The sequence below is a fragment of the Cololabis saira genome, chromosome 17, assembly GCF_033807715.1.
Source record: "Cololabis saira isolate AMF1-May2022 chromosome 17, fColSai1.1, whole genome shotgun sequence".
NCBI classification, from domain to species: Eukaryota; Metazoa; Chordata; class Actinopteri; order Beloniformes; family Belonidae; genus Cololabis; species Cololabis saira.
In genome coordinates, this window is record NC_084603.1 from 27989486 (window position 1) to 28133664 (window position 144179).

A 144179-nucleotide genomic window follows, 5' to 3' on the forward strand; every position below is an offset into this window, starting at 1 on the left:
ACTACTGTCATGCTGCTGTTCCTTACAGTGTCTTCATTTTTACCAGCCAAACAGCTGCTTCCAGCCTAGCACAGTGGTGTCAGATGTGTTTTGTCAAAGGTTTTCATGGGCACACCTCAATATTTGGAATGCTTAGGATTTTCTTATGGTCACCAGATGCTCTTTATAATAACAGGACAAACTTGCATTAGGATCATTATGTGTTTTCCTTGGTGGGATTAATGAGAAAGCAAAGTCTAGAATTAAAAAAAAAAAGTTCAATTTCCAAGTACCATGAAGATAAAATACCTATGGTGACTTATTCTGATATTTGGCCAATATTGTCTGGAGTTACGGAGGATGTCCTTGAAGCCCGGCCGAGTATGAAAGTCCTTGAGTCATGTGGTTGGTGCGTGGGAGGGTGTGCTGTGTGTGTTCAGCTCCGAGTCTCAGATCATTTCTAACTAAGAGCTCCGAGAACATTCCAGAGCAAATGGAAAACATCCGAACAAACAAGTGGTCCACACCCTCCTCAAAGATCTGCAACATATAGAGCAGCTCTTCACTCACTCACTCAAATTCTTCAAAGGTGTCGATATAGAGTTCCTTTATACCAAAAGTGTTTCTTATCCAAGTATGAGCAGGCGTTGGCACACCTACAAGCTGCAGTAAAGTTATCTTTTTTTTGTCAGTAATTACCTTCTCAGAAGACGGGTTATGATAATAATGGTTCATAGGTGTGCTTTCTGTCTGCTTTAAGTCTACTTCTCCTAAAGCCAAGCCCAGTTCTCTGTTTGTGTGGCATATACTTGTGATTTGAAGCATGTGTTTAGCACTTAATTAACTGGTCCACCCATATTTAACCACCATTGTGCTCCTTGCTGCACAGTATTAAACTGTTCTTTTCTTAAGTGTTGTAACCTTGAAAAGGGTTTAAAATAGCAACCAGACATGATTCACCTACTTTTTATGGATGAAAGGAAACTTTTATGCCCGCAACTGCGTGGCTTTTATTTCAACACAATGCAGTTATTTTTGTTATGTCTCAACTTCCTGAGTTTTATCATCACTTGGGATTGTTTGGGTGGATACTCTACGTGGTACTTGGGCGCACCGGAACTGCTGTGCTTCATTGCTTTCCATCACTGCAGGGCCGCTCCTCTACAGGAACGCTGCGCACACCAACATGATCTGATGCTTGGTCCTCAGACTCCTTAGTCATGTGATCCTACAGTACGTGAACGGGACAATTAGGTGCCAGCAATTTAACAGTCTTAATTTTTCTTTTTTTAAACTTGTGGGAGAAGTGATGCCACACTTAAACCCCTAATCAAGATTAAGCCGAATTTGGCTCTAAATGTGAGGGCAGCCGAGAGGCTGTTTCTAATGACATGAAAAAAAGAAATATACTATGTGTTGGTGAAATGATTCAAACGCAACCAGTAGCAAGTTTATGAACCTTACAGCCTGGCCAAGACTTGCAATTCTAAGTCACTTTGGAGCTGTAAGAAGTGACCTTTGTTGACATCTTTGTTCTCAAAGTGATCCCTAAGTTTGTTTATCAGTCACAAATGGCTAAAGAAGGGGTTTAGGACTAATAAATAGTGCTAAAAGTTCACCTTTTCCTGTGTTTGAGAGCATATATTTGGGTGTCTGACTCCAAACTGCAGTCGCAGCACAAGCCTGCCACTTTGACTGAGGCAGTCTGAGTCTGAGAGGATCTCATTCAGTGAGTCATTTTAATTTGCAGGTTACTTTGGCATCCGAGAGCCAATTCGGAGTAGAATTATCCAACATTTCCATCTTTGCCTCTATTTGGTTTCCCTCCAGAAATTACGGCACAAAGCTGTAGGATAGATTAAAAAAAATAAAAATAAATAAAGGTATTTCCTGTGGAAGAAGTACGTAGCTTAATAATCAGATTTGTCTCAGTATGTTGAAGGAGCTGTTGTTCTGCATGTCTGGGATTTTTTTTGTGTGACGAAAACATACCTAGAAAATACCTTGGAAATATGTAATCTTGTGAAAGAGGGGCATATTATGTCTCCTTTAAGCACTGTTAGTTGTTTGGCTTTTAATTAAATGACAATTTTCAAACACCTACTATTGGAAAAATCACTTCATTAAGCTAATTTAGAAGCTAATTTAATTTAACTGTATTAGAAAGCTATTGTATATGTGTCACTTTGTCACTGCAAGATGTGCAGTTAAAAGTTAAAACACACAGATGTAATAGCCTCCTGCCATGTTTTCTCACATCGCTGTGTGTCAGGGCAAAAACAGCGCTTGAACACACTGCAGAGATAACATCCAACTGCAGACCAGGATGTGCAATCCAAGCATTCGCAGCAGGGTTACTCCCCAGCACAGAAGGGAGTGCCAGTCTTTGTACAGTATTCAGTCAGTGAAAACAAAGACCATACTTTGAAAAACTTAGACAAAACAATGTTAACATAAAAAGAAAATGCAATAACATGCAATATTAGTGTACTTTAGTACCAGTAGTTATCACTTGGGTGTCGCTAATATACTTGATCCAAACATAACAAAGGGATGAAATTGAAAAGCACCCTTTTCACCCATGTTTTACACCATTCTTTTACTCTTTTGAGATGAGCACTAAATTACCCAGTTCAGTAGTACATCAAATGATCAATGACGTGAAGTTGGACTGAAGGGATGGAGAAGTCTGTGATGCAACTGAACTCTGGGTATCTGATTGGCTCATGATTCAAAGCTCGTCATCCAGGTCTACATAGGTCTGTCACGTCCTATAAGTTTTAGAAGTCATGTCTGCAGTTTTAGTTTCAGAATAAGCCTGTCACACAGTTGTTGAACGTAGCCGTCGGATATTCTGAGTCTTGTTTCAGTAAAAAAAACAGCATTAGCTTTTATCTACTGCCTATTTGCTCAGGAAACTGAAAGCTAAGATGTTGATCACTTTCACAGACATCTGGTATCTTTGGTGCTGAGAAAATGTTGACCTGGTCATCAAACTGCTGTAGTTTGGCTTGTTTGTCTACCGTTTTAATGATTAAGTTACACACTATTAAACACGCCATCCCTGGAATATTATGTTTGGCGTCGAATGCGGTATCAGACGGTGTCATAAGAGCCATTCTTCCAGTGCTTTGCTGCATATTTGAGCTGCATATTTGTCTGGCTGTGGTTTCCTTGAAACACATGCTGTTCCAGTCAACTTGTCTTCACAAATATTCCAGGGAACTGTCACGTGAAATTGATCAGTAAACTGAGTGAAGGGCCAACAGGAACTGGAGCAGCCTTTGGGTGCTTTTTAGATGATCAAAGTCCCATGGTTTAATAGTCCTACAGTCTCCGCTGACGACCGTTTTAAACAACAAGGTCCTTGAACTGTTGCCGTTGTGATTCCAAAGGCCCACATGTGGTGGGAGTAAATGTTGGCAAAAGAAGCATTGCATATTTTCCAGCTAAGGGATTCCTTGTGGTGACAAACAGAAACGTTGCATTGGAAGATGCATATTGCATAAGTGTACATGCTTCAACTGACATCTACTCAGGTCTGATTTCACTCTTTTCCTCTCAAACACTACAAATGTTAGTAAAAGTCAGAAATGGGGTGCAGCACAAATCAATGCAAGGGGAAACAGTCACGTCTATATTAAATGCTATCCATGTTATTCCCACTTCTTCCAGTGTAAGGGATCATTAGGAGGCAGGTTACACCCTGGCCTGAATCTAAAATATCTGCAGATGGCAATCAAGTCAGTGCACCTTGCTCAAATTGTGGCTGTGGCATCAGGAAAGAGGAGGAGATGAGGAGCCTGCTGAATAGGATTTTATGTCTTCAACAGATTGAAAATGACCACATTTTCCCTCAGTTATCCCTCAAATCCAAAGACATTGTAGACACTCTTGAAGACCTGCTACCTGAAATATGACATGTCTTTTAGTTTAAGTGGTTTTTGGTAAGTAACAAACTTTTTCTAATATTTGAAATTCTTCATTGTCCAGTGCATCAAAACGGTGACATCTGTGCTTTAAAAAATGAAGATCCAGCTTTTCATTTAGCAGTTTAGCCAACAGGTGAGGGTTTGTTTTCAGTTCACAGCTGAGGGTTGTATAAGACCTTTTGTTCTTTTATTTATCCCTCATCCTTTTGTATATCCCGTCCTCTCACAGAATAGACAAAGTCGCAACAGATGGTCTTGGGCACCTCGATTTTAAACCTTTGGCTTATGCACTTGTATTCTGGAGCCTCAAGTTTAGGATTAAGACCATGTTTCCTCTTAGTCTTATGACAGTGGAAGTCAGCAGTGAGCAGTGGTTCACACTGAGAGGTGTGGAAAATACCCATTCCCTATTTGTCAACTAAGTCTCATCTGAGTAACATACCCTGATTTATCAGAAATACTGAGTCTAAATGAGACTATAATTTGCCGTACTGACGTTACTGTTCTCCATTGAATAAGCTTGAAACAATAATGGCCTTACACTTATTAGGAAAATGTTTATTAAGGTCATAAATCAGAAAAGAAAAAGAATAAAGTTTTCCTAAAGAGTGGAATAAATAACACATCTAGTCTTGTTGCATTTATTAATATTTTATTCTTATTCTTTACTTTCTTTTTTGGCTTACCAATCTCACTCTCACTCACTCATCTTCTTCCGCTTTATCCGTTCCCGGGTCGCGGGGGCAGCAGCCTCAGCAGGGATGCCCAGACTTCCCTCACCCCAGACACTTCCTCCAGCTCTTCCGGGGGGAGTCCGAGGCGTTCCCAGACCAGCCGAGAGACATAGTCTCTCCAGCGTGTCCTGGGTCTTCCCCGGGGTCTCCTCCCGGTGGGACATGCCTGGAACACCTCCCTAGGGAGGAGGGACATGCCTGGAACACATCCCTAGGGAGGATCCAGGAGGATCCGGTACAGATGTCCAAGCCACCTCAGCTGACTCCTCTCAATGTGGAGGAGTAGCGGCTCGACTCCGAGCTCCTCCCGGGTGACCGAACTCCTCACCCTATCTCTAAGGGAGCGTCCAGCCACCCTGCGGAGGAAACTCATCTCGGCCGCTTGTATCCGCGATCTTGTCCTTTCGGTCACTACCCAAAATTCATGACCATAGGTGAGGGTAGGTGCGTAGATTGACCGGTAAATCGAGATCTTCGCCTTTCGACTCAGCTCCTTCTTCACCACGATGGTCCGGTACATCGACCGCATAACTGCGGACGCTGCACCGATCCGTCTGTCAATCTCACGCTCCATCGTTCCCTCACTCGTGAACAAGACCCCGAGATACTTGAACTCCTCCACCTGAGGCAGGACTTCTCCACCCACCCGGAGAAGGCATGCCACCATTTCCCAGTGGAGAACCATGGCCTCGGTCTTGGAGGTGCTGATTCTCATCCCTGCCGCGTCGCACTCGGCCTCAAACCGCCCCAGCACATGCTGGAGGTCCCGGTCCGATGAAGCCAACAGGACAACATCATCTGCAAAAAGCAGAGATGAAATCCTGAGGTTCCCAAACCGGATCCCCTCCGGCCCCTGGCTGCGCCTAGAAATCCTGTCCATAAAAATTATGAACAGGACCGGTGACAAAGGGCAGCCCTGCCGGAGTCCAACATGCACCGGGAACAAGTCTGACTTACTGCCGGCAATGCGAACCAAACTCCTGCTTCGATCATACAGAGACCGGACAGCCCTTAGTAGAGGGCCCCGGACTCCATACTCACCGAGCACCCCCCACAGAATGGCACGAGGGACACGGTCAAATGCCTTCTCCAGATCCACAAAACACATGTGGACTGGTTGGGCAAATTCCCATGAACCCTCGAGCACCCTGCGGAGGGTGTAGAGCTGGTCCAGTGTTCCACGACCGGGACGAAAACCGCATTGTTCCTCCTGAATCCGAGGTTCAACTATCGGCCATAATCTCCTCTCCAGTAGGCTTCAGGCTCTATGCTTTTAACCAACTTTGACTATTTGGTTGTAATTTTGATGGTGTAAAAAGACGATTTATACCATTCACAATAGAACAATCCCATGAGAGTTTTCCCTGGCTGTTTATTGGATGAAATACAAATTTAAGGCATTTCAAGTCTGCTTAATTTTTGTCAAAGCAGACCATCTGGACAGAAGGCTGAAGCATTTTAACACTGTTGTTCCTGTCATTGGTTTATTGTTGACTTTCTAAAACAAACAAGACCTTCCCTGAAAAAGATATCTGGCAGACTTCTGTATGATGTGACATAAAAAATGTATTAATGGCATTATCGAGTGAATCCAGGATCTATTAGAAAATCCATGATTCAGATTGGATCAATTTAATCACTGCCACAACTTTTCTAGAACCCGAGTTGTTGCCTAGGGGAATGATTGCTCTTTATGTATATATGATATATATTTTTGCATAAATTAGCAAACTAATCAATGTGAGTTTTTTTTTATTGCTAGAATAATGTTTAATGAAGATTAAAATGTCCATCCATCAACTGTCTACACTTGAGAGAAGGTGGAAGGCCTCACCATTCTACCGTCAGACACCAACTCACACAGTAAAAGAATGTACGCTGACAGAGATAACTCTTATATGTCATCATGCTTTCAGATTCAACTATTATTTTTTGATACTTAACAAAAACTATACCTCTGTGGTTGGATGTATTTTATGTTCTGATCAACTTTAATTACAGGAAGATGTGGGGTTTTGTAACAACGTCCCAGACTACACTAAGGTACAGTATGTGCTGACTGCTGAGAAAGAGACAGCCTTGACTGGAGATAATGTTTTTAACAACACAATGTCTATTGAGCCTGTGGGAAAAGGAGTGCTGGTTCTTGGAAAAAACAGAAAGAAAGAAGCTCGTAGTGTTTGTTTTCACAATAAGCGAGTGTTGGTGTGTCACAGTGAACACACCCACCAACCCTGGCTTTCCCTAAATGTCTTAACTTTGCACAGGAGTTTTGTGAATTCAGTAAACAATACTTTCACAGACTGTGATCCTTGTGAAGCATCAAACTGAGGACCACCACAGAGTCAAAACTTGGTGTGAATGATTGCAAGACAAAGGTCAAAAGATTAATAAAAAAGATGACTACAACAAATACGCTGAAATTGATCATTCTTCTCATTTCTCTCTTTTCTTTCTCGTTTCTGTGTGATTTTCTGATGCTTTCTTTTGCCACCAAACAAAAACATGTTTTTACCTTTGAGACTTTGAAACTGGGGGAAAACTATAAAAATAAAAAACAAGCAAAAAAATCTATTCAAAGAAATGGATGGTACACCTCATGTATTGAATCATTTTTCACAATCATTCATTTAGCATCATGAATTCACCCTGTCCATTTTCAAGTTTTTGAACCAGTGAGGGGATTTTTTTTGTTTGGCTTAAATTTGGCATCAAAAACATGTATCCTTGGTACCAACATGCCCTGTGCCAGTAGTTAAACTCATGCTTGTGGGATAATAAGGTAAGGAATGTTTTCTTTGATGTCTGTCTCTTTAATATCCATCAATTATGTGAATGTCACGGCCTTTGTATTATCACTGACCATGCGCATCCCTTTATTCCAACAATCTTCTCGTGTCTTAAGTCATAAGACACATGCAGCTTCAAACTCCTGAGTCACGTGACGTCGCCCTATCCAAATTCAGGAGAACACCTGTAGATAATTGTCTCACAGCAGGAATATTCAGCTAGCAAATCCTGAAGAATGATGTGATGTAATCAATTCAATGTGGAGCAATAATCCTAAAGTTTATCAGTCCATGCCATCTGGAACTGAAAGGATGTCAAGAGCAATTTCCTGTCCCGTACTAGCAGATATTTCTGATAAGATTGTCAGGAAGCTGTATTCTTTTGATTGAAGTATCTGAGCTGTGAGGCCAACAGTGGCCCAGGCCCAGTGTTTCAGGTCGAGTGCTGAGCAGTTTATTTCTTCACGCTGAACAGGGAGATGTAAAGGTTGCAGCAGTTTTCTGATGTAACTCTTGGAGGAAATGTAGCTTTTCAACCAAGGAACGACTTTAAAAAGCACACATTATTACTATATAGATAAATAAATGATTTTTTTTTTATGGTTGAGATCATTTATTTGGGTGTTTTGAAGTAACAACAGATTAAAAAAAAAGTCCTGAAACATTATTTGTCAGCAGGCGTTTCACATCGGGAGGAAACGTCACAGATCCAGATTAGAGTGGAACTCTCCATCTATCCAACTTTGCATGCTGTGTTTGCTGCAGTTTGTAAAGAAGTATTCCCTGTGGAATAACGGATTGGCTGGAAGTCACGTCACAGACTCCACGTAATTAAACCAATCACAGCAAACGGACCGTTAAAGAACTGCTTTAAAAGGCTGTTTGTTTTTTTTGTTTCTTTTTACTTAATTTCTGTGGTATTTTGACAAAATAATTCATATTTGTTATTTAGATCTCAGGGAATTGTGTCAACCTTTGAAAAAGAAAGCAAAGACAGTGGATGTTAATGTTAATGAACTCACTGTGTTTCAGTCAACAGAAATGTGACCAGATCACATCTAGATTAAACTTCTCATGAACTCAAATGAAACAACTGCTACGAAGGACTTCCTGACACATCACCGCATCTGTGCTTCCCTATTATTGCTAGTACTATACTACTACCACTACCACTACTGTCATTTATCCAAAGCGACTTACATCTGAGAGAACAACACAAGCATACAGTAGGAGGTCCAGCTGGATCAGTGCTGGTCAGACTACTGACAGTTGGACACAGGTGCTGCCATGCTAGTGCTGGACTTTTTTTTAAATTTCCTTCTCACAACAGTCCCTTTATACAACAAAACTAGGTCTTAAAATTCACCATCATGATATCATTTTGGCATGAGTGCAAGCAGCTTTCTCAGGGCTCAGTCATGCAAAGATGGACAGATCTTCAAACTCATCGATGAGGAGAGAAGTGTACTAAATTCAGAAGTGCTCCTTGAAGAGCTAAGTCTCTAGCTTGCTCTTAAAAGTAGGCAGAAGCCATTTGGGTAGTTGTTTGGTATCCAGAAGCAGAGCTTTGAACTTGATGCGCGCTGCAACTGGAAGCCAGTGCAGAGAGATTAGCAGCTCTCTTGGGTTGGATGAAGACCAGTAGTGCTGCTGCATTCTGGATCATCTGCAGAGGTTTAACTGAGCACGCAGGGAGGCCGACCAACAGGGAATTACAGTAGTAAATGCGTGACATGAGCAGTGGTAGGAGAAGCCATGAGAGCTGATGATCTCACCTAGTGAGATGGTGTACAGTGAAAAGAGAATAGGGCCAAGCACCGATCCCTGTGGCACCCCTGTTGTGACATGAGATCTGGACACTCTTCTCTAACGTCCACTTTTTTTTTCATTGGACAAGGAAACCAGCAGTTTCCTCATATCTTACTCTTGTGCTGTTTACTCTTGCAGATAATTTATGTAAATCCAAGTTGGAGATTTCTTGCTCAGCTTTTATGCAGAAACTGGGAAGGATTCGTTGTGGTTTATTTGTTTAAATAATATTGTGAGCCTTCTAGGAGAAGTCACCGTGTCGGACCCAGCGAGTTTGGAGAGAAGAGAGTAAGTGACAGAATACGTGACCTCTGAATACGTAGAAAAGGGACCCCTTTTTCCTCTATTAATAGTGTCTACGTTTGAGCGAAGAATTGAGAGCGTAACGAAACAAACTACAGAGTAGTCACCCAACCTTTTACTTTAACTTCTGCTTTTACTTCCCCTGTGTTCAAGAAAAAGGGTTGCATTTGTCAGTTTGTATGCAAACAGTATGAAAATGGTATGACACTTGGTTGTCTAAATAAATTCACTTTCAGTTTAAACCCTACCTCTTTATGGTTTTAACTTCATAGCCCCTTTGCTTTGATTGAGTGTCAGTAGTTAACGTATTAAGATGATGGTTAATTCAATTATTTAAATGAAGTTTTGGTGATTGGTTGTACTTTTGGTACAGTAAAAAGCAGCACAATGTGATTAACAATAAATCGGAGTTGCACCCATCTGCTCAATCCCCATCACCCCCCCCCCCCCCCCCCCATAATCCCTATCAATGATAAGGGGCACTTTTGAGGACGCTAATGCACATATATTTTTTGGAATAGAGGTATAAGAAAACGGCTATATTAAAGGAGCTTGAGGCAGGATTTATGAAAAAAATTCGTAAACGTTTTAAGTTTTCTAGTAATAAGGTCAGATGAAGCGTTCCAAACCAAAACAAATGAGCCCTCTAGCGTATCTCTCCGTTGCCTTGAACAGGCTGTGTGCTGCAAAATGTGCTGCAGTGCTGGGGCCGAGTTTCCCGTGCTGTCCTGCGGATGTGACGTCACATGACGCTGCATGTGCGTTCTCCCCGTTCTCCCGTGCCGGCTTCGCTGTTGGCCGCAGTACCCCCGACGGCCGTCGTGGTGAAGGGTGGCGCTAGAGAGTCTCATTTCTTAAAAGGAGCCTCATGCTCCTTTAGGTAGAGACTGTAGACTGTATAAAGCAATAGACAAAGCATTAGTGTCATGTGACCCACTGGTTTCTGGAGCCTGGTTTTCTTCATGAGGGATGCAGCTATCTTGCTTCGAAAGCCGACGGAAACACACTCACCATATGTCAATCAAAAGCTTAGCTATGCTCCCAGCTATTTTAAAATCCGACAGCACTCACTTAAGTATAAAACTTTAATGAAGTCTCTGCACACTGCACAGCAGCAGGAAATCGGATGCGTTGAGGACGGCTGCAAGCCGAAACGCGTCCGATTTCCTGCTGCTGTGCAGTGTTTGAGACTTCATTAAAGTTTTATACTTAAGTGAGTGCTGTCGGATTTTGATTTTTTTGATACGTTTTTTGGACTGGCACCCGGTGACACACTTTTACTCGTTTTGAGTGAGCACACCAAGTCTGCTGATTACCCAGCTATTTTAACCAAACCCCGTCTATAAAAATCAAATACAACCTGCTGGTGGCTTCGTGAAGCGTGGTAGCATGATGATTACGGATGAGGAAGTGATAATGGCTAGCCATTGGCTGAGCCGACTGTCAATCAATTGAATTGAATGTTTTATATAACTTATCCTGGTGTGGTACAAAAAAAATTCACCCCCTTAGTTGTCATGGATGTGAAATAAAAAGGATTGAGACCAAAGTGTTTTTTTTTACAGAAGCCGAGAACGGCCATGCCACGATCTCCATTATATCGAGATAACGAAATAATGAATTCGTTATCACGACAAAACGATTTTTGTTATATCGAGATAACGAAATCATTAATTCGTTATCACGACAAAACGATTTTTGTTATAGCGAGATAACGAAATAATAAGTCGTTATCACGAGATAACAGTGCCAAAAAAAAGAAAAAAACAGTGCAAAAATAAAAAAGGGGCATGGCCGTTCTCGGCTTCCGTATTTTTTGAACCAGGCTGTAAATATGTTTATATCCGCTCTAAAGTTGGACATTTTTACATGGGAGTCAATGGACATTGACTCAATGGTAGCCAGCCACTTGGGGTTAGTCTAGAAACTGCAACCACTCCTAGTTCCGCGTGAGCCTCAATGCAGAAGTACGGTTGACACTTGGTGGGGACAACCAACATCAAGCAGAGGAAGTATAGGGTTTAACCTTTCGAACACTTACAGTGCCACCTTGATACGCCTCCCCAGATACTTTCACAGCCCAAACATCTCAGTCTTATGAGCTGGGTGGTGGCCGGGTCAGTGACAGCATTTCAACAACTCTCAGGGTGAGAACAACAGTGTATAGGCCTGAAACACCCCATCAGACAGTCAGAACTGGGTTGGGTTTGAGGCGTCTTCAGAAACAAGACAATTTGTCAAATTATATAAGGATGTAGAATTATCTGATCTTCTATAAAAAAAAAAGTCACTGTCAGGTCAGGTGCTTCTATTAGAAGCACCTGACCTGACAGTGACATTTTTTAAGTTCAGGTTTCTTACTTGAACTTTCATTTCTGAAGCAGCAGCTGGTTCATCTGCAACCATGAATCTCGTGGTGCTTAAACCTTTAGGCTACTGTTAATTGGTGTTGAGTAAGCTTACAGTAGGGCACATGTTATATGTCAGTGTACAAGAACTAGATCAACTGACAAGCAGAGGAGCCCATTCATCACTGAGCTTCCTCTGGCGCAGCGCAGAGGGGGAGGACTTAAGGTTGATTTATGGTTCCGCGTTACACCAACGCAGAGTTTACGGCGGAGGGTGCGCGTCGCCGCGTACCTTACGCCGTACCCTAAGGCGTAAGCTCTGCGTCGATTTAACGCGGAACCATAATTCAAGGCTTTAGCGGGTGGGTGTGCCCGAAAATACGAAAATCTATTAGTCTGCAAGTCTGGCGTCACCCAGCTCAGTATGAATGGTGGAGTCCATGAGCCGATGAGTCTGGTGCAGCAATTAGGAGACGCAGATGGAAGCGGGGCAGAGAGAGAGAGAAAGCGCCCACGCTGCGCGCCGCGCGTTCAGGATGACTTTGGTTCCGAGCTGCAAAAGTTTGAAAGTGAAAGAAAGTGTGTCATGTTTGGCGCAAATGAAGGGCGCAGATGTTGGCTGAGTTTATAAAGAGAGGGAGAAAGAAAAGAAAATGCAAAGACGTGCAAATTTGCACCTGGTCGCCAGTGAGGAGAAGGTAAGTCAGTCAGTTAATTTCTACCTCTACTAATGAAACGCACTCACACCAAATGAGTTCTCCTCTGAACAGCTGAGCGCACCCTTCAAAGCCCACATGAGGAAACGGTTCGTGCACTTTGAAGATAGTCCCTTCACTGAAATTAAACTTTCTCAGAGGTATTACAATAGTTTTTTTTTTTTTACTCAGAACCTCACACAGCAGGCATGATCAATTTCCCAGGTAAAGAACTTGGGAGATGTTTGAGGGACGTGCAGCGCTCACCCACGCGTAATGGGCGGTTGTACGAAGATAAAAGGAAGTATGCGGTGTCAGACTGAGGTAGTAGCCCGGTCTTCCTCTTCCTTTTTGTAATTTTCTTTTTTTTTTTACTGAATGACTTGACCTGAAACGGTTTTCTTTAACTTAGCCAAGCGTCACAGACTCTGCGCCCACGAGTCACCCCAGCAACCTGCAGAAGAATGCCTGAGTGAAATCCTCTTTTTTTTCTTCCGATCTTTCTATTCAATCGTTTACCAGTCTGAATATTAGTTGGTGAGCTTCACCTCCTGGAAAAAGTGTAATGAGAGTTGGGAGGCGTCTCCTGGGTTGTGGACCACACTCCTGCAACCAGGGAGGCAACTAGCAGACGGTGCGTTCAAGGGCTGTGGAACACAAATTCACCTTTTCCTAATGCACATTTGGTTAACATTAAAAAAATCTAAAGTAAAAATTTAATATATACAACATTTTGCCAGTATATCCCTATTAAGGCTTCTGAATATATCAGCTCTTTGAAAAAAATCTTCTGACCTTGAAGTATGAATGATTGAATAAGCAGTAGGCCTACCAAGTAAGCAGGCCTTGGCTTATTATTGGTCAATTCCTTACTTTGTCACATATTGGATCTATATAACAATTTTACCCCGAACATAAGTATTTACAAATTAAATTAAGGCGATGTAATGTTGCTGTTGTGTGAAACAGGCTTATCCCCAGGTCCAGTTTGCTATAACCTTGTTCTTATTTTTCTAACAGCGCTTGAATCCATCACCAGACTGGAATAAACATTTTCCACTTATTTTTCTTTGACAGTTATCTTTCTATTATGTTAAGAAATGCGTGATTTTAGTTTTTCTCTTATTCAGAACTTGAAGGGGTTAACAATACAGTTTTTGTTCCTTCTTCTCTTTCTGTTTCCCCATTTGTGCTGTCACACCCTCATTTTTCTGCTCTTTGTACAAGTTACAAGTTAAGATGTAGATTCACTCTGCATGATGGTGTCATTTCATTATGAGTGACATGGGGAATCCCTGTCCTTGTTTCCTTCATTCATGTGGCTGGACTCTGAGGTGTAGAGCTGTCAACCCGGATATGAGCTGAATACTGAGCATACTTGAAGGAGAGAGGAAGAGAAACTGTGTGTGTTGAGAGAGGGAGGGAGTAAGAGCAACACACAATAAAAAGGAGTGTGTTTGCATATTTTATTAAAACAACCTTTTGGCTCAAGGAGGCTTATTCTTTTAGAACCTGTATTGTGATCCCACATTTATGTGTTCTGCAGAAAGCCACTCATGCTTTTCCTCATTGTGTTGCCTAGTGATATCTGTGGCTAAAACTTCCTCTTGTGACTTGCACCCTTTTGCATCCCCAGTAACCAGCTGGATGCTTAGCAGGAGGAAGTCGCAAAACACTGATTTGTACACTTGATCTTTCACGGACCAGATAGTCATATATGGGTTTCAGACAAGATGGCACAATTGAAAGTATTTATAACATAACTAAGTGAAAATGTATGTTCAAGTTATTATCATTGTTATAATGTTGCAGTAAGTAATCGACATGCAACTTCATGCAAATATGGCGGCAAAACATTATTAAAGGTTAGATTTGTACATGGAGATTGTAGTGCTATGCCATGGCCAATGTCCCTACAGTTTTAAAGAGATTATGTCACAAAAACAAACAAAAAAGTAATAATGGCTTCATCTTTTGGTTGTGGCTCCTACTGGAAGCACACATTTGGGCACACTGCTTTCAAAGCAACACCTTTAAGCATGCTATTAGTGTATTACAGAGCACACAAAACCTCGCCTGAGAGCGTTCGGCAAAGAAAAATCCATCCATCCACCCATCAAACCCAGCCCCAGTTATGGGTGAGCCCATCCCTGAGAATCAGCCTTGGCTTCCTACGCGGAAGATGTGTTGATAGGATTGAAAAATACTCAAGACCTTGCTTTCACCATCTCATAAGATATCCATTCAAAGTTGACCACCACCTGAGTTTTTGCGTAAGTAACAGGTGAGGCTGCAGGCTGTTTGACCTGCTGATACCTGTCAACTTCCTCCAAAGTCCCATGTGTTAACCAAGCTCGATAGGATTCATTCTTCAAATTGATGGCCTCCTTTACACCACCGTAGCTGACAGGAGGATTTGGGAGGTTTGCCACCATGGCAGGCTCCAGTGACCTTGTGGCCACAGCTCCAGTCAGCCACTTTGACAATAGAAAACTCCATTTGGATTCAGATTGGAGAAGCCATTCATCCTATTCATGCCCCTCTAAGTTAACACTATTAGTAGCAACATGAACATTGAAGTCCCCCAGCAGAACAGGAGCACTTCAGGAAAGCCATGTACTGTACTCTCAATTGCTGCAAAAGCACATACTACAGTTAGACACACTAGCTGGAAGTGCACAAGCTTCGAGCTAGGGTCTCTACAGTAAGTAACCCCATTCTAGCTTGATGCCTCTCACCATGGGGAACTCAAGTTGATTAAGGTCCAGCCCCGCTTGAGATTTGGTTTCGGAACCCAATCTGCATTGAATTGAACCCAACTATATCTAGTCTGCTCCTCATTATAAGATTATAACAGTTTTGATAATCAAGGGTTGGAACACTGAGGCTCAGGCTTCTTGCAGGTGGTCGGCCGACAGGAGGTTAAACCCACATTGCAACTGGTTAAAATGTGCCATTAAGCCCCTTCCCTGGGCCTAACTCCAAATGAAACCCATCTTTAACCCGTCTCATGGTTTCTCTGCTGTCAGTCCATTCTTTTCCATTTTGTTTTTAGAGACAAAACTCATCATCTACTTTTTCAGTGTTGCCTGCTTGTTTATTTTTGTGACAGAACCAGTCACAAGAATAATAGTGTTGTTACTGCTGTGGTGAATTTAAACCAAATTTGAATTTATAACAAGTGACTGAGAAACATGAGAAGAGAAAACACCAACCAGAGACTTCAGTTCCATTCTTTGCGGGATATTCAATGAAGTGACATTGTAAGTAAATTCTTTATTGATTGAACTACATGAAGGTAGATGTGGCTGTTGATAGTAAAGTAGAATGTGAGAGCGAAACGTTTTAACTTCCCACATTTAAGCTACAGAAAACTGAGAGCAAGCTGAGCAGTGTGCCAGCCAAGCAAGACAAGTGAAGGCAGCTGTGGTGATATGCAGACTGATAACCTTCACTATGGATGCATTCATTGAGGAGTGCCAGTTCAACGGTTATCTTCATTCATGGAATTGCACTGACACTATCACAACTTTTATGCAAAATATATCTGCCATTTTTGTTTATTCTCCTAACCATTTTTAGCCAAGCATATACAGTAGTCAACATCTTAAGTGGATCAACACATTTCATCAAAGTTGTCCCAAGGCAAGAACAACTATTGTTTAAAATTCCTGCATAACATGTCAAGTGTTTTTGATCCACATCAAATGTTGACAAAGGTAGTTTTAATTTAAGTCTTAATATTTATTGATTTAATGAATTTCTATTCTGTATTTACCTTTTTTATAGTACCTTACTGCTATGAAATGTTAAGTTTGTATCTAGGATTTTAATTAGTTTTTTAGCAATTTGAAATAAAACCTTCAATTTAATTGTAGAGCCATTTGGAGTATAAGGCCACACACCCTCAATGAACCAACTATGATGCTGAAGTCACATGGACACAGCAGGCTAAAGCATGTTCTCTTCAGTATACCTGTGACAGGCATCAATTGTGTTGAGCTGGTAAGCATGGAAATGAAGTCGAAGCCGGAACTGACTGATTATAGCTTGCTGTGTTTGCTCTGGCTCCATTTACACAAATAAGGGGAAATGTAAATGACAAGTGTTGCTATGGAAATGCAGGCAGAAGTTAAGAAAGGTGGTTGCGAAGAGCATTTAAGTTCATCTGTTTATAGCAATGCAAGATTCAGCGTAGTTTTTCATCTGTTCATGTGTTGAAAGATGCATGTTTTTTTTTAACAGAGACAAAACCACATTTATATCCAAGTAATCAACAAAGAACTGCAGTGGAAAGTGAGATGATGCTGATCCAGACAAAACCAATTTAGGTTAACGCTGCATAGTCTGACCTGTTTTCCACAGTGTCATGGTTAATATGGTCTGGAGATATTCTAAACTCATAAAGATAATTTATTATTAAAAAGTTAGAAATGAAACCAAGAAGTTGTATAGCCTTGTCACAAAATGTGAAATCGAAACAAATACTATGTGGTGTGGCTGGTGCCAAAGTAGTACTTCACACGTTAGATTTTATGGCCTACCAAGGATCCAGTGCTGAATTAAACATTTTTTAAAGTCAAATGTAGAATCATTTGACTAAGAAACTAAATATAAGATGTACAGCAGTTTCTGCTAATTCTGGCCTTCAGTCAGCATCCTTGCTATCTGCACTGACTGTAAGAAGGGAAAAGCCTTTGATGTAAGATGTGAAACAAGTTGCTATATCTTCTAAAAGTACAATTGGTTACAAATAATGAGCCGCAAAGCCAGAAGTGGGAAGAAGAAAAAAAAGTTACATTCATTGCTTGAATCATTATGAAGTCAGACTTGTAAGTGGATGTTGCATCCTCGGTGGGCATGTCAGTCTCAGGCTTGTGATTGCAACAGTGATACCAAGATGTAATGCTTGATGAGCTGCTGTTCGTTGTTTCATTAGTTACATTTTAGTTGAGCCCCGTATGTGGTTCCTCTAGTTGCTTCACTTTTGTGAGCATGCTTTGAGCAGATGTCTGCAGAGGCTACTTCTCTCTTCATGCTGCATAGGGAAATGCAAACCACAAAGGGTTCATTCAAATATATGTCAACCATGTGTCTATTTCTGCAGCAAGAAGAAATGAGTGGGCAGTTTTTTTACATTACACACTACTGCACACACTGAAATTTCACTGCCGCTGTTGTACTTCTTATTGGAATCATGCACTTTCATTTCTCAGATTAGAAATAAATGAGACCCTCACGTTTTCAGCTAATGCAACAAAGATCATTCAGTCAGTGTGATTAGATTTTTTTTTTTTTATACACAATATTCGCAAGTTCATTTTGAGAATTTAATCAGCCTGCTTTCACATACGTATCTCAAGTCCATGTCAGAAAAGAGGTCCTTTGTCCATCTATAGTCCACCTCTAACAACGCATATGATATATCCATCCATGCTGCTCTTGGCGTGTTGATGAGGCATGTGGGTGTGTTGGGCTGCAACAAATCAGGAAGGTGAGGGTTTTATTAAGGGGGACATGGTTAGCTCAGTGGGTTGAGCAGGTGCCGTTTACAGAGGCTATTGCCCTTGTGCAGGTTCGAGTCCTGGCCTGTTGCTGTTTCCTGCCTGCTTTCCCCCTTTTCTACCCATTTCCTGTCCACCTATTTTGAATAAAGGCCACTAGTGCCAAAAAAAAAAAAAAGCCCATAAAGGGCCAAAAAGCTCATGGCAGACCCCAGCCAGAGTGGTGAGCTCCCTGTGAGCTGCAGCAGGCAAGTTACAGTTGCACCGTCACAGGTGCAGCCAATGAAGCAATTAGACCTACACCCATGAACTGACTCTTGTTATTACAAAGTCAGCAGTGATGCAGAAAGGTGTTAGTTATCATCCAGTATGACAAAGGCTTGAATCAGGTAAGGATACTTAATAGTCCAGAACTATGTCATTGTTTTCAACATTTTTTTGGTTTTCCTCATCCACATTAGACTGCAGTAGTTGGGTTTTAGAAGCTGAAATCGGGTCAACACTAGATGCTGATTTCACTAGAGCAGGGGTCGGCAACCCGCGGCTCTAGAGCCGCAAGCGGTTCTTTAGCGCTGCCCTAGTGGCTCCTGGAGCTTGTTCAAAAATGTTTGACCTTTTTTATCCTTTTTTTCTTCTTTTTTTTCCTTTTTTTTCTTCTTTTTTTCTTCTTTTTTCTCTTCTTCTTCTTTTTCATTTCCTTTTTAATCTTGAAATTTTGACTTTTTTCTCAACATTTCGACTTTTTTCTCGTCATTTCGACTTTTTTCTCAACATTTTGACTTTTTTTCAACATTTCGACTTTTTTCTCGACATTTCGACTTTTTTCTCAACATTTCGACTTTTTTCTCGACATTTCGACTTTTTTCTCAACATTTTGACTTTTTTTCAACATTTCGACTTTTTTCTCGTCATTTCGACTTTTTTCTCAACATTTTGACTTTTTTTCAACATTTCGACTTTTTTCTCGACATTTCGACTTTTTTCTCAACATTTCGACTTTTTTCTCGACATTTCGACTTTTTTCTCGACATTTCGACTTTTTTCTCAACATTTCGACTTTTTTCTCAAAGTGCATAATGAAAAAAATAATCTTCCCCCAGTTATAAATATACAGTGTAGATACATGCAGCATGTGTTGCCTTCATTCTAAGGCTTATACGAGACTTTTCATTTTTTTCGGCTCCAGACATATTTGTTTTTTGTGTTTTTTTGTCCAATATGGCTCTTTCAACATTTTGGGTTTCCGACCCCTGCACTAGAGTATTAACTAAATGAAGTATTGATGTGGTGCTTGCCTGAGATTCCAAAATGCTTGACCTTCCAAAGAGTGGGCAATGTACTGCACACATGAAGTTTGTATAAATCAAACTAAAACGTGGCATTTGGCCAGTGAGTGAATTCCACGTTAGATACACAATATTACACTGCATCTATGATGACTGCTGACCTTATTTACACAGCTTGCCTCCCCTTTGCTGCACTGCTGTTGACACCTCCCAAGGACGAACAGCACCACCACCAACCGGTGGTACAATCATCCAGACATGACTTTTACCACCTTTTTGAAACAATGAAACCTTTTCCTGATCTCCCTAAATGCACATGCCGAGTGGCTTTTCTTGACACCTTCAACATCACGGTTTCCCTGTAGTTTTTTCAGTGGAGAGTTTTATGGTCTCAAAATAGTTTGTCATTTTCATGAGATGTATGTATTTGCTTGAGTTGTAATGTATTACAAGGACCTGGAACAAATAAATGGTAGGCTTCAATGAGCTGGCATATAAAATGGGAAAATAGCTAGCTGGCCTGGTACAGTCACCGCTGTGATATGACTCCCCAGGGAGTCCCTGCAGTATTCTCAGCTGCTGCTTGTGAGAAACCTGAAACCACATAAAATGCATAATGTCAAAGTAAGTGAGGGAGTTTTCATCCGTGCTGGTAGATATCTGGACTTAGTCTTTCAGCTTAGATAGACTAGGCTACAGCTTCATGCTGAACATAATACAGAAATATATATTGAATTATTCAGAAATATGTACCGTATTTTAATACCATATGTGCTTTCTAGTAGTATGAAAACAAATCAGTTTGTTTTTATTTTAAAAACTTATTGATTCAATTTAATGATCTGACTGTGTGATAAATACTGTATTGACTCATGATCCATTCTCTATTTGGGGAAGTAGAGTAGAAGAATTGTCCGTTATTGATGTAAGTGCTGAGTAACTGGGAGGCACCACTTTCATTTATTGTGAAAGACCTGTATTCCTGAATTTAGAGCCATGTTGCCCTGGAAGATGTTTCAACATGCTTCTTTATGTGCCCTTACATTTAACCACAAATGTCATCACTCTCGTGAACTGTAGCAACACCTTGCACTGTTCCTTTTCTTCCTTACGCTTTTCTTACTGCCAGGTTAAAGTAGATGTGTAAGTCTCAGTCTTATGCAGTGTGCAAATGAGCGTACGAGAAACTGAAAGCACCCCTTTGGATCACCCCTAGTATCATATTTAGAGCCTGCCCCACTTAAAAGTTTTGAGGCTATGTGTACGACTACTGAAGCCATTGAAACCTGCCAACTTTGATCGTTAGTCAAATTGTATGTGTGAAAAGGTCCTGCATGCTATTTGGGACCAACAGGTGTCCATAGTCAAAGGTGTGGCCTTTTGCTACAGGATATGTATCACCACAATGCTGGAGATTTTGTTATCTTTTAAAAAGAGCTCAATACAATAGAGTACGGTTAGTGAAGAGTTTGTGCATTAAGTGTTAATCAAAACATCTGTGAGACTCTGAGCTGAGGGACAGTTGCAACTGATGCTCTCTCAGTCAAGTATTGCTGTTGAGATATAAAAAAAAAAAAAAGAGGGGGGCGCTTATCACGAACCTCGTCTCTTTTCAGGAACTAACAGCAGCAGGCTTGTTTCTAGGTTGACGTGTTGCAGCTGTCAGTTTAGCCAACAGGTTCTGAGCCAGAAGGTTGATGAGAACAACTATATTTCTACATTTCTACAGAAGATAAAACTTTGAAAACCACAGAATTAGTTTTGAGACTTTCACATAGCAAGATCATTGGTTCACTGAGGATTTTGCATAAAGAAGTTTAGAAGAACTCGTATCTGCATTCACACAGCCTTGTATACAGGTGTGCAGACTTGTGTGAAAGTGTTTCTGAACACCGTATGAGTGTGCAGGAACCGTGTGTTTGTACATGCCTGTTGCTCCTGTGGCCACCGGTAAGCTTTTATCTCTAAGGTAAAGGTGAGGAAGGTTTGTTCTCTGTTGGCCTGTATTCATTTGTTTAGCTGATAACTTGCAGAGCATACCTTTTTTATTTGGAAGTGCTTTTACTTTTACTGTATGTAAATGTCCTATATTTATGCAGTTGAACATTTTTTTTTCATTCTAAAAAGCCTCCAGGTCATCCAGGTCATGAGTCAAGGCTACAAAGGTAACCAAAGCAAGTGGATGGACTTTTTCTTTTATTCTTGAAGACATTTCAGTCTTGAGGTTATAAACTTTTGAAGTTACTGTGTATATATAACTTTATTTATATAAAGAGGGCTTTGTCTCAACTACAGACCAGAGAAGCAAACTGTATGAAGGGTTTAGTTTTGTTCCCCAAGGAGACACCGATATGTGGCAGGTCTGGAGATTGAAACAATGAACTATCAGCATTTAGATAACTCATTTTCATGTTTTTAACAAGAAACTTTCAATTCCTCTACCTTACCAGACAGACAATAGCTCATCATAATCGTTGAACATTGTCACACCCCTTCCCACACTCAAGGCTGCTATTGGGAGGTATTGCGCTGGTTTACTGTTGAAATTGCTGGTTTCCAGTAAGATGCTGCCACACTCCGCAGCTGAGCCGATGTGACAGTTCTTGTGTAGACTCAACTGAGGGGTTAACTGTCTTGCACTGCCCTAACTTAACGGTTTGCGCCAGTGCACGGTACACTACTAGTGTGCTGTTTTTAGTCAGAGCTACTGGTTTCCAGTAAAGACCTGCACTCAGTGGCTTCACATCAGAGGAAGTGGTAGTGGTGGAGCCTGAAACTACATTCAGAAAAAGAGAAAAAAAAAAGTATCACGTGTCGGTTGCTTACGTTTTCATCCCTCCCTTCCTTTTTTGTGCCTTGTGTGCATTCAAAAATGTGCTTTTTATTAAATGGAACCAATGCTCCAGGGTTTTCCATTGAACACAAAAAGGAAAAAATGGTTAAAGTTGTGACATGCTGCAATAGAAGAAAGAGTTTCAACTTATGTTGCAAATGTTTCAACATAGGTTGAAACAGAGGGAAGATTTCACTGCTTGACAGTTAGCTTCAACATGTGAAAGGTTCATAACCTCAATTAAGAAAGCCTTAATCTGTTTGATAAGAGGAAATTGTGAATTTAAGTAGAAAGAAAACAGCATAATAGTTACACTATTTTTTTTACTTTGAATGGGGGTATTCTCATTGTCACCACCTGTTCAATGCCCAGACTTATATCGCCCCATAGTGGCAGCGTGCATGCATTACAAATAATGGAAGCATGCACATCTGCACACAGATGTTTGCTGCGATAATAAAACTCACATTTCAGAAAAGAGCTGGATAACGAGTTGATGCCAAAACATGTGTATTGCTGGATTAAGAAAATCTGAATACCCCTAAACCTTAAGAGTCACCAAAAAAAAAAAAAATCAGTGATGCTGAAAAACTGAACTTTACTCTTGTAGACTAGATCACATGCAGTTATTTGCATAACAAGAAAATTCTTAATGTTCTTTAGATCAAACTTCTTTCATTTGAAAACAATATTTTCTTTTTGATGAATATCTTATTTCACATGTCGTCAATTGAACGCAAATCGTGTGTGTGTGTGTGTGTGTGTTTGCGTGTGTTTGCGTGTGTTTGCGTGTGTGCGCGCGCGCGTGTGTGTGTGTGTGTGTGTGTGTGTGTGTGTGTGTGTGTGTGTGTGTGTGTGTGTGTGTGTGTGTGTGTGTGTGTGTGTGTGTTCCCAGTGGAAGTTCTCCTCATTGCCAGAGGGGGGCAGTGTTTCCACATCATACCATCGCCGAAAGGCTTTTTGTACTGTACTTCCGGCATTGTGCCCTCCAGCAACCTGTCGGTGGGTTCTTTGAACCTCTGTCATTTCCAAAGAGTGAACAGTTGAAACTGTGTCCTCAGGGGAACGAGAGATATTGATTTGATTGGTGGGTGCCAGCTGTCTTCATTGATCAGCATACTGAAGACAACAATGAAGAGAGGCAGTGGGAACCAGCCAGGCTTTGGTTCACACACCAGATCAACTCAGTGAATGCAGCTATAGTGTGTGTGTTTTTAAAACCCTTTATAGTGAACATTGATTAGATGTTTTTTCTTTCCAGTACTGAGGGGACAGGTGTTTAACTCTCTACCAAGGGTATGAATATAGACTCCCACCCAAAAGTCTGGCTTTGTGTCTGTAAAACTCACCTTCTGCAGGGGTAAGAATATCATTTTGTATTCATGTCACAGAGAGACTATGGCTGAATACAAACGTGTATCAAATAAAAATCTGAGGATCTGAACATCTAACTGTGGTTGGAAAAAAAAAAAAAAACAACCCCCAAACAAACCAAAAAAGTGACTGCTTTTAAACATGTTGTATTCACGGGTTGCATTCTACTGTCTTTATAAAAATGAAAAACATGTAAACCGAGTGACTTATTTGGGAATTTCATTAATCTTGCCCAGATTTAAAAAACATATCACTGTAGAGTACGGTGTGAATGTGTAAATGTGGCTCGCAGTTAAAAAAGTTTAGTGGTCATGAAAACTAGAAAGGCTCTGGATAAACGTTCACTTTGCCATGTCATTCTTTTGTGGTGTTTGATAATGACCCGAAAGGTTTTTGCTGAACTTTGCCCAGTTTTATTTACAGTATTATTTTAATGTTTTAGATTTGTCTGTCTGTCTGTCTGTCTGTCTGTCTGTCTGTCTGTCTGTCTGTCTGTCTGTCTGCATTTTAATCTTGCAACAGATGGTTTGTTTGTGACTGTTTCACACACACCCATGTTCTATATTTCTGAGAAATCTTCATAACTGGTTTGTTTATTTATTTATTTTTCTTTTAACTTGTGTTCAGTTCCTCCTTGAAGGGCTCGGAGTAGAGACACTGCTCCTTGGCACTGGAGGGAGCCGTTTGAGCGGTTTTGGTCATCTGGGTGGGATGCCTTCTGGATGCCTTCCATGGGAGGTGTGTTAAACATTTCTCATTACATAGATTTCTTGCATCAGATTGAGGATTACTCAAAGGGTCATATCTCTCGGCTGGTATGCAGGGAATACAGAGGAGGCATCTAATTGGTCATTAAATTAATGTTTGATTCTGTTTTTGCTAATTTTCCTCACACTGTGCCTGTGTTTTGCTTATTTGTGTCCAGTGTGATGATTGTGGATCTCACTTTATTAACTAAAAGTCAATTCTTTGATGATATTGAAAATTCGCTCAAAAAAAAAATCAACCTCCTGATCTTGCTAGAGTAACAATAATGGGGATCACTGTATGAAATTTCATTTAGGTTGAATACATGCAAAGACCAACAAATGTATACTGCTGTCTGAATCATGTACTGCTTAGACCAACCATAAAGCATCCTATAGCGTGACTCAAAAAACACCTAAGAAAATAGATGAATAAATGATGATGCAGCTAACATCGGGAAGGTTATGCTTTCTAAACATCTTGTGACACATTCCTTGTTCATGACGCATGCTCTAAGCCCCCCCGGGAGAAGACAACAGGATGACTGTTTTTAAAATGGACAACACAGCTTTGGGGGGAGGGAGAAATTCAAATAATGCTCTATAGTTTAAAAGGATAACATTGTAATTCATTATTTATAATAATGGTGGTTTTAACCTAGTTGTCCATGTTATTACCGTACTATGAACTGTTGATGGATGGAAAAACCTTTAACTGTTTCACTTGAATTGAAAAACTGAATAATAGAAGTTTGTAAATTACAATGACTTGATTTAAAATTAGTGATTCAATGACTGAGCTAAAGAAATAGTATTGAAAATAGAGCACCACCATTTCCTCTAGTTAATAACCTTCAGTATTACAGCTTCTGCTGCTCTCTGCAGTTGAACACTCCTTCTGTTGGGGTTGGAAACTCCTGCTTGAGTTGGATAAACCACATAACCAACGGAGAGTTTTCATAATTTTATGCTGCTTCACTTAACATCATGAAAAACAATGCAGGAGGAGACTTCTGTTCTTAAGTGTTCACAACATCATTTTTCAGGCCCTTTTTTTGTCAAAGACCATCTGTATCTTTCACATTAACCACTAAGACACTAAATATAACAAGTTCAGGCTTCAAGGTTTTTAATGCTTGCACAACACGCTTTGAAGATGTTGGTTTATGAAAGAAGCATTTATTTCCATTCGGCCTCCCACTTTGCCGCAGCGTCTGTATTTGGTTTGCCTCTCGGTTTGACTAGACGGTGATTGTAATGCTGCCTAGATGAGATGCTGCCTAAGTGAAAGTTTTATTTTTGACAGAAATGCGAAAGTCAGAAACGATGACCTGGAAACTTTCATGTGTTTCCAGTGAGAAAGTGCAAGTCAAGACGCCTCCTCCAGCTCCGCCTGGATGGCTGTGCTCATTAATATGCACACGTGCAAGCTTCTGACAGATGTGGAGGGAACTTACAAAATGCGGCCGCTGTCTGACAGACTGAATGAGAATAGGGTATTGAACAGAACTTTAAAGTTCTACTGATTGTTTAACAACTAGGAGAACTTTACCATTTTGGCATTTTGGACTCCACCTATAAAGCACCTTTTGGACCCTGATTAGGTTCTATAAAGTGCTTTTATTTATATATATATATATATATATATATATATATATATAACCAAAACAAAACCGTAAGACTTTTTGGCACGTTAATGATATGTGAGAGTGTCTATTCTCACAAGTTCTACGATTCGATCCAATACTCCTTTTAATTTTAACTTGAAAAATGATATAATTCTCTCAGGCGCTCTGGCAGTTTTAAGTTTGATGTGCTCATTCCCTCCACTAATGCTGGTCCAGCAATGCGTCAGGTCAGTTTTTATTTTTATTTTTTGATTTAGTGAAAATGAGTCACTAATGGAGCCTTTTGTGCAGACAAAGACATGGCCTTGGTGGTCCTATCCAGGCATTAATCATTATGGGAACACACACATGCTTTCTTTCTTTCCGCCACACAGACCGCTGGACCACACATATCTGTGAATACACACATTACCTCCATAACTGACATTCAGACTTATAAGATGCAGACATTGGAAACTTCAGTGTAGACTTCCTGAGAGACAAATGACCCAGCTCCCCCTCTCCCGCGTCTGTTCAAATGTCTGGCTAATCAAATGCACAATGGCATCTCATTGTACCACCTGCATGGGAACTAATAGTGTTGAGGCTGCAGAGGAGATGAGTCAGATCCTTTCGTCTCTCTGACTCACGATCATTCCATCCACGGTCTCTCAGTCTGAGAAGGATGCAGGAGGATTAAAAATAATGTCTGGGGGAGAAGTGTGAAAGGAAAGATGAGAGAGGCAATGACGTGGGATTAACTCTGGAAGTCAAACAAGATGAACTGTAAACCTGAGCCAATGATACATTTTTGTTGTGAAAGTATTAATAGGAGGGTTTTGGTTTGTGTTAAACATCCTGTTTGCATTCCTCCCATCAAAGCAAGCACAGTTCCTCCAATGAAATGGCTTTAACTACAGTCGGGTCAATCCACTTCACATGTTTTGCTGAACTCAGCAACTGCTGGCATTGTTTATGATTTGCAAAGTGACAAAAAAAAACCTCCAAAAAAACTAATTACCTCTAAATAAGCTAAACACTACAATGTGCTTTAACTTTGTAGATGGCTATGTTACAGTGATTAACAATAAGATAGAAAAGGGTCAATGAGCCTCGTCCAGGCAAAAAATAAATTTCATGCAGATTTGAGTGTAATTGTACTTTCTATGCTTTGATTAGAGATGCATGAGGGAAAAAGAAAAGAGAGATACAGTAAATAGCTGTGTGGGTGTTGGCCTACTGGCTTTTAAAATCCGAGTGTTTCTGCTGAACAGCATTTCCATAGTTAATCATCAGACAATTTTTTCCACTTACCCCAACAAAACAAGAGCTACAGTTGGTAATGGCAAATTCATAGCAGAGAGGAGGAATGGAGAGGGCTGTTTTGAGGGTATGGAAAAGCCATGAATGATGGCACTTTTATTTTAGTTTATAAAAAAGTTCTTTCAAATCCAGAAAGTAGGTTGATATTGTTTCAAATGTGTCATTTAAGCAGAACTTGCACTTTTGAAATTACCCAGAACCTGGACGGTTTGATTAATAGACTGGTCTCTGAATAGTTGAAACTTAAAGTGTAAATGCAGCATTTAAAGGGAGACATTCATGCCTATTTCAACCATATGAGAATACACGCGCCTCGGTGGCTCAGCAAGCCTCAGAATAGGAGATAATATAGAGCTACATTTGTGACAAGAAATCAGTGAAATCCTAGTGACGGGACTAACCACAGATTTAAACAGCTAAGGTCCATCTGCTTCCCTTTCTGCCCTTGTAAGTGCTCAGAAACTGTGTGTGTGTGCATGTTTGTGTGTAATATACACTTCAAGTAAGGAGGGAAAATTACAAAAAAAGGGGCTGAGTTTCGGTCTTGACTGTTTGATGGCCAGACAATGAAAATAATGATATAATGTCATAAGACCTGAGAAGAAGTATTAAAATCAACGGCTTAGTCAAGTAGACTGCTTTGCAGTTCTGAGGGATCTCTGTGCAAAAACTTGGGACTGAGACGGAGGTAAAAATGAGTCACCACCTGCATTACTTGTAGCCAAAGCACGTCACACAGCAATCAGGAGAACTGTTAAAGGCTGTATATGCTTGTGTTCTTATGGCTTGGGGACTAAGTGTGTGAGAGATGCTGACTGATTCTTTTGAGGCATTAAACCATCAAGAACACCAGTCAGAAGTATAGGTTTAGTTTAAGCCACGATTAAATAAAGTACAAAAGAGGATCGCTGTGAGCCACAGTTTATTTCTGTTTGGAAAACTGACACACGTGCAGCTGCTAACTTAGAAACAGCATCTGTATTGCATGTTATCAACTCACCATTAAAGTGAAACTCTCAGCAATGCATTAGATAGCACCGTTTTGAGATGGACCAAAGTAGAGTTTTAAGGTGGATGAATCCTTTTTTCCTCCCCCCCCCAGATTATTTAAAAAGGACTCTAAATTTAAGATGTTATTTAATTATTTGGATAGCTTTTATTTTGTGCTGCTATTTGCCGCCTACAACAACTGCAAGTTTCTGTTTCACAGAATCCTGATCGCAAGATACAATCTGCAGAGCTGGTTTCATATATTGCAGGCTCGCTCAAGCACTGCTGAGAGACGGATAAGAGTTAAATATCCTCAGACTGTTATAACTAAACAGATAAAGACAGAACAAATTGTCCACTGAGGCCACCAAACTATTGACAGAATAATTACCAGTATATGGCAATGTTCAGTGCTTGGGGGATATTTGATCTTTTATAGAAGAGTTAAATTATTATTTTTTTTATTATGTGACTTTTATATGATGTATGATGAACACTTCAGATGTTCCAGAAGAGCAGACATCATGTTATGAATTCAGTAGTAGTTCATTAAAACAGGCAGTGGCAGATGAAAGAATTCTCTCAGGGCCCTCAAGATGCCACACGTCTCACATGGGGGCCAAGTATTTGTCCAACCTTGGTTTTATATTTATACTGTATGGGTTACACCACTCACACAACAAAACAACAAAAAAGAGTAGACAATGGGTCTTGCCAATACTGCGTTTATTTTTCTTTACCCTGCACAGATAAAATACAGAGCATCTCCTCACAAAGAAATGTATGTTTATGCCTAAACACAGTTAAGTTACTGTTAATTAATAGCTAGCTGCTGGTCCTCAATTCAGAGCAGCACAGCAGACTTTATTTTCATTTTAAAATATTGGTTTCTATTTCATTTGAAGGAATATTTGCTTACCTTTTTAGCATTGTCTAACCTCCCTGGTCACCCGACCCTGCTCTCGCCAAAAGCCAGCCACAGTAACTTCCCTTCCCAGTTGCATCTGAAGAGGATCTGGCTGGAGACTGTGGAGAAAGGCTCAGGACTACCACTCCTTCTGTTACGGTTTTTATAACTAAAACATTTTTTAATGCAAGTTTTATTCCTATTTGGTTGATTAGTGCTACATGTGTGGAAATTGAACTGCATCCACCCAGAAATGATCATCATTGATGAACAAACGACAGATGGGGTCTCCACGGGGTCAGCCAGATTTCTGCTGGGGCCAATGCGCCTGTGTCCCTCCAAAAACCACCCATGAAAACAAGTTTATTCAAGAGTACACTTCAAAATAAAATAACATTCTGTTGCACATATTGCATTTTTTTTTTTTTTTTTTTTAACTACACTCTTTCGGAAAAGTGACTTATATCACCACACTTTTTGTTTCCCTAAAGAATGCATGGATACATTCAGTTTATGAATGGATTATGATTTGCATTTAATGTATTCATACACACATGCACCAAATTTGGTAATATAACCTTTTTATTAAAAAGCTGCAATTTAGCCCAACTAAAGGTTTAAAAAATGTTTTGTCTGCGCTTTTCAAGGTACAGTACTGCATTGTTTACATACAGGCACATATACCATAGCAACAACTATTGAAAGTATTTGTCTGACTCCCACACAGACACTTAAGATGAAGTGTTGGGATTTTCATTTTGAAATCATGCGTAATGAGTCTCTTTGACTCATCTGCAGACTCAATCTCCCACAATTCTCCCACAATGAGCACTCTGCTTTCTCACTGTGCACGAAGTTGACAAGGATGAATGTCAGCTGCTTGTACTGATTATCTATATCTTCAGTTTTTCAAATTCTAAACTATAACTAGAAAGGGCTACTAGACACCAGAATTCATTTATAACCTCACTGTAGGCATCATATTGGGTTTAGGTGTGGTGGATGGCCCAAATACAGTCATAATTATAGCTGTTGTAGTTCATCAGTAACAATTTTGTTCATTATTTTAAATACATAACTTTCTTAAAACAATTTTCCAATCCTGTAATGATGCATTTCTGTGGTCTAAGAAAATACTGTATAGAGCACTTGAGGTGTTTAGAAAGAAGCAACTAGCATCTGGTGCAATGATAACTATATGCTCTTCATTTCCGTTACTGCCAGTATGACTGCACACAACTAGTACGAAATGTTTGTGTGTGGGCACTCGTCCATGTCTCTGGGTACAGCTTTGTGTTGTGAAAAGTGTGGGAACTGCAGAGGAAGCTGTGTGTGTGTGTGTGTGTGTATGTATGCATGTGTGTGTGTATATTTATGAAGTTCCCATGACTTCCTCTGGATAGGAGACTAATCTGGACAGGGTGGGAGTTTTTGTATCACTCAGCGGCAGCTAATTTTTATACTGCAAGAGAAAACTGTAACATTGGGGTTAGAGTTACACGAACCTTGAATATCCTCAGACTGATACCAAGACGATACACTCTCAGGATGACACCAACATTTTGTTTTCACTTTATCTGTTCCACTGTTGTGTATGAATATGTTTAATGCCGGGCATGATGAGTTTTTAAATGTCAGAGAGACTGCCGGTCAGGCTGAGGCTGCTATAGTTTCAAATGCTCTCATTTTCCTCCCAAAAAAAGGTAATGAGATAGAATGAAACCATTTCCACTCAGCCCAAGTTATTTATGAGAAGTCATTGGCTGAACCTGAAGCCTTGTGATAAGTAAAAAAAATTACCATCTGTACCTGGGTGTCCTAGTTGTGACAAAACCAGTGCTTTCACAGCTGATTTCAGGGCATTACTCACAGATTGGGACCTTTTTTTTTTTTTCCTCCCACGTAGCTTTGCCAATGCTGCACTCAAAAAAGCAAAAGTCCTATGCCATGATTATCCCAGATGTGCAATAAACAACAGTTGCCTTATGAAGGCATTTTGTTGAAGTTTGTATTTTGGGAGTCCAACAAGTGAGATTGAGATGAAGGGACTGATGATATCATTGCTACAGACATCTGTGTAATATGTACGAAGTTGGACTTTGGATTTTCCAGACCTAACGTAAAACTTTAAAAGAGGGAGTTGGGCCTGGTTCTGGACAGCAGGAGTTACAGCAAGCAACTTCAGTCAACAACACTAAACCAATTCTACATGTTGGATAAGCAATACATGGTCTTCTGGCAAATCATGAACTCTCAGCACCTTGAAGTTTTTGATTCAACTTTTTGTGAATTAGGAAAATTTGATTGAGATCAAAAATGAGTCTTGTTAGAACGTCCCGGACAAGAAACTGGCAGTACATTCGTCAAATTACAACTAATATACTGTAGAGACACGGAGCACCTTCAAAGGCCCAAACAAAGCATTGTGACATATCAGGCCACTTTCCCTAAATTAGACGCAGGAGATAAGTTGATGATGTTGGTCAGGAAATTGTTCCGGTGTGTAATCTTACTGTAACAAACCCTCTTATCATTTCTATTTTCTCATGAAACAAATGGGCTACAGCAATTGTGGCAAAGTTTTCACTTGGAGCAACACTTACTGTTCTCCTTTTTTAGGGGGAATTATGTCAAAAATGTCCTTACTATAATTCTGCAGTTAAAATTAAGCTATTTTTTGACAGAGGTCAATGTGGCTACTAGAGAACTACGTCACATCCTCAATTTTGCATGTAACGTTAAGGAGGAGATGTAAATTCAGCCCTTAATCACAGTATTATTAGGAAGTTTAGTACGTAAAAAGCGCATGAGCTAAAATCAGCAACCACATCAGCTGCTACTCAGCTGCTTGTCACTCACAAGATCAGAAAGCATAACCTCCTGGTCTGACAACTAAAGCTAATGCAGAAGTGCCTCAGAACTCAGTAACCCAAGTAAGAAAAAGTCAGATTTCTTTAAGTCTGAGAGGATGACTCACTTGATTTATCAAATCAAACGTTTCTACTAATATTTGAATATGATATATTTAATGTAATTTTGAGTGAAGAGTATCAATTTTAAGTCTTAAACACAGTGACAGGATATTTATATTGTAAATATTGGCCAATTTAGTAAAATGTGGATATATTAAGGTCATAGTAGGGGTGGACGATATAGCAAAAATATCATGTCATAATTTAAAAAGAAAAAAAAATCACAATTTTACCACGATCTTAAATTGAAAAAATAAAAACGGACAATACATGTTGCTGAGGGTGATAATAATTTAGAGAGACTACTAGAATTGGGTTTAGAGCCATCCGACATGTTATTTAAAAGTAGGATAGCAGTGTATCATTGTCCTCAATGCAGAAGTGGGACCAGAAAAAACCTCCGGGAGTCGATGGCATAACTGCCGAAGTCCTTAAGTGCGGGAAGCCTGCTCTTCTGCACAGACTGCACAGGCTTTTATGCCTGTGCTGGAGAGAAGGCTCTGTCCCACAGGACATGAGAAACGCAAACATTGTCACCTTGTACAAAAACAGGAGTGACTGTAACAACTCCCGCGGCATCTCCCTACTCAGCATCACCGGCAAGCTCTTTGCTCGAGTTGCACTAAATAGACTCCAAGTCCTCACAGACTCACTCACCAAGGCCTTCGATCTGGTGAGCAGGAGCGGACTCTTCCAACTGGTGGAACGGATCGGCTGCCCACCAAGACTCCTCAGCATCCTCCAGTCCTTCCACACAGACATGAACGGTACTGTCCAGTTTGATGGGTGCACTTCTGAACCCTTCAACATCTGCTATGTTGTTTGCCAATGATGCAGCATTGGCAACACACACCGAGAAACACCTGCAGCTTCTCCTCGACCGGTTCAGCCAAGCATGTCAAGATTTCAACCTCACCATCAGTCTAAACAAAACCAAGACAATGGGCCAGGGGACTACAACCCCACCCTCCATCACCATCAACAATTACACACTGGAAGCTGTGAGTAGCTTCACCTATCTCGGGTCCACCATTACCAGCAATCTCTCACTCGATGCTGAGGTCAGCAGTCGGATTGGGAAAGCAGCTTCCACTTTTGGGAAATTATCATCTAGAGTATGGGAGAACAGCAGGCTCACCATTCATACAAAGGTACAAGTGTACAGAGCCTGTGTTGTCAGTACACTCTTGTATGGCAGTGAAGCCTGGACTCCCTATGCACACCATGACGGGAGTCTAAACACATACCATCTGCGTTTTCTGAGACGTATACTGGGAGTCACCTGGCAGGACAGGATCACAGACAGCGCAATCCTGGAGAGAGCACAGCTCCCCACCATGCTCTCCCTGCTGAAACAACGCTGTCTCCGTTGGCTGGGCCACGTCCGTCGCATGGACGATGGCCGCATGCCAAAAGACACTCTGTATGCAGAGCTAGAGTCAGGGAAGAGGCAACTAGGCCGCCCACTGCTCCGATACAAGGATGTCTGCAAGCACAACCTCAAATCCTTCAACATCAATCCAGCCACGTGGGAAGACGTCGCCCAGGACCATAAGAAATGGAAACAAGCTTTACAAAACGGACTGCAGAGCCACGAAACCGCCCTGGCTCTACACCGAGAAACAAAAAGGAAGTTGAGGAAGCAGAAAGCCACCATGCCCACACCAGCACCGGATTCAGCCCACACCTGCAACGCCTGCGGCCGCATCTGCCTCTCCCGAATTGGACTCACCAGCCACAGGAGAAGCTGCGTGAAGAAGTTCTAACCTCCTCCAGACACAAGAAACCGATGGTCTTTTGAGACTGTGATGCCGATGATGAATGCAGAAATGGGGCCAGAAAAAAAATCTTGAATGTTTGCAAGTCAGTTGCAATAACTGACGTCTTGTCTGTCAGTTTTCATGTTTTGCCAGTTTTTTCATTATTATTATTATTATTATTAACATTCGGTTCAGTATTCCAACTGCCTAGAAAGCTAGTTTGTGTAGAAAATCTCCTTCAAATTTCTTTCAAGCTTATTAAAGTGAAAGATTTCATTGCACTCTGACAGCTGAATTATGGCATTCAATAATTCTGAATTCAGTAGCTGTGGCTCAACAGCAAGATGTGTGCCCTGTTCAGAGTGGAGAACGATGCCTTCATGTGACAAGATCAGCAGGTAAACAAACATTTGTCATTTGTCCCTGTAGAGAGGCATCAAAAGGGCCAAACGGTGGATTGATGAGTATTTTGGCAACAAAACTCCAGGAACATGTGGCAGGGGATCAAAAGGACATGGACATGTCTCACCAGGGTAGCACCTTACTGGACACTCTGAACCAGTTCTTCACCTACTTCGACCAATACAATGGAGAGGCCTAAACCTATCCTGCTCTTCCAGAGAGGCAAGGCAAGTTCATTTATATAGCACAATTCAACAACAAGGTGATTGAAAGAGTTTTACAGAGACATTAAAACAGAGGCACAAAACCCCCATCCAGCTGGAGTAGCATCAGGTCAAAGCCATTTCATGCAACCAGCCCAGACTTAAGTCAAGACCAGCTTGTGGAGCTCTTCACCGCCAGTATCAACATCTTGCACTGCAGTCTGTGGTTCCCTCCCACCTTAAGTCAGCCATTCACTGTTCTGGTGCCCAAGAAGAACATAATGAGCTGCCTGAATGATTATTGCCCAGTTGCTCTAACTCCCATCACCACCAAATGTTTGAGAAACTTCACCTGTCTCAAGGTTTGCAGTGCCTACTGACCTTGATAAACACCAGTTATCATACAGGGCAAGCAGTTCAACAGACAATGCCATCATGACTGCTTTCCACAGACGTGCACAGCAGTAACACCTATGTGAGGATGATGCCTCTGGACTTCACCTTTCAGTACAGTTCTACTTCACAAACTGCTCCAGAAGCTGAGCAACCTGGGGCTGGCTCACTTTGCTCCTGGATACTCAGAGATCCTAGAATGTCAGGATGAGGGAACAAATCTTCTCCACTCTCATCCTGAACACAGGCACACCCCAGGTGTGTGTTCTGACCTCCCTCCTCTACTTCGTTTTCACACAACTGTTCCCCATTCACACCAGTAACACCATCGTCAAATCTGCTGACACCGTCATCATAGACCTGATTTAAGGACAATGGTAAGTCAGTCTACAGGGACAGCTGAGGCAGTGATGTGACGACAAACAACAACAACATGGACCTGAACAGAGCCAAGATCAAGGAAATGGTGATGATGGACTTCAGGAGATCCAAGTGGTCTGAGCACGCTGCCTTCTACATACTGTAGATGGACAGAAGGTAGAGACGGTGGAGAGCTTCAGGTTTCTTGAGGTCTACATCTCGGCCGACTTCACCTGCTCCACAAACGTCTCTCACCAGGTGGGGAAGGCTCGACAATGGCTGCACTTCCACAGGAAGGTGTGTCAGATCCACTGCAGCGGAAATCCAGTAGAATGAGCCTTCCCTCGCGGGACAATCCATTTCGCCTTCTTCCCCTCTGGAACAGGCCAAAAACAGAGACTCAAAAATGTTGTTTTTTTTACCCAAAGACTGTTAAACATGCCCCCTTCCACATGCTTAGAGTAGGTCTCCATGCAGCTTGTTTTTGTATATAGGTATTGATTCATGTTGTTTTTCTTCACTGTATTGTTGTTTTTTTTGCGCTGCATCTTACAATATAGTGCTAATAAAGAGCTGCTAAACTGTTTTTCGTCATTCTCATAACAGTGACAAAGATCTGTTCTTCTGCTTAAAAATACCTCACAGCATTCTTCTTCTAGACCAAATGAACCCACTGCTGTTGTGCACATATGACCATTAATGGGATTTAAGTTGATCAGCCTTGTGTAATGTTTGAGGTGATGCATAAATGTCAGTATTTTTAACTTGGTAGCAAAAATGGTTGATGGTTATTCAGATGCTTTTCTGTTAATGGAAAGTACAGCATGCCTGAAAGGAGCTTTAGTTGGGGTGGTGTGTATGGGTGTGATAGAAGTCAGTGTTTAATTTGTAAAGGAACACTATTAATCATAAGTTTTATCATCAACTCGTAGACATGACTTTCTTTTTGGTCAAGTAAAGTGAGAAAGCGGTTGTAAAGAAAGCATCTCTCCAGAAGCCATGCCTCTGGGAGTTCTGGGAAACGGAAAAAACAGTTTCTCTCTGAGTGGGTGCAGATTGTGTTTCTCATGAAACACACAGTGAGGTCAGTTCTCAAGTCTCCTCCTCAGGCTGTCAAACACATATGGTCTTCCTGCTTTTTAAGGCCACGGTGAATTCCATAGTCCCTCGCTCTACTTTAATCATCATAACCTTAAACGAGTAACCAAGTCCTGACTCTCAACCGACGCAAGTAAACCTCTCACTCTCTTTCCAATAGATCACTGTTTCCATGTCTGTGATATGAATTATTCCTTACAAAAATATGTACACAGACACGTTTTGAAGGGAAAAAGTTTGAGCAATGCGAAGGGGGTGTGTGTGTGCTTGTTTCAAAAGTTGGCCAGTCATTAGTAGAGCTCTTAGAGCACTGAGGAAGTGGTGGTTACGATGACTCAGCCAAACCATGCATTTCATTTTCTCCAGTCTCTCTGTGCCTCTCCCCCTGTCATCTGCTGCTCTCTCTACATTCTATTCATTCCTCTTACTGTTCTGGGTCTTAAATTTCTATCTTACTGTCATATTTTTTCACTCTTAGCCCTGATCTTTTTTTCTCTTCCTGTGATTTTAATCTTGACCTCTTTGGAGTTATATGTGTGTGTGTGTGTGTGTGTGTGTGATCTTTGTGTGTGTGTGTGTGGTATGCGTCTGTGTGAGTTTGATACTCAGCAATGTGAGTGGGAAGATAGCTGGCTTCCTTCAGAGTGATTAAAACATTCCTTCTCTCTTTTTTCCTCTCTTCTTTTTCTCTCCTCTTAGTGTTCATTGAAGACTTTCTGATGAAGAGGAGGATGAAGGAAGACAAACTGGTAAGTGAAAACTAGCTGTTCATAGGTGTTACTTATGTTTTTGACCTTTTTATTTATCAAGAAAAGAAGGAGTGCAGTGCTTGAAAAGTGCTTCTCATTCATATTTTACACATGAGAACTGGTCGAGGGTAGTGGCTTCAGCAGTCTTAGTTTGCCTGTCTGCTCTAAGGACTAAAACTAAGCAAAATAACTTTAACAAAGGGTTTCGGGTGCTTATTTGTAATACTCAAGAAAACAAAAAGGCGTAAGACTCAGAAGGAATCAAATTCATTCTCGACTTCAGTGATTTGGACTCTTTGATGTGGCTGTTTTAGTTCATTTTTTTCTCTTTAGACTTCATGAATGACTTGATTACTCATCTATTTTTTCTAAATGGATCACATTGAGTGATTTATTTATTTTTATGCAGAATCCAGCTTTGACTTTTGCAGCAAATCACTTAGACTGGGGAAATGCAGTGTAACTCTGACTGTGGATAATCACAGACGGTGAATTGTAACCTTTTTCTCAGCTTGTTGGCAGTCGGTCAGGTTGTGGAGAAATATTGGCTATGTTTAGCGAAATGCAGTCATGTAATCTTAGTGTGACGCAGTGGCCGCAGAGCTGAAGGGCTGAAGTGAAAGTGGCAGTGTCGTACTTCCTAGTGATTATTACTGGAGTTTTCTTTACATGGAAAAAGTTATTTATCCGTCTGTCTGTCCACCCACACCCGTGACCCTTAATAGGAATAAACGGGTGTAGATGCACCCACTTATTCCTTTCCAGGGTCGTGGGGATCTGCTGGAGCCTAGCCCAGCTCTCTTGGGGAAGACAGGGGTACACAATGGACAGGTCGTTAATACGTCTCAGGGCCACATATGGACAACCACAGCAAGGTGATTAAACAGTTATAAATCAGGGGCAGTGCAGGGCTCTTGAAACATTTGTTTACAGGAATTCATTTGTTTCTGACATTGGTGGCAATTTTGCAATTTTGTCCGCAGATTTCATCTGTGTTGTAGGATGTGTCATATCAATGTAGCATATATATATATACACACAAGAATAAAGCATACAAACTGCTTACCTTGTGAGTCAATAGAAATACCTAGTTTGAGTCAGCTAGCTATGGGTGATGACTCTTTTATTTCACATATCACATGCTCCATTCAGGTTTTGCAATATCTCTCAACACGGAGCAATGCATGCTTTTTGACATCTTTGGTAAATTATCTCCTGAAAGACAAAGCATGTCCTGAACAGAATACAAACTGCCTCTGTCGGTCAAGCAGTTGGAGACCATTTTTGACCTATAGGCTAGTGACAATGCCCCAAAAGATTTGACATACCCCTACCGGGGGTAGAACAAAACCTAACAATGTTTATCCTCATCGCTAAGGTCTCCCATATATGAAATGGATTCTTAGGTTAAAATTTTACTTTTTTTTGTGCAAACATTGTTAAATTGATACATATTGTTATACACCCCAAACCTAGAAAAGAACCTAAATACAGCCTGGCCGTATAGGAGTTAAGATGTATAAACTCATGTAGATTAATAACAGAAGCTCTGACAGCTTTGAAACTTGACATAATTGTGGTCAGGAAGTTGCTTTACCTATTAGAAAAACCTGGGTGTGAATATCTTGATGTGTGTTACATGTAGAGATATATATTGAAGACCTTAGAGATGAGGAAAAACATTGTTAGGTTTTCTACCCCCGGTAGGGGTATCTCGAAAACTAAAGCCCTTTTTGACAGTTTGTCACTAGCCTACTATGGGCAGTACTTCTGTTTACACAACTTATTCTATTGAGTTCTAAACCAATTCACGGGGCACTGTGGTGCAGCAGGTAGTGCAGCCGTCTCACAGCAAGAAGGTCCTGGGTTCCCCCGCCGGGGACGCTGTGGGCGCTGAATGCGTGTTAAGTTTCCCCAAGACTTCAGCACCCACACCCTGGGTGGGGTTGGCGAAATGGCCTTTATTTGTGGAGTTTGCGTGTTCTCCCCGTGTTCCCTTGGGTAGCTAATGGGAGCTACCCTCACAAAAACATGCAACAGTCCTGGGCTATGCCCCCTCTGGCCAGCCGGGGCGCCAGATGGGGTGGGGAGGATCTGGCCGGAATAACGTGATCCTTCCACGTGCTACGTCCGGCCAGAGAAACCCCACCCTGTCTGGTGAAAAGAACCGGCCTGCTCACTCCTCAGGATAAGGAGGAGACCTGAGTTCAGTGTAGGGCCTCCCGGGGTTGGTAGAGGGGAGCAATGCCCAGGACTGTTACTTAGGTAGGAGCACGGGTGATGAAAAAAGTGATGAAAAAAATCGGGGATAAAAATATTTAAAAAAAATAAACCAATTCACAATACCTGGCCATACTTGACATCCGTCCAATCAAAGATTACCGACTGGATTGCTCTGCTGATTTTAAATTCAGTTTTCCATCTGTAGACATCTGTTGTGTTTGACTGCACAGGCAGTGTAGTCTTTGCGTAGTACGTGCTACGAGCCGATTGTTTAAGATTTGCACATGTCTTGACTTACGTTAGTGAGTATTATTTTCTCCGTAGCTGTCGTATTTCTGACCCTAATTCATCAGAAATATTCTAACACTGTCTCATATCTTCTGCAATGTCATCCAGAAAGCATTAGTATGCGTCATCAACTGCCTTCATTGTGTGGGTTGGTTAGGTTTAGGCCTGCTGTTTAGGACACTCATTTCAAACATGTATTTGTTGTCATTAACCACCCTAAGAAAGCGATATGACTTAAGTACACAAATCAATGGGACATCTCAGTCAATTATGATTGAAAAGGGAATAAACGCTGCACTGCGCTTTGAGCCCTTTCATACGCAGACTGCGTTTATTAACCTGACAACGACTCGCCATGCTGATATGAAGCATAAGTGAGTACCGTGGATAATTTTCTTAATTTTACTCTGTCAGACTGAGTAAATACTTTGTTTTCTGTTTCTCGTTGCATAAGTGTTGTATAGGTTTCAGATTTTGTTAGGTAAACAGACATCAGGGTTGACCACTGGATAAATGAGATGGTGATTGGACAGTGGATTGTTGCCGTTTCTCCATACATGGCTCTGTAGCTTTTTTTTTGTTTTGTTTTACAGATTGATTGTATTATACACAAGCTATCTTTGGCCCGTGAATACTCAGTTGAGTTTCTGTGATGATAAACGTTTTGTTTGAATAGATCATTTTTTCAAAAGAACATGCTATTCATATGTTGTTACGAAATTAGAAGTAAAAAAAATCCAACCTTGCGCTGTTGGTCCAGCTGTTTGATTCTTGTCATAATCTGTTTTATAGAAAGGCAGGTCAAATTTGTTGACCTAACTAGCAGTAGTGGCTGATGGGTTGATTTGCAATCCCAGGAGCAGTTTTTGTTTCTTATTGCGCCGTTTGCCAAGTCATGTAATGATTATGTGATTGACACCAAGTTACCCGCCTGTATTTGCTCTGGTTTGGTCAGTCTGAGAAGATCAGTGACTGGTTCTCTGCGGTTACATTTGGCATAGTATCACAGAGATGTAAGACAAAGTCAAATTTCTAACAAGCACTAGTTTTACTACTTTTTTAGTAGGCTACATGTTTGTGGACTGCTTTTCTCCAAAGTTATTAAGACAGAACATGAAAAAGTACCGTTCTATTTGCCAGACTTTTTCCTTCAGTGAACTTGTAAAAATATTGGTTTTAAAAATCTGAAGCAATATTTGTTACATTTTGGGGTGGGGGATTTGTTTAATTTGATCATTAAGAAATGACGTTGTAGCACTGTGAGTTGCTACGGGGGTCACACAGACAGCGGACACCGGGATCTTCGTGGAATATCTTTTATTCACCCTAAATCACACGTGCACAAGCACCACGTTTCTTCCTTCACCGTCAGTAGAGCTGCTCTCCCGCTCTGCTCTGCTTCCGTCCTTCTCCCGTCTCCGAAGCCCGCACCCTACTGAAATACACAGAGAGTGATTAGACACACCTGTGTACTGTCAGCTGTTCCAGCCGCGTCACCTGTGCCCCACTCCCCCGCACTCCCTCTCTCCCCTGCAGACCATGCCCCAATCCTGCACCCTCCCACTGTTTTATCTTTTGCATCGTTTCTAAATGAAACTGATGGTTTATTCAGTTTGAAACCAAATTTACAGTTAAGCACCTAAACCACCTGTTAACACAGTACAAACTAAACAGATGACCAAAATAAACTGCACAAATGTCATTATGCACAACGGCCCAGTAAAAAAAATACAAAAGATCTAGAAACTTAAAATAGTGTTTCTTTGAAAATTGGTATTGATAACACTTAGTGCTGATATAAGTCGTATTTGATAACCCTGATGTCATACATGACTCCTTTTTTTCTAAGTGTGAATCCATTTTTGTATCAAAATTTCTAATCTGGACTGGAATGAATGTCGGTGTTGGAAATCAACACACACACACACACACACACACACACACACACACACACACACACACACACACACACACACACACACACACACACACACACACACACACACACACACACACACACACTCAATTGGTCAGAGGAATATACACACAGAAATACACTTTTTTCATTGTCTTGCTCTTCACTCTTTCAGTCACACTTCATTCTACACACTTTTTTGCCACGTTTGATAATTGGTATCAGTTTCTGTAAATTATCACATGGCATAATCACACACTCAGTCTGACGCGTACACTCACTCGTGCACGGCAGACACACACTACCCATACAAAACAATTGAACACACTCCTATGCCAGGCTTGTTGCTTGTTCCGCCATGGTCCCCCCCCCCCACCTTTTTTACGGTAAATGTTTTTTTTCTTCTTCTCCGTGGGCCTGGATGAAGTGATGCAGTTAGTTTTGGTATCAGCCGTGGCCATGCATCTCTACCACCAAGAGAGAGCGAGAGCAGTGCAGCGTGGGTAGGCGTGGGAGGGCTGTGACAGAGATGACTCAGCTCTCTGTTGCCGGGTAGAGAAGCACCAAACGCTCTCCCACCCCCATACGTTTTTAAAGAAGTTAATGTGATCTGTCATTCAACACTCATCTAAGCTGTGCAGCATCTGTGTGTGTAACGTAAGAACCAAAAAATAATAATAAATACAACTAGAAGAGAAAAATTGTAAAATGTTACTCTCTACTGAATGTTATTAATAATCTCAATCAATAATTTTGTAATGCCTACTGAAATTAGTATTTTGGGGGAAAAAAAACTAAAAATATCAGTGAAAGATGCTAAATATTGTACAACTAAAATTAAACTGACCCTGTCATAGAAAGTGCTTTTATACATAACTAAATGTTCCATTTTATTATATTAAAGTGAACTGTTAGTTAGTGTAAGAAAGTTGTAAAAATATCTGAAAAAATATGACAAATCACAAATGTTATTTATGGTAATGTCAACATTAACTTAAAGTACAATGTGATTGTCATTTAGAAACTGTTCATTCCTTTGCCGTTACGGAGTAAACTTTTCATCTGGATGCAGAGATGATCAGTCAGAGATTTTGTTTAGACAGCAGGCTGATAAGCTCAATGGAACTCATTAGGAGAGAATATTATTACCACATGACCGGATCTTATTTGTGTGTCTGGACAGCATCAGCATGGGTCACAGTGAAGACGCATCACTGACTACATATTCAGGTTTTTAGTGGTATGGTTCTTTGACGGCAGGGATGGACTAGAGTAATGTAAATTAACTGTTTATTTCATATGAACAATAATACAGGTATGCTTTTTACTACAGCTCTAAAACAAAGCCAGCATACAACTGTAACTTCAGCTGGGGAGTTTTTAATGTGAGCTCACATTTATCCAATATTTCGGTCTTCTAACTTCTTTCTTCTCAAAAAGTTTGACTAACTTTCATGTGTGTTGGTTTAGCTCCTTTTTCTGCTCACCTGGCCAGGCATCCTTAAACTTTTCTCTGACGAAAGCAAGCGAATTTGTCTGTTTGCTCTGGATTTGACTTGATTTCAGGGGCTGGTACCAACAAACGCAGAAGGAACTGCCACTGGTCTCCATTAGGAAAGCATACGACCTGTCACAGAAACACAGCATGTCATGTAGACGGAGCAACGAACAAACTAAAAGAATCAACAAAAAAAATGTCCAAGACGGTGTGCAGTGGAGTAAGAACAGCAGTGAATGACTGTCAATGGGTTTTAGTGGTGTTGGCAATCCTGCAGAGATCTTGGATGTTTCAAATAGTGGCTCTTGTATGAGACATCATATTAAGCCCGGTCCTGCCTCACTGTGATTGGTTTGGTACGTTCTGTGCTGGTGGGGATGACTGCGTGTACTGTAGGAGGGCCAGGCACGTCAAGAGGGAGAGTTTGCGCAAAATGACTCTGTATGGCTGGCCAGGCTGGTTTTCAGTGCACACGACCTAGTTTTTGTTGCAAGTCATTGAAAGTAAGGTCCAGACCATAATTGTTAGATTGAGCAGATGTACACACACACACACACACACACACACACACACACATAGCTACATAGACATATACACACGCGTGCACACATACACACACACATAGCCACAAAGACATGTACACACGCGTGCACACATACACATACACACACATAGCCACTCAGTCACATACATATACACACACATACACAGCCACACAAACATATACATGTATACACACACGTAGACATGTATACACACACGTAGACATGTACACACACACGCACGCACACACATATACACACACACACACACACACACACACACACACACACACACACACACACGCATGATCATATACATACACGCATACACACACATAGACATACACACTGGCTTGTTCACCTGCATGCTTGCTCTGTAGTTTTTGGGGTTAGGTAGCGGTAGCGGTAGCTTAGCTCAGACTGCGATCTCAAGATTTAGGTCGATTGCTGTTCGTGTTTTGGTCGGCTCCGTGCCGGTTTCGTGTTTTGTTTGTGGTTTTTTTGTTGCAGATTTCCAGTGCTTGACGTGTGTCTCCATGTGTTCCTGCTTCCTGGATTGGCATTGGATGTCGCCCCCCCCCCCCCAAAAAAAAAAAAAATCACTGGGTTTGTATGTGTATATTTATGTATGTGTATGCATATGTATGCATATATATATGTATATATATTAAATATAGTAATAATGCACATATATATGCCTTTGGTTTCTACCGTCATGGTATCAATCATTAATATGTGTGCAGACAAGGAAAAAAAAAAAAGATTGAGCAGATGGACCAAATGTCTGTACTCTGGATTAATGATAAACATACAAGACTCTAATTCAAAATCTCTTTTTGGTGTGTGTGTGTATGAGAGAGAAATTAATGGGAGATTTTCAAAAGATTTAATTTAAATGGAGCTCACATTTCACACAACGGTGAACCCTGAGGTGTATACATCATCAGAAGAGTATCTTAACTTTTTTTTTTTGCTGAGTTGTGAGATGTAAATGTATATATTCTTAGGATTGTGTTGAGCAGATGGGAACCTCCACAAGAGAAGTGAGAACTTTCTGTGTCAAATGAAGAATTAAAGCAGAAACAAGAAAGCAGAGAATGACTTTTCATCAAGTGTCCCTCGAGGTATACAGTTTTCACCCGTGTTATGAAGTTTTCCGCTGTGTTTATTCACTCTTGTGACTGTTTTACATGTTTATTTTGATATTCCTCTGGAGATGGGGTGTGAATAGATGTTGGGGTGTTGCATAATTCATTTCAGACTCTGAATTCATTCAAAATACAAAATTATTCTTGATTCATTGGAAAAGAGTAATAACTTCTAAATTTATTCATCTGCATGGTATGCAAAGGAAGTGGCCATATAGTGTAGAATTATATATTATTGTTCCCGTCTTCTTTTTTTAAGTTTGTATTTTCTTGAGATAACAAAAATGTGAAAATGCAAATGCACATATTCATCCATGGCCTTTTTTAGGAATGTTGCATTGTTGGTAACATTGTTGCACCATAGTTTTTTATTTATTTATTAATTTAATTCAGTAAAATTTATTTTTTGTTTTTGTATCCTTATGTTTTAAGTGTTGGGTGTCCTTAGAAGTGGAACTAAAAAAACATGTGAGCAGCAAAATTACATGGTTTTCCCAGAGTCCATATTTCATATTCCTGCTGATCTAAATGATCAAAAAGTGGTTAATAGTTAGGCTACATGTCAGAGCACACTGCAATAACTGGAAATATATATATATATATATAACACAACTGGGTAACTGTTATCACTTAAGGAGTCGAAATGGGGTCTAAAATGATTTCAGAGTAACTAAAAATCATCAATTATGATCTCAAATTAACTGGCGGATACAGTTGGCAGCACTTTTTGTAGGTGTTCTTGTGCAACTTTTAATCAGCAGTTACTGTATTGATTGAGGAAGATTGTATACCTTATCCAAACAACTTATGCCATAGGACAACTTCTATTTAAGGATTTCCTTTCTTTTTAGGACACTTAAATTATTTTTTAAATGATCTCCTAAAACCCCTGCCTCTCGCCCGTAATGAGCTGGGATAGGCTCCAGCAGACCCCCGTGACCCTGCAAAGTATAAAACGGGTATAGAAACTGGATGGATGGATGATCTCCTACATGTTTGTTGAAAAGGTGAAACTTAAATTTCCTGTCTGATTCACATAAGTCGAACCTGACCAAACTATCTGACTGCAAAGTCCATTTAGTGGCTGTTTTTGTTTAAGCAGAGGAGTCTTCAAAAAGCCACAAGATGGCCTTTGTTTTGAAAGACTTTCTAATGTTGAGTCAAAAGCTTTCATGTTTATATTCAGAGAACTTCTGAATTAAACTGAGCAGGATTTAATTGCGTAAATAAACTGTTCAATACACCCCACCAGGTGTGTGCTGCACTGCTGAAACCAGTGTGACGGCCTCTGGAGACGCACACATCTGCAGCAGAGATGGTGTGAGATGTTCTGAGTCAGCTTCACTAGAATATATTTTTATCCTACAAGTGTTTTACAGTCAGTGCAGAACACAAAAAGGAACGAAAACAAGCTGCAATAAAATGAACATGAAAAACAACCAAAGCTGAGCAGAATTTGCTTTTGCATGCATGCCAGCATGTGTGAGTGTCTGTGTGAGTGAGTGAGTGTGTGTGTGTGTGTGTGAGTGTGTGCGTGCGCAGGCTTTTGGTACTGGTTTGAATCAAACTCGTTTTGTTTTGTCTGAACATGAAACCATGACATTATCCTCAAAAAGCCTTTTGATTTTAGAAATTCATGAGTCAGTAATGTGAACTTTTTCAGCAGTGGGGTCAAGAAGCCTGATGTCAAACGTCATTACAAAGAAAGGATATACTTCACCATCAGATCATTATCTGTCATCGGGTTGTTAATCAGTCATTTCACATGGAAATGTAGTTTCAGGTATTTGTGTGTTTGTGTGTGTTCTCATGAGTCAGGCTTGAGATCAGTAAATGTCAAAACTGTGAATGCCGAAAACAGTAGTAGGCCACCAGATTGTGGGTGTGTGTGGGCGTGTGTATTCTGTTGCACCTTTACTCATCCCGAATTACGTTGTTAGATACAGTAAATGACTAAGAACATCGCTCTACTCATTACTCAGGGAGCTCCGAGAGGTGTCACAAATGACAAAGATGTTTTCACAAGCTCATATTCTTCAGTTAGCAGCACCGTTTGTTGACTAAAACTCAATCAGCTTTGTAACTCTCCTTTCAAAATGACTGCTGCCCTCCAGTCAGAGAGGCAATTTCCTGAATGTGTTTGTGAGAAGTGGAGGTTACAGGGTTCAAATCATTCTTGAAAATGAATCTGTTTGTCAGCCTCTAACTGCTTTGCAGTTTATTTTGATCATTCTGTGTCCACAGTCAGTAAAAGCATCCATCACAGTCACTGTAAAGAGAGACTGATCTTGGAGACGGCTGTCAGCCTCTAGTGGCCTCTCTGATCCCCGTCCCTCAGTCATTGCAACAGTTTGTCGTGTAATCAATCCTTTGAGTTTGTGTCTCATTTCCATTTATTAATTTCATGGATATTCAGCAGATGAAGAAATTAAAACATCTGTTGGGGACGAAGAACAACAACAACAAACAAACTCAAACACAATGGATCAATACACTGACATGCTCTCAAACAATCTGAGGTCAAGTCTATTTAGAAGACTGTAAAACAAAACTTCCAAATATTTGTTTCAGCCTGTCAAATGCTTTCTTGGCTGAATACAACAGGCTTTTCGACTCTTGGCCTGTGGGCATTTCAGAAAATATTAATAGTCTTCAAGAATATTGTCATCACATAAAAAAATGAATTAACTGTATATCCAATAGAGCATACACACAATTATAGTTTAATAGAGGAAAAGTCACATAGTGCGTGCAGACGCTGCCAGGAAGTATTTTTTTTCCTGGAAAAAAAGGATGTCATTCTGCTAAATATGTTTTTAAAAACTGCACTAAATCAGCAGGGGATCAAATATGTAAAACAAAATATATCCTGTGATGTGTAGAAAAACAAAAACAAAATCATTAAACTTTAATAGATTAGAACTTAAATCATACATTCTAGAAAAACAAAACTTATGTTGCTACAGTTTCTTTTTTCTGTTTCTTGTAAATCTCTTGTAAATATCGTTCATGTTTCTTGCACTGAAACATAGAAATGACAACTTCACTGCCTCCAAAATCTGCCTCTGCCTCCCTGTTCTAACCACAGTTTCAGCTTCAAGTTGGGTTACCTGGTTTAAGGGTGAGATGACTATCGGCTCCTTTTCCATAACTGTCCTTGATCTGCAAATCAAACTGAGCAAGGTGTTGACGCAGCAGCAGGGCCTTTTAGAGAAAGTCCAGGCGAGTCTTCACAAAGGGTCAGAATCAGCTCCACTTCTCTTTGCAACTCTTTGTGAAAACTTTAAAGCAAAGGGTCGAGTTGGAAAGCAGTCTCGAGGTGGAGGATGTCTGCATGAAACTGTGACAAAACCCTCCTTGTTTAGTTTGCATAATACGACAGAATGCTCAGTACAGGCGTATGTTGTACACGTTTATGATTGGGGGCAAGCGACTGAAGTCATGGTTTCAAGTACAATGAGTGGAAGATATTCTGTACTTCACAACGATAAATCTATATCTATAAGCGACGTTGCTGAGGCAATCTCAGGCGAGAGTTTAGATGTAACATGCATTATTTAGAGGATACATTTACACACTGTGACACACAACAACATTTATGTTTAAGCCTATTTGCCTTTTGGGATGTTTTTTCCGGGCTCTCTGCATGACTCAAAACATCCAGGGTACAGTGTGGATCAGTTTGTCCCGCGATGCTTTTAAAAAACAACAACAACACAATAAAGAAACTTCAAAAGTTTTGATTATTGGCTAGAAATACACAGATTATGTGATGGCATTTGATCAGAGCCTCTCGCTTAAATGTTAATGGCTTTTAGCTAAAAGCACATTTCTAGAATTTGACTGCAGCCTCTTTATAGCCAGCAAGCGAATTGCAAAAGTAAAGGAAAAATGAATTCCTTTGACGGTCAAAATCACAGCAAGGCATAGTAGTTACAGCTGTTCAAGCAATAATTGACAATACCTTACCACTTTGATCTCCTGGCAGATTTTTTTGATGTCACCAGAGAGCAGCGGGTTCATGTTGTTGTTGAAATGATGTTGCTTAAAAAAGGCTTCCTGGGTTTGATGCTGCTTTGATCACAGAGGGTCATTGGCTTTCCAGGAAACACTGGCTCGATTGAACTGTTTCCACTTCTTTGCAGCCGTCATGTCATCAGGAGTGTTTACTGTACCTGGGTGTGAACGAACAGCTCTCGTGTCATGGGTTTGTAAGAAACCGAGAGCAGGCAAGGTGGCTGACAGTAATCGAAGTTCATATAAGCCTTTTTTAAATGTCATTGTGTTTTTGTGTTTTTTTTTTTTGTATGAAAGAGGGGAAAGGGGGGAAAAAAGAGAAGATACGCGTTGCAGTGTATCAATGCGTCCACTAGATGGCGACTCCTGCCCACACAAACCAAGCTCGTCCTCCAGCTGTGTTTTTGTCAGCTGAGATCTAACCTTACTTTCATAACTTACTTAAATCTAAAGCCATTTCCCATAACCTTTGTAAAACAACATTTTCGACGCCTTTTTATGTGGTATTTCGATTCAACATACCCATACCCGGACACTTAGTTTTGTAGGTTATTGATTGTTTTGGAATATCGTCAGTCTTTGTTTTAGACTGATCACACTTGAACAAAACAGCCGCCTTGGTTCGAAATAATCGCAGTAAAACACCATTAATATGCCTGAAGTGTAGTTCTGAGCAAGTCCCGTGGCACATGGAAGAGTTTTGACTTTAAAGTTACTTTAGTTGAGTTGTTTAATGTATAGGCCTACTAATTTCTCATCTCAGCTCGTCCAACGACCCACGCAGGGAAATTAAGCTACTGCCGTTTTGTTTTGACAAAGTCTGGCCATTTCCTTTTAGTAACTTGTAATTGTTTAAAATAATTGACCATAGACTATATGGTACCATAAAACACACGTTGAATATGAAAGACTCTCAAGACTCCTGTGTAATATTAAGCGATATCAACCAGGATCCTTTACCCAACGGTCTTTACAGGATTTCGGGATATATTTCTTTGAAATGTTGAAACAATTTAAAATATCTCTAACAAAGAAACGTGTTTTTTAAATAATGTCTTTCTGTCCGTAGTTTAATCCTTTCAAGTTAGTCTACATAGTTGTTCATTTTCCCAACACAAGACGCATTATGCCGCGCAATAAACACAATCCACCTGAACAGAACTGTGGAGTTATTTCATTTTAAATCCTGCTGTTAATGCGTAAGAAAACATTTGCACTTTGAACAATTTGAGATAATGAGTGCCCTATGACATGAAATGAAATATTCCTATACATGCTGTTTGAATTGTGGGCTTTCTTTTCTGCTCCCGGTGGAAATGAAATACAGTTCCTGCGGCAGCGGCGTAAAATAGTTCTGATTGGGATATTAATTATACTTATCCTTTAGTAAGTGACGAAATAATAAAAATGCGTCTGAATTGGATATCCAGAGGAATGTCCGTGTATTTCCCTGTCATGTTTGCATCCACATCCAGGAACTGGCCGCAGGTCCCGCAGGGACTCCAAGTTTGACACGCAGCGTGGGGGGTTTTCCACAGATAAAACTACCCGGAGTTAAACGGAGAAAAAGGGGGAAAACGGGACTAAAACGAGGAAAGTGTAAATGTGACGCCAGTTGGTCAGCGTTTGCACTTTTCCCATCGTGTGTCCAGTTTAACTCCAGTCGCGTGGACTCTCGAGACGCAGGGAATTGAAGCTCGCGCCAGATGAATAACCGCAAAACACTTCATTAAAAAAACAACCAAAACAAACTGCAAAACCGCCTTTTTTTAAATCCCCCAAGAACCAGGAATATTTGCATGCACACAGTCATGAATTTAATAAATAAGGACGAGCTTTACTCGATCAAACCATCTGTCATTTAAACAGCAACGAGGACGTTCTTTATAGATAGGCCTATAGTTTCCTTAGAAAAGACTTTCCTTATTTACTTTAAGCAATATAAATATCCATATTTGTCTGCGACAAATGCAGATCTTAATATTGATCTCGTTTGCACCGTGTAAACAAGAAAAACAACAAGAAGAGACGATCAAAATGTCACAGCCCGATAAGCTTCCTGTTTGATGAGAGGGCAGACATTTGACATTTTAGGTTTGTGTTTTTTCCTTCTCTTACTTTCTCACTCTCACACACACGCACGATAAAATTACACTTCACACTAGCAGGGATCAATGACGACTCTCCTCAATACATGTACATGTGTAGAGTATATAAATTATTCCCCGAAACGGTTAAAAACCCCTTTCGATTCTCGTGAGGGCGGCTGAGCCTTCATCACCTTCTCTGTTTTCTTTGAACCTTCCTGGAGTGTTGAAATAGTTTCAGAAAATTACTGGATACTCTTCTCTGTTTTGCCTTTTGCATTTCCCCTGATAATTGCAGAGGCTGCACCTGCTTAAATTATAGCCTATTAATAAATACATTAACTTGTCTTTCTAAATTCTCCTTGTTGAATAACTGCATTATGCCACGACAGGTGACAGAAAACATCGTAAATCAAATCAGAATCAGCACAGAGCTGAGCTCAAATGAAGACTTTGAATTTCATCTTCTTTGAACTCAGAATATAAAGTTTCACATCTTTATTCTCGTGTGCGTGTGTGTTTATGTGTTTTTCTGAGTCACCTGCGGTTGTGAAGAAGATGATATTCACCCCGATTGCCTTTCTCACTTTAAGTCAGCGTAAAGTGGATATTAGTTGAGCTGAGGGCTGAATAGTGACATGTTTAACGTGTGTGTGGGAGTGGGGCCGTTTCTCCAGTTCCTCCGTGCCGCAGTCGTGCCAGTGTAAGCAGACCGCGCCAGGAGCTGTCGTGATGTGCTCTGTCCAAAAACAACCGAGATCACTGCAGGGAAAACCATGAATTCATACTGTTGTCCTGTAAAACACGCTCCTCTAACTGCTGCTGCCACAGCATGTATGCGCGGAATTTACTGTGCAAACTTTAATCTCACAGGCGATTACATTTCATACATTATACTTTAGGAAACGGATCATAATCAGGACTCATGCTCAACAAAGAAATAGTTTGACTGCATATGTGGGTTTTTCCCGTTTGGTAATACAGCTTTCAAATCAATTTAGATTGACGATGATTTGTCTTAGGAAGAAAGGTTTGACTTTAAGTGGTTTTATGATTAATAATTATACAGCAAAATCCAGTAGCTTTTGTTTAGACTGACTGATAAAAATGGTTTAACTGTTATTCACGTATCCAGCTGCATTATACGTTTTTTCTTGATGCGTTTGAGGTATTTCTCAATTTCCTTTTGAAATCGAGAAAAGAAAAATATGTCCTCACTTGAAAACTGTTAAATTCACAATTGCTTTCTGTTAACCTCCCAAGACCTGTTTTTTCCCTTTTTTGTTGCTTTGGGCTCCTGTTAAGAAATAAAAAAATATGATACAGAATATGTCAAGTCCTAGGAGGTTGGGGGAAAAAACCTACCTTAAGTCTACATAATGTCTTCTCCTCAGCTCTGAAGTCCATGCTGGTGTATTGTATCAGATTTTCAAGTTAGACCACATATTGACTTATACAATTTTATTCTAGCACGAAAACACACAGTACAATCAGAGATTTCAGACTCTATTCACTTTACAAAAAAAAAGAATCTTTCATTGGCAGAGAAGCCTTGTGTAAAAGCTGTAATTATCAATATAATTCCAAAAATTATTTATTTGTATCTTTTTTTCTTTCAATTTGAAAAGAAAACTCTTTCCAGTAAAACTATTTTTTTTCTTTTCTTTTTTCCCCATCTTCTTTACAAATATACATTTTCTGAGCTGGGTTTATACTAGAATTTCAGAGAAATCAATCAATGTTCCTCGTAGTGAAATACGTCAAATGAAACTACATACGTTTCCTTCTTTCAGTCAGACTGACATATTTTTCATCTCAGGGAGGGAAAGTGCCAGGGCCATCAAAGCAAATCTGTTGTGGTTATGAAATACTCTGAGCTAAATGATTTTGTAGAAATTGCTGTTTGGACATTTGGCGGGGTTCTCATCTTTCTGCATCTTCCTTCAGGATGCATTCGATTGTTGTCTTGAGGTTTCAGCTTTAAATTGTTTTTAAATATTTGCATCAATATCAGCTGCCTGAGATTTTTGTCATATTTTTCTTTGTGGAATTTAACACACACTTAGTTTCTACATGCTTATAGATTAAATATGAATAGTTAGGATAAGAGTTAATCAGAGCTGTTTGATTCACCACCAAGAGCAGTAATGGCGTCAAAACTTACTGGGGATAGTTTGTTTTTCAGTGAGCAGCCTCTGATGATATTAGTACAATAGTTGTACTGTATGTGTAGTTGAAACCATATGTTAATTTATTTATTTGATGATTTTGCGGCTTGACAGAATTGGAGAAGAAAGTGCAGCACGGAAAGTGGGAGAATACGTGTAGCAAAAAGCTGCAGGCCAAGAATTAAACATGCATGTCTGCAGGAGCACAGTCGCCTCTGCATGTGAGGAGCCTGTTCAGGCAGGTGAGCTCTCCAGAGCCCTGCACTTAGAGAACACTATCAATACTAATGAGTGAAAAATGTGTCTTTTGTTCAAATCAAATTTATAAAGCGCTTTAAAATGCCATAATACAACCAAAGAAAACCATAAAAGCAGTAAGCAAAGTCATTAATTAAAGTCATTAAATGAAACAATAAAAAGGCATATGACAATGCAAGGACCGACTTAGTGATCATGCTCGCTGGAGTTGAAAGGCAGTGTTAAAAAAAAGAAAGAGAGGGTTTTTAAGAGATTTAAAATCATTGAGAGTTCTGGCAGACCTCACAGGGAGCCTCTGCTCCAAAGTTTAGGAGCTGCAACTGAGACGGCTCTGTCTCCCCTAGTCACAAGTCCAGTCCTGGGAATCACCAAGATAATTAGATCTTCAGATCTCAGGGCTCGACAAGCACCATGACTGTTAACCTCAGATGAAAAGAAAAAACTTGGGAAGACGTAGGTTAAACATCAATTTATCTTCCTGAGGATGGCTGTGTAGAGAATATGGAAGAGCCCAGATTTGAAGTGATCAGTTAGGATTGTCAATGCTGCACATTTATAAAACTCTTATAGTTGTCTTTTTGAGGTTTTCTTGTCTCCACATGTTTTTACTATAGGGATAGAACATTTTAAGGTAAAATAAAAACTTCATAGTACTTTTTTTTTTTTTTTTAATCCGCATAAGGTAAAGAGACTGCTGAAATGGCTCAACTGTCTGGTGTGCTTGTTGACACGATGTGATGCGGGTTATGTAAGGCCTCCATGAGAGATGATGTTGAATCAATAGCAGCATTAAAACATTCGTCATTGTCCCTGTATTTACAGCTGTCAAACATGTCCTTAAATAACTCTGTCACCCTGCAGAGGCACATTTGTCAGCAAAAGTCTCAATTTAATGTGTTAAATAAGTATAAGAACGCTATTTTTTTTTTCTTTTGTGGAGAGATGTGTGTGGAACAAAAGTGGATGTTTGTACCGAACGAGGCCTCATGAGGAAATCAGGCAGGGGTCCAGCCATGGAGCTATGGAAATGAGATCACCATCTCATCCTCACACACCTACACCCACATTCAGTCTCACGCAGGTAAACACTCCCAAACCCCACCGCTTTCTCATCCACACGTCTATCCATTCACAGAAGCATGACATAAAAACGGTTGCCAGGAGCAAATGGGTCACCTTGACAGATATTTTTGTTGTGCTGTACGTGTCTATAACCACCAACTATAAACAGATAATTCTCATTTTACTAGCAGCTTGCACTGGATCTTTTAAAAAGTCAAGTCAATTTAAGGAGGAAAAAAAAATTTAGTTGTCATTGATTATTAAATCCTTCGATCTATCTTTGGAAGATGTTTGCGTCGTTAGTGGGAGAGATTACATTTCCAACACATTGAAGAGCAAATACAAAAGTGACGGACAATGCAAACACACATAAAAACCATGCACATGCCTTCACAAGCTAGTATTTATGAAGGAAGAATGTACAGTGCAATTGTGTACTCCTCCTTCAGACAACATACACTTTTAAAGCAGTTTAAGACTGATGGTATAAAGGTGATTTCTTTTTTTTTTTTCTCTAAATGATCTTGTTCTAACTTTTAGTTTTTGTAACTTAAAAAAACCTTGCTAAGACAACGCGAAGAAGATTGCACGTGTTTAGAGATTGTTCCGATTGTCTGGCTCCAGATAAAACTTGACGTGCATTGTTTTTTGTCTCTTTTTAAGAAAACAACCCTTTCTAATGGCTTTTTAAGAAAACAGCCCACGCTTTGTTCCATCTCCATCAAATATGTCATCTCCACACTACGGGTATCATCTCATCAGCTGCAGATAAAGCAAAGGCTGCTGGTCCTCCTCCTAAAACCCTGATGCTCTCTTGAAATGTGATTTAATGCACTTTAAGGTGTGCCTATTTTTATAGTGTTTTTTTTTTTTAAATCTTTGCAGGTCGTTTGGCCTGAAGGTAGAGAGCTGATCACATCCACATTTGTTTTCCATTTAGCAGTTTTTATAGTTTTTTTTTGTCCTGTCTGCGATTCCAGAGCTGAGAGCTAATAAAACAGATTTTATTTTCTCCATTTCACTGACAAGTGTTTCACTTTCACACCATGTAAAATTGAGCCTCTTTGTTGCAGTCGCTTTAATTGTCATTTCAACTTAGTTGTGGTGAATAAAGGGTTTTCATGTGCATGTGACATCCATTCATGGTGAAAAACTGAAGCTTAAAAAGCCCCCTTGTACTTGAATGTAACTTCGCAACTGACATTTGCGTAAGAGAACAATATGTTTGGTAATATTTTGAAAAATAAACGTGGATACACATTTCTGCCTTTGTGTGGACACAGAAGAAACTAAAGAGTTCGTCCATCTTGGTATGTGTATTGTTCAGTATAAATTGAGGAGCGACAACTTCATTTTGTTATTTTTAATCATGCTTTTTAGTTTTGTAAGTGTAGAAAAATGTAACTCGCAATGGCAATAGTTGTCTTAAGTATTAGTACACTACCTAGCAAGATAATTATAAAAGTGTGTGTGTGTATATGTCAGCCAGGCTGTTGTGATTTAATATAATCATTTTCAGGTTTTATAGTCTTAGTTATACATTTATAATCTTAAATCATACCAAGGCATTCTTCAAAAATATATTGTACTTAAAGTCCACAAATCTGCAACTAGACCATTTTACAATATGACATGGCAGTGCAGTCCAGGTGTTTGCAGACGTATTTTCACATGTTTGTTAAACATGTCTGTTACTCTGAGATGAGATTTCCATTACGCTGGACTTTACTGATCAACACTGCTGGCTCAGAAACGCATCCATTCTATACTTTTTACTTCTCCATTAAAAAATAACTTGTAGTAGTGTTTGACTCTCAGAAGCTGGGACATCATGGGTAAAAGTGCTACAAGGAAATATTAGTCAACTGGCTAAATCTGGCTGTTTTGTCTGCTCATGCAAATATGTTTTTCTTTTATACACCCCCGGTGTAAAGGTTTGAAAGAAATTCGATTCAAAGCAGTTGTTTTTATTTAATTTTTTTCTTAATTATTTTTCAGATACTGTTTGAATAAAATGGGGGAAAGATCCCACTTAAGCAATCATTTTAACATTTTTACCATCAGAAATGGATCTGGTGTGTACGCCAGCTGCTGTCACCAGGGTGTTTTTTACACAAAAATACATGTATGACGGAGGATTTGTGCAGTTACAACCACAGATAGTTATGAGAGTTTTTTTATTTTTTTGCCAGTCATGCAGTAAAATATTAAACCACCTGGCTCAACTATCGTCAGAAATGTCACTTTCCTCCCTGCAGTTGGGCGTGTTTCCTGATGTTCCACACACCGTGAGCATGGCATTTAGAGCAAACGAGTGTGACCTTTGAACGTTAACATTAAAAGAAAAGCTCATTTGAATCTTGCACACAGCTGTAAATAGCAGGTACATCACCCTGTTTCTGTGCTGTATGTGTAAAAAAATATGCAGAAATCTGCAGGAACCGTGACTCCACCTTGAATAGGATACTGAACAGGCAGCTGAACAGATACGATCACCTTTGACTGCTGTGTTCACGCAACTGCTGTTGTCTTTAAGCTTTTAGTTGAACTTATGAAAATCAGTGTGGTATGCTTTCCCTATGTAAACATTTTTTTGGCAAATAAAGAAGCCAGTTGCTGCCATATACTATATATTGTATCAGGTGTGGTTAGTTGTATAACATCATCTAAACACCACAGTTGGGCCCAAAAAGTAAGTTTGCAATCAATAAACATAAAACATTTGTGTTTGACTGAAAACTAAGATAACTAGTAAATATTGATATTGAGTCTTAGGCTGAAACCCATAATTGGAAATAAAAAAATCATCTTAATACTTTCATTTTAGTGTTATTTTTAAACGTTGTCACGTTTGAAATTTCCATATGCCTGTTACATTTAAAAAAAAATCCACCATAAAAGAAATGCATGTAGACAGATGAGACAGAAAATAAAGGAAATAAGTGACATGAAGTGTTGAGTTCAGATGAGAGGAGTGTGTGGGGGTTTTATTTGGCACCACAGATGGCACACACACACACACACACACACACACACACACACACACACACACACACACACACACACACACACAGAATGTTAAATGTCAGCGTGCTGCAACTTTGCCTTGTCTCAAACACCTCTCCCTGAATAGTAAAGTCTTTTCTGAAACCCACAAACCTTTTTTCAGTTTTGTTTTTCAGAAGAGAGAAAAAAAACAACAAAGTGCTTGGTTCACCTTAAAGCTGAGTTGATGTGTCAAGCCAAGGTATGTTGCTGTTCTTGGAATGCTTCAAGCACCAACAACACAGTTAACCTGTTTATCAGAAACAGTTGGTTTATGATGGATTCCGCTTTCACAGCTTGTTCCCGTAGGCCACAGCAATAATCTAATTTGAGGCAACAAGATCATGTGCTGAGTGATCACCCTCAAACCCGCTCACCGCCTGCCTCTTATCTGATCTGCCTCTCACCAATATTAAGCTGTGTCATTATTAAAGCAGAACCTCTCCGCTTGAATTGGACTTTCCTTTTTAATTTAGATCTTTCATCACTTCTGATGGAAATTTCCCACCATTTAAAACGTACAGCAGGGAGAAGCCTGACGTTAGATACAAGCCCTCAATGGAAAACAAACAATACTTGGCCTTTTTAAAAGTCCAACTGAAACAGAGAAATGATACAATGATGACGTGTGTGTGTGTGTGTGTGTGTGTGTGTGTGTGTGTGTGTGTGTGTGTGTGTGTGTGTGTGTGTGTGTGTGTGTGTGTGTGTGTGTGTGTGTGTGTGTGTGTGTGTGTGTGTGTGTGTGTGTGTGTGTGTGTGTGTGTGTGTGTGTGTGTGTGTGTGTGTGTGTGTGTGTGTGTGTGTGTGTGTGTGTGTGTGTGTGTGTGTGTGCATATTTATCAACATGTGGAAATATATATTAGACTAAATCTTTCATATGGGGCTGCGAACAGCAGATGAGGCAGGAAATGGTGTGGGTGATGTTTGCAGCAATTGTCAAAGCAGTAAATTGTCTGCATTTTTATAAAAATATAAATACTGTACTGTATATCTTATGACCCTCATGAACTGGGGTGAACTTGATTTCTTTACCTGATGAGCCATGGGGAGGCATATGGACTTGATTGGGCTGCTTTTTGTACATTATGCTCCAAGAAAACATGAAGCTGACAGTCTACAGTTTACAATAACTGAAGACACCACTTGACATTTAACCTGATCAACTTGCCCTTAACTACACCCAGCTTAAGTTAATACAAGCTAACTCTGTACTTCACAGTAAATCCACTCATGAACAGGGAAGGATGTTCTTGTTATTTAGCCTGGAGTGGACACAGAATTACAAACGCCTTCTAGTTTTAACAGTGGCTCAATATGCACCTATATTGAACCTTCATGAGGATTTATTGCAGTATTGCTACACAGTTACTGCATTCATAGGGAGTCTTTTTTATGTCTCCTGAATCTCCTCCATTAGAAAGGATAACATTTCCCACATAGTTCCAGAGTCTTGCGTACTAATGATAAGCCACAATAGGCCAAGTTCACAGTGCAAGGTTTTGCAGTCTTATAAAATCATCACATTTCACACTGTAGGAGTTTGGTCTACTTAATCTTGGTGAAGACACCAAGATTGCTGTGCTCAGAGGGTACGATGATGCCCCCTTGTATTGTAGGCTAAGTTACCTGAAAGGTAACTGCTCTGTTATAGTTTTCATGTTTTGAAAATGCTTAAAAAAATAATGGCTGAATGGGTGTTTGTTTTCTGGTCATGGCTCAGGATGACAGGTTTGCAAAGAGCGTGCGTGGTATACCGTGATGTGACCCTGGCTGAGGTTACAAACGTTATGTGCCATAACTTGCAGTGTCTTCACAGTCCTGGTTTCTGTTTTCCACAAATCCAATTCTTTCTCAAAACCTTGTAAAGCTTTGTTTCTGTCACGTCACTTTTTTTGAAGGAATTGGTAGAAAGTTGTAGGATTTCTAGCACTGCTTGATATCTATCCCAGCCGGTCTTTGGTAGAAATATGGTTCTATCTTTGCTTCTGTCTCACTGTGCGAGATGCAACCACCGTTTTTTGAGCTACTGTGGGCAATTTTTCACGAGATTACTCATTTTCCATCTGAGATGGTCGAAATTGCAAAGTGTGAATTCGAGATTACGGCACATTTTATTAGTTCTATGCATTTTATGACTTTTGTATCTTTGTACAGCATTAAACTAACACAAAATGTTTAAGTTTAGGGTCAAGCAGGGAGGTCATCCCTTAAGAGTATGTGGAAACACATTTACACTTAGTTTATTTTCTTTCTTTCTTAAACTTCTGAAATAAATAATTTATCTCCTGGATTGTTGGTGAACTAGCCAAGTAGTATCCCATACTGTCAGTACCCACTCATTCATGTTGAAAATGTAGTTAGTTGCAATCCGCAGTTTGTACCACTAGGGGTCACTGCATACCCCACACGGGACATGTCCAGTTAAGTCACTTGATAACAGAGAACTAAAGTATTTTTTTTGTTTTTCTTTGACAAATCTTTCAAGTAGACTTATAAGTGAAAAAAACAAAAGTTTTTCTGAAGCTGTGGTGTCTTTTGCTGCTTTTTTCTATTTCCAAAGTGACAAAATGTGGGTTTTTTACCCTTTAGTTGCACAAAACCAGCAACCAAAGTTTTCGAGGGCTATCATTTTGACAATTCTAATCTTTCACAGTAAAAAGTTGTTCTCTGGGGGCAGAAACCCGAGACACTTGTCTACATATGTTTTACTTGTTTTACATGTTGGCCATGAGAGCACATTTGTCCCCTATTGTGAACTAAAATTAGTTTTGATTTGAGAACTTTCAATTACACATGCATGTTATTTATAAGGGTATTAGGTGGCACTTTAGCAAAATCCTTCATGTTCAGCATTTATGGAGAATTAAACGGTGGGATATTGACAGAAATACTGTAGTTTAAGTTAAAGTAAGAGCATAAAAGTCAATAGACAGGAAATGTGTAAGATCCTTTTTATAGAACAAAAACCAGCATTTTAGGGAGGTAAAGCTGTCAGAAGGACAAAAGAAAGTAAAGAGAAGGCAGTAAACTAAGATAGAATCAACCGTTGACCAAAGATTAGACTTTAGATCATTTTTACTATTTGCTGTCCAGTGACTTGTTTGTTAGCTGTCTTCTGGCACACTGCAGTCAAAGCCGCGTGAAACAGAAAATCTGTATGTTTTCTTTGTACACTCACTTGTTCCAGAGTGTCTGCTCAGATAATTGGCCCATTGTTCACGTCTGAGCACTTACCACAAAGCCAGACTGTTTAGGTTTTCTTTCTTTTAATTTCAGTTGAAGGATGGCTTGAGGGCAGTCTGCGTCCTTTAACGCAGAATAAGCCTTCTTTAGAAAAACCCACCTCTTAAATTAGGGCTTTGTTGGGGTTCAGCAGCTTGGTCAAAATCAGACGACATGTTGGATACCAGTTTATCAAATCAGAATGAAACAACCATAACAGTATATAATCTTAAAAAATCTTCTGAATCAGCTTATTGAAGCTTTGAACAACACCATTTGATATCACACCCTTTCAATGTCAACCAGTTTCACTTTTGAGTTATTAAAATTGGTTTTGCATGGAGTAAATAGAAACAGAAATTAGCTTGGAATTTATAAATGAAACCAGAAAAGCCAAATATTCATCAATCCCAATGTGATGCCTAAAAACCCAGGTGAAATAATTAATTATTTGAATTTTAAAACATCTATGTATCTGCTTGTGATCACTGTGAAGGAAATGTGTAAAATTGCTCAAATGCTGTCATTAATCGACAGAAGTGGCACACGGGCACATTTGTGTCTCTTTCCACTTTTGATCATCATTGTGCATAGCTTAGTGCTCATGTGTCTTAACTTTGGTCCTTGTAGCCACATTTTTTTTAACTTCATTTTAGCTCCGTGGTTTATTCAGTCTTATGTTTAAGGTGTTGTTTTATCTGCTTTGACTTGCGTAATGCTTACAATCACCCTGAAAGCAACTGAAGGGGTTAAGTTTTGGTGGTGTTGCACAACAACCTTCAAATATCTGCAAATTCCTGAATCTAGCATAAGCTATTTTCTCAGTTTGAAGCCTATAGCTTAATTTAGTTTTCCATCCTTGCGATGATATGATGAAAAAATGACTTTTAAAAGGCTGTTACTCACTTTAGGAGAGTTGATGATCATGCAATCTTTTATTTAGAAGAGTCCTACCTGAAGTAGACTGATACATTTGAAGTTTGGCATTCATTCACAGATACAGTTGTTGCTCAGGTGCAGTGAGATTTTCTCATGTGAACAAACATGATTATTTGAAAAAAAAGGCAGTATTCCTGCAGACCATCTTATCAAGTCTTGACATGGTATGCTTTTGAGAGCTTTCAACTTGTGGTTGCCTTGTCTCCTAGACTGTAGGAGGCCTGCAGTCTTTCACACGGGGACAGCTAGACGTCTGCATGCCACCGACACAACACACAATCATGCACACACTTTGTTCTGTTACGTAGGCTGATAAGTGCATTTAGAAGAGAAACAAAGGTAAGTTGACGGTTAGGATCACTTAAGCTGAGTCGCACTATCAATTTATCTCCCACCTGACCAGATAAAATCAGCTCCCTACTGTGAAAAGATGCAGCAACATGTTTAAAGTGTAAATACTGTTGGGATGTTGGAGGATACAGGCTTTTGGGGATTTACTGTTTTGGCAGGACTTTGCTATTTGATTTTTTTTGTACCTTTTTGTAGGATTGTTGTGTAAGAGAGGCAGATGGATTGCACCAAAGGAGATGTGTTGGAGGAGTCTGTTGTTTGATAAACACAGTTAAACCCATACAAGAGGTCACAGGTTTGATTATTGTAACCCCATTGGAATTTTTTTGCAAGCTTGACCTCTAATTGCTTTTGGATTAAACGTTTGCTAGATTAATTAGTTAAGGTGTACACTGGAAATGTTAAACAAACACACTTTTCTTTAGTTTTTTTTTCTTTTCCAATTCCTAAACTCCAAAATATGCTTAAGGTTTTCTTTCAAAGTAAAACCTGGGTGGAAAAAAAGACTACATGCTTTGTTTAGTCAAGCTCTTTGAACCACATATCAACTTGCTGACATGCTGATCTGATCTTTTGCTGGTATGCTTACCATGAGCATGATTGTGTGATTTACTACATACTATACAGTTAACGCATGCTGTTTCAGCCAGACGTTTTGTACTTTCAGACTTTTTATCTTTTATTTAAAGTGCTTTGAATTGTCTTGTCCATGAAATGGGCTGTACAAATAAGCTTATCTTGCCTTACATAGGTCAGTTGTTTGCGTACTCCAAACCATACATGTAGGTAAAACCCGCCACTCGAATGCAGATGACTCAATGGCCATTGAGTATCAGTTGCGCCGCTGCTTCTCCACAGAGAAACATGAAGATCCTGACTCCCTTCTGTTTTATGGCGTTTGTGCCAACATATGGAATAAAATGAATATGTATGTATGTATGTATGTATGTATGTATGTATGTATGTATGTATGTATATATATATATATATATATATATAGCTGCTGAAATGTTACTGCTGTGATTATGTAGCAAGACAGACTTTACCTCGGATACGTTGACTAGCTTGTGCTACAACTCGCTGACATTAATTGCTACTAGTGTTGGCAATTAACTTGGATAATGGAGCTACCGAGAACCAGGCGCAATGTTATATCTTTAGATCCAGTTCTAGGTTGCTAGCAGGCAGCATCATGTGAAGTTCTGTAGCTTGGGAGAATTGCATTATGCCTTTCCAAATTAAACTAAGAAAAGCAAGTTAATTCAGTCTTACCCTGTGGCACATGAGCAGTGTTGGTGCTGGGTGTTGTCATCTGTGATCACGACAGCTAGAAGATGAGGCTTCTCCTAGCTGCAACACATCTATTTTGAGATATTGCATGTTTCTTCCCATGGCACATTTCAGTGCTCCTCAACAAAAGAGAACCCCCTGAAAAACAAACAAGTGTCTAAATCATCTTGGGATAAGGTTTTCACACAGTCTTCATTGTCAAACTGTAAACAATGCCAACAGATTGTTCAAGTTAACAACAGAAACAGTGGGTTACCAATAGGTCAGTTGTACACTTTTCAGTATACAGGTACCTTGGTGGTTTGCTACTGTTGGGAATGTTTGTAGTGCAACCATAGACTGTATAGAACAGTGGACGAAGCATTAGGTCATCTGACTCCTTGGTTTCTGAAGAGTGATTTTGTAGCTAATTTTTCTTTGTATGGGGTGCAGCCATGTTGCTTGGCAAGCAGAAGAGAACACGCCCCCCTGTATATCAATCAATGTTAGCTTAGGCTATGATTTCATTCAGCAGCTCCCTGAAATATCTCCAGAGCTGCTGGGAGACATTTACAGCAGAATATATCGTTTTATAGGTTGAGTTGTAAAAATAAAATGATTATAGCCACGTTTAGCTGATGCTGGACTTATACAAACGGGTGGTTGCTTTGCTTAGCGTGGTAGCGTGACGATTATGGATGAGGATGTGATGGTGGCTAGTCATTGGCTGAGGCAAGTGTCAATCAATCATATTAGAAATACATTCAGTGCTTTTTATAATCTCCTGGCAGGGTACAAAAACAAAAAAAATAGTTCAAAAAGTGTGTTCGCGGCTGGAAAACATTTATGAAACCATTCTTAATGATTTGCAAATTTACGTGCTATAACATGCTGCTGCCACTTGGGGGCGTTCTGAGAAAAATATGAAGCAGAGGTGTGTAACATTGTTGAAACAATAGTTTTGACTTGCTGTGTAAAAGACATAAATGGGAAAAAAAACATTTGCTTTGAGAGGAAACAAAGTGTGTGTGTGTGTGTGTGTGTGTGCTTTTTTAATTCATTCTCACTTTTGTCACTTTAGCTTGTTTTAAAGTAACACAAAGGAACTTGTGCAACTTTCAGGTCGGAGGGTCCCCTATACAGGACTCAAGTGCAAAACACGATATGAGGTCTTATTTCCTATTAATTTGCAGAAGTTGTGTCTTAAAGCAAGAGAATGCAGCAACACGTCTTCACACCTTCACACTCCAATTTTTTTTTTATCAAGTTTACAGAAAAACATATATATATATATACATACAGTTGGGGCCCGAGTGACTGGTGAATGGAGGGTTGGGGAGAAGAAAAATTGTGTTGTTACAGAGTGGTGTTTGTCTTGAACAATGTTAGGATTTAGCTAAATTGATTTTACACATGTACCTGTAGTACAAAATAAATCATTTGAAAATGTTTTTTGTCAAGGTATTGGTGGTTTGAGCAACATTTAAGAGTAAATAACACCGTGGCTCGATATATACTGATGACTTTTTTTTTTTTTTTCAAATTGCATGTTAAATACAAGCCAGAACCATCAGTACCTTTTGCAATATATCACTTTGCAAGACGGTTATTAAAGTTGTGAGGAAATGAGGAAAGGTTGTTAAGATTGAGGCACTGTGAATAGCCATGGAAAGCTATAGAAACTTGAAAAGATGTTTGCAGCTTGCTTTTTGATTTTGTAAGATATACATTTTTCCTATATAGTGAAACTATTAAATTGTTTAATTTCATTTTTTTAATACATTTTCCAGGTTAGTGGCAGCAACAGCATTGTTAAAGGTGATTCAGATGCCCGGTTGCATACGCTTACAGAAATATTCTTAGTCATTTTAGATGGTGTTTAATGATTTTTATTGACTACTGTACAATGACAAAGTGACTTGCCTCACTTTGTCAAGTGAGGCAAGTCTATGGGCACGCATGCAGTCAACCAATTTGCAACCCCAAAACCACACAGCCCCCCACCTAACAGATTCCAATTTAAACTCTGGTTAATTGGAAGAGAAAAATTCAAGGACCACAAATGCGAGGCGGATTCATCGTCTTGTTGTTCAGCTCAGTCAGCAGAATATATGTAGATATGATCCTCTCTAAATTCAATTCAATTTTATTTAAATAGTATCTATTACAATACAAGTTGTCTCTAAGTGCTTTCCAGAGACCCAGGACATGACCTCCGAGCAATTATTACATAAACAATCGCAGGTAAAAACAACCCTCATGGGAGAAAAACCTAAAACTGAAAAATTGAGTAACCAAAGTAGTTGACCACATTCTCCACCTTGTTTTCCAAGGAGTCATATGATCTCTCTGATGGCAATGTGGATAAAGTTAAAATGTATTGACCTTTTTATTTTTTTATTTATATATATATATATATATATATATATATATATATATATATATATATATATATACACACACACACAAGTGTGTGTGTGTGTATACACTGCATGTCAATATTTTTAATGGTGATATATATCATTAAGTTGGAGTTATCCATCACTATTAGCAGTTGACACTGGGGCAACATCTGGTCACCTTGGTTTCATGCTGTAATGCAAAATCCTTTGCAACTCACTGTAAACAAAAGATAGTTCAGAAGACAGGCCACATTGTTTCAGGATCGTTTACACTTTGCATAAACTGAAGGAAGAGAGTTGGTTGGTTGCACACTCATCTCTAAGTTCTGATACACTTGAGACCTGTAGGCGGTTTTGGTTTGTTGAATTTTGACTTAAAATACAATAAACCTAGACTATAAATTTTAGTTCACAATATTGGGGATGTATCACCTTCAGCCTGTTCTACAGTATCTGAAGGATGAGCCTTATAATGTAAACAGTGTTTTCAGCATTCAGTTATTCCACGCTTGTGATGTTCAGATTTTAGTTTTCAAAGCATTAACTTGGCCTGTTTACTTGCATGATTTCACTGAATGAAATGCTGCTTAGACTAATGTGCTAATTGTTTATTTTTACAACAGTCTTCCTGTCTTTCAAATTAATTTTCCGCCCTTTCATCGAAAGACAAAACTGCTAACTATGTGTTACGTGATGTCATGGGGCAGTGGACCTTTAGCTCACAGCCATCTGCCTTTTCCAGGTATAAAGCAACTTTCTGGCCTGTAGCTGGGCTGGGAATAATTTGTGACTTTGTAATTGATGTTAAAGATAGATTATGAAAAGCCCAATGCATGCAAGGTTGTATCCGAACAATATAACTCTAATTAAATATTATAAACTGTTGTCAAAGCAGGTCTTGCTCCATGCAGAAGAGATGAGGTGCTAACATTTCATCTTTGTGCATAACACCAATGTACACCTGTTTTCATCTCAGCACGTAGCCCATTATTTAGCTGCTGTTTCTTTCTCGTATCTCACATGTTCATGAAACTGGCGTTAAGACAAAGCAAAACAGGATATTACTTACAGTATGTTGATGATCAGACACCTTTTGCACTGAGTTTTGCTCTGTTCATTTGTTGCCTGTTGCTAGAGAATGATGCTCAGTAAACTGGTCAGTGATGTATGAAATGACAAGTTCAGTCATCTAACTGCAAAAATTGTCTCTGAGATCTAATTTTGCTTAAAATTCACCAAATCCTCAAAAAAAGAGTTGACAATTATGGAATAAAAAAACTGACTTTATTTTCTTACTTTGACTCAAGGAAGTCGGATTCTTAAGTGATGTTACACCCCTTGCACAGACATGCGTGACGCTGACCCCTCAGTAACATCAGGACCCGATCGGGTGCTTGTAATCCATCCATGTTTTACCTTGAAAATAAATAGAAAGCAATCAAAAAACCCTTCAGGGCGGCATTTGACATCGGAAATGTTTACGAGCTACTTTTTTGAATATGTTTAAACAGTCTTTTGAGCTTCTTGAATCTAGAGCTACAGTACTTCTGCTATTGGATCACGCAGTTGTAAATGGCTCCAACTGCTAAGATGACATGTTGCACCGCCATTCTTTAAATGTCAGCATAGCTGCATAGCTGCAATGAACAGTGATATTTAGATGTGAAATTTATACAGCACTGAGGACATATGATCATTATTGGTTCATGATTAAACTTTCTAATTAACCAGTGCTGCTGATGAATACTTGATATTAATGTTTTTTAGGACATATCTGCTGTCCTGAGTATTACAAGCTATTAACATCTGTACATGCACTCTCTGGCTGCTTTATTAGGTATTACGGGTGCAACTAATAAAGTGGTGAGTGTATGTAAATGCGTACATATATTTACATACATATGTTTATTGGACAAATAAAATAAAATGCCTTAAGTGCATTTTTCACTTAAGTTATATTTTATATAATTTAAAAAGTCCAAAATAACATGCTTCATGCCAAACACGGGCAAATTGTGCATGGATTGGGTTGTTTCGGCATGTGACGCCATCAGGGCAGCTCACTACTTTTTGGCTTTTTATTTTTTTACTGTTGTACTCTGAATAGCGTGTCAGTGATTTCAGGTTAGAAGTGTTAAATAATTTACACCTATGTTATTTAATCCAGGTACTTTATCTTTTTTCATTCTCTCAAATGGTGCAGAATGAGACTGACATTTACACCAAAATATGTATACTAACAATTGCAGGTGATTTTTTGTTTTTTCTGTCAAAATTATGCAAGTCATATATAACCAAACTTTATGGTTAGTACATTTTCTGTTTGGAAAAGGAGGCAAAAAGTTGACTTTCGATCCTTTTATTACAGCCTAGTTTATTTACTCCCCCAGGATTTACAAGGCATTTTTAAAAGAATACATTCATTTGAAATAACTCAACCTTCAACTCTATTGTAATCATATAAAACATTTATGTGCAAGAGAATCCAAGGTTTTTGTTATGCTGTCCAGCGTTTTCTGTTCTTGAGCGCACACAACTGCATGTCTGAGGTGACTACAAACATATAGGCGTACACTCCAACCCTGTCGGATTGTTGTATGGCATCATTTCTGTGTCTAAATCCTGAGGGAGCAGAGGAATATTCTGAACCCAGATTAAAGTATTCTCCAAGTTCATATAGCCATATATTAAAAGGATTTTCAAGTAAAAGAACACCTCAGTCAAAGCAAACAAGTCTATTGTGTGGTACAAAATAGAATTCTGACACAGCGTTAGTTGTGTGTCAATTAAAAATAAAATCCCTAGTAGAGTATATATCTCTAAAGAAGGGAGCACAAAGTTGTAATGCTGATTTTAAAGTGGGCACGCCCTGCTAAAAAAGAGGGTGGGGTGGAGAAACTGGACCTACTCAGCCCACTGAAACAAGCTGATATGAATGTAAGCATTGAAAAGGGTGTTTTCTGCTTTCTCCTCGTACTTTCTCATCCCTTCACCTCAACAACCTTTTGAAACAAGGTCATATGTGTTTACAATGAAGTGCAATATTATTTTGTATCTGTTATTTAACAAACCACTGTTCATCTGCTTGTAGGACTTTTTGTTTTCTTTGTTGTTAATTTGCTAAATGCTCGGGTGATATTAACCTGTTGTGGCAAATCAATCTCACCATGCAGGTAATGAAATGATTGATCCATGCACTGGGGAGCAGCTAATGTCACTTATACTGTTGCCAGGGGCAACTACACACCACCTGTTTTGAAACATAGCATGAGTTTGTAATGCCTATGCTCTAGGCACCTGACACAATGCTTTCAGTTTTTTTTTTTTCTCAAGGTGGAGGAGTGTGTTACTCATTCACTTTCTCCTCATAGTTTTTCCGATAGCTTCTCCCTACGTCTTATTTCACGCCAGTTGCAGGCACACAGGTTGTATTATTAGTCATAGTGAGTGAAGTTCAAACCACCTTGATTTAATCTGTATTATCACACGATCCAGAGCTCACTCGGGTAACTGAGTTCAGAATTATAAGATGAGTAAATTCGTCATTTAAATGAATAAATGGTAAAATAAGCCCAACAGAGAAGTTTGTGAAGAAGAAATGCCTTCATAAAGGAGGAAGTTGTCTTGAAACAAATTCCGTTAGTGTGGAGGTGTGTGAGGCCTAGTCATAGTTTGTCACCACTTCAACACTTTCAACAGATGGTGGTGTCGTTTTTCATATCTCACTTCAAAATGGAGACTGCTGTTTGTAGGCCACAGCTCTCCCAGGGACTTTTGTTCTGACTTGGTGCAGCCTCCCACATATCCCTGTCAACTGAGGCAGTCTACACGCACCGCAGCCTAACCAACGTGTCTCTTTGTGTTACTTTTCTTTATTTCTCTGTCTTTTTTTTTGTTTCACTTTGGTCTCTGGTTGAAGACATTTGGAGGCAGATAGAAAAGAAAAGATTTGTCTAATTCTCTGCCTGCAGTGAAACTGAATCAAAAGGAGAACTGCTTTGATCGATGAGGCATTAAAGGTGAAATGATTCAGAGCAAACCCACGTTTTTAGAAAAGAATACTTCACGGTGAATTGTAAACTATGACTGGTCCATATAATGTTGGGCTTATGACTTTTTTATATAAACATTAAATAAATTCACCTCTTTCAATAAGCACAACTGTGCTTCTTGTTTTCTTTATTTTCTCTTTTATGTTGTTTAGTTTTCTAACTAAAAATACATGTAACACAACATATGGAGGCAAATAAATTTATGCTAATGTGCTGAACCTCAGTTCAAGTCAAAATGATTTGTTTTAAGTCTATTTTTACTGGTTTAAATACAAACACTAATAAATGTAATACAATCGGTTTTACTGACTCATTATTACTCTCTTGAACCCTTCTTTTAATCCTATCCTCCTCTTTTTTACATTATTCTCTACTTTCTTCTCACCTATTCACCCTTTAAAATATCACCGGCAGAGAAAGAGGAAAAGCAGATTTCAGCTTCTCTACCCACCGTTGTTTCATCCTCTCAGCTTCCTTTTCACTTTTTGTAACGCACACCGCGCCTGATCGCATCAAAGCTCAGGCTCTGCGTCTTCTTCTTCTTCTCTGACTAATTTTGATAGTAAAAGACGCCGAGTAAAGCTTATATGGCTCCCCTTTATTTTTAGGCGACACAGTCATGCTGGATTATGTCATATTTTTCAGGTATGATTTGCAAAACAGTACAGAGAGACGATCAATTCCAGCGACTGCTGTTTACATCCTACAGATACAAACCCGATCTCGGCTGTCTGGGGAAAAATTGTCCGTCTCAGTTCTGATTTGACTTTGTGTCCATTGTTTTTATCAGATGCTAGAAAATTGTAGTCGCAGGCTGTCTGTGGTTTTTTTTTATGCGTTTGTCACAGGCCCCCGAACGTTCCTTCGGTTAACCAAGTGTAAAAGGCAGTCGAACTCTTGATGTCGGTGTAGAAAAGAAAGTTCAGTAATTATCTGAAACTGGACTTGTGCACAAAGTATAGTATGTTTGTTAGGAATCGTGCTTTTTTTTTTAATAAATAAAACTCCCAGTAAAAGTGAAACTCTGAATCAGAATGAGAATTTCTTTGATCGATGAACTTTTAAAGGTGACACACTCTTGATTTGTGGGTGGAGTGTTGTTAATGGTTTCAAACGATTTTCTTTTTTATACTTCTCAAAGTGTGTGGCATGTCATGAAGTGCAAACAAATACAATTTCAGTACTGAAAAACATTTACAATCTTCAAGAATATATTAATGCTGCTATTTAATTCTGCTCTGATATTAAATTATAATTTCTGAACAAACAAAATAATTCAGATTCCACAATATGAGCTCTGTCACAATATTGAATTTCAGCTTTAAAGTATTTGTTATGTAGAAAGTGAAGGAGTTAAAAAATAACTTATTTGTGTCAATTATAATTCTTGGTTTCAAATTATTCTGGTCAAACTTGCATGTAAGTTGTAACCTGAGACTGTACTTTGTGTTAATCAGTGTCAGACTTGTTTTCTTCTTATAAATAAATCCAAAAGTCATTCTGAAACTATGATGCTTTGGAGTGATAATATTACCAGAGTACCAGGGGAAATTTGCCTTGTGAAAAATGTTCGGTTCTTTGACAACCCACTCAGTTTCGACTGGAAAAAAAAAAATCTCTTAACCTTTTCGGCAACAACAAATGCATGCCTAAAAAAAAAAGAAGAGAGAGAGGAGAGGAAAAGAGAGAGAGTGGTAGCTGAATATCGTCAGGTTGTTGTTTCTTAACTACTGAAAACTAGTTTAAAGTAAAGATAATACTGTTGGCTGCAAAGAGTTAAAATTGTGGAAGATCGACGAGTCATTTGATTACTCACTTTGACTCACAGGTTTTCTTTTGAGTTTTAATTGAACGTTTACTGCCTTTTTTTTTTTATTGTACGTGTCTACTTGATAATTTCTTTCTGTTCTATGACTGAGACCAGCAGTTTCATAATGAGACTTCAAGTTTTTCACAGCTCTTTTTTTACGTACAAGGCAAATTTATATATTCCACTGATAACTTAACGTGGACTTTATGATTCTGTTGATGGTTGACTACCGGTTTGCTGCCTCTGAATACTGATGCCCCAAAGGAAGATGGACAAATTGATTATTTTGTCAACGTCATATATTTTCCTTTTTAATTTTTCTCACTTGTGCCATGCATATTTTTTTCTTTTATTTATTTTTTTTCCTGTGTAATGATTTTACTTCATCCAAACAATTTGAGTTTGTAGTTTCACAGCACAATTGTTGGTGACATTTAGAAGCTGATGAGGCCTCTTTAATCTTTAATCTTAATTATTGCCCCAAACGTTGGCTCAAAGGAAGTTTTGTGAAAATGTGGACCCAGAATTGTTTACAACCTTAAATGTCACATAATGTACCTTTTTCAGTCTGCCTGACCTCAAATGAGACATTAAGTAAATATAAGCATGTTTATGGTTTCATAACGGCTGGGTTGTGCGAGTCCGTGGGTGGCAAGAGACTGTTTGACTAATCACCTCAGAAACTTGTTTAAGGTGCTTCTATCTGTATTTGCACCATTGAAGCAGTTGTATTTACTGATAAACACTATCAGAAGGTGTGTGTGCACGTGTGTGTGAGCACATGCATACACAATCAGTAAAACTGAATACATCTGTGTTTATATTGCACTTTTGTGCATTTGTTGTGTTTCCATTTAGTCCTGTGATATCATTGTTTATGTATATTGCTTTATATATATATATATATATATATATATATATATATATATATATGATGTGTGCTTGTTTTTGTTGTTGTTTTGGTGTATGTCTGTCTCGTGTTAAGGCATTTCCTTTGTCAGTATTGCAGTCACGTGTGTGTGTGTGTGTGTGTGTGTGTATGTTTGCACTATTCACATTTCTCTGTCCAGTGAATACTTGTCTCTGTGTATATGTGTGTTTTTGCTCTGTGGATATGTTTTACGAACTTCAGATCATATTACTGTTTCTATTACTACAGTGTGTCTCAACCTATGCATGCTTGTGTTTATTTTACTACGCGTGTTGTATCGTGTGTACTTCAGTTTAGCAGATGTGCATTCAGTTTTTTTGTGTGGTTATTTTTAAACTATGCTTTCATATAATGTATGCATTTCTTTACATGTCTATAGATCATTCTACGTGTGTGTGTGTGTGTGTGTGTGTGTGTGTGTGTGTGTGTGTGTGTGTGTGTGTGTGTGTGTGTGTGTGTGTGTGTGTGTGTGTGTGTGTGTGTGTGTGTGTGTGTGTGTGTGTGTGTGTGTGTGTGTGTGTGTGTTCACAAACTTTGCTTTACAATACTTTTGTATTGCTTTTGTATTGAAAGACTATAGATTACTCTGAGTGCATGTTTCTATTTTATTTGTGAGTACTACATTCTCTACCATTTGTCCTCAGTGAGAGTTTTTTCTGAAGTTGTGTGTGTTAGTACAGAATTTGTTTATTCATGTGTAAGATATAATTATAGGTTTCGGAGTATGTCCATTCTTTGCAGTCTCTATTTGTGTTTTTTGTTTTTTGATGCACACCATGATGAGAGTGGGAATATATCACGTTGAGTACAGGAGGGATTATTAATGTTGATGGCATCAGTACGTGTGTGTATGCACGCATGCATGTATTTGTTTGCACCTCATGCAGTGTGTACATGTAACCATTTTAATGTGTGTGTTTAAATCTGCTTGTGGATGCATGTTTACTCTTTTATGTGTTTATGAATTTGCAATTAAAATCTGACAGTGCCATATTTTTTTATTTTATTTTTTAACCGTATGACTCTACTCTTTTAGTGTTTGTCAAGTAAATGTAGAGAGATGTGTATGAATTCACAGCTTTTATTGCTGTACATATGTTAACGTATTAATCATTTGGTACGCAAGTTTCACTTCCATGCTGAATACAGATTCTGTTTGTGCAGGGCATGCAGGACCACTGAATATCGACAACTCACTGAAACACATCAGAGATTTTACTCGCATGTTACCACCATTACCACAACTCTCTCCACCACCATTATAAGCCGTACAATGTCTTCAAAACTTGTTTCAGCAATAATTTTGTGTATTTGGCTCCAGTAAGTGTGTGTGTGTATGTATGTGTGTTGCACTGTGTACATATATTTATTTGCATGCATATGGACATGTGAAATAGTTTGTTCCCTCTTCTCACTGCTAACCATCTGTCCCTGCCTGACATTTACACATTCAAATCAGAGACTGTTTATCTGTTGTTTGAGACACATGACAAGATTTTATGCATTGTTTAAGATAATCACCGTCACCATTTCATGCAAACTGTAGGACTCTTACAGTAAGAGCCCCTCAGCACAGATGGCAAGGCTAAGTTAAAACCTCACATGTGCCAGAAGTTAACTTTTCAGGAACTAAGACATTAGCTTGTTTTTAGCTTAACCACTATGTTGTTGTTTGTTCTTTTTTCCCTATGTCACTGTTTTTGTGGACTTTTTTTTCTTAGTCCAATGCACTCTCTTTTCTGTGACTGCTAACTTTACACTGTGATGTTTCACATGTTATCACAAAATAGTAAATGTTGAAGAAGTTTGCTGTTTATTTTCTTATTATTACCTTCTTATAATGTGCAGTTTGTGGCAAATGGCATGCTGCGTTTTGATAAGGTCACACATGCATGCAAACAGCAGGAAGGTCTGTGGGACTCCAAACAAAGAAGTTAGTTCCTTTACTGTCAGCAAAACATTAGTTTGTCTTTTTGGTTGAAAAATAAGAATGTATGTTCCACCTTATGCTATATGGTGATGCTTTTTCTTCTTCTGCTGAAGCATGTTGGCTTTTCAGAGGAAATGGTATGGATATTTGTGTAAAACCGTTGAATGTTGTGAATTCTCTAATTTTCTACCTTACATATTCTAGTGGTAATGAATGATGTCTTTATGGATGCGATCCTAACAATAACTCTGTGGCCTGTAGGCGAGAATGAGTCTAAACTACTCAACAACACTCTCAGCCGTGTCAGATTTGAGATGTAAGCCCACATTGAAACATCCTACGTTATACGCATGTTTATAAAGACATTTGTGAGGCTTTTGGACACTTCCTTGTTTTTTTTTTTGTTTCTTTTAAAAGGTTGACAGTAATAAGTTGCAAAAGATTGTCCTTATTTTTTGTATGCCTTTTAAAAAAAAAAAAAAAAAAAAAATCAGTTCTCTGTCTTGTGGCCTGTGTCTTGCAGGGAAACTACAACACAGACTTGTGTAGCTGCGATAAACATTTTCTGATCCCTCATCTATGTTGAATTTAACTTAACAAATTAAATGTGTAAATTTAATGATTAGTGTTTATCATTTAAATGACATGTAGTTTCCTTTTTTTATTTAAAAAAAAAAAGTGTTATCAACAGTGCGTGAACTGCTCATGTCTGAACCCACTCCGTATAATCTGTGTGGTTGCGTTGTTAAGAAATTCACCCACTTTGAAACTGAAATTCAAATGACACACACATGCAGATATTTATCATGTTTTCATCTCTGGATTTCACCTCCTGTTTACAATATTTCATTCTCAGTCCTTCAGTTTTCAATTGCTACACACGCGTGTTCAGGGTCTCTCTGGGTGAATACACTGATAATGCAGCATGCTGGTCTGCTGTGTCGCCAGTGTGACCATCACCTCACACACACACACACACACACACACACACACACACACACACACACACACACACACACACACACACACACACACACACACACACACAAACACACACTGTTATTGAAACAGCTTGGACTATTTATCATCATTTGGTTGAACATAGTTGGACATTATCTTTCCTTTTATGCCAATATACTAAATCCCCCTTACCCCTTAATTTTCTGAAGGGGTAAGGGCGATAGATATTTTTTTCTTAAGCTACAAAATGTTTGACTTTTGGTTTTAGATTAGTTCGTTTTTTTGTGGCAGTATTACTGTTTTATAATCATTTTATGCAACTACATACCTGTACTAATACTTTCTTATTGTTAAAATGAATCATATATGCAAGATGGCAGTAGTCTGACTCACTAGATGCCCACTCCCAGTAAAGCTGCATTTTTGTGATAGTTTTCCTCCTCTTTCTCTTTGTTAGTTCCCACTAGTGACACATTTCCCTGCTGCTCACCGTACCTCATACGAGATTTTACAGTGGCACCATACCTACATCTGGTGTCATGCAATGCCAGTGCCAATGTCTTTTAACATACCGGTATATATAAAGCTGAGCGTCTTCACTCCTAAACCGTTTTAAATGGTTGGTAAACCCAAACTGTCCAGCATCTCTGACAAAACATATGAAGAGGAACTAAAATGTCCTTTCAGCAACGAATGTGAGCTGTTGTCACTCCAAGATGAGTATCAGTTGTGCCTTCAAACCACATTTGTTTTTGCCTTTTAGGTACAGAAACCCTCAAAGTCATTATGATGAGACAAAATGTATGTTGGGACATGTTGTTCCATATTTTGACGTTGGAGACAGCTCTTTGATAGTCAACCATAAGAAACAATGTTTTCAGGGTATTCTATGGTGATTTATGACCTAAAAGAAGCAGAGCAGAGCTGTTTTTTTTTTTTTTAAGGCATAGACACAAACTCCGTCTTGCTGATATGGCAGTTGGATCTTTAAAGCCTATATGTGCATCTAAATATTGCCTTACAGACTAAGTACATAGTTTGTGAGAATTATTACGAAGAAAATAAATAGTTATTTTGCCATTTGAGCTCATTGCACTTTTTTTCCTTTTTCTCCAAATTTAAGCTGAGGTATAAACAAAAAGACTGGAGCATTTTATGGAGTGGACAATTTGCTATTTCTTTTTTTTTTTGTATTTTATCCCTGTAATGTTTTGTACTCTATTGTAGACATTAAAAACTTGTGCTGTATACCAACCTGTTAACTGTAAACATGCTACAGTAAGCCATATGACAACTAAGACGTATTGATTCTGGATTTTCCCTGTGCTCCGCCGCCTCACTCACTCACTGATATTAAACCTCTCACTTCCTTTTTGAGGCATCTTTGTTTACCAGCCAACTTGCTATCGTCACAGGAGGTTTACCGACAGGCTACATTTACCGTAGAAGAAGGATGTGTTGTCTTCAGAATGTTTCTGCTTTGGAACAAAACATATATCACTGTAAGTTTGGATCATATTTAGAGATTTATGACACAAATTTCAATGCAAGAAAAAATCTGCCGAGTGTGGGACTTTAATCTGGTTATGAGCATCGTCTTCATTTTGTCATTCATGATCCCATCTATACTGAAGTGGAATATGAAGGGTGGTATGCATTCGGATGGGCAAAATTGTGTTTTGTGGTTGATTTTCTACATAGTTGCAGTTGTCAATTTGATTCATCATTTATTTCATCTTCCAAAATGCTGGAGGTCAGATTGCTCATCCCTTTTGTGCTTTACTTTTTAGTTTTTTAAGTCATCTTTGAAAACGATGACTTAAGTAGTGGCCTACATCTGTGGTTACTGTGAGAAGTGATTGTGCACTTTGTGTGTCTGTTGTTTGTTGTCTATTTTTATTACTATTTTAATGGTCACCCTAGTACATTAGTGATTTCATTGTTTCTGCACTTTGTATTGTATTTTCTTTTGGTATTGTTTAATTTTAATGTATACTGTACAGCACTTAGATCGACCTCGGTTGTTTTTAAATGTGCTATATAAATTAAATTGACCTTGACCTTTACTGCCAAAACACATGTACGGTACATGTTACACAGCTTTAATGGTCACAGCCGTTATCTTAGTTTATATTGTAGAAGGCTAACCAAAACACAGCTGAAGCTGATTGCAGAAAATCTTTTTCTTTTTTTAGTTTTGACTGGGGGAAAGTAGATGGCAAAAGATTTAGGCATCATCAGAGTTGTTACAGTTCATCCACATGGGACCTTGAGTTTCATGGCTCCAAGTAAAATATTGTTCAGGGAACCATTTTACTTTGTCAATAGTCTCTGTGAAAACATACCGATGGTTCCAACCAGAAAATCTGAGATGATTTCTGTTCAAAATACAATCTGAAAGAGAGACTACAGTGCCTTGTAAAAAGTAGCAAATGTCCTTGTTGGAGAATCTGTGCACAGATTGTGCTGATGCAAGCACTGACCTCCAGGTAAAACTGTTATTTGATTTTTACTTCAACAGTTTGTGGAGGGGGGAAAAGTTAACGTAATATTTCATATAATTTCTAAAGCTATGTACATTTTATTATGAGATTTATGTACTGAGAGTAAACAGAAATTTACTGAAAAGGAGGGCAATTTTTAACAAGTTCATTGTTTATCGCTGTAAAACTAGCAGCAAAAACTTCCATAAATCATATCAAGCGGCTGGTTGATTTTATTTTACATGTGAATCAAGTTTTATTTCAAGAAACTTTCCAGACACAGGCACACAATTCAAGGCTCCTTCTGCAGATGACAGTGGAAAATGCATTAAAGGATAAAAAATGACATCAAAATGTATTTAAATTCCTCACAAATTAAAACTGGAGATGAGAATAAGAGCAGATCATCCAAACCACCTTCTTTCATCTTGTGTGTCAGTCACACACAAAAACAGGGTTCATGTTTAATCAAAGCGCTACCCACACAAAAGACGCCTGTGCTTCAGACTGCTGTGTGTGGGCTGGCGTTTTCAGACACTGCTTCATGTGTCAACAATCAACCCCCCACCACCCTGAGGGAAAAATAAATAAATTAAAAAAAAAAAAAAAAAATTACCTTACAAAATCCAAAACCTGTGAGTGCATGTGAAATAAAGACACTCAAGTCCAGGTGCCTGTTTTTCCATTATTTTATTTTGAATTATGTCACAAGACATTTTTTTCTGTTGCCTTTTTGCTGCTGCTGGTGTGATATTTTCATGAAAAAACAAAAATAGGAAACATCCTGTATGTCCTGCAGGAATTTTTGGTCTAGGCATGATTTGATATATTGACACAAGGGAAAAACATACACGTTTCATTTGACTGTGAGAGAAAGTGTTGTCATCCAGTATCTTTCAGTGGTTAACATGTGAGAGACGACTGATTCCAGCAATGAAAGCATCCTGGTGTGTTTGTAGAAAAACAAATGTGCTGCGTACAAGGTTTTCAGCTTCACAGTGGTTCTTTAGCAGCAGCTCTCAGGTACGCACATGAAAAATGCATGCTGCTATTTCCGCACGGAAACGGGTATTTCTCAATTAGAGCGTGTGTGTGTGTGTGTGTGTGCGTGCGTGCGTTTCTCCTCACAAAGATTTTACCATTCATTCGGAGACATTTCTGAGTCATCTGAAAGGAGCGTGATATCGTATTGTACCAAACAAAATTATAACTTCAAAGACCGAATTTGGGCAGCATTATATCTGACGCCTTTTTCTGTCACCACATCTCTGCAGGAAGGACATCTTTTTGATAATACATTTTGCAAATTTCAATTATGCTGTATTGTAGTACAGTAATAACCAGAAACAGTTATTACAACCATCAAATGATAAGTTGGCATTTTCTTAGGGATGTGCAATGACGCAGTGAGTTCACGAGTGTTATAGTATTTTTATTTTATATTTTTAAAGGGTGCTTGAGGTGGAAAGTGCTTTTTGAAGGGAAAGTCTGAGTTGTGTCTTAACTGCAGTAGACATCAGTCATCGTGTGTTCAGTTTGGAGAGTCTCAGAGGAATTGTGATGGGTAGCTGTAGACTAACAGCTAATCAGAATGAGGATTACAATTTCAGCATCTAAATCAAGTCAAACATCATACATTTAATGTCATGTTGAATTAAAGATATTTCTACTAAATCACCTTTGTACCACACAAGTATGGGCCTTGTCACACTCACCCTACAAGGATAGACTGATTTGAAGACTTTTAGACATAATTGAGCTCCAACGGATGGTAGCTAAGGAAATATACATTTGCCAGCGGTACATCTAGATTTGAGATAACCACCTTATTTATTTTATTAATTTAAGATTGGACGACACCACAAGGATGTAAGAATTTACATTGTGACTTTCTGTTCAGAGGCTATAATACATTTGTTTTGAGAGTAGCCTGGTTGTTTGACCCAGTACTTATGTTGTTCTAGATATACAGTACTGAACATGATGCGTAATGTTTTAAGTGACTTCACTGAACGCTAATGTTTCCAAGACTCCCTTATTGGTGAAATGCTTGTTAAAGTGGGGATTTTTTTCTTCTCTTTTGCAGGGCTTAGACACAGGATGGAGAAAGAAATTCACCACGGGCTATGAGGCTTGTTTCCACCACATTTGCCCATCCTGACACGCGGCGGGGAAATCACCTCAGCAGAGCTTATCTGGTAGGAGTTTACATCTTTACTGTACTGTTCAGGGCCTTGTTGATATCCTCATGTGATAATAATCCCTAAATATTCCTGCTGCTGGTATCTGCATGCATTGCAACTGAATACGTCGAAGCACCTGATGTTACGGAGGGTTTTTAGGAAAAAAACAAGAGGTCCTGAATAACAGTGAAGGTGGTTTGTGGACCTACCTGTCATTACTTCACTACAAATATTTTGCAACAATCTGTTCTATTCACGAAGCACTGACTGGCACATTCATTATTTTTTTTAATTTTTTTTTTAACCAAGATACCAAATTTGAGCAAATTTGCACATTTTTTTCTCTGCATCTTTTGTATACTAACAATAATCGTCAACAAAAAGCATCCATCCAACCACAACGTAGCACAGCCACAGCGTGGAGTAATACAGGGCCTGCATAACTTTGTCAGGGTACCTTGTTGTTCTGGAGCAGTTTATCAAAATCAACTCATTGACCTTAGACATATTTTAGCTTGATTAGAGATTTTACTAATATTCATCACATCTAGCAAAGAAGACTGAATCCCCGAGTGCAAGATGAGCTATCGAAGAAACCTAATGTTCATCCTCACAAACAACACAGGCCAAAAGCTTCCCTCACTCTCTTCCAGTGCAGCTGTTTACATGTCAGTTGACTCTTTCATGCTGGTTGACAAATGGTGACTGAAACAGCAGCGGCTCAGAGTAATTAGCTGAAGTGGTGCCCATTCATTCATCAAAGTGCAAAATATCAATACTCTGAATGTCATTGCGTCAGAAGGGGTAAAAATGCATGACACACGCACACGTGTGTGTGTGTGTGTGTGTGTGTGTGTGTGTGTGTGTGTGTGTGTGTGTGTGTGTGTGTGTGTGTGTGTGTGTGTGTGTGTGTGTGTGTGTGTGTGTGTGTGTGTGTGTGTGTGTGTGAGTGAGAGAAGAATACATATGTTTTAGAGAAAGATGGTACACAGAGAGATAAGCAGCACTGAGAGCTCTCATAAAGCTCAGTTATGTCTTAAACCTGCAGCGTTACAGCAGGCTGACATCTTCAGCCATCTCTGTGTAATCATGTACGTCTGATCACAATTTTGGCGTGTCCAGAATATATTGCCATATTTAAGGCAACTGATATGATTTAATGTCATACTTCTCTTGGGGTGCACTCGTCAGGGCAAAGTAAACGAAAATAATAATCTTGCTTCTTGATGTAATATGCGCATTGCTCCAGGCTTGAAGGGTAAAAGCACACTGACGTTGCATCAGCTGCCACATTCAGTGACTCGGTCGAAGAGGATATTTGCTGTCTCCAGTTCAAAGTTAGTTGATTTATAGCTGGAAAAGAACTTGTGCATAAAGGAGAGGGGGAGAGATGAAGAGAGTTGGAGAGAGGGAGTTCCGAGAGAGTTTGGGTTGGGAGAAGTTTGAGAGCGTGAACCAGGAAAACCTGTGGTATCAATCACGACGAGCAGGAAGGAAACACTCCTGCTGAAAAGAATAAAGGAGGTAAAACACTGTTTCCAGCAGTGACGCACTTCTGTTGTGTATAACATTTCATTTAATATGACTTATGGACTCGTGCTTTCAGTTTCAAGCCTTTCATCTGCATTAAGAGCCAACCGGTGGTTAAACCTTCACATTTGACAGCATGCCCATCTTACTTTTAAGAAACTTTTACTAAGATAATACAGACAGGGCAGGAAACGGTGCCCAGTTCTCGGGTCAGTGCTGTGGTTTCAATTTCTTTAAGTGAGAAGTAGAAATTGAACACAGACCCATGAAGCTTTTGTCTGACAGCAGTATCATTTCATTAAGTGCCTCTCTTCAGCGTGGGTGCGTGAGAGCTTGTGCGACTCAACTGTTTCAACTCATCTTCAGACATGCACGCATATGCACACACACAGATGTTTCCGTCACTTCAAAGAACATTTCCTTGACTTACATTTGGCTCCTGGAAACTTAATTCAACCACCAATTTTTGGTGATCTTAAATAATTTACCTGGTTTTGAGTAGTTTTTTTTGCCCTAAGAGAGTTTGGTCCTACAATGTGATGGTGTAAGATATTTATGTCCCCACAATATGAGTAATAAAAAGTGCACAGTAAGCAGCGGTTCATTTTGCCTCTGAGTTTTGTGCAACAGTGCCTCTGTTCCTTGTTTTCACAGGTGTGTGTGTGTGTGTGTGTGTGTGTGTGTGTGTGTGTGTGTGTGTGTGTGTGTGTGTGTGTGTGTGTGTGTGTGTGTGTGTGTGTGTGTGTGTGTGTGTGTGTGTGTGTGTGTGTGTGTGTGTGTGTGTGTGTGTGTGTGTGTGTGTGCGTGCAGGGGCACATCACAGTTGGTGTTTAATGTTCCAACTCTGTGATTCAGGTCTCTGGCTCTGCCATATTATCTCCACAACCATCTCTCCATCCAGCAAGTCAAATTTGCCTTTTGTGAGATGAGAAAGAAAAAGCTGATGAGATGACTCCAGTGGAAAGTAAATCTTTCAATCTCTCTCGGTATCATTGCTCTCATCTTCAGTACTGCCAGTGATTCCTCCAAATTTTTTCTTCTTCGTCCACTTTGAGCAATTCTCTCCTATGGTGGTGATATTTTATGGTGGCGATATGGCTATTTTCCCCTGTAGAGGGACCCATTTTTCAAATAAATATAAACGGCTCTCTGAAGCGATAGAAATAGAGCAAACAAACTGATTACATACTAATTTTAAAAATGATACATATTCATAACAAATTGAAATATACACTGATAGGATATTACATTATGTCCACTGACGGGTGGCGTGAGTAACTGTTCATCTTGTCATGATGCAATGCTCTGCTGGAGAAACCTCCATGGACGTTAACTTTGACCTGTGCCGCCTACGTAAACATTTTTGCAGTCCAGTCAGCCCCCCACCCCACCCTTCATATGGTCTTCAATAGATGCGTCCCCCCACCAGGACAGCAGCCAGCGCTGTAAAATCTGTTTACTTAGGAAGGGCTTGAATAGCATGACTCAAACTGAAGTTTGGAGGCAGAGTGAACACCTCAGACTCTTAAGATACCAATCTGATGATCAGATGGAACATGTGGGGAGCCACAAAGACCCCACCCTAGAACCCACAGGTTCTGAAGGATGTAACGCTGACGACACAGTACCAGACAAAGCAGGACACCCACAGGCCTTCATCCACATCCTGACTGGTCAAGAGCCGTTGTGATAGCATGAATTGGACTTACACATCATTGTTCAGTTGGTCATAATGTTACATCTCCTCCACTCAGACTGCTGGGATAGAGGCCTGTGCCTCCAATACTTGCATGGGCACAGTTCTAAAAGACCAAATACTCCCTGAAAATATTAAATAATATTTGTCTGACTCAAAAGCCGAACACATTTATCAATAGCTGCTAAGAAGGACTGTACTCTCGCATGTCTTGCAATTAAAGTTTGTCAGCCATGCTAAACAGGCTTTTTGATGAGAGCTGTCAAATCTTTGACAAGCTAAATGTGTGGTTTGTTTGTGCTGTTGTGGGCGGCTTTTTCTTCATCTCATCGCAAAAGATCAGTAAGTTAGCCTAAAGGTTTTAGTTTTTTTCTTTGTTTGATTCACACAGGCTTCTGATCTCTGAAACCAAGCTGAGAGAAGTGTTTGAATTCAAACTGAACATGATAATAATGCTTTCTTCATCTGCTTTTGTGGTTCCGTCTTCATAAACAGGGGGAGTTTTGATTTATTGAGTTAGTGATGCTAAATACTGAGCTCCAAAGTTTACATTCCAGTGACTGCTCGTGATGCGTATGTCGTAAAGCCACATAACACGAGTTTATTGGAAAATACAGATTCAGAAAATAGAGTTTGAAAGAAAATTAGGATTGTCATGCTGACTTCTTTGCTACCGTAGTCCTTCATTTTCACCTTTGATCTCTAGCTAATGTATGCAGCTGGTGGTAAGTACTCTTAAACCTGCTTAACGCTGATGCAGGTTTTCCTCTTTATCAACCATGACAGCAAGACAAAACGTGTACTCATCCATCTCTCAGGCTCCTCTCCTCTCACCAGTAATGAATAGACTGATTTAGCAGAAACAACCTACAGCATAACCTCTGATCTTTATCATGCACGCATCTGTATGAACAGTCGCCGGCTGCTTGTAATGAATACGAGGTGTTAGACGAGGAGTTATAGGCTTCACACTCCGTAACGCAGACAGGAGCTCCAAAACAACACAGTAGACTCCTCGATCTCAGCGGTGCAGTCAGTTATGCTGCATTAATGGCAAGACGCGCGACTGCTCTGGCTCCCATTGTGCCATTGTCCCAAACACAAGGCTGGAGAGCCTATGTTTTGTTTTTAATGTTTTGTAGTTCTGCTCACACAGAGTGAAAGAACGCACCTTAAATTTAGGCACATGATTTGGTGCATTTTGAAAGAGATAAAGATGGTCATCTTTTTTTTTTTGACGTACGCTGTTTGTGCCTTTTTCTTTGACATTTGAGATTACAAGAGACTGAAGTAACAGTTGTTGTGACATGAATAACAACAGCTTTGATTATTTAATAGTGCCACTTATACAAAAGACATCACCACCCCATTGCTGGATTTCTGGCTTTTGGAGCCCTTAACATTTGTGTTATCTCTCTTGCATCTGCTTTGTCCTGCAGTTTATTTCCACTTTCAACATGGCTGGAGTTTCACAGTGGGGAAGAAAAGTAAACTATCATCATGCAAATTATGTTTTTTTTGTCTTGAAAGCCAAGATTGATCTGAAAAGGAAACAAAAACCTTTAGCATTCAAAATGCTCAGAAGCACAATAGTCTCCATCATTCTGAAATGGAAGAAATGTGGCACCATGGACGTCCTACATCTGGCAGTCCAGTTGGAGTTATCAGAGAGATAAGGCCGCGGTCAGACAATTAAGTCACAACCCAATGATAGCCATGATGGATATTTATAAGATTTGTGGTATCACCATAGAGGGATCCCATCTCGGGTGCTCAGACTGAAGTCATTTCTCACTAAAAGGTAAAATACAACCAGCTGGGAGTTTATCCGCATACATCTGAACACTGTGACCATGAGAAGCACCGTTTAATGATGAAATGAACAAAAAAGGAACAATGTGTAAGGGTGACCTGGCATCACAGAACACGTTGCCTTTACCAACAGCGCTTTTGTCACCCAGATGTTTCCATGATGCCATCTCTCACACCAGACCTTGTATGGCACTGGGCCTGTTTGGTCGTTGTGAAAGATCAAAGGTGAACAGTGGCGCCTAACAAGACTTGTTTTGTGCCAATATCCTTCTTCCTCTCAGCGAAGAGCTGAACATGGAACCATCTCACCACAGTTTCTAGTAATGCAAATTTCTTTTTCTTTTTCTTCCCCCCGGAGTGCTGAAAGTCTCGTACTGGAATGAATCCAAATAAAAGAAAAACTGTAGGAAACACCATCTTTTAATAATCCAGTGAGACTCTGGGCCTAAAATGAGTAGATCCATGTCAAGAACAACAGGTGAAATTTTGAACAGAAATAAATTCCCAAAGGTGCTTTAGTGACTGTAGAAGCTGTTTTTTAAAATATTGGACTCGTAATAAATCAAAGTAAAACTTGTAACATTGTCTTTAAATTGTTGACAAATCACATTAAATATATGTATTTATTTCAAGTTAGTAAAACTTGCTGGGAAAAGATATTTGTGGCTTTAAGTATCTTAACATAATCAGTCAGAAGCTTTTAAAGCATCTGGTTGCCTCTCCAGTAAATTAAATGCACAGTGTTTTCTGCTGCTCGGAGAGGGCTAAAGGCAGATCCACTTCATCAAATGTGGAAGACGAAGTACCGAGTCATCTATCAGACTGGTTAATCTGGTCCTGTCCATTCAGTTAATGATTCATAGTTGCATGTCTTTGTCCTGAGAGAAAACATCCCTGCAGTAAAAGCAGGCTCCTGTGTTATCCCATCTTTCATAGAGTTGTTTACTTTTGAGAAGAAGTTGATTGTGGTTTTGTTGCTGTGAGCGTGAGATGTTTGAGCTCAAGGGCCTTTGCAAAAAAATCTTTCGTGTTCATTTATAGGCATTTCATGTCATGAGAACCTGACTTCAATCAGAGGCACTGTTGTTGAGAATATCATTAAATGCCAAAGAAAAAAAAAAAGTTACTACCGTTAGTAGAACTGAAAGAACTTTACTTAGCAAAATCAGGTCGGAAACTAAGAGATACTCCACTTAAAAAGGGCAACTGACTAATTCATCTTCTCAGCTCTAACCAGAATGATTAACAGCACCAGCGAAGCTGACAAATATTTCTCTGTCTGGCCTGTGGTCCTTGCAACGGCTACAGTACAAGCAGAGAGGCATGGTTATAAATGGAAGACTGTAATTTATCTTGTTGCACTTCCGCTGGGTCTTTAATTACAGGGTCCACCTGTAGTACTTTAGGATGACTGAAAACATTCATCTGCAGCAGAAGAGCCTGTCAGTTGCAGGATAACTAAGAACATTAATCCTCAGCATGCCTTCCCAAGACTAAAATGATAAATATATTTGTAATTACTGTGCAACCCACATTTCAGCATTTTATCTTGCGAGTTTGGGCTCATTTCTGTGTTTTAAAGCCTCTTTTGCTCAGAATGTCTTTACAATGAGATGCCTACTGTTGAGAACGTCGGCATTTTTCAATAATCTTCAGTATCAACAACGGATGCAAATTACTATACTTGAATCAAGATAAATTTCGAATCAGTTAAATTCTTGGATAAGAAACTGTTTTGTCACCTGCTTTGCTACATAAGACTGAAAAATCAATTTGTACAGCATTTTGCTCCTCAATCAGAAAACTAATTGAGACACAATTATCAACATGTGATGAAAAGTAATGTACAATGCATTGATGTGCTGCAGATTCTGCAGCAGAGCAGGGGTGCATGTGTCTATTAGTGCTTATTATAGGTCATGTTTTCAGATGTTTAAAAAAGATCGTTTAAAGATCAACAACACATGATGGACTTTATGTTACCAGAATTGTGCAAATGGGAGACATTTGTTGTTGTATTCACAGTTGAAATGTGTCACTTGCATTGTCCTTTCTCTGGAGCGAGTGTCGGCTCTCTGCTAGCATCTGCTAAAGGCTTTTTGTGTAAATGTCTGAATGTGGCTTTCATGTTTACCAGTGATGCACAAACCTCTAGGGATGAAGCCAATTGTCTGTTGTGTAGCCAAAATTGTATGGCCCTTTTTTATTTCCTAGCTCCAAGGCAAAGCCTAGAAAATTACTTTTGTTTGTTTTGGTTTTCAATCTCTTTAAACAGGCAAGCAATGCATAGTTAAATGAAAGTGACACTAATTATTAGTCTTTAAAGAGACACTGCCAATATAAATCCTATTTAAGCAAATATAAACGTCAGGAACTAACTGACCCTGACCATGTATTATCTTGTTCTGACTATGAAGAAATGTTTGACTTGCAAGTTCATTTTAGTTTACTTTAGTTCATTTAATTGAATGGAGTAAGACGTTTCACAGAACTCCAGAGTAGTTTTCTGCAGACAAGTTGATCGACCATGATGCAGAGGTCCACAGTAAACTCTTGAATAAAACCTGGAGCTTGTTTTCTGTGTGGATTCATATTTTGCCAAACTAAATTGTTGACAACTGGATTCGATCCTGGATTTCTCGTTAAACTGTGGTCTATTTGGTTGTCTCTGCAACTTATCTACAGTATAAGGTCAAACATCTAAGGAGGAGATTTATTTATCGTTGACAAGATTAACAAGTCAATGATGCAGCATTTTTGGATACCTTCCCAACTATGGCTGCTCCATCACTTGAGATTGTTGCAGTGATTTTGAGTATTTCAGCCACTGGCTGTGTGGAAGTTGCTTAAGTCTGGTGAGTAGGTGGTCTTTCACATCTGGTCCTCTCTCGTGTTTTCTTCTTCTTCTTTTCTTCTTTGGAAATTTCCCCTCTGGGGGACTATTAAAGGATTTCTTATCTTATCTTATCTTCTTCTCATTTGCTTTTAAAGGACAGAGAGCACAGGCTGGTCTGTGGCCTTTTTAACTAATAAGGAGCAGACAGTTGAAATTGCCTTTGTCAGCAGTTTCCCTCTAAACATTCTTCTTTTCCCCTCTGGCTCCCTCCGGCCAGGAGATTTGTTCCTTACCATACATTTACAATTCTCTCCAGACACATCTAGAGTACGGTAATTAAGTTTATTAAGTAGTTTCCTTCACTGACGCATATGCATTCAAAATTGTTGACTAGTAGACTATATAAGAAATGAACTGGCTATTCAGGGTGACTGCATGGTCAGAACAGGTAATATATCAATCTATATGTATCGTTTCTAATTTCCCCCCCCCTCACTCATATAATTTAAGATAATTTAATACATCTAATATCCATAAAGTAGGGAGAAAATATACAGATCAAACATGTGCAACTCATTCTTTCATTATTAGTGTATATTGGAGAAAAAGAACTGTTAAGTCAGGGTGCCTAGAAGATGTTGTCCTTCGTTATACAGCATTCAGCTTGCACATGCACTAAAAATGTTTGCAATGAAGCAAAATATTAGGGCCCAATGACTAATGCCACAGTGCAACACTTGTTGTATGCAGAAAATACATACATGAAAGAAATAGTTATGTTTTTTGAGAACAATTAATGTTTATAATACTTTTAGTTTTGACACTGAATGTCACACATCTCTTTTAAAGAGTGGAAGAATCATCTTGACATTGATTGAATATAATATGGCCAAATGTCTGGCAAGAAAGCCGGAGAGAACGGGGGTCCTGAATATGAACACAGATGCTGAGGTATATCTAGATATATATCTACATTGTCCCTTTTGCCTGTATTTATTTTATGTAAAGGCCATAATTATGTACTGTAAGTTAACATTTTTTCTTTAAAAAAAAAACAAAAGAAAATTGTAATTAGATAGTCTTTCTGATTTCTACCGGCCACATCTCAAGCTTTGAGTTTAACTGTCAAATCGTATTCAGTTTTGAAGTCCACTGTTGATATTTTTTACATAACCGATACTTCTCATAAATGCTGAATTCACGAGGAAGAACTGCAGCAGAATAGTTCAATAGATACAAACCTCCATGGCATTTTATTTTCTGCTACGTTTAGACAGTATTTACCTATTAATATTTAATTATGTTTACCTTTTTGTAATGATTTTAAAAGTAGGATTAGGTTCTAATGTCTTAAATATTGTGTAGATAGTTATATTCTGACACTAAATAAACAAAATAAAAGTGCTTTATCAAACACTTTTGTCAAGCCAGTCTGAGTGCCTGAGTGTCAACATCTTATCATCTCAGTACTGAGTGAACAGGAAGTGTCGTCACCTCTTTCCTTAGAGGAAATTACCGTAAGCCCTTAACTGAGACATTTGAAATTTCAAAAAGTAATTATGAAAAACATATTACGCACTCCTGAGAAATGGGTCGAGTGATCACCTCTGATCATTATGTTCCAGAAGATACTGCTTAATGGCCTGTCAGTAACTGCACATGTCCTGCACTGTTGTTGACCCCACTTTTGTTTTATGATATACAGGTTAATTGTTTTATAATGTTCCACAATCATTTCCTTTTTATGGAAGATGCCAAAAGCATTTGCTGCTAGCATATTTTTGTCTGAGCCATAGAAACTGGATGTGTTGTGTATGCATTGTTCCTACACAATAATAGGCCTGAAATTAACCTCACAATGCCCCATAATATCAGATTTTTACTTGCATGCAGCATTACATATTTCTGTGTTTCAACTTTTTTTTTTCTCCTACATTTATGATCGCTCGTCTTCCTCCTCTTTTTATACATCCTAACTTTTTTTTTTCTTTTTTTGGTCCTTTTCCAGTTCAGACATTGCTGAGTCAGGCTGGGGCCTTGAGATCATCATCATCATGAGATGGGGAGGCTGGTGACCGCAGGCAGCAACGGAGGAGGTGGTGTTGTGTGTCGTGGTTTGCAGCTGCTGGTTCTTGGTAAACTAAATTGTGCTGTGGAGTTGCCTCAGGGAATAATCAGCTCAAATGTTGAAAGGGAGAAAGAAGTAAAGTGGTTTGAGGGGCAGTAAGTAAGATTTTTATTGATGCATTGCTCCACATGACCATAAAACACCTGCAGGAAGCTGATTTTGTTGTTAATTTCCCAGGTGCTGTGGGTTTTTGGCCTGATGAACAGCTTTCTGGCTGGGTCTGGTTTTTGTTGAACGATATCCACACGCATCATGCTGATGCTGATGAAATCCCAGCTGGCGATGGACACAGCTCATAAAGCACAAGTAAATCACTTCCCCTCCACAGTCTGTCATAAGCACAGAATATACTGAGAATGAAAGATGTTTTTTCTTTTTTATATATACATTTTATAGTACCCCAATGTGCTATACACTGTATACTGTTACCAAATATCATGAATAAAGGCAAATAGGTTGGCTTAAACAAATAAAACATGTACATAATAAAATAGAGCATTTTGGTCAATATTTACAGTAAAGGTGTGTTTTTTTTGTTTTGTTTTGGGTTTTTCTCCATTGCTAAAATTTTTCCAAATAATGACCTACACAGATTTTTTTTTTAAGGAAAAAAAACCTGAGTAAAAAACCTTTTTATGGAACAATTAATAGGAACATTTGCAGCTCCAGTCAAAAACAAGACATTGTTTCCATCAATTTAATTACATACAAACATTTGACTAGTACATATTTATGTGCGTTATATAGTCTCATTGAACATAAGTGACTGAAAAGTTATGAATTTCTGTATTTTAAAGTACAAAAACGTATGTTTCATATTCGTGAAAAAAACATTTTTTGCCAAAATTAGGTGACTGCTGAGAACTAATGTACTTCAGGCAGACCTCTTGAGCTGCGTTTTACGTCCGCTTTCACTCCAATTACTCCATCTTGTTTATATATCTAATTGAGGGCAGAGGTGTAGCCGTCTCACATGCTTTCTGATGTCTCTCAACTATCAAACCCACCACTCTTTATCTCTTTGTATGCCTAATAAATGGAATATGATTTACTTGGAGCCTATAAGCTACTCAAGTGTTTTATCATTAAAGTATTCAAAGTTTCCTTGTTGAGATCTGATGGAAATGTAATTTTCAGTGGAAAGATATGCAGAGGAAAGCATGTTAAAAGTTTAAATTTATGCCTAAACCCTACAGGTTTAATATCTTTTTTTTAGATGTTTTGTAATCGCATGTGATTGAGGCATTTTCTTTATTCATATGAACAACGCTGAGAATTTTAATTTTTATGGCAGGTGTGAGGATCATATACATCAGGGTAGAGCACTCAGAATCCTTTGGTTGGTACACGCATCATAAAGATGCAGTCACCAGGAAGCAATGACCACATACAGCTTTCATCTTTATCAACGATGCACTGAGCTCCAGTGAAGCGCTCCTATTGTCTTTTGTGTGGCCAAAATAGTCAGGCACCAAGGAAGTAAGTTAATCCATCACTTAAAAGGGCATCACACTGCTAACTATGCTCAATGCTTTGAAGCTGACAAAAGCTAAAAATAAAGCTAGTGTGTGGCCAGCACCCTCTGCTCTCTTGCATTAGTTGACGATGTTACTGCACAGTTTTAATTAATTCTTAGAAGATCAGAATCAGCAGGTCAAACCTCGTGAATCATAAATAAGGATCTGCCAAGAAGTATGCTATTGTTAGAAAATTTTATTTGTTTTTCTTCACAAAAAGTGTCGCTATACTCTACATACGATTTTGAGTCTTCCCTTCATGTCAGTCACAGATGCTGAGCATTTTTTCTGTTTCTGTTATCAAACACCACGATGAGTCAGAAAAGAGTAAAAAACGTAACACCTTCAGTCACTAGTTTTACAAATACACTTCTGTTAGATAAAAATCAGCTTGGACAAGGTATGCGCTTTAGAATTCAGTTGCACTCCTACGTCAAATATTTCTGCGAATTGTAGTTCACAAGCACAGCTCAGCAACAGGATGCTGCTGTGCAGGACACAGATGAAAGAGGAAATGTCAGTGTTTGTGCTTGTAATGCTGTTCTTGCATCACTTTTCAAGGAAGCCATTTTTCCTTTTTTTTCATGGAAGTTGTGATTGAGTAAAATTTAGGAATTAAGAAAATGCAATTTTTTTTATTTCCACTGGTGATTTAAAAAATATGGTAATTATTCCATTCATATTTGCATTAAACTTGAACTGAAACCAATGATCTTTCTTAGGAAATATTGCAATTAACTCGTCACCGGCCACTGCACTGAATTATGGATTTTTACCTTTTTTTTTTTCTGTGTGCACTTTTGTCTGGATTAAACACCTTTTCCATACCTTGATAAATAGACCGGTAAAAATAAACTGATCAACTTAAATATCAAGTTGCAGGGCTGATGAAAAACATCAAACTGCAGGCACACATTATTTTAAACTTGAGTTCTCCGGGGCTCGTCAGAGGTAACACATGGAGGCATTGCAGGACTGTTCTGCACTGGCTCAAATTAAAATACCAGCAGGGATCAACATTAAGGCTGCTTCGTGTTTTGGCAGTCGGAAATTTCCACTTCAATTTCCTGACTGGAATAGTTTTATTGTGCTGATGAGTCACGGCAAGTGAAACGAGAAGAACAAAGTCTGTGATGACTTCGGACTGATTAAGAGATAGGAAATCTGACTTCTATACTTAAAACATTAAATCCTAAAGATCCCCAGTAAAATGTATTCTGTTTTTTTTGTTCAGTTGATCTTGAACTAGAATAGAGTAAACATTCTCATATTCTTCAATAGCCCTTTAAGAGGACATCATGCAAACAATTAATTGGTTTCATTTGGACATTATCGGAAATGTTTCATAGTTAGTTGGTTAACTGGTTGAGAGGGACTTTTGAAGTAACGCTGCAGTATTTTTAAAACTCTCAAGACCTCATTATTTAGTGGTAGAGTGAGTTTCCTGGCCCTCCAGCTACTACCACACCTTGTTACATTTCACCATGCAGTTGTTATCACAGGATTGATTTTATTTGTTTTTTCTCCCCCTTTGGCCTAGATAAATCTTCTATCCTACAAAACACGCCTTTAAATCTGAACAACAGAAAAACAGAGGAGAGTAACGTGAAGATTTGGAATCTGTCCAGCAGTTAGCCATCATGTGTTACTGTTAAAAGCTCGAAATGTCACATTTCGGCCCGAGTGGTTGATGAGAACATGTGCACGTTAATGAAAATCCAAAACATTTGAATTTTCTAGTTTAAATTAACATGTGGACAAAAGCAGGATATGGTCCGTGTCATAAGACGGCAGAACACATGTCTGGGAGCTTTTGTTTTATTTATTTATGTTCTGTTTACTGTAACAAAGTACTGTATTTATTTACTTCTTCTAAAGTCTAAATTATGGAATACTGAAATTGACAGAATAAAAAAATAAATAGAAAATCAAAAATGCAGCAATGATGTAATTACAATGATGTAAATAAATATATATGGCAATAAATGTCAACAGTTATAATATGAAAACATTTTGGTAATATTTAATGCCTAAAATCTGTTTTTGTCCTTTAATCTTTATTTGGATTAGCTCGACTTTATCAAAATCACTTTTCATTGACATTTACGATGATTTTCATTTGAATTAATTGATTTTTAACATTTCTTTACATAATTTTGCCTTGTTTTTATGCCTGTATTGGTTTTTCTTTTTTTTTTCTCCTTTTTAAGTTTCTTCTTTTATTGACCTAAATACAATTTATGTGCCTTGATGTTGTTTTTTTTGTTTCAATTTTAAAGGCTGATTTATTTCTGTCTCCTTTGTACCTCTTTGTTTTCACATACCCGTATGGGTTTCCTCTGACATTCATACATTTATTCTGTATGGTATTCTTTGACATGGTGTCCGGGGAGGCGGTCTGATGTCACCACCATCTCAGCTGCCAGCAGGAATGACGTAAGGCCCAAAATTAGTCAGATGTGTTGGGTATGTTTGGTGCTCCTTGTTTTTTTGTAGGTCAATAAAGAACCACTGTACTGCAATTTAATTTCAAGTGACTGAATATACAATTTTTCACAGTCTGAACTAACACCTCAGTTTTATCGTAGCTGCTCAACAGGAAGCATTTTTTGTGTGCGTGTGCGTGTGTGTGTGTGTGTGTGTGTGTGTGTGTGAGGGAGTGCGTATATAAATATATATACACACCTTATTTGAGTATTTTTACAGAAACCAAAAACATTGTTTTATAATAAAAGTAGGAACGTTATAGCATATAACTATTTTCACTTTCATTATCTAACACACCCTTTAAGTTTATGTTTAAGGTGATGATAATAATGTGGATGTAAATGAAAACAAGGAAATACAAAAGTAAAATATTTTTGGATTACGTAAACTAGATGTTTATTGAAATGTACTTGCTTGTACTTGCTTCATCTCAGAGAGGGTCACGCTGGTCCGCTGGAGCCAATCACAGCCCTCACCAGACCAGAGACAGAGGCCATGCAGATATAAATGAGATGGCAACCATGCTAACCCGCACTCAATCCTACGGTCAATTTAGAAACCCATTTAATATAACACTATTTGGTTAAATGTTGGCTGTGGAAAGAAAGCAGATTACGAGAGGGAGGGGAAAAAAAAACCTTACACAAAGACGTGAGGACATGCAAACTGCACACCTGGAACTTCTAGTTATGTGGCAATAGTGGTAACATACTTATTCATATTAGTACTAATAGTAGTACATATTACATTTTTATTGAGGAGTTCCTTTTGAATTTTTGGTGCTTGTATCTGAAGAATACCAATGTAAACATGATTTATTTTTAAACCCTTTTTGGACACCTAAACTCACTCAGCAATCTGTGACATTTTTTACACTACACTCAGCCTGTGTGGCTACAATGTAATCATTTCCTTCTTGAGCTAATAATTGGGATTTCTGTGTCATATCGATTCACCCTTCTACCTTTCTCACACACACTCAGATCCCTGCAGGTGAGTTTGTAGCTCAGGGACCGTATACTGTACTGACAATCAGCTGTCCAAAGTAAACCAACCAGTCATGTGACAGAAATTTCCCAGTCCAACATTAATGGTGTAGGACAGGTACTGTAGGTACTGTAGCCCTTTTTCTTTTTTTTGTGAGTGTGTTTGTACATGAGTGTCCTTCCTGTAAGGCTCGGTGGGCTGACAATTGGCAATAAAGATTGTTTATCTTGAGTCCAACTCGCAGTGCTCAGCTGTCATCATTTCAATAAGCACCTTGTTTTGGCCACACTGTACTGTTTTGATTATTGTCACCCATCATTGTCAGCAATTTTTGTATTCCCATAATTGGCTTTGTACATCTGATATTTTTGTTATATCTGCCTTATGCCTTATTGTCCATCAAAAGCCTGAAGATAAATAATTCCCTGGCCCAGTAAATGGCTCCACTTATTCTGTATGAGTGAAATCAACAATATTGATTTACTGCCTATTTTTAAGTGTTGTATCTCGGTTGAAAACTCTGGCAAAGACTGCTTGCTCTTCGCTATGACCACTTCTAGGATAGTTTCTTATTCACCATACTCTCCTCCATGATGAAAACAAGGGAAAGGGCAAGACCGGCACGTCTGCTTTGTATATTGAAGTTAAAACAGAGCACGGTTCAAGATGAAACAAAACAAAAAAACAGTAGGCAGACCATGTGTGTGCTTGTTTTGAAACAGTCTGTGAACTAGGAAGGAGGACAAAACTGAACAGGAAAGAGCGCTTGTGAAAGACTGAGTCGGGGTGGGAGCGACACAACAGGGAAGATATTTTGGTGGCCTATAAAAGCTCAGCAGGCTTCTTGTTTTATACTTCACCAAAGATGAATCCTGGCTGTAAGAAATGACAATACAACAATAAAACATCTCACATTGAGGAAGTTGTTGCTCGGGTTTGTCGCTGTGTTTAAAGGGGCAACAGTTCACTTTTCATCCAACAAGCTTCACGTTTGTGTATTCGGCTTGAGCTTTAATTACATTAAGTGTACTCTGAAAACTGAATATCAGTATTTGTAGACTAAACTTCAAATGAGCATGTGGCAAATGCAGTATACACTCGATGTGCATGACAATCATTTTTTCGCAGTTAGGATGTGCTGCTTCCTCTTGCTCTTTCTCACGACACCTTGTATGGCGTCTAACAGTTGTGGAGTTGTTGTTCCCACAGCTTCTCAGATTCACCAGCGTCATACTCACAAAATGATAACATAAAACTGAACTAACACCAGTGAAATAATTATTTATTGATAATGAACAGAGTAGAGTGTAATCTCACATCCCACATTTGTTTTACATTTTATTCACGTCATTGCTTTTCTTAAGTCTTTTTACAGAAGGTGTTTCAAAATATCACCATATCTTAACCCAACACTTGTTTTAGACAACAGTTGTATTTTTCATTCAGATTGGGTTGATAAAGCTGTTTCTTCCAAGATAAACACAGTCCCTGACACTTGTTGCATATGAAGTGACAATAAGTGATGTTTGCCAAATGTGTGTCCATCAAAAGTAAATATCACTATTTTCAGCTTTATTTTACCTTTTGTTGCCCTCTGTTGATTTAGCGTCTTACCTTTCAACAGTGTTATGAAAGTGCGACTAAGGCCGTATCATCTCCAGCCACACCCAGCACAGGTGCTGCAAACGTAACCAGCGAGGCTGTTTAGCTTTGCATTAAAGGTCTTGTTTTGGCATTTTGAGAAAAATGCTTATTAACTTTACGGTGGTGGATAATGTTTAAAAGATTAAGTCAGCCGCACAGAAAGGCTTTCAGGAGTTTCAGTGACGACTGCAGAGTTGAAAGGGGGCCAGCAGCAGCTTGAAATATGGAGTACCCTACCATTGTACTTTTAAAAGATTTCTTTTTTTCCCCCCCACAAGTTGTCTGAGACATGCTTTGGTCAAAATACCCCGAGGATATAGTGGCTCTAACCACACTTTTACACCTCTGATCATAGTTAGTTTTAAGGGGGGGACTGAAGCCCTCGATTCCACATTTTTGGCCGGGTGTTGTTTTGTGATCTGTCCTACTTTCTTTTTTTTTGTTACTTCTATTACAGGCAAATGTTTTCTGGCAATAAAATACAGTCAAAACACACCAAAGAGAGGGATAAATATTTAATTCCACTTTATTCCCAAATGCTTACATTTCCATTGATTGCAGAAATGGTTACATAGAGTTGGTGCTGATCCCTCCCTCCTCGCACTATCACGATACACAGGAAGTAGGATCGCTGATGTAACTTAACAGCCGGCTGATGATTGGTAAACATTTACAAATCAAACTGTTATTCCACATGTGCGCATTTACTCAATACAACCTGGGATTTCAGTGTTCGCTGGTCCATTCTATATTTGGTTTGTTTTTAGAAGCTAATATCAGCAATTTTTTGCTGAAATGGGCTACGTTTCACATAAATAGTAATAAATGAATGATATATTTTTGATTCAATTTTTTATTGAATTTTAATTGTTTTCCTTTTTACAAGATTTTTTCAGAGAAAGGTTCAGTAGCGTTTTTGTGTGGTTAGAGATCATATAATAAAAGGTGTTTGAAAAAGTGTTTGACCAAAAAGTTTGGGTTGGTCATACATGTAGACTCAAAAAAAGCACAAATGTTAATATATTATTTGAAACTCTCCTTTTTGTCTTTTTGAGGGCAAAAAAAATTCAAAATAATTTTTTCCTATTTGTGATGTGGAATGAAAGTCTGAGAACATGTCAAAACAAGTTTAAAAACATAACATTTAACAACAAAAAAAGTCATTGATTTCAACTTGGATATGAACATGGTTTCTTTTCATACTGGAAAGATGTTATAGCTGTATTGAGATCAAAAAGTTTTGGTGTTTACATAGGCTATCAAAATGCAAGAGAGCATCACAGGAAAGTAAGCAATACAATTAAATGCTGGCGTTTCTGCCTTCGACCCACAAATACCACAATAAGGGTAAACAGAGTTGGCATCTCATTGCTGTGTTGCAGTTTTGTTGCACGGCAGACGGAGCAGCAAAGTTTGTTTGTGGCTTCACTTTTATCCAATGATCTAAACAGATGTGTCAGACACGGGTGGAAACAAGGAAAGAGCACGTCTAATTTTGACATTTTCATCAGGGTCAGGTGACTCAAGCATCATGTACTTGCGTTAATGTCAGTTTATTCCACTCTATAGCCTTTAAATCTCTTATCTTTGACTCTCAGGGGAGACAATTATCAGGTAAAACTGAGAGCCAGAGGTGTTTTTTTTATTTTTTTTATTACCCTTTGATTAAAAACTCAATTATTGTTCAGACCATCATCCGTCTGCTTAAATGTACTTTGTTCTGCTAGCAGGATAGCACTAGATGCTTTAAGAATTTTTCCCCCACTATTACCTTACCCTAATGGTTTTAATTATTTGATTACCTTAACAAAAAATAAAAATAAAGTAAAAGTTATTTGGGAATAGACAGGAGAAGGTCATTGCTTTAAGCTCTTATTTTACACTTTGAGTGCCCTACATTTGTGATCAGGAAACGAGCATTAGCTAAAGTTGTTGAGTCAGACTCAGAACAGCCAAAAACACACACGGTGCTCCGGTCTTTGCTAAATCTCTTACACAATCTATTTGAGCTATTCCCGATAGAAGTCTATCTTCACCATCAGGTGCAGCAGAGGGAGTGTGAAATCCAGATGGATACCTGGGATTGGAAAATTGTGACACAGGTTCCCTGTTAAAGGAGAGTCACTGGAGTGTTTTTGCTGCAGACGTCAGCAGACACGACACAGACGAGTGAGATTCATCTCGATATACTTCACTTGTACTTCGGCACCTGGCTGTCTCAGCTGGAGTGCTCATGTTTTTCTTTGCTGAGTCACTCATACAGTCGCTCTCCTCACTGTTTAATCTTGTCAAGGCAGAGCGCTCATCATTTGAAATGCGTACAAAAGAATATCGCGGACATGAAGTGAACTCTTGGCAAACTATTCGTCCCTTAGTTCTTTGTACAGATCTGTGGAATTATGTAATTGTCACACTGTTAAAGAAAAAAGTACAAAATGTCAAATCACTCAGTAGTACGCAACACAGAATATTCAAGATTACCCAGGATATTCCATTAAATGTACAAACTATTAATCAACATACAACATGTGTATTTATATCCCAGAAGAAGGACACAGCTCTTGTTTAAGTGTGTGTTGTTAACACGGGATGGTTTTAGCTGACGATTTGATTTCATCCACACATGATGTCTGTGGCCAATTTGTTGAATCTTATACTTATCTGATCACGATATTTTGCTTCTCATAGTCCGAGATCATTTAAGTGATCTAATTTACCTTGATTACCAGATAGTTTGAGTGCTGTGCTATTGGTTGTCCTTAGATTTCAGCTCTAAGAAGGGTACTCTGGACTTCTTACATGTGAACCACTGGCTTGTTTTGTTACCTGCTTTACTAGGCCGCCTGTCATTTCTGATTACTCAGTTTATATGAGGAAGTGAGATTTCGGTGTTTCCAAATATCTTACATTTCAGCATTTAGAGTGATGGTATGGTTTGCTTTTACTGCAGAACGTTTCATGTTACGTTCCTAGACACTATTCTGTCCCTCAAATGTATAGACAATTTACTTCAGCTGTTAGCTTTATTTTTTTCTTTTGGCTGACATTGACTCTAGGTACGTGTGGCTGCCCATACTTAGCCCATATCCACCAGTGTGGTTCAGCTCTTGATTTTCTTTGAGACTTTCATGTTTGCCATATCCATATCAACAACGTATTCAATTTGGACCACATTTTGCTCATATAATACGTGCCAAAACCCAAGTCTAGCCCAGTCATGAACTTTGCGGCTCGCCTTGCCCACATAGCATTTGCCGGTGCCCTAACAACCCATAAATAAGCTGAGATTACTCCCAGATGTGTCTACTATCTAGGGAGGATCCCTTGTTGGTTGGTTGATATTACACTTCATGCCAGAGACATTAGGCTGATTAATTATGATTAAATGAAATGGTCTTTACTTCATCTGTCTTTTCTCATCAGGCAATATTACATGGCCAGATACCCCATGTTCATTACCACAATTTAGCCTGTCTCCTGTAATTTTTACATTACCTGTGAGGGTATCGACACACTTCAATGCAGGTCAGGTTTTAAATAAACAGAATTACGTGGGATTGCAGCCTTGGTGAGATTTATTGATAACAAAACAAGGACGTCTGTGAGCTCCTCATAATCGGAGTCGGAGACCCCATAAATCAGGATATTATACAACACGTAATCAGATAACTCTACGGAGCCCTTGAGGTGACATGGAAATTATTATTTTTATCTCGTGCGCACGACATAAAAAGTCGTGCGCACCACTTTTTATCTCGTGCGCACCACTTTTTATGTCGTGCGCACGACTTACTGAAAAGTGGTGCGCACGAGATAAAAAGTCGTGCGCACGACTTTTTATCTCGTGCGCACCACTTTTTAGTCAGTGAGAACAGAACACTGGATTGAATAGGAAGGAAGGCCAAAAGGAAACCCCCAAAAGTGACATATCCGCTCACTTCAACATATACAGCTATTGATTTATCTAGTCGTCGAAGTCCGATCTCGGGAAACTGGCTTCACAAACGACGTTTTAAAAGTGGAACTATTTCCAGAGGCGGAGTTGACACAAAGTGCTTCGACATTGTCACGTGAGCGTGCTGGACCAATCAGAGTGGCCGCTGGTCCAAGATCGCTGCCTACAGTGCTGATTTTATTTGTAGAAATAAGCTTTAAATTGCACTAAAATGACTACAAACAATGTTATATGTAAACGAAAATTAATCTGAATTATAAACCTAAGAGACCTGCTGAAACAGTGATAATTCTGTAATTAGACAGAACATTAGACAGTGATGATTCTGTCATTAGAAATAGGGGGTTCTCCCAAATGATGGGAATATAATACCCATGCTCAAAACCTATGTTAAACCTGCAATAATAACATGTTTTCTATTTTCTATTAAAATAGAAAATAAAAAACATGTTAATAATAACATGTTTTCTATTTTCTATTAAAATAGAAAATAGAAAACATGTTATTATTTTTTATTATTTTCTATTTTATTATTATTTTATTATATTATGATTATATATCTATTATATTATTTTATTATTTTCTATTTTAATAAAAAATAATAACATGTTTTCTATTTTCTATTTTAATAGAAAATAGAAAACATGTTATTAATAACATTTTTTCTATTTTCTATTTTATTATATTATTATTATATATCTATTATATTATTTTATTATTTTCTATTTTAATAAAAAATAATAACATGTTTTCTATTTTCTATTAAAAATAATAGATAGTAATAATAGACAGAAAATAATAAAATAATATAATAGATATATAATAATAATATAATAAAATAATAATAAAATAATAATAAAATAGAAAATAGAAAACATGTTATTAATAACATGTTTTCTATTTTCTATTAAAATAGAAAATAGAAAACATGTTATTATTGCAGGTTTAACATAGGTTTTGAGCATATGGGTATTATATTCCCATCATTAGGGAGAACCCCCTATTTCTAATGACAGAATCATCACTGTCTAATGTTCTGTCTAATGACAGAATCATCACTGTCTAATGTTCTGTCTAATGACAGAATTATCACTGTTTCAGCAGGTCTCTTAGGTTTATAATTCAGATTCAAATAAAATCAGCACTGTAGGCAGCGATCTTGGACCAGCGGCCACTCTGATTGGTCCAGCACGCTCACGTGACAATGTCGAAGCACTTTGTGACAACTCCGCCTCTGGAAATAGTTCCACTTTTAAAACGTCGTTTGTGAAGCCAGTTTCCCGAGATCGGACTTCGACGACTAGATAAATGCTTGGCATCAATAGCTGTATATGTTGAAGTGAGCGGATATGTCACTTTTGGGGGTTTCCTTTTGGCCTTCCTTCCTATTCAATCCAGTGTTCTGTTCTCACTGACTAAAAAGTGGTGCGCACGAGATAAAAAGTCGTGCGCACGACTTTTTATCTCGTGCCCACGACTTTTCAGTAAGTCGTGCGCACGACATAAAAAGTGGTGCGCATGAGATAAAAAGTGGTGCGCACGACATAAAAAGTCGTGCGCACGACATAAAAAGTGGTGCGCACGAGATAAAAAGTCGTGCGCACGAGATAAAAATAATAATTTCCATGTCACCTCCAGGGCTCCGTATAACTCAAAGTGTTGTCAGTTCTTTTTTTTATTATTTATGAAATATCTCTGAATGATAGCTGTTAAAACACTGAAAATACTTGTTGAATCATTATTACAGAACCTGACTGCAGAATTTTGCTTCTTAATGCATCATATTATATTACTAAAGAAATGTTTGCCTGTTTGATCATTTTAAATGACAAAAATGAGCTTCTCCAATGATTACAAGGAGTGCTGAGCTAACAGAGGACCATATCTTAGTTTTATTTTATTTTTTATTTTTTATAATTATTGCTTATCTGTGAGATCTTGAAGTTATTTTTTATTTTGTGTGTGCGCATGTATTGGATTAGAATAATTTAAACTTGAGCTGCACGAGGCAATTCAAACTGCATGAAGGCTAAGCTGTAAGTGTAACTCTGCATTGCATTGATGCTCCGGGCATCTGTGGCGCACGGAGCGAGAATACGCCCAGACATGTCTCTGAGCTATCCTGCCACAAACACCCACACGCACAATTTTAATGTACATGCAGCTTAGATACACCCACACTCACTGAGAGAAAACAAAAGCTGTTTTTACGTAGTCTGTTTAAACCAGCTGGTCTACTGAGATTTGCAGCCCAGATAAGAGAGTCCTGGATTGATTTCACTTCAAGATTCACTTACTGGAAAAATCCGGAGCAACTGTGACTTTTACAGATAAAGCCTGCTCTTTGGAGATACTTTAAATGGGGGTTTCACCCCAGTGACAAAATACATGGGTAAAATATTGATTTCTGCTAACATGTAGCTCGGCATGCTGGTCATTTCAGATATTGTCCGAGTCCTCACACACTTCTTCACTGGATCTTTCCAACAAACTGCTGTTCAGGGTTGTTATGTCCCCTCTAATGAGCAAAATCCATGTCGCTTTCAACTCTGACACTGGCACAAAAGTGACATGTAAGTTTTACATGCCTTTATCAGTATTGCAGGAAATCTGTTTGATAATGCAGTCAGAGCTGCCACGTGTAATACATGTGCTACAGGAGAGATTGTGTAAAGGGGAAGTGCCAGGAAGAGAAAAAGAGAAATAAAGGTTAAAAAGTGGAACATGCACGCATCTCCTTTTACTTTCCTTGCAAAGTTTTTTATTCAAATGAGCAAGAAAGAGAACATCACCTTGCTCAAGGGCAATTCGGACACACTCTTACCAAATGTTGTTGTGGCCACAGGTGTTGTGTGAGGAAGCAAAACTCCCTCTGATATAACGATGAGTCTTCCAAAGGACTCTGGAGTTGTGAAATGTAGTGAACTGATTGTTTATTACAAAATCGGTAACTAAATCTGTAATAAAAGAAAGAGAAATATGCCCACCCCTAACATTGGACTACATCCAACCACAAGCCCAACCAACACTCCTTTTAGTTATCGGACCACCTGACTTTCATATGACTTGTGGTTGGTTGAATAATGACTGTGCTTTCGGGGAGGAAGCTGTGCTGGATTGTCTTGATGATTGTGAATTATATCCTTCTCCTTTGGGCAATCAAACTGGTTTGTTTGTTTGTTTTTTACATTATATAATAATAATCGTAGCTGCACAAGTTTATAGTTCTGAAATGATACCGGGCTCAGTCTCAAATGTAAAGGGATGTCACTTTGTCCTCAGTAAAGCTTAGAATAGATAGATAGAGTAATAGGAATAAGGGTATTAGATGGAACTTTCCCAGCCTTAGCTAAGACGGTTAAAGTTCAGACCAACAATATTTAATAAAAAAAGCTCAGGGAATGGGTTCAAATACATTTTGTTATATATGGTAAACGGCAGGAATGATTGTGGTTTTCAGAGCAAAAAAAAAGTATTGATGGGAGATGAACAGTCCTTTCTTAAATAAAACTTTGATGTTTTGGCAATTTTATCTAAATTTAAAACGTACCTTTTGTCACTCTTTTGCAGCATCACTTATTTCCTCTTTTGCTTCCATCAACGATCCCACAGCAACTAAAGAACTTTGCACTACTTATCTGTCTCATTATTGTGTCTCTGAATTGACTGTTTCACAATAACTGCTTTTAATACGCAGAAACTGTGTGCGTAGCAACAGAGGTGGTGATTCACGGTGGTTTCATCCACTCAAAGACTCCCAGGGCTGTGATATGTTGGCTTTGATTCTGAAGAAGCACACTTGCAGTGTGGAAATGGTAATACTCCTGTTTATTTTTTGCAACAAAGCAGTAACAACACTTGACTATGAGTAATTGAAAGCATGATGGGTGATGCTCAAAGAATTGGTGAATCACATAACGTAATAATGTAACTGAAACAAAGATGTAGCTCTTGGCTGCTGTCAGAGTTCTTTTCCAAAGAAAGTCTGACTGCGTGTTCAAAAATTGGAAGGACTAACTAATCAAAATTCAACAGAAGAGTTTATTGTACAGAATATCCTGAGCTCATGGGTCACCACTAGGGATGGCTATCGAGTCCAGTAGATTGATTCCCTGGAATCATTAACCCGTCCGCCCGGTTCTGCAAATGTCTGACATTGTTGTGTGATGACGTCATGTACACGTTTTGTATTTTGGCACAGAATGTTTTCAACATTGCGTTGAAGCAGAAACGCACCAAAGTTAAGGACAAAGTATTTGGTCACATTTTCCATTTTCTCTAGTACAGAATGCAGCGATGTCACTCAACAAGCCCTCTGCACATTAATCATACAGTAGTTAGCTTTGCTCACAGCTCCTTTAGCCGAACCCCGCAGAAATATCTGCAGAGCTGCCCTCAGACTTTTACAGCGGGATACGCCGTTTGATATATTGATGGTGAAATCAAAAATGGCCGTCCCATTTACCCGACACTGGGTCCGTACAAACGGATATTTGCTTTGCGAAGGGCGGTAGCATGACGATTACAGATAAGGAAGTTATAATGGCCAGTGATTGGCTGAGCCGACTGCGTGAATGCAGTGATACAAACTCCTGGTGTGGTACAAACCAAAGCAATTTTTGAACCAGGCTGTAGATATGATTATTTCTGCTCTTAACTGCTCTTAACATGGGAGTCAATGGAGATTGACTCGCTTTTGCAGCCGCCCTCTATCGGTCAGTCAAGGAACTGCAACAGAATTTAGTCCTGCATGAGCATCAACGCAGGAGTGAGATGGTTGGTGCTTGGTTGCAACAGGTTCAGAGCTTTGATCACATCAAAGGGGGAGATACCTCCAACACTCTGAAACATTTTCTGCATAAAAAATGTCCAAAAGTTGATCATTGTATTTATGTTACAATGTTCATTTAAAAAGGTTCCTGTTTTTCAGCTTAAGCCCGCTTTGATTTGGTTGAAGTTGAATGCAAAATATTGGTGCATACTTGAAATTAAAGTGTTAATGCAACCAGTCATTTGTATTATATTTGTACTGTATATAACCAGATGAGAATCAATAAGGAACTGAATCGATAAGCGATATTGATAATGGAACCGGAATCTGTAAATTCGTAACAATTCCCATCCCTAGTCAGCACCGACTAGTCCTCAAGTGATAAACCACTGACTGTCCTCAGATGCAAAGACGACCACGGCATGGCTAGCACATAAACATTTTGCCGTAGGTGGAGAGGGTGTGGTTTTGCCGTGGCCCTATCCAGCACCGGCCTTTCCGGAAAGAGAAGGAACTACAACCCCCAGCCTTGTATCCTGGTCACTCATATGTCCTTTGTTTCCAAACACGTGGTCCACCAAGACAACTAGAGAAAAAAAACGGGTACACTAGTGAGTGCAAAAAGATTTTTTATTAAAATATAGAGACAGGAATATAATATTTGACCTGAAATATAAAATGTACTGAGCAATAACAAAATAACAAACTACAATGGATGGCATGAAAAGTTAAAAAGGCATGAAGTTAAGTGTTCCTTGAAATACTGCATTTAAAGTCGCTAAATGACCTCATGACATAATATGTATCATTTGTACGTTAATTTAACAGATGCCGTAAGAGAAAAAGAATAAAGTGGTGGGAGAAATTAAAAAGGGAGTAAAAGAATGCAGTTTGTTTAGAACTACAATTGAAGTATTCAGTGTAGTGCCACTGAATAATTACAGTTATATATTCATCTTTTGTTCTAAATAAATTTACTCTTGTATTTTAAATCATATTGTTGTCTTTGATACTCTTAATACTGAAGACCTTTTTATATTATACTTTAAAAAAAAAAACATTTATCATAATATTTAATGTGTTAAACAGTTCTCTTTGATAGATACATAGATAGTTGGAAGCACGTGGCTGCCTTGAGAGTCCTTACGCACTAGTTTCTCACTCGGGAACAAGTAAAAAACAGTTCTTTTTCACACAACAGCCACCAAAAGTCTCCAATAAAACCTGAAGAAGTCTCTAGATTTTATTGCTAGTTGCTTTTGTGAAATTTAAAAAAAAAAAAAAAGGTCAGCAAAGGTGTCCAAAAACTTGCTTAAAGGAGCATGAGGCTCCTTTTAAGAAATGAGACTCTCTAGCGCCACCCTTCACCACGACGGCCGTTGGGGGTACTGCAGCCAACAGTGAAGCCGGCACGGGAGAACGGGGAGAACGCGCATGCAGCGTTATGTGACGTCACATCCGCAGGACAGCGCGGGAAATTTGGGCCCGAATTGCAGCACATTTTGCAGCACACAGCCTGTTCAAGGCAAAGGAGAAATACACTAGAGGGCTCATTCTTTTGGGTTTGGAACGCTTAAATAAATCCTGCTTGTGGGTTCTGAGAAGACGAAGAAAATGAAAGGTAAGAACAAGTAGGATATGGGTTGTCAAACAAATCAGTGAATCGTAGATATATCAGTTTCATAGCAGCTGTTACCTTCTAAAGATAAAAATGGAGACAACACCTCTGTACGGCTTTTCCAGAAGCATTGACGTGGCTGAAAGTCCCTGAGCTGCTGAGTGAGTATTAACACTTAACTACACTCTACTGTACAGTTCAAGAACCTAATGCTACTTCAGTACAGCTTATAAATATAGATATTCATTGGAAGAGTCATAAATGAACATGCGTAACATTTGCTTTTTACTTACTCAGACCAAAACAACTGGCAACCTTGATTCCAAGGCTAGACCCTAGGATCATTTCTCATGCGCTGGTTTCCACCTTCTCTACTATGATTTGGTTTCTCTTATGACCTCACAATGATTTTACAAACAAAAAAAAACAAACAAAAAAAACATCAGTGCCTTTTGATGCATCTTTTTTCTTCTTCTTTGAATTCAGGATTTTATTTCCAAGCAATGCAAACAGCCAACAGGAAGATCCAGTACAAAAGTATACTGCCGACGGCAGCATATGAGAAACAAAGATGAGCACATTTTGTATCACAGGAAAAAAAATACTTATGTTATATTCAGCTAGCATTAAAATCCCTCCAACAAAGATACTAAATACATTTTGCAGAATTAAAACAGCTTCTTAAAAAATATTGTTGCAGGGCAATAAATGTCCACTTTCCACTATCTATATAAATATGAAGAGTATGGATCGGTAGGAATCAATGCAGTTTCAAACATTACTGCGAGAGCCAAAATGCACCGGTGCAACACATCGTGGCTTTCCAGGAATAAGCTAGAATTTTTTTTTGCCCATGCACCGTCATATATGAGTAACTCAGAGACTAACACTTTTAATGTCACATTGGATGTAATGTAAAGATGTGGCATGTATAGTGTGTGTGTGTGTGTGTGTGTGTGTGTGTGTGTGTGTGTGCATAAAGATTCTACATAGGGAGTGAAGAGGCAGCAGATAGTTCATGCCTGAAAGAAGTTACAGGACTGAAAATCAAACCCAAACAGCCCACAATCTGCAACATGTGATATATCAAGATAACTTCACAAAAAAAAACAAGCCCGAAATGACTTATGATAAGCAGAACTGGCAACCGTGTACACACATGTGACAGAAACAACAAAACAGCGACGTCACACTGGAAGAGTGAGCGATGACAGATTTTGAATTGATGAAGGCGGGGGAGGATAACATGTTTAAAGTGAAGGGAGAGGAACATTTCTTATTTGCAACTGCTGAGGAAATGGGGGGAAAAAAATGCCGTACAAACTTGCAAACTGGTGGAAAAGCACTGATGACTTTTCTGCTTCTTTCATTAACCACACCTATTTTAGATTTTTGACCAACTACACCAGTTCTCTGACGCCACCCAAGGAAAAGGTTTGTACTAAGATGATGTGTCAAGAACAAGCTGTGGGAACTCCCTTATTTGGGCTGTGAGGAAAAAAAATGTCATTCTTTTTCTCACAGTACCGGGATTATGCAACAACCTTCAGCCTCATAAAATGAGGGGATTGCATTGTCATGGAAATATTTTTGAGTTGATACATGGTATCATGGCTCCAACATCACAAAGAAGCACTGGTTCTTATCAACTGAAGACAGATATAGATCCTTAGTAGTATAAAGTGTGTGTTTGTAATTCCCTCAGCTCTTACCGTCCTCCCACACCTTCTCAAGGCAGGTAGCTGCATTCTCAGTGGCTGGTTTTGGTGTGGTGGCCTGTTGAATTGAGTTTTTTTTTTTTTTTACCATACTGTTGCCAAGTGTTTGCTCTGAGTTAGAGGTTATGAACACAATACGTTTAAGGTAATAACCAAAATATTATAACTTCTATTTAACACACCTTTTAAATTCAGGAGAAAAGAAATATAGGGAACTTTTGGAGTAGGTCGTCAAACATATTTTGGGTGCAATTAAACAAGCAAATGCATCAAGTAGCACTGGATCTGGACCTCTACAATGTTTATGAGGATTCTTTTTTCAGATTTCTCATTTACAGAACTGCTGAATCTCACACCTTTGTCATATATATGGCTCCCTTGAGGTCATTCCACAGCATCTCTTTGCAGAGGTGGTCTTTGATATGGCCAAAGTGAGGATGCACTCTGTATAAAGATGCAGAAGCTGCAACAAAACACAAAAACCTCCATAATTTGTGCCTACCAATTTTACAGATAACCGCTGCTACATCAGATTGCTGCCGGGAGAGGGGGCGGGGGACAATGGTGGTGGTTCGCCCAGAGTGTAAAACACGCCAGGATTGCCACTGGTTCCATAGGATTTAGGTCTGGGCTCTGAATGTGGCACTCCTTAACGCAACATTTCTCCGTCTCAAGCTAGTCTTTGGTGAGTTAAGGCACTTTAGGCACTAAAACCACTTGGTTGGGTTTACACATTAAAAGTGCTTGGTTAGGGTTTAGATAAGCCTGACATTAACACCACATTGCATTACATCATTTCAGAGGTTGGCCCAGTGGCTTTATATGTTTCATGTAAAATTTTTCACACAATGGCTAAAGATTCATCTTTTGAAACATTCACCTGACTTTATACAGCACACCCTTTGTTGTCTCTTATACTGTAGATCAAATGTACCAGTTTAGTTAATGGCTGCTTGCATCTCAGTGGTAATGTAGTATTTGTTGATGGACTTAAGCATTTTTACACCTTAAGGTGCTCATACACACTGGACAATTTCTCCAATCATATAAGATTCTTACATCGCACACTTTCTATATGATGATAAGACATTATGTAGGGTAAGCCAAGACAGATTTAGAGTAGCATCATCAGCATGCACCGATGGTAAACATTTAATAATGAACAAAAAAGAAAATGAACTATACTTTGTTGGTAGCTTTTATGTGTGCTGAAAATGCGGAAAAAATAAATGGTGAAGGAGGACAGAGTGGTCTTAGTGATGGTGAGAGAGAAGAGGGATCAATTCATTTCATATTGCATTTTAATTGGCTAATCAGAAGAAAAAGTTGTAATATTTCTGACTTTCAAAAATAATCCCAGGTAATCTTTGGTTTCAAAACATTTGCTACAGCCATGTCATGCCACAAACACTGCACCAGGAAAGACCATTGATTTTGACCTCCAATGACTTATATCATAACTAGTTTTTCAACAACCCTATGTTTGACTATTTAAACCTTACTTCAAAACACCTCCCTCTGTTTAGCACTGGTGTCTAGAACACGTGTAAGACACATAGAAGTAGAGGTTTACGAATAAACACCAGCACTGCAGATGGCCTCTTTGCAGAAAAGGCAAACTGTTTGACCACAGGGTTTTAAATACCATATGCTCTTACACATTTTGCAGTTTTAACCACAAGTTGTTTTTTTTCTGGAATAAAGCTACATCTCCGAAGACAGCTGGTCAATAGTGATGCTAAATCATGACCAAAAACTCTCTGAACTACCAAAGAGTGTACATTAGGAAGGCATGTATACATATAACAATGGAAAAAGTACAGGGTGCCTCAGAGAAAAGGGCTTTAAGGCATACATAAAGAGCTAAGACTAACCTTTGGTTAAAGTGTTTTCTTTTAAGAGGAGGTACACGCACACACCACACGCATATTGTCCTGAAGTTGCTCTCAAGTTGAGGGATGCTTATTTTTCTGGTTCTTCCAAACTCACCATTAATTGAGGATAATTGAAGATAATTGAGCAATTTTAAAGTGCACAGTCATACTGTGACGTAGTAGTGTGATATCATCAGGCAGTATTACAATTTGTGCCCCAAAGCCAAGTGCTTTTCTGGGTTCAGTATTGCTCACTTGCAGACACCTCTTTAACATTTGCTTGAGGGTGACTTGAAAAGCCATTACAATTTAACGAGTCGATCAAAAGTATTTTAAAAATCTGTTTAAGTCAGGTCTGATTTTGAAAAGTGCTCAATGAGTTCAGACAAAACACAAAACTTTAACCCCACCCATACCCTGTATAGGAATTGAAAGGGAAATACAATTAGACAACAAAACAGACAAAATAAATCGATGAAAAAAGCAGATATATTGAAAACAATAAAAGCAGTAACACAAATGATGCGGACAACTGCATTTAAGCTTGAAGTAAGAAGAGGAAGATGGGATTACTGTGATTCACAGCAAATAGTCATATTGGGTGAATTAAGAAAGACTACACACGTGAAAAGAAGCGTTTCAGTTGCTCACATGAGAAATTACGTTGTACTGGATCAGCATGTTTCTTTTGTGTTTGAATCAATGTTGCATTAAATGAGATGGCATTTGAAGTTCCCTTAAATAAAAGGTTTTCTTATTGTTGGTTTTCATACATTTGTTCTCAAAGTACTTTATTTCTTGTTCCACGTAGTGATGTTTCCTGGTGACCATAGGTTTATTGTGTACGTCAAACCTTACACAATACAGCACACACCACAAAATTCACTCTTAGAGGTTAAACATGGTACTGTTTGCTATGTCTCTGGATCTACAGAGTTGGACTGTAATCAGTTCAAATATGTGTGTGCGTGTGTATGTGTATGTATGTATGTACACTACTAAAGCAGCTTGAAATAAGTGTAACACTTCATAAATCTAGTCAAAATTTTCTAATTTTAAACAAAAATATATTTCCCAATATGACTAGAATTCTTAAAACCAGGAAAATACACTAAAATAGTCTTCTACTTTTTTTTTGAAAAAATACTTTTTTTTAATTTTTACTTTCTCGGAAATTACTTTTTGCAGTATATTAAAAGGAAACACACTGCCACCGTGTGTCAATCAAACTTAGCTTTGCCTCCGAGCTCCTTCACCCGCACCACGCCAAAATATGTGCAGAGCTGCTGTCAGAATTTTACTGCGGAGTATACTGTTTAATATATTGACCTTATGGCGAAATGAAAAATCAGTCACAGTACAGTCCCTTTGAATCAAGATGTCCTTCACGTGAATCGTGTATCAGAGCATCTTGTTTAGTGGACCACAACACAAACACACACATAAATGTAATAAAGATAAGAGCATTTCTATGTTTTTTTTACGGGGTGAAATTAAGGGAATTTTTTGTGCTACTTAACATGACTTAAACCTGACTTCAATGAATGCTGGCTATAGTTTTAAATTCTCCAACAACATCATACACTTTCTAATTTGATGTTAAGATGCTTAACAGTTTAACAACTTCTTACTTGCGAGTGTTGCGTCCACCAAAGATGTGTGCGAAGATGCTCTCCAAAACAAGATTTGCAGGCATGTTATTGGATGTTATTAGGAATATAGATCACTATAAAAAATATGAAAAATGTTTTTTTCTTCAGGTGATGGTAAAAGCTTCTGTGCTGAGTTTGTTCAATTTCTTGATTTTTTCATTTTTTTCTTTTATAAATCCCAAACAGCCATGCGATGGACCCCTGTGATGCTGTATAGGACCAAGCCGGTCTAGAAAATCGATTGATGGATAAATGGCAAATTAGATATGTCATATTTTTTCTCTAAGTATTTAGTTTCCTCCTCTCCACAAAATGATCGGAAACAACCCCAAGGAGTTGCATGGTTTTAGGAAGAAAACTGTAAAAATCTGAATATTTAAGAAGAGAGGTATTTAAAGCTCATCTGTTATGTTTGTGAGTGGCAATATTACACCAGTTAAAGCAGCACAATGTAACTTTCAGCTTTTGTTGAGTTTGGTGGCTCCTTTGGACAAAAGCGGTAGTGCTTTACCAGTAGTGTGGAAGGGTTCCTACCATCCACCTCCAAGTTACATAGTGCCAGTGTTGTGAATTAAAGATTCAACTTAAAACACAGTAGAGATTAATCTGAGAAGATTAATAACTCACATGGGGTAATCAGCAAAAGTTCAATTAATAGAATTAAAGAACTTAAGTCAACCATTACCTTCAGTTAAGTATGGTTGCAAAAGGGGATTAATCAGAGATTAATAAAATAGTGATCCATCAATAAAAGTTCAGGTCAATAAAATCAGGAACTTACAGCGAGCCAACCATTAGTTTCCATGGAACCTGGTTGCAAAAGGAAATTACTCAAACAGATTCACAAAAATTGAGTGGTAGAAAAAGTTCAGGTTAATAAAATTAACAGAACTTAAAACACCCCAACCATTACCTTCAGTGAAGTAAGGTTGCAGAGGAAATCAATCACAAGATTAATAATCGTGTGATGAAAAATAAAAGTTCAAATTAATAAAATTAAAGAACTTAACAAAGCAACCAACCCTTAGTGAGGTGAGGTTGCCATTAGAACAGGGAGGGTTTTAAAATAACTGTAGGAATCAGATAATGAGGGGGGAAGAAAAATAAAAAGTATTTTCTTTCCCGATCAAAATTAATGTTCTGTTATTTCATACAAACTTGGCCACAAATATTGTTTCGAGAGCCTCACACGGGGCACCATTTTTGTTGTGCAACTCGGGTAGCTTGGCTGTCCAGTTATCGAAGGCTAATGATAATTCTATTAAAGAATTATTAATAATTAATAAAGTGGACTATTTATCAATTTGAATTATCAAAATGATAATAATTCTCGGGGCACCACCCCCGATGCCTTACTCCGGGGGAAATTTGATAACTAAACAGCAGAAAATCAGTCTCAATATGATTTGAATTATCCTGCGGAACAGCAAATCTTACTATATCTTACAGAATAACAATGAAGGCGTGATATCCGAACACTAGGCTCTGCTTAAACAAATCAATTTGTGACCAAATCTTGCATGAAATAACCACAACCACTCGTTAATAATCAATCAGAATTTATTTACATACGGGTATCAAAGAAGATGTGAATAGATACCCAATAAATCCTGACGACACACTACTTAAGTATTATAAAACAATTAATTAACTAGGAAAACAACAATCAATAAAAAAAATGAAATGAAAGTTCAATGCATGGAATGGGAAAAAGAAATCAAAGCAATAATAAAAATGATGATAAAGAACACAATAATGATAACGTACAGTAATACGCATACAGTAATCTCATTAAACATAAGTTCAGCTTTACACCGTTCTAACTGACTGATCGCCCACATGCCACCTCACGTCTCCTCTGGATTCTGGATCTGGGCTGCGGGCTCTGTCGGGGTTCCAGTCCGATGCGGCCTCGTTTCTCTCGGCTCCATCATGCGGCTCGGCTCGGCTCAGTCCTGTGGAGACCCCACGGGCAGGACGATCCTGCAGGGGTTCCCCGGGGCGGGCAGCTGCTCAGCTTGCTCTCCACGTTCCTCCTTTGAAAAGAGATGCAGTCTTTCTGCGTCTCACAGCCGGGCAGGTCTCTCCGATCACGGAGCCGCTTGACGCGCCTCCAGGCGTGCGAGGACAGTCCACTGGAATCAGGGCCGTCGCCGTCTTTCACCAAGGCGCGGGCTCACGGATCTGGAAGAATCTGGCTTCCGGGCTAAGGGAACTCAAGCAGAGAAAAGGTTAAGAGGAGCAGGAGGGCCGGAGCGCTGCCTCGCTCCGTGACCGCAGCGGATCTCCAGGCCAAGCTGGAGCGAGAGCATGCAGAGCATGGGCCGGCCGTGGAGCAACGCTCCGCTGGATCTTCTCTCCCCCCTCCCAGGGGGGGAGGAGGAGATGGGCACGCAGCCAAAGGTCTAGCTGCTCAGGATGAGAGGGTGATCGGAAGAGAGAGAAAGGGAGCAGCAGCAGGGTTTTGATCCTACGCGCGCTGCGGTGACGTCATCGGTGCCTCGTTTGTGATTGGATGCGCGCCGCTTGTAGGCGCCGCCCCCCCACGCAAGGCATGCTGGGGGATTGTAGTTCATGGAGGCCTGGCTTTTTGGGCTCCGCTGCGTCCGGCCTAGGTGTCGTAAATCCCCAAGGAAGTCTGTTCTCTTGCAGAAACTTTCCTTGCTTGCTTTGATCTGTTTTGACCCCCCCCTCTAGGGGTCTGGTTTACTGGGTTTTGCTGTCCTGCTTTCATCTGCCATGCAGCGGGGGTCGTAAGCGGCTAACTCGAGCCCGGCCAAGATAACCAGAAGTTAGCAGCAGGGGGTCAAAACTGACTTCAGGAAGGAGGGCCAAACTCTGGCTTTACTGGTCTTCATAATCACAAAAATGTTCACCCAATCATGAATACATAATCATTTATAAATTCAGAGTTCACATGGGCACGCACAACATCCCCCCGTTTTAGATTTGATGAAGGACTGCAGGGTCCGCGTCGGAGCTAAAACAAAACGGTCAGTCCATGTGATCATGAAATCCGATTGATGGCGTGAGCTGGCCTGGATAGTCCACTAGGCGAGCAATGCACAAAAATATGAAAAGAAAAACATATTCGAAGCAATAACATCATTCATTTACCTAACACAGTGATATCACTCTTAAAGTGCGGTAAACGAAAGATAAAAGGAGAGGTTAGTTAGGTTTCAGTATGTACACTGTACTTAAAAACAAACGCTAACAATTTAACCCTTCTGTGATTAATTGCTAGGCGACCAAAAACACACATTAACTTATGTCGGCTGTGGAAGCCTGGAAGTTGTGTGTAGGCGTGAATTTTTCTTTAACGCCCCAAGGTATCCTACCCCCCTTCCAGGTGTGGAGCGGACTTCCACTTCTGGGTCAGAAAAATTGTGAGGGGGCCGCTGCATACAAGGTAATGCAGCTGTTCAGTGTTCTTTTGCTAAAAAGGTCAAACGTGGGACCCCCCTCGCTCTGAGGTACGGCGTCTGCGCCTTGGTTGTTCTTCTCTGGTTTACTTTAAGAAAACGCTGAGCTGCTTCTTCAGCGTCAGTAACAGTGAAAACTGGGAAGGGCCGCAGCTCCTTTCGGGTAATTAATTTTTGGCTTACTCACGGTGGCGTCTGACCAGGGGGCTCAGGGGGATGAGATGACCGGGCTCGCCACCTTTTTGGGTCCAGCCTAAGAACAGACTTGCCTGTCGGTCCATCTCCATCAGCCTGTCCACCTCTGCTGGTTCTCCGTCCACTGCGATGAGCTCTCTGCCATTAATAACCACACCTCAGCTCACGGTCCAGGCCCCAGCGCTTCGCTTGGGATTCTGGCAAGAGATTACACTTATTAACGAAGTCAGCTCACGTTATCACCCAGATTAGAAGAAATTAAACCGATAACAAACCCTGAGAGACTGGGGTATTGGTTATAACCTTAGAAGCAAGAACCAACTGAAAGGAATTAATAAAGTGAATTAAAAGGGAGGAATCTTTAAATAACTTTAAATTAAAGATTCAACTTAAAACACAGTAGAGATTAATCTGAGAAGATTAATAACTCACATGGGGTAATCAGCAAAAGTTCAATTAATAGAATTAAAGAACTTAAGTCAACCATTACCTTCAGTTAAGTATGGTTGCAAAAGGGGATTAATCAGAGATTAATAAAATAGTGATCCATCAATAAAAGTTCAGGTTAATAAAATCAGGAACTTACAGCGAGCCAACCATTAGTTTCCATGGAACCTGGTTGCAAAAGGAAATTACTCAAACAGATTCACAAAAATTGAGTGGTAGAAAAAGTTCAGGTTAATAAAATTAACAGAACTTAAAACACCCCAACCATTACCTTCAGTGAAGTAAGGTTGCAGAGGAAATCAATCACAAGATTAATAATCGTGTGATGAAAAATAAAAGTTCAAATTAATAAAATTAAAGAACTTAACAAAGCAACCAACCCTTAGTGAGGTGAGGTTGCCATTAGAACAGGGAGGGTTTTAAAATAACTGTAGGAATCAGATAATGAGGGGGGAAGAAAAATAAAAAGTATTTTCTTTCCCGATCAAAATTAATGTTCTGTTATTTCATACAAACTTGGCCACAAATATTGTTTCGAGAGCCTCACACGGGGCACCATTTTTGTTGTGCAACTCGGGTAGCTTGGCTGTCCAGTTATCGAAGGCTAATGATAATTCTATTAAAGAATTATTAATAATTAATAAAGTGGACTATTTATCAATTTGAATTATCAAAATGATAATAATTCTCGGGGCACCACCCCCGATGCCTTACTCCGGGGGAAATTTGATAACTAAACAGCAGAAAATCAGTCTCAATATGATTTGAATTATCCTGCGGAACAGCAAATCTTACTATATCTTACAGAATAACAATGAAGGCGTGATATCCGAACACTAGGCTCTGCTTAAACAAATCAATTTGTGACCAAATCTTGCATGAAATAACCACAACCACTCGTTAATAATCAATCAGAATTTATTTACATACGGGTATCAAAGAAGATGTGAATAGATACCCAATAAATCCTGACGACACACTACTTAAGTATTATAAAACAATTAATTAACTAGGAAAACAACAATCAATAAAAAAAATGAAATGAAAGTTCAATGCATGGAATGGGAAAAAGAAATCAAAGCAATAATAAAAATGATGATAAAGAACACAATAATGATAACGTACAGTAATACGCATACAGTAATCTCATTAAACATAAGTTCAGCTTTACACCGTTCTAACTGACTGATCGCCCACACGCCACCTCACGTCTCCTCTGGATTCTGGATCTGGGCTGCGGGCTCTGTCGGGGTTCCAGTCCGATGCGGCCTCGTTTCTCTCGGCTCCATCATGCGGCTCGGCTCGGCTCAGTCCTGTGGAGACCCCACGGGCAGGACGATCCTGCAGGGGTTCCCCGGGGCGGGCAGCTGCTCAGCTTGCTCTCCACGTTCCTCCTTTGAAAAGAGATGCAGTCTTTCTGCGTCTCACAGCCGGGCAGGTCTCTCCGATCACGGAGCCGCTTGACGCGCCTCCAGGCGTGCGAGGACAGTCCACTGGAATCAGGGCCGTCGCCGTCTTTCACCAAGGCGCGGGCTCACGGATCTGGAAGAATCTGGCTTCCGGGCTAAGGGAACTCAAGCAGAGAAAAGGTTAAGAGGAGCAGGAGGGCCGGAGCGCTGCCTCGCTTCGTGACCGCAGCGGATCTCCAGGCCAAGCTGGAGCGAGAGCATGCAGAGCATGGGCCGGCCGTGGAGCAACGCTCCGCTGGATCTTCTCTCCCCCCTCCCAGGGGGGGAGGAGGAGATGGGCACGCAGCCAAAGGTCTAGCTGCTCAGGATGAGAGGGTGATCGGAAGAGAGAGAAAGGGAGCAGCAGCAGGGTTTTGATCCTACGCGCGCTGCGGTGACGTCATCGGTGCCTCGTTTGTGATTGGATGCGCGCCGCTTGTAGGCGCCGCCCCCCCACGCAAGGCATGCTGGGGGATTGTAGTTCATGGAGGCCTGGCTTTTTGGGCTCCGCTGCGTCCGGCCCAGGTGTCGTAAATCCCCAAGGAAGTCTGTTCCCTTGCAGAAACTTTCCTTGCTTGCTTTGATCTGTTTTGACCCCCCCCTCTAGGGGTCTGGTTTACTGGGTTTTGCTGTCCTGCTTTCATCTGCCATGCAGCGGGGGTCGTAAGCGGCTATCTCGAGCCCGGCCGAGATAACCAGAAGTTAGCAGCAGGGGGTCAAAACTGACTTCAGGAAGGAGGGCCAAACTCTGGCTTTACTGGTCTTCATAATCACAAAAATGTTCACCCAATCATGAATACATAATCATTTATAAATTCAGAGTTCACATGGGCACGCACAACACCAGTGAAGGCGATACAGACCCCTTAGACCATGACAGAGGTGTCATTAAACCTGTTGTACAGTACGTTGATGTACCATCACAATGACTCTGGAAATATTATATTAAGGTGGAAAAGTTACATTGTGCTGCTTTAAGTGATACAGGGTCATAATCACTGCTGATTATGGAGATGTTCTTTGAGTCTGTGATATTTGATATGATTGAAATACTAGTGAAAAGGAAATCTATACAGGAATGTGATTGTCGAACTGAAGAAAAAAAAAACTGAATTCCCTCCAAGCTGGGTGCTGTAGACATTTGGTCAGTATTCCATAAATCCAGTCAAAATGTCTTACTCTAAGCAAAAATATATTTGCCAATGGGGTCATAAATGTTTTCTTGCCCAGAATTTTAAAACTAGCATATACTGTAAGCCTAAAACAGTCTTCTAATGACTTTTTCACTTTGTAATTAATTCTTTTTTTTTTTTTTTTATTCGGTGTGTGCTGTGGCACGATTTAAAACCAGATTAAAACTTGATTCTATAAACTGAAAATACTGTAATTGTTCTATGAATTACAAACAGAACAACCAATGTGGTTTTGATCATAAATACTAGATTTGTATGAGCTGTTTAATGCTATAATACACAGATCAGAGCTGGAGGGATTCTTAAGTAGCTTTGATAAATGTTTTAAAGGTGATATGACCTAGGGAGCCTATTTACATTTCTTAATATAAAAAAACAAAAGATAGTCTTGATTTGGAGATTGATCTGACGATTGTGTACTGCAGGTATTTCTGAGTAAGGAATGATCCTCTTTTACTGTTACCACATACGGTTAGTAGTTGATCCAAACACACATACGCTCCCTTTGTCCCTCTAAAAACTCCTCTGCCAAATCTCTGTGCTTATATATCTGTTCAAGAATAGACCAGCCAATCACAGCAGCAGCAGGTATGACCAGTCATGAATCATTACCCAATAAGCTGCCGGTATGGATGAGTCACAATAGGATAAGGAGCTGATTGGTTAGAAGAGCTCTGAGCCACCAGGCAACAGTTCCTCTTTTGATAGACTTACTGACCAATGTCAATAGTTAACGTCAGGTGAGTATCAGTTTTAAGAAGAAAATAAAATGTATGAGTTATTTTACCTGATAAAGAGAATTAATTTGTGTCTTCAGCTGCACATCGTCTAGACAAGAACAACAATAACCTTCGTGTTAGTACAAGATGAATACCAACCTCCAACTCATACATTACAAACAAAGAAAGAAAAAAATACTCTGAAAGTAAAAACAGACGCTGAAAATGAGAGGAATTAAGGCCTCAGCTCCAACACAAGAAACTGAAGCTGAACTATTCCAAGCAAAATTAAGCTCACCATTAAGTTGATTAGGCTAACTTTGGCTAAATTAATCAGAAAAAGTGTCGACTTTTATGTTTACCATGCACGTTATGATAAGAAGTAATTTCTATGTCACTTAGGCTGAGTCATGTAGTGTACTCGGTTCATCCTCCCGTCTTACATTGAAACAAAAGCCACTTTAACAGCCTCTTCCGTCAGCCTGAAGGCACACAGCTACATGCGTCAAATGGATGAAAACACACCCAATCTCACAGCCTTGAGCTGTGAAGACTGTTGTGTTTGCAATTAACATTTTTACCCTGACGACTATTACCATACTCAAAGATCATATTTAAAAAATGTTCTTCAGAAGTAAATTATTGTGACAAGGAATCACTGATAAACTCAAACTGACTTTCCTTGGGAAGATCCTTGTATCACTATTTGTATTTTATTGTTGCAAATTATTTTATGAAAAATATTGTAGCATGTTATTTGTCTTTAGTATGTGTCATATCTGTTTCACAACTTCATGAGAGGATCTCACTGTGTCATTTTTGTGTTTTTGATAATACGAGTGATAACATCAATGTTCTCACTCAGCTTCAGTGGAAAATCCTACTAACAGCATGGGGAAGCATGATCCGCACATTTCATAGATGACCAGTAAAGGCCTTCCTGTTAAATGACCGACTGAGAATGATCTGATCAAATGAAAAAAACACAAATTACATCCTCAACGCTTGATGTGTTTTCATTGCTGGTAACAGTACTCTTATCTCTGTTATATTCCCAAAAGGTAAAGGTCAACTTGACAAATGAGCCAGTTATAGAAAAACCAAACCTCAGTCTCCTCCCAACTACAACCTGCATGTTTTAGACGCTACCCTGCTTTCAGCACACCGTGATACAAGGAGCTGTGTCATCAACAGAGATGTACAGACCTTGATGACAAGGTGGTGACGACCATTAATTAGAATCAGGTGTGATGATGCAAGGCAACAACATGTAAAACATGCAGGACAGAAGGGCCGAGGACCAGGGTTGAAGACCCCGGGCCTAAACCAACAAGACTCACCAAACATATCCAGGCTCCAGTTACCAAGTCATGTGCTTCTTGCATGTTTCACCCCCTCACCTGCTTTCCGTGAATGCATTATCAGTAGGAGAAGGTAGCACTTCCTTTACTGGAGGTAAAATGTGTATGGAAATTAAACCAGACAATTATAGTCCTTGATAAAGAAGAAGTAGAGTAATTTCATTAACAAAAAGAAAAGAAAAAGGAAAACAAAAATCCCCAGAACCTTGATGAGGGGATTTTGTTCAGAGCTTTTTTTTTAAAGTTCCTCATAGCTGTGATTGCTTTTTGTTTTTAATAGCAGTTTTAAAGAGCCCAGTGTCCTGGTTATTTTTCCCTCCTGAGACCCTGCGTTCTCATATGAGGACATTACATTTCTGCTGTTCTGCGCCATGATACTTCATTTGTACGAACATTGACCCATTGTCCTCATCCGGGACCCCCGCCTGCACCCTCTAGTGGTCTCATAATGAAATTACACTAATTTGGGAAAAAACAAGATGGCTGGGATCACAATGAAAGTCTTCTATGGCAGCTCCCGACAGAAATATGGACAAGGTAAAAATCCTAACCTAATTTTATGATTTAAACTAGTATATTTATGCACAATAACGTCTGCAGCTTCACATGGCATGCTTTTTTGATATATTTGAGTAATATTAGCAAGCTACAACGTCTGTAAACATGAAGTACTCGTTTGAGGACATCAGGTCTATCTTCACTGCAAACACGTAAATTCTTTTCAAGAATATTTGTCTTTATTTCTTGCCCAAATGTCCAATTTCTAGTCAAAATAAGTCTCATTACACTTAAAATACTTGTTTTTAGATTTCCATTTGTTGAAAGCACATTTTCACTAGAAATAAGTAGAATAATCTGCCAGTGGAGCAAGTTTTTATTTCCTTGTAATAGGAAATAAACAATTGAAAATGATATATAAATGATATAGAGATATAACCTAATACCCATGTTTTTACTCTGTAGCACTTTATTTCATTCAAAATGCTGACCTGACCAGGATGTGCACAGACGCAGGGCAGGACCAAGAAAGGGAAATAGAGTTGTGGTGGTTTTTGAGATAACTACTTATTGTAGAAAGCTAAAATGTCATTTTTAGGTTATTTGGGTCCTCCTGATCCCAAATAGCAAGGAAAAAATGTATATGCAAAAATAAACCCATTGTCCTCATGTGAGGCCATTGGATTTGACATAGTTCAACAGCACATAGAAAGAAAAAATTTTATTTCAACAAAAATTAGGTCCTACTGATCCCAAATAGTAAGGAGACATAAAAAATGCACATCAAACAAAAGCCCGGGTCTCAGGAGGTTAAGCAATCTTTCAAGCAACAGACTGATTCCCACTGCTTTCCACTCATGTGCAATGGTGGTGCTTTTCCTTTCACCGAGACATGTACTAAAGCAGAGAAAGATGGCATCAGTGTAGCAGAAAGACTTGGGGGAGTCCAGAGCTTTAAGGAGGTGAAGAAGGGTAGATATTGTTATAAACCTAAGTCACACAGAGTCCTGCATATGCAGGTTCATGCATGTTTATAGGACGCGGTTGTTTGGATCTTTATCAACTTTTGTTGCCAGGTACTTTCAGATGGAGTAATAGTTTATCTTACAGAGGAAATTATGAAATTGAACACAATGAGCCATTATTGACGCTCAGAGACAGAGGAAAGACATTTATCCAAAACCATCAGTGGCACCTATTATTAAAGACTATTGGCAGGGGTGGCCATTCCTGGTCCCTGAGAGCCCCTATTCAACATGTTTTAGATGCTTTCCTGCTTCAGCACACCGTGATAAAAATAGCTGTGTCACCAACAGAGTTGTCTAGACTTTGATGGCAAACTTTGATGACAGTCATTAATTTGAATCATGTGTGTGGAAGCTGGGAAACATTTAAAACATGCTGGATTGGGGCTCCTGAGTCTTTGACTCAATTACTCTTCTAATCTTTAATGGTGCCTAGAAAAACATAATTCAAACTATAAAGTGCAACCAAAAAAATAGAAAAATAAACTGTCAAATTAAAATAAAAAGATTGATAGAGTAGATGTATAGAAATGATATTGGATCCATAACATCAGGAACATCAGGAACGTCAGGAAAATGCTCCCTCCACTGAAGGGAACAAGGTTTCAAGTGTTTTGTATGACATGTCACCCATCAGCCTATCAGCAAACCTGTGGCTCATCACTGCCGTTTGGCAGTGTTGTTTCCACCCTGTGGAAAATATGAACTGAAAATGTCCACAAAATGAGTCACTATGATAGTTCTTTATAATGACTGATGAGTAAACAGCATGCTTTGTTACTTGTGTCCCTGGTATTTTTGCTGAATGTATTCATTGCCAGTACAGCAGTATTTGACACTGAATTTACAAGAAGTACTAATGTAAAAGTATAACTAAAAGTAAAAGCAATGTAGAAGTCACACTGCAAAATAGTTACAAAGGTCTGCCAGCAAACTTTTGACTGATTTAAAATAGCATTCATTATAATACAACTAAATTCTCCTTAATACTGGTGTAACAATAATTACGTTTAGATTTATTTATTTTTTTCAATTTACTCACCTCAACCAATTTAATTTTGGCTATGCTTTGTTTAAAGACAATTTATTTGTTTTAATTTCCCATTTTTGTTCTAAACTTTCTGATACTAGTTGGGGATTTTCTGGAACCAGCTGGATCTTGCACATGTGCCAGAGATGAGATATTAACTTTAGACATGAAGCAAGAAAGGTATGGAACAAAAACTAAAGAACCATCCCCTCTGTTTGTTGATTGGCTTTTGAGAAACTAAGGCGGGACTTTGAGTGTGGTGTGATGGTGATTACCAGTAAGGGGACTGATCCATATGGAAAGTACCTGAGATTTTAAACAGGCAAAGACTCATTGTAGGACAAAGTGTGAGTGTTTGTGGGTCTGTGTGTTTGTGTGTGTGTTTGTGCGTGCACACACACGTGCACGCACTTGCTGAGGTTGCAGGAACATAAATCTGTTAAGTCACTGTGAGTCTGTGGCATGTAATATGATTTTAAGGCACAAACTTGGTTTAAAGTTGAAATACAGGTTAGTCAAGTAGTGCGTATGATATAAGTCGACAGCAGACAGCAGCGTGCTGTCCTTCCAAGTACTGGAGGCATGTCTGCATGTGTTATCACTCACCTGCAGGCTTCCTCTGCAGTGATTTACAGTAGGTTAAACAAGGTCAGAGGTACTTTTTAGGATTTCAACAGATAGTCCAAAGAACACTAGATGTTGAGTTGATAATTGTTATTATATATTTTGGAAAATAATACTTGATGTTCAATATGGACTGATGATCAAACAATATTAAAAACAAGCACCATGCCAGTACAGAATGCAGATTATGTTGCTGTTTATTACTTATTGCAGCGTAATAATTGGATTCTGAGCACTCTTCATAGAACTACATGTACACACTAGCCGGAAACCTTTATGGAGAACCGTTAAAGTTACTTTAAGTTAAGTTTACACTTTCAGTTAACTGTATGATGAAAACAAAGCCTTTAGTAGTAGCATGTGTCTGAGACGCATAAAGCATTTATGGCCCACCTGAGTCTGTAATGACGCTGTAATGCTCTGACTCAGACAACTCAACAAACTCTCAGTTGCAGTTGCATTTTTTTAATTCTTTTTTATCTCATGTCTGTCTTTCTTTATTTTTGCTTTTAAACTCTTTTTTATTTTTTAATACTTTAAAAAATAATTTTAATATGAAGCACTTTGTCTTGTACATGAAATGTGCTATACAAATAAACCTACCTTGCCTTGCCTTTCTCCACCTAAGCAAACCATTTGGCCGCACACTGCTTCAACTGGCTAATTGTAGTTATTTCTTTTTTTTATATTATGTAACTCATTGTGTTGATGTTCTCTCAAAAACCTAAAACTGTATGTGCAGTTACATGACTCCACCTCATCCAGACCATGACATGGAAGCAACATGAAGCAGAAAACTGCAGTGCCCATTGTTCGGACACATTTTGGCTTTTTTGAAGTTGGCACTGAACAAAGAGAAGTGAAAAGTATACACTTGCAGAAAAACAGCTCCCGTGACCTAAGGCTACACCATCAATGTGTTTCACTTGCAGAACAGTCACAGTACTGTGAGTATGAGCAATGTATGGCTCAGAGGGCGAGCGAGACAGTCTGAAATCCCCCATTATTTACTAAGGCTGAATGAGATTTTAAACTAGTTTATTTTTTTTTGACTCACTAAAGTTTCTCTTTACGTTAAAAGTAAGATGTGTTTTTTTCATATTTTCAATACAGAACTGTCCTTCATTGGTTTTGGGAGTTTGTTCGCAAAACGTCTGCCTATTTGTCCCGAGTCAAAGACGCCAATGCCTGGGAGCAACCGAGTAGATATTTATGACACCAAAATGTATTTATTTTATCAAAACATTTCCAACTAACAGATTTAAATAATCATCATTTCATAGTAACTAATGGGGAATTAAAAAAAAGAGACTGACTGAGTAGAGTAAGCACATAGACAGAAACTACAAAATCATACGTCCTTGCAAAGGTATGCAAAATATGCAACTATGAATTGAATTAAATAATAAGAGATACTTAGCTCAATAGGGTTCTTTGTCAGACAGGTGGGTTGTTGTAAAGTGTGACAGCATGAGGTAGGAAAGACTTCCTGTACTGGTCACTACTGCAGCAGAGCTGTAGTAGTCTCTTGAAGAAGATGCTCCGTTGTCTGTCCAGAAGTTGGTGGAGAGGGTCTTCCCGGTTATCCAAAATGGTTAATAGCTTGTTCAATATCCTGTTCTCCACCACAGCCTCGAAAATGTGCAGCAAATAACAGAACCAGCTCTCTTAATTAGTTTGTCGGGTCTATTGGTGTCACTGGCTCTGATGCTGCTTCCCCAACAAACCATTGCACAGAACCGCACACTGGCAGCCACAGCCGGATAAAAGATCTCCAACATTTTTCTGCAAACTGCAGGTACTTGTAGTTCTTCACCACCCCCACCTCCTCAGAATGTTCAGCAGTTGTGAAGACGCCCTATTCCTCCTGAAATCACCATCTCTTTGGTCTTCTTGGCATTCAGCCACAGGGGATTTTGTCCAACCCACGCCAAAACGTTGTCCACAGGTGCAGTGTATTCCCCTTTGCCCCCCTCCAGCTGTACATCCAACAACAGCTAAGGTATCAGAAAGTCATCTGTAAATTGTATGACCTGAGTTGTACTGAAAAATCTGTGTATGAGTTTATTCTTTGTAGCAAGTGTTTTTGCTTCAGAGGTCACATAGTTTGTATTTGAGCACAATGAAAAGAAGAGGTCAACAGTAAGCAGTTTAAAAGTCAGTGGATAAATAAATGGCATCCCCATGTCATCCCTGAATTTAAATATAGACAATGAATGTTGTCATAACACTGAATCTGCACACATGATCACATAGTTGGATTGCATCCATTTATCTGCCACTAGAGATGAGACGGGTGGATGAGAGAGAAGCTGCATCCTACGCAGGACGACACGCATACCAGGGACCAGGGATGTACTGGCAGTAATGTGGAAACAGACACTTTCACGGAATCCATGCTTTTTTGCACCTCAGCTTCTGCATTAACGTCATTGTGTGACTGTAAATCAGTCTGCTTCATTTCCCAAAAGTTGTTGAAACTATGAATAACTGGGATGTGTTGCTTTTACTACAGTATATGCCTGTTTTCTCCGAAATATTTACCCAACCTGCTCAGTTACCTCATCTTGAGGCTTGACCGTTAAATCAAATTCTGATATGAGTTTACAATAATTCCTTGTGTTAAACTTCCTTATTTGGACTGCCATTTATAAGAAGTCTCGGAGGGCACAATGCAACATCAGCAACATGTTTTTATTACTTCAGTGAAAGCACGTTTCCTGTGTGGGTTCCTTTTTCTTAAAAAAAAAAATCTTTTTTCTTAAAAGATGTTTCCATGTGCCCCTGAGATTAAACAGAATGGAAAGGGAACCTATTACATTTCTCAACTCAACATTTCAGAATATTTAGTAAATAGATCACAAAATAATATTTAAGAAAAATACAATATTCTTTCAGGAACACATCTCAGACAGTGACATTTCAGAGAGAGAACGGGAGAAAAAAAAAAAAAACTTGGACCACAGGTGACAATTAAACTTTAAGATAACTGTCGATAACTAACATCACACCTGTGTGAAGGTTGATCTAATTGCATCTTATATAAATAATCCCATTGTAATGGGTCGTCATAGAGTTATGAGAATGTTGGGTTTTTTTTTAAAGAAAAAAACCCATCATTTTGTGCCTACAGTGTTGAATGTTGGTCTCTGATCCACAGCTGCCATGACCATCTCCTGTACGGCTCTGTAACGTTCCCTTTGTTCCTCTTTACAGAGCAGGTTCATAATTGATAGACGGCAGCTGGAAAATCAGGCAGATATCTAATTAAGAATATATCTGACATGCATGATACACCCTTGACCTCCTTGTGGGTTTCCTTTCAACATTTACATGGTCACGGTTACGTACTGAACAGTCTAGTGCAGGGGTCGGCAACCCAAAATGTTGAAAGAGCCATATTGGACCAAAAATGCAAAAAACAAATATGTCTGGAGCCACAAAAAATGAAAAGTCTTTTATAAGCCTTAGAATGAAGGCAACACATGCTGCATGTAGCTATATTAGTTATAACTAGGGGAAGATTTTTTTTTTTCATTATGCACTTCGAGAAAAAAGTCGAAATGTTGAGAAAAAAGTTGAAATGTCGAGATTAATGTTGAAGTACAATCTCGAGAAAAAAGTCGAAATGTTGAGGAAAAAGTCAAAATTTCGAGGAAACGTCAAAATGTTGAGAAAAAAGTTGAAATGTCGAGGAAATAGTCAAAATTTAGAGAAAAAAGTTGAAATGTTGAGATTACAAAGGAAAGGAAACGGGAAGAAAAAAAGAAAAAAAAAGGAAAAAAAAAAAGGTCAAACATTTTTGAAAAAGCTCCAGGAGCCACTAGGGCGGCGCTAAAGAGCCGCATGCGGCTCTAGAGCCGCGGGTTGCCGATCCCCGGTCTAGGAGGTTCAGAGGAGGTTCAGAAAAAAGTTGAAATGTTGAGATTACAAAGGAAAGGAAACGGGAAGAAAAAAAGAAAAAAAAAGGAAAAAAAAAAAGGTCAAACATTTTTGAAAAAGCTCCAGGAGCCACTAGGGCGGCGCTAAAGAGCCGCATGCGGCTCTAGAGCCGCGGGTTGCCGATCCCCGGTCTAGGAGGTTCAGGAGCAACAATAGTAGAAATTTCCCGGTAAGGAAAAAAGATGACGGCTGGGAGTGTAAACAAAATTCAGGGATTTTATTAATAAAAAAGGTCTCAAACTGTTAAACACAAAACAAACCTCCAAAAACCGAGGACAACAAGGACTAGCCATTTAACAAAAACCAATCCACTCAAAAGGAGGGACAACCAAGCACGATCAGGACAATTCAAGAATAACACCCGTCTCTAGGAACCAAATTAACCTCGCTACACACTTGTAGGATACACCTAAATCAAATAACACTGGCAGAACGCAAGGTGGTGAGACAGCGGTTCTGGGGAGCACTGACGCAGTCCACGGACACAGCAGACACCACGGTCCACACAGGACAGCCACCCGGCAGCTCCACTCCACTCTCCTTTGTAGCAGCTCCTGATTGTCACACCTGGGAAGCCTCCTGATTGTAGATGGGCAACAGCTGTGAGGCTCCGTCCCAGCAGCTCCTGCAACAAGCAGAAAGAGAAAACACCCACACACACTACGGCACGTAACAGTTACGTTCAGGTTCCTTTGAGTGTTTAGCATGAATCACTGTAATTATGATCCGGTGCAATTATGATTCAGTTTAATGTGTTAGGAGACACACTTGCTTTTTTTTTTGTTATTTATTAACTTTCTTTTATTCAGGTTCACATCCCAGTTAGACTTGAGCAAAACTTCCCAGGGACTCCTGAAACACCTCCGCTTTTCTCGTTGTGGAAGAGCAGCAAATCCTGTCCATGAAGATTTTGAAGTAGAATTACTGTTGTACCTTCATTGATATATACAAACTAGCTAGATTAAACATAAAACTAAATTAAAGCTAGAAGGACTTTAATATTTTCATTCTAAGTTCTGCCCCACGCAAAGACAAAACATCTGCTCATTCTGCATCAATTTAAGGCTCAACCCAATATTTTTTAGGAAATAATAATACTGACGAACGTTTGAGTTAGTTTCAGGAACATCAAGCATAAAAATGATGTCGAATGGCCTTTATTTGCCGTTATTGTAAATATTTTCACCTTCAGGGAATCCATTGCACGCTTTTATTTGTGCATTTTCAATAAGGATATAACACACAGTGAAAAAAACAAAACAGATAGATGCAATGGAAGTATGCAGAAACAAGAAAACACCACAGGGGATGGCAACACACTGCAATACAGCCCCTCAAACAACATTTTGCTACATTTCAAAAATAAATAAATGAAAATTTTATCAAGGATGTTCCACAAGTCTTTCAAATTTTAGCTTCTGTTAGGGATACCTCGCATCATTTTCCCTGGAGTTAAGTCTGAAATATCCACCTCAGGAGGATGAAGATGTTTAGCTGCCTGAGGTGATGGGGTAGCTTTGATATCTTTACTTTTGAAGATCTGAAATCTTTTGATTCTGAAACCTGTGGTATAGTTTCTGTAACAACAACCTTTTTTTTTTTTTTACTGTAAGAGGGATTTCAAAAGTCTTCTTCCAGCTTTACAGAGATTACACTTGTTTGTCTGGCTGCTTGTTTTACAGTTTTACAGTGAGTCAAATGGTTGATGCAATAAGTGCAGTGGTGTAATAAGGCCCTTGGCACGACAGGATGAAATGATGTGGAAAACCTTAACATGAACTAGAGCTTCACACATGTAAAGTTGCACCTTTAATCTATCTTATCTTCCTTTTTTTCTGTACCAGATAAAACTGTTTACTTTTGATTCACTCCAAAAACAAGTTTTTGTTAAATAATTTAACCTTACAGAAAATAACTGTTTTGGATTATTTATCTTTTTTTTTAATTTATCTATTTATCGTCTGACTAAAGAGTCTCAAGAGTAGATCACCAGAATTAGCTAAAGACTCATCTCATAAAGTGTAACTATATTGTCAGAGTAAAGCAGGATGTATCCTGGGTTTGCTACGTGACAGTTTTGCTTGCATTAAATACATACTCTCTGCTGGGTAATAAAGCCTCGGTTTCAGACTCAATCATAAGACTGAATAGAAAAGTTATGACAAAAATTCACAACCTAGCATGATATATGATTCTCTATGAATCCATTGAACAGTATTTTTGTCTGTAAGAGCATAACTCTCCTATAGATTTCTCTCCATATCTCCACATCTCGTCCTGCGAAATGTCTTTTTCATCACAATGAAAAACATCTCAACTTTAAAGAAAATGGACAAATTGAAAAATGATTGCCGTTGCAAAAATAAATCGACAGAAGATGAGGGCAGCGGATGATCATTCAAATGATTATTCAGAGGCAAAGCCCTTATGTAACGCAATGATTAAGTAGTGTTAAAATACTTCAGATTGACCGGCTACATCACATCCAGCGCTGCAGGAGATGTGCGAATGTGCAAAAAGTGCGATAAAATCAATTACTGACACATCTGAAAAACCACCTCATAAAAAAAAGGTTTTTGAGATTTGTGACTGTTTTTTTTCAAATTAAAGGTGTTTCCACTACAGGTTTTTCTTTACAATGTTTAGGCTTGAGCAAATCTAGGGGTAATGGAAATGTGACTAGGAACTTCCTCAGATCCTGACCTGACTCTAAACTGTTTTGGTCCTACAGACCTCCCTGAGCTGAGCTCAATCATCAGTAAAGGTAAACCATCCACATGTCCGTTAGACCCTATCCCAGCTCAGCTCCTCAAAAATGTTTTCTCTCTTATTGATAAGACAACATTGGACCAGATCAACTTATCTCTAAAATCAGGATATTTGCAGCAGATTTTGTCACATTTAAACCTTTACTATAAAAAGACCTTCTCTTGGCCCTCGATAGCTCAGTGGGTTGAGCAGGCACCATTTACAGAGGGTGCAAGCAGCGCAGGTTTGAGTCCCAGCCAATGCTGCGCATCTTCCCGCCTCTTTCGACCCATTTCCTGTCCACCTACTTTCACAATAAAGGCCACTAGTGCCACAAAAAGCTTTTAAAAAAACAACAACCTTCTGTTGACCTCCCATGAATAACTATATTTCTGGAAAAGGTAGTTGCAAGCTAGTTATCTGACCACCTGTACAGAAATGATTTATTTAAGTTTTTCAGTCAGGGTTCAGAATACATCATAGCACAAAAGCAGCACTGGTTAGAGTCGCTATTGACCCTCTTATGGCCTCAAATAATGGATTGGTGTAGGACAACACTAGGCTGGTTTAAATCATATGGATCAGACAAATTCTAGTGCGTTAATGTTAAAGAAGTTTCTTCTGCACAAATGTGGGTTTGCTACGGTGTCCTGCAGGGTTCAGTGCTGGGGCCAGTCCTGTTCAGTTTATACATGCAACACTTGGTAAATATGATCCAAAACCACAGCATCAGTTTTCATTGTTAGGCTGATGATAAGCAGCTGAATTCGTCTCTGAAGCCAGGTGTAACAGAACAGTTAACCAAACTTCAGGCACGTCTTTTTTAATTTTCAAATGTTTTACTTCTAAATTCCAATAAAACAAACATTGTTTTTGTTCCCAAAACACCTTAGGAACAGATTTTGCACTGGCCTCTAGTACGACTAAGAAATCCTGGAGGTAATTTCAATCAGGATTTGTTGTTTAAACAGCACATAGGTTTGTCAGACAAAGGGTTTTTCATCTCCGTAATATCGCAAAGAATAAGATTAGGTACATCTTCTTCCTGAGTGATGCTGAAAAACTAATTAGTTTGTCACTTCTAGGCTAGATTACTGTAATGTATTATTAACAGGATGTCTAAAATGCAGCAGTGTGAGCGCTGACAGGAATCAGCAAGAGAGAGCACATCTATCCAGTTTTATCCTCCCTCCATTGGCTCCCCGTAAGATTTAGATTCCAATTGAAAATTCTATTACTTGCGTATAAAACCCTAAGCGTCATAGCTCAGCGTTATTTGCAAGACCTGATAGGACCTTATGTTCCTAACAGAGCTCTCCGTTCTCAGAGTGTACGTTTACTCGTAGTTTCAAGTATCCAAATGTAGATTTGGAGGACGGGTCTTCGGCTATCAGGCACCATTACTATGGAACTAATTCCAATTTGAGTTAAGGAGGCTGACACACCACCTCCATCTTTAAAACCAAACTTAAAATGTTTCTGTTTGGTAAAGCCTCTAGTTAGTGTAAACTCTAGTGTGTTAGAGCCAGTAGTCATAGCTGCAGCTACAGGACTAGACTAGAGCAGCTGGTCTTAAACACAGCTTCATCCTAGATATGCTGCCATAGGCCCACTCTGCAGGGGGACACCAACATGATCCACTGAGTGGTGCTGCTAATATTTTACCTTTCCTCTTTTTTCTTCTTCTTTTTTCTTTGTTAAGCTCAATCCACAGTTAACAATTAGAGCTATCTCATAAGCATACCTGCGCTCCATTGTTATTGTTTGTTGTGCTGGTCTGCCCCCTCCTTTTCTCTTCTTTATATGTTTGCAGGCCAGAGCCTACAGAGCTGCATGCTGACCTGCAGTCCCACCTGCTGATCATCCAAGTGTTTACCTCTACCTGTCTAGACAGATGCATCTATAGGATATCTACTAGCATGCTGACCTGCAGTCCCACCCTCCACCCACGTCATGTGTCTCCTGTCTACATCTGTTTATATAGATGCTATATAAATAACAATGGAATGTATTTTTTTCAAAAGCCTCCAAATTAATTTCAAACTATTAATACAAAGGATTTTCATAAGTCAGTGGCAGGTAATTGCAGTGAGAAAAAGCTGCATAAGGCATATCAACAAAGCATAGCCTAAACTACTATTATTGGCACTGATCCGACCCTGGAAGTGTACTTCCTTCAAAATATTAATTTATCTTTCACCATGTCACTTTTCCGTGACCACAGATAGTAAAATAATTGCATATTGGAGTAAAGTCATTTTGTCACATGGTTACAAAATAAGTGAGTTAAAGACCAAAAAAGTCTGTATTTATATGTGGACGGGGGGTTGGTGGTGGAGTTGTGCACAACTCCCTACCATGGGATATTCCTGTCAGACCCAGCACTTACAGTCACAGTCAGACACTTGAAATGATGTTAGCTGATATCTACTTCTGATTCCCATTACACTTTGGTCTTGTTTAGCCATAAAAAAAGAATAAAACAACAACACAAATGAACATGATTAGTTGATTTCACAGCTGTGAACACAATACACAGCCTTTTTACAAAACCATCCTGCCATCTGACTGACGGTTACTTTAATTTGAAATACCCGAAGGGGCTCAACTTTGTGATCTAGAGAGATACAAACAATACACAACTATTCTTCTTCATTCATGTGGATTGTCTTCTCATGTTGCAGATAATCACCAGGGGCTCAATTTATTTCTCCAATTTTGAGAAGGTATACTTTTAAAAGTGATAAGTGCCTGGCAGACATGTATCTTCCAGATTTATTTTTTTTATTGACCTATAATATCTCCAAGCATTTTACTGTGTTTCCAAACATGCACATGTAATATACAATATGTTTTAAATCCTTATTTTTTCCTGGGGCAGAATTTTACCGGCAGAATGCAGCATCTTTCATTTGTCCGCTCATTTCTGTTGTGCCAAAAGTAGTCTAAAAATGATAGGTTCAGCAGTAAAATAGCCACCGTGTGTAAGATTTTAATTGTATTCCACTAAAACCACCAAATTCCGGGGGAAAATGACAGAATATGACCTCAGTGTCTTCTAAAGTAACCACTATTTTTACCTTTTAAAATGTATTAGACGGACAGAAGGTTGGCAGCATTCAGCGACCCATTTGTTCAGCTAACAGCTGCCGGTAGGAAGGCAGTGATCAGCTGTTTTACAGCACCTCATATTTTTTAATGTAATTAATTGCACTCAGACGTGAATTAGTAAATGACTTTTCTGCAAATATCACAAAAGGGATATTTATTATCAGAACATGTGGAAAGTGATGAAGTGTCTGATGAGAGCCATTAATCTTTTCTCAAACTAAAGGAGAATAACAGCTTCTTTTGTCTGCGGGACAACCAGGAGACAGTTATGCTGTGAGTCACTGAATGACGTGTTTGCTCTGCTAACTGCCAGCAATTATATGTTGTGTGATAGAAACCTGTCATTAACCCCGAGGGCACGGGAGCAGAGAAAAGGCTAAACTTTTCATTTGAACCTCCAATACTTTCTACATTGGGCATCAGTACTTACAGACACACATCTGTATGTTTGTTGTGAAGGCTGGCTTTTTGTGCTTTTGCCATCATAAAGTCCTACAACATTAGACTCATATGACACAAGTGATGTCACATTTCCTGAGAAAAAGCTGCACAGGTTATGTAGTAGAAAAAACAAGTAAGGATATATGTTTGACTTTATAAACTAAGTCAGAGAACAAAAGAGAAGTAGAATTGCTACTTTAATCTAGACCAAAAACAAGAGATACCACATACGTTGTATCCATGACTCATTTTCTGAAACTTGGCAAGTGAAAATGAAATTCAGCTACTCAAACATAATTACTCCCTGTCGATTCTTGTGAATGGCTGTCACTATATTGACATTTTAATAACCTATTATTTGTCATACTATATGCATATAGTAATACATACAGCTATTGCAATGTGAGCCTGACATTTCACCTTTCGTAAGCAATTTTAAACAAAGTCTACACATTGCAGGTACATACACAGCATGTCATTAAAAAAAAAATGCATCACAGTCTACTCGTCAGAAAAGAATATGACATTATTTTAGTGAGTTTGGTCAGGATTTTCAAACAAATGAGACAATAAGGGTATAGGTCATATATCTAATATAAACATAGTTGCAATTATTACATATGATTGTGATTACATAATCATGGTTAATTCTGAATGTATCATCTGATTTTTTTTGTGAAAAACAGAGATCTAACTATGCATAATCTTCATCCTATATATAAAAAATGAAGGCAAAAGGGAAAAGTGTAACTTTAGATGAAAGGATTGAATCCACGCCAGCGCTATAAACCCTAAAGTGGTCCAGTAAGGCCCCCTTACAAGTACACAGACGGTAAGAAACAAGAAGTAAAAGTAATAAAAAACCTTTAATTATATTTTTATGTTTGTAATGAAAGGGAGGCACCTGGTATAAACTACCAGTACAATTAGTGTAAAGGGAACTTTTGAAAGAGGAGTAGATGAAACGAAAATGACAGTTTTCTTGGTTATTATGTTTTTTTTTTTCCTACTTTATTCCTAAAACAGTGTCATCAAATCAAAAAGCATACAAATAAAACCCCAGACCTCTGTTAAAAAAAAATCCAATATTTATCTACCTGGGTAGAATGGTTTTGCTTTCTTTTTTTTCTTTTTATTTACCGTGATGAAATCTCAGCTTATCTGTTTCTTGGAACTGGACACACGGGTGTGGGATAGTTTGTGTTGCTGGCAGGAAGCTCCTCTTCAACTTGCTCCACCACTGTCACCACCACAGATACAGCTGTGTCTTATCCATTGGCTCATCTCTAATCAATTCATACCAAACAAAAAAACAAAAAAAACTGCATAACAGGTCAACATTCGGTTACGCTCTTGAAAATAAAACTCAACTAGGTCAGGAAATAACACCACTTGAAAATCTGTGTTCACAAATGTACAGTTGCTTAAAGTTTTTCATTCATTCCTACACTGCACATGTGAAATCTGAACAGTTGGCTAAACTTACAGTAAATTCAACTGATTGTTTTTGTTTTGTTTTTTTGGCTTACATAAAGAATACCTTCATCCAAATGTATCTTTATAGGGCAAACAATAAAGTTAACAGCAAAACATAAAGAAGAACAGATTTTTCAAACAACTTTCAGTTGTTCATCTAGTTAATATACAGATAAAACCATGTTGATGGTCTGGTCTTATACATGCAAGCATTTAACCCTAACCCTAACCCTAGCCCTCACCGGAGAAAAGGAAACAGTTCTCTCAATAGGCGCCTTTACAGTACCTGTAGATTTGCGCAAAACCAATTTGCTAAAAAGAAACCCTGAAATGGAAACGACACTAATTCGAAAAACCTCCTGAATATCGAATAAACCTTTTTACTCTTCCAGGAAGTGGTTTTTCAGGTGATTCTATTATCCAGTTATACGCAAAAGTGAATTACAAATGCTTTGTTGCAAATTTCCACCTCTCTGGCAGCGCCTGATGTGTAGCCAGTCCATCTAAAGTCAACAAAATATAGTTTCTAGCTTTTTTTGTCCTCATTTATACGATATAGTTGTGCTATACCACTACTTAATCATTATGCATTGCATACAGGCTTTGCCTCTGAATAATACAGCCTCTGTATTCATTCTACTTCTTTGAGCAGCAGGAGCAATAATTTGTCAAAGTTTAAAGATGTTTGAATCAATTTTCTACAATCTTGAGGATATTCTTTTTTGATGTTTTGAAGTGAAGTCTTGCAAGATAAGATAAGAGTTAGAAGAACTACTTTTATTTGAAAAACTCAGTTCAATGGAAACACCCCCCTGCAGCGCTACCTTATTCACAGATTCAGAGATTTGATTTTCTTTTGCACAAAAGTGTAATGGAAACGCGACTACAGTGGTAGTTTCCCTTCTTGGTGGCACCACTGCTGCAACCTACTGGCCAGAGGTAATATACAGGCAACAATATACTAGTGGTAACCTACAAATTAGCTGGAAAACGAGAAACAACCTACCCCCTCCTGCAAGCTAAACTTGAGGGCGTTATAGTTTCTTAAATTCTCATAATAATTACTTTATTGGTGCATGTTTCCCCCCTACAAACATTTTAAAAGAAAAAGCCTGTGGACTATATGATGATGTATATAAAGTATGCCGTTAGTGTTGTTATTTTAAAATGTGACCACCAGCACTCTGTATATGACTTTAGACAGTCATCTCATTGTTTTCTTTTTCAAACAATCAAAAATCAAAAGCGTGACTCGTCTCTCTGGCTTTACAGTGAAGCAAAAATGAGATTACAATAGCCTTGGTTACTCGCTGAAATTCAGGTGGCTGCAGTTTTTTTTTCTTTTGAGGGGGACGGGGGGTGTGTGTGTGTAGCATTTCCTATATTAAAGGAGCAGAGCTTTGTGGGATGTTACAGTCGTAAACAGGAAGTGAAGTTGTGCACGAGAGCCGGTACAGGAAGTGTATCAGTCAGAAAAAGTTCATCATTTCCAGTAACTAATGTCATATTGTTACCTTTTATGGTAAGTTACTCTTTACTGACACAAATAATAATACACACAGCACAGAAACTGCTGTTTCCATGTTAGTTTTGACCTCTCACTAAACATAATCTAAAGAATATATAAAACCCTCAACTAAATTATAAAATGCAAGAAAACAAACAATTTGTAAATGCAAAGGATCTTTATGAAGATGGAGCTGATATGATCTGCGGGTGCCGCTATGAGTCGAGTGTATTTTGGCATTTCACGTGCTTGTTATTACAAAGGACAGTACAGTGGTGTGGTGGTTAGCACTGTAGCCTCACAGCTACAAGATTCACACTTCAAATCCCCAAAAACTCACACTTAAGAAAAGAAAAACAAATGCAAACACAAGCATCGTTGGTCAGGATTATCAACTGACTAACTACAGAAGTTAGTGTGAATAAGCCTGTATGTTGCTATGATGGACCTGCTCAGGGCGTTTCCTGCCTCTCCACTGAAGAGTGTTGAGATACTAACCCTGCATAGGATTCAAAGTTAATTTTAATGTCCCCTGTACCATGAAATTCTTCCTTTGCTGTCCACAACGAATGCCAAACAGGATAGAGATTTAACAATGTCAAAAGAGATTTGAAAAATACAAAATAAATATAAACTTAGCAGAATTATAAATATACAGGTGAATACAGAGCTGCAAATAAACTAAACTGTTTACATGATGTGAAAATCATTATACAACATCTGCCATACGAGCAGTAGTCAGCGAATGGGTGAGCAAATACACGTGCTGTACAGTTGAATGAGATTTTTCATGATTTCAAACTCCTGCTGCTTAGAAGATGGTAGTAGGGATCAAATAGTGCTTTAGTCTAAATGTTCTGCATTTCATACTTCTGTGTAAACATTCTGTGCTGGATCTGAGGTCTTGAGTATCTTGGGCAGCATCCTCAGAAAGTACCGGCGTTGTTGAGCTCTGCTGAGCAGCTGTGATGTGTTAAAGATGTGGATATCCAGGTATTAAAAGCTGCCCTTGGGACTGAAGCAAGTCTGGAAAATAATTGAGAGGATAAATATGCACTGGTTCATAGACCAAAAAATTTTTTTTAAACTTATGACTATACATGAACTTTTGGAATGTCACTAAGAATAATAATAATAAATATTTATATTTTTCTGTTTGTTGTTTATTTTTGAACAAATATAACTGACGGATTGAAATCAATTATTTTGATATGACTATTGTACTAGTTTTTGTAAGTTGGTACATTTAGGACAGAATTTTTTTTTTATCGTATTGAATGAACATGTAACCCGAGGCTGTGTTTTTTTAAGATTTGCTACATGCACAGTATTGGATAGAGTGAAAATTGTGGCAAAAGTAGTATTTACACACATTTAAACATCCAGTGACTGATTACATCAAGCATACATGTCTGTTGTACCAATAACTCAAAGTAGAATAAATCAATCAATCAACCTTTATTTATAAATCACTTTTCATACATTATATGTAGCAAAAGGGCTTTATGTGTTTAAAAATTGTACAATTTTAAAAGTTTAAACAGGGCCCAAAAATATTTAACATTAAACATTTAAGCATTAGCTATTTAGATCAATCTTACAATAAAGCTGTTAACTGTTCTGTTAGACCACAAATGATTCTGCGTTTGGCCTGTAAGAGTTCGGGGCCAACCTTTGCCTTAGGTTGAATGCTTCTAGCTGTGGCTAACAAAACAACTCACCTAGAAACTGGTTTAGGCTCATGGTGTTCTGCCTCCAGCCAAGTTGCACCATCCGGAGAGATAATGATACAACAAAAGAACTCCTCATAAAACCTCTGGGTCATGTCCCAGTTCTTATTAATTGGCGTTTCTGTCGTGACAATTCTGGTTACTGATGTAGAATTCTTCAGTTTACTGGTTTGGCTATAAACACACCTGCTTTATTGCACAACCGTTTCTCTAAAACTAATATACAGTATACATATACATCATATGCATATATATATATATATATATATATATATATATATATATAGCAACAGGGAAAATAAATCAGTGGTTTAAAACCTCGCAGTAGCCTCTTTCCCCCTTACACCTCTTATAGGTCAAGCGCATTTATTTAAAAGAAAATGTGAAAAAAAGCCGTGTAAAAATCAAACATCAGAACTCAATTCCTCTTCTTGTTAGTGTGAGTCAGCGGCCTTATCACTTCACAAACCACTTTATTGGTCAACCAGTTTTGCGAACAGGTCTTTTGTCACTTTTGTTCTCTAATCATTTGATCTGAGTGGTTAAGTCTCATCATTGTAACATGTTTCCATTGAAAACCAAAGTGAAGTGCAAAGGTTTTGTTTCTTCTCTTTTGGTATTTGACTGTCTGAAGGCACACGTTTGTTAGTGCCCCAGAGTAAAAAGACTTACAGTAAAAATAAATATATAAACTGACAAGGTTTTGTATTGTACATAGATACCAAAGCACATCACAAACATTTGAGAAGTTGTTTAGAAAATGGTATCGTTTTTTTATTTAAAAAGTGCATGTCTGGCTGCCAGGTATAGTCCTTGATTTTGGAGAGCTAGCAAGATTTGAAAGTGGCAACGCCTCTAAGCCCCGCCCCCTCTCCCCCTCCCGTCAGCGCTCCGTCCAAAGCCACGCCCCCACAAACTTTGGGGAACGCACATTTGCAGGAGTCGAGTTTTCCAGGACATTTTAGCACATTTTCAACAAAACTACCCCATGTCTCATTCACCTGTAAGCGAGGCTGGTTTTAGGGGGGGGCAGGGGTGGGCTGTGCCCACCCAAACGTGCGTCCTGCCCACCCAATCAAAGTTATGGGGATCCTTTATTTTTTTATAATTTTATTTTTTTATAAATATAAAAAAATATCACAGAATATCTGTACCGTTTCTGATTGGGTGGGCACTGTGAATCATTTTTAGACACAACAATGAACGCATACCGCAAAAGTTGTGTCTCGACGGAGGGAGCCGACAGAGAAGTGTTCAGAACAGCACACACACTGAAGGCTGATTTATGGTTCCGCGTTACACCAACGCAGAGCCTACGGCATAGGGTACGCCGTAAGGCTGATTTATGGTTCCGTGTTACCCCAATGCCCTGGGACACTCTGAGCCGAGGAGGACCCGTGGGAAGTGGACACGGAGCGTGCGCTCATGGGACGGAGGGGGGCGTGGGCGGGACTTAAAATGAAGGCATCTGATTGGTTCTTTCCCCCCTGCCAATCCTCTGGTCCTCTGACCAATCCGTGCCATTCGGTGCGCAAAAAACAGATTGGTCAGAGTTTTTACAGGATTAAAGCTGTCAGAGAGGTCGGATTTCTTTCTTTCCTTTTTCTGAACATATTATTCACTGGCTACTCTCAGGATGGAAGGACCATTTCACCCAGTATAACAATAAATGTTTTTGAATATGATCATCACAGACTATACCTTTAATGCTGATGTGATAGAAATAATGAAATATAGTCACAGGCACCCACAAAACAATGGTTAGATGATGCAACTGTGTCACATGTGTCCTGTGAGTGACATAATACAAACTGATGGCTCTCAAGGAAGGATGCCTCGTTTCATCAAAACTTTGCTGCCTCGTAACATATTTTCTTGTATCTATCCTTGACTGCGCCGCTTAGATCTCAAGTGAGATGACTTGACACATCAAGAGAGGGATCAAGGACATAAAAATTGACAAATGGGTCAAGAGGCCAGTCAATGAAAATGAAGCACAAATGTGCGTCGTCTCAGGATGGAGACGCACATTTTGATGTATAACACACCTGGGTGCACGTTACGGTTCGGGCGAAGAAACGGCCAAAGAAATAAATTGCGGCAAAATTACACAATTCAAAATGGCAGACTTCCTGTTCGGTTTCGGCCATAGAGCCAAGAGACTTTTCTTTAAGTTGCGACATGTTACAGGTGATTTTCGTGCATGTATGTCAAACCATATTGTGGGGCTCGAGGCACAAAGTTTTCTAGGGGGCGCTGTTGAGCCATTAGGCCACGCCCATTAATGCAAACCATGAAATACCAAATTTTTCGCCAGGCCTGGCTTGCGTGCAAAATTTGGTGACTTTTGGGGCACTTTTAGGGGGGCAAAAAGGCACTGATTTCGTCGGAAAAATAAAAACGAGGAAAAGAATTCCTACAGATACAATAGGGCCTTCGCACTGTAAGTGCTCGGGCCCTAAAAATAATCGTTAGAATAAAATGATTATTATTGTTGTTTGTTATGTTTATTTTTATTTGTAAAGTACATTAAATGCCCTTTGCAATACTTGTAAAGAGCCTTTTGTTGTTCACAGCAAAGTAGCTATACTTTGTTATATTTTGTCACCACTGTGAGCACTGAGCATGCAAAAGTTAGAAATATTTATAATAATAATATAATATATATATAATAAATTTAATTCAGTTCACTTTACTTGCGTGACAACAATTGACAAAGTAATTTTTAAGGCACTTCATGCAAAGAAGCACTCAGACTTTAAAAAGTTAATTACAATCCATTTAAGTCCAACATTTGTTTGCAATTCAGTACATTTCCCTGTAGTTCATTTCAACTGGGTGCAAAATGGAATATTCATGTGATGCTGATTCGTAAAAAACAGGCTGGCTAAGGAACCCAACACAATGTAGTTAATCTTGACTTGACTGAAGTTTTTATTGTCTGAGATACTTTGAGCAACAATTTTAAAGTGAGGTACTGGGTGATTTCCTTTTAGTTAATTTTTCTATGTGGAAATATAATAAAAATGTTTTTTCATAAATTGAGAATGGGAAACCCAACCTATTTAAAAATTTACTACAAGCACACCTCAGCCAAGAATTGGGTGAAAATATGCTACAGATGTGAGGGACAAAAACTGGGAAATGAGACAGATAGTTATAGCCTGTTTTATCCTTAAATCCCTGATACCAGAAGAGTCCTTTTGGTGGTTAAAGCTATACAGAAAGGAAAATATAAATTTGAAACTTAAAATAACCTGCACTGATCTTTGAAACCACAAGATCGTGGCAGTATATGTCAACATCATACGGGACATCAGGTGTGGTTTTCCTGTACCATTATTTGTTGATTGATTTTCTATCTGTGTGTGCATGTTCAGGTTACATTTCCTGAGTGTAGTTTGATTGTTTTATTCTGATCCTGTTTGAACATGATGACAGGGAGTGTTTTTTGGCTTGGTCTACTCTGACATGTTTTGTCGTGGCCATATTTACGTCAGACTGTTGTAGCCTAATTAGTCTCATTAAGTATTGTCTTGAGTGTTTATCAAGCTTGGTTGTGTCTGTCTGCCCCCTTAAGCTTCACTGCTTTCCTTTGCTGTGGTTGCTGTTATATAAGTTGACTTTGCTTCCTTTAGTTTGGTTCATTTGTCCCTTCTTTAGCTTGAGTTTGTGAGGTTCACCTTATTCGCCCCCATGAGTCTGGTGGTATATGTTGGCCTTAACTGTTCCACAGCTGCAGATCTGTCTCCATAAATATGATGCAACACTGAGCCAAGTAGCTGCAACAGTGTACTTGAGACTGCAGTGCTACTCACATACAGCAATGCTTTGATACAACACAAAAACAGGCTCGTAGGCTGGTATGTGCACAGGCATACACAGATTCTCTTCGAAAGCTGCATCCTTGTGAAGTGATAAGGAATCATCAAAAGCACACCATGTTTCATAGGAAGCGCTCCTTGAGAAAGAGCGCTCCAAGAGATGACAAGAATAAAATCTTGAAAAGAGGAAGCATAATGTGATGCAAGCCTCTGTCCAAGAACGCACTTCACACATAAAATACTGCTGGAAAAATGCAAATCTCAGCTTCTCTGTAAATACTCAACTCTTCAACACTTCAACCAATCAACACCTTTTTCCAGTAAAACCTAAAACCTGTTGAATTCAAATCAACTTTCTTAAAAATTTTCTTCCTCATAAAAGCATTAATGTTAATATTGTGATATCAAACTTTTTGTAACATGCTGTGCGTAGACACGAGAGGATGTATTCAGTGTGAGTAGTGAACATAGCTCAAGGAAGTCACAGTTGAGTTTGACATTTGCATCATTGCCTTCTTGATCTGTTATGCAGCCACAAATTACCATATTGTGACAAGATGTAGGAGCAAAGTTAAGACACTATGGTGTTTTCTTCTTCTTTTGCATATCTAACTGCATAGGCTCTATCACTAAATCCAGAAAGCTCTTTTTTGGCCTTCCCAGCTTTCTGCTGCCTGCCAGCTGCATCTCCAGCATCCTTCCACTGCTGCTTTCATTATCTCTTGTCTTTGTGAGTCCAAACTCCAATCAGACGTTATTCACACTCTTGAGATCCAGTGGTAGAGTCTGCTGACGCAGGAAGATCAAGAAAAATGCAATTCTGGTGACTTTTAACAAAAAGATGATATAGGATCTTACAACTCTCCCTTTCCATGGAAGCTGAGAAGAACTTGTCAAACCAGGCCTGAGGTTAGTAGATGTCAGCAGTCGGCTGAAGTGACTTCTAAACTCTTACAGACTCCACCCAAAAATAGCATAGAAAAGTGCCCTCTGCTAGGTCTAGAAGTACTGCCAGGGGGCAGACAGTGTGTTTCTCAAATTGAGAAAATAAGGCTGAAATTTTCGGTAGAAATTATACAAATGATGTAATCACACACACACACACACACACACACACACACACACACACACACACACACACACACACACACACACACACACACATATATATATATATATATATATATATATATATATATATATATATATATATATATATATAAATATCATAATGTAAAAACTACAATCTATAAAAGATTTCCAGTTTATATGTAATAAGCCAATAACTTTAGTCAGACTCTATTTCAGACGAGCAGATTTCCATTAATTCT

At 38.9% G+C, this 144179-nt stretch overlaps 1 long non-coding RNA gene across 2 annotated transcripts; it reads left to right on the forward strand.

Moving 5' to 3' along the window:
• The first annotated feature begins 12329 nt into the window (after nt 1–12329).
• On the forward strand, nt 12330–93398 carry LOC133463912 (uncharacterized). Of its 2 annotated transcripts, XR_009784390.1 has the most exons (5): nt 12330–12592; nt 37047–37096; nt 79783–79894; nt 89762–89976; nt 90059–93398. It is a non-coding gene; the product is annotated as an uncharacterized LOC133463912 (long non-coding RNA). The 2 variants fall into 2 exon arrangements; XR_009784389.1 differs by having other exon boundaries at nt 89762–93398.
• The last annotated feature ends 50781 nt before the right edge of the window (nt 93399–144179 follow it).